Here is a 123,556-nt window from a genome sequence, read left to right on the forward strand (position 1 = left end):
AAGAGGGAAATAAATCTGTAACTTCTAAACCCTTACGCCGATTTGAATGAAATTTCACATGCGTGAAGAGGAAATGTGGTCGAGTTTAAGTTTTGAATTTGGACCTCATGACGCCACCAGGAGCGGGAACAAGGGTTCCCAAAGTAGGCCACCTCGGGTATGTTCAATTTTTAAAATGATCCTATTTCTTCGTTTATGATCCGATTTAAAAAAAATTACACATATAGAATCTCCTCGTCGAGCACAACATAAAACCTCAATTATCTCTTATAGCTTAGGAGATATTCGCATTTGAAATTTTAATTTTCAACATTTTTACCCACCCTACTCCAGTTTTATGGTGACCGCGGTTCCAAATATTCCCCGATTTTATCAATTTTTCTTTTATGGGATTAACAATAGATCTATATATCAAATAAAGAAAGAAGTGTTTAAAAATCATGACTGAGTCCAATGTTACATGCATTTGAATTTAAAAAAATTAAAAAAGGCGATTTTTCGCAATTTTTTGGGGAAAAAAGTATTTTTATTCATTTTAAGTTATCTAAAAAATTTCTAAAGGGATGTATAATGAATTTGTACTTTTTGAAAAACTAACTTTACGCCAAATATTTTACATGAAAAAAACATTTATAATTTTTGATACCGACGGGATCAGGTCCATTCAAAAAATGCCTATGTTTTATGTAAAATTCAACTTTAGGGCAAAAATTCTCAAATCGCATACTCGATATCAAAATATACTAACCTATTTTAGATGGCCCAATAAGTTCTTAATTATTTTGTAAAGGGTTCCGATAACCCCGCCCCTGGTATGGATATTATAGCCAAAAAACGAAAAAATCCCATTTTTCAAGATTTTGCGGATGTGAAATTTCATTCAAATCGGCGTAAGGGTTTAGAAGTTACAGATTTATTTCCATCTTTTTTTATTCTCATACCACTGTGAGTCGGCATGTGTACACCGTCGACCATGATGCCTAAGCTGAGTTTTACCTCCTTCACCCAGGTGGTGAAGTGTGTTGCTGATGATTTAACAAAATTTTGTAGAACAACAACAACAATTCTACCAACATTTGTGAGGATCGGTCCATAATTGACCTACCCCTCACATAAATCCTATATCAGAAAAATACTTGATTGTCAATAAATACATAAACCCACCCACATATTGCTACTAGGTATACAAATTTCAGCACATCCGAATATTACAATCTTACTTGTTTAATTTGATTTTTCAATGTTCTCAAGTCTTTACTCTAGCTATTTTTCATATGCGTCATATCAGGGAAGTTTTGCTTTACTTCTTTAATTTGAAAAAAGTAACGCTGAAGCACACCGAAGCTTTTGGTGAATTTGTTCCATCGGTTGCAAGGACCGACAGATGTTTTGCGCAGTGCAGCAGTGGTGATGGAAGACAAAGATCTAGCCAAAAAAAGTTTGAAGTCCAAGAATTGGAGGCATTACTCCATGAAGAATATTGTCAAACTCAACAAGAGCTTGGAAAATCTTTGAGAGCTACTCAATCAGCAATTTTATACTAAAATTAGGTACCTTACGAATTGAAGCTGAGACACCTAAAAAGATGATTTTGCATGTCCTATACGATAACGCGAAGCGTAAGAGATCGTATGTGAAGCCCGGCCAACCAGCCGAATCGATAGCAAAGCCAAAGGTAGTTCTCAGTATTTGGTGAGAGCAAAAGGGGCCTATCTATTACGAGCTGGTAAAATTTGACCAGACCATCACAGAGAACCTGTATCGAACGCAACTGATTCGTTTGATACGAGCATTGGTCGAAAAACACACACAATATGCGGCCAGGCAAGAAACCGTAATATTCCATCATGACAACGAACTGTTGCAAGACCTGTTAAAAAGTATTTAGAATGATGTGGTTGGGAAGTGTTGCCTCCCCCGCTTTATACTTAGTCCAAACCGTTCTCTCTCTGATACGCTTCACTTTGAAACAGAGTATTCGATATTGGCTTGATACCGTATTGGCCTCAAAAGATGAGCAGATGAATAAATTTATATTGTACAAATGTTTCAAAATAAAATTTAAAAATTTAAGAAAATGTTTAGTCTTTTCCAACCCAATAGTTTAAACTGTAACATTCAAATATTTAAAAATTTTAATTTTTATTTTAAGTGTAGATACTTTTTTAGCCACGGCTACCATTACTCTTGAACTTTCTTTCGTTACGCGACTTTTCAATTATTATGACATTAAAGACATAAATTAGTTTATTATGTGCATCAGCATTTTGTTGAAAAGGAAAATAAAGAAAAAAAAATAAAAATAAAAACAATTCAAAGTCATTTCATGTGAGACTGTTTTGTGTCTGGCCAACTGACTAACATAGATGACAACATTACAGCATTATTGTTGTAGGCAATAAAATATTAAAAAATAAAAAAATATTTACACTAATTGCATTTTGAAACTCATACATACTACCTACCTATTTGTCTATTATGACGACCATCAATCAATTGTCTACAAAATGTCTTCTCATATTGTTGAAAGGTATTTTTGTACTATTGTGACTTTATTATTTAGTTAAATAGATTCTTTGTTTTGTAGTAATTTTTATTTAAGATTCAATGAAGTCTTTTTTTTTTTGTCTTACAAAGTCTGTACATAATTTGTATGTGTGAAAACTTCAATGGCAAATTACACAAGCTGCATAATAAATGTTGCATTATAAATTTCTGATGGTATTGTATGTTAAATTTGGATTTAATTTACTTCCTCTTGTAACAATCTGGCAGCATGGTGAATTATTTATATCAAATTTTATTGTATTTGGTTGACAAAATTTCAAAAATCTGGTGTTTATTAACATATTTTTAGGCGTTTCGTTAAATTACTAATAATGTAATTTTGTTTGTAATGATCCGATTATAAACATTTCAAATTAAAAATTTAGCGGAAATTTACAAGAGAAAACACTGTTATACACTAACTTCTCTATAGAATAATGTCCTGGAATATATTTCCTGTGTTTTTTAATTCTTTTTTTACCAGAGCCCAATACTTTTCCACAGGCCAAAGTTCTGGACCGTGGATTTGCCTCTCGTGGTACAAAATTGACATTATTGTTTGAATATCAATCAAAGAGCCTTTTTTCCATAGTGGCATGATGCCAAATTCGGGCCAGAAATGTGAAAGCTCTCTGTGCTGTTTTAAGAAAGTTAAAACCCGTTTTTGTAGACACTCTGTAACTTATATTTCTGTGTTAATCGTGCCTGATGTCACAAATTATTGGCTTCTTTTACCACACAAGAAACTTCTTGGGGAATTTTGTTTGTTATTTTGTTAGGAAGTGTTAGGTGCTCTTCGAGAGAGCTGTTCGTCTTCTTTTGCCTTACCAATATCTGTTAGACCTTTTTTCTTCCTGATCCAAGTATCCTTTCAATGTTCAAGTCTTCCTTATACTGTTTAATGGCTTTGGAAACAGTGTGGCAATGAACCGTAAGTATTGAATTGTTTTGAAAAGTTTTAAATTGATGTTGATGTTTATTCGAAAAGCGTCTCTGATAAACTCACTCACGACTGCAACCTCTGCCACTATTTATAACACTGCCATCTGCACTCTAGATTGTTCTTTAACTGTCAAAATTCGAATATTCTAGATCTTACTAATACATACGCCATCTGTGGTGTACTTTCTACAATGTTCTTTAACTGAATATTCGAATTCGAATACAGCGTTGCCAACTTACGATCAAATCAACTGAAAGCTTTTATTTAATAATGCCCACAGATAAGTTACAGTTTGCTATTACAGTACAATTTCGTAACAATATTTTCCCGTACTTTTATTTCGATGGACAAATTGACCGAAATAACAGTTAAAAATTAATGATTTGGAAGAGATAATATCTGACATGATTAAAAAAAGTAATCATTCGTTGAAGCAAGAATAAGTTTTGGCTGGAATAGTATGTAAAAGTAGCTTAACCTAGTTTGGAGATTTTAGCACGACATTGAACCCAAACCCAAGTGGTTACAATCCCCAGATATCAATTTCATAGAAAACCTATGGGAAATTTTATTGCTTATCCCAGAAAAGAGCATTCTACATCGGTCGAAACAAATAGTAGTCGGACGGGTTAAGGTCTTGACTATAAGGCGGATGAGGCAAAACTTCTTCACTACATGCAAAATATTGTTTCAAGTTCTCTCGGCTTCAATTCGTATTGTACCCAATTTCGCAGCTTTTGGATTTCTTCCCCTGCTCGTAAACGTTTTGAAATTAATGATTGAATAGCTCCCAAGCTCTTGTTAAGTTTTACAATAATATTCATGGAGTAATGCTTCCGATTCTTGGTCTTCAAACTTTTTTTGCTGGCCTGGGCGATCTTTGTCTTCCGTGTCAAAATCTCCACTTCAGAATCGAGCAAACAATCTCTCAACCGTTGAAACCGAAAACGTTGAAACCACAAAATTAGAAATTTTCGAAGCAAAAAAACTTTCTTGTTTACAATATAATGTTCAATAACTAACTGTCTCTTGAAAACACGATAGAGCCCAAACGAAAGGAGCTAGCTTTTCCACAAATACTGTATATTGATAAAGTTTGTTAGGTATTGACAATGGACAATATCGGTCCATGATTTCACCTAGCCCCCATACAAATATTCAACCGGCAGTAATAAATATGTTGGTAATGCTTAAATCCTCATAATATTTTGCACAAACTAATTCTAAGTACTATGAAACTATAATGTAAAGTATGGCGAAAATCGGTCCCTATCCCCATACAAGGTCCCCCTCAAATAATGACTTGAACATTCATAATTGTCTTATAATAGCACAATTAGGGATGCTAAACGGGGAATCCCGTTCCCGAAAATCCCGGGGTTTTCGGGATTTTCTAAATCCCGAAGCCCGGGATTTTTTAATTTTAAATTTCGGGGTTTTCGGGATTTTCCAAATCCCGTTTTTCATAAATAAATAGGGGAAATTGTAATTTTTGTGTGACGTTTTCATTCATTTTGACATTCTACATGCCCGAATATCGCAAAGTGATGTTCAGCAAAGTTGTTAAGCTCAACTCCTGCTACAATATAGTTAATAAAGGAAAACGGTGGGGCTCTAGAAAATCAATTCTTCAACTTTTTTTGTAAGTTATCTAACAAAACTCAATTTAAATCCTCTTCAAATGAAATTGATTTTATCTCAGATGAGGAGCTCGAACAAAATGAAAATATTTCGATTGCTAAAAGGCTAAAAGATATTATTAATAAATGTAAAAACCCCAAATAACCATAACGAAACCAAATTATAATGTAGATTTTCAACTTGCAAAAGAAATAGATCATTTTATTTCTGAAGGAACAAGAGGAAAATACTTGCAGATTTGTTATAAGTATTTGCAAACGGGTTTGCCAATGTGAAAGATAGAATGTGAAATATGTTTTTCGGCAGCAGCATATGTCGAAAACAAAATTCGTTCCAGAATGGCAGATGAAACCATAGATGCAATAGTATTCTTAAGAAGCTATTTAAAATAAACACTTTTTTATACTAAGGTACGGTTTTTCACCAGTATGTCGATTTTTTTCACGAAAAATCGTATACCAGAAACGCATTCTACGGAAAATTCTAAGAAGAAACCATAGGTCTAAAATCAAATCCTATCGAATTTCGTCTTTTATCCAATGATATTGCAGTATATATATATATATTTTTTTAATAGTTTTTTTTATTGGCTAAAAGACGAAATGCGCAAGATAGGATTTGATTTTAGACCTATTGTTTCTTGGGGATTTTTTTTCGTTTTGATCGTCCATACAAATCGACCCGGCCTAATGTACATACTTTATTGTTATTTCTTCTTATATAAGAATCCTCTTATATAAGAATCCCGAACCCCGGGATTTTTAAAAATCAGTCCCGATTAGCATCTCTAAGCACAATACAACAACATTTTTGGAACATAATAGCGACCCTATAATTCTGAAAGGGCATTTTGAGTAAATCATTTTTATAGAATAAACTTATAGTCCAGCTGGTCTGAGTTTTTTTTTACAGTTGGTCAAAGTTTTAATTTTTTGATCGAAGTGATCATTATACTAAAAGAAAAAAATTTTTTAATTTAATGTTTGAGAGAATTCTTATTGTCAGAGTTATATTATGGAATTTTATGGGGATCTAGCTACACTCAAGGAGTCAATTTGACCCTTTTTTCGAGAAAATCAAAAGTCCTTTCAAAATGAACATTTAAGGATTAAAATATTCTACGAAAAGATACCAAAGTTGTAAATAAAGCTCTTTACGCTTAATTAGCAACATTACACGCTACCTTGGGTTTCACATCTTTTAAAAAAATCGCCAAAAATCTATTTATGATCCGAATAAGCTGAAATTTAAAATATAAATAGTCTTCTCTTTTAGTTCAAGAGATATTTATGTTTATTGATTTTTTTTTCGTTTTGTAGATATGATTTACTAAAATGCCTATTCAGAATTATAGGGTCGCTATTCTGTTCCAATCAAAAAGTCTCAATTTGTTGGACAGTGTAATCAATATCGTGATGAAATTGTACATGTTTTATATAAACCTAAATCTTTCTCCCATCTTTTGTGAGGATCGGTAACACACTTACATGTTTATACCCTGCACCACCATAGTGGGGAGGGTATAATGCGTTTGTGCAGATGTTTGTAACGCCCAAACATATTAGTCTAACCACCTTAAAGTATAATGATCGACTCAGAATCAATTTCTGAGTCGATTAAACGATGTCCGTGGCTGTCCATGTAAACCTTGTGCGCAGAGTACAGGTCGCAATTCTGAAGATATTTCGATAAAATTTGGTACATATTATTTTTTCGGCCCAAGGACCAAGCCTATTGAAACTGGCTGAAATCGGTCCATTATTTCACCTAGCCCCCATACAAAGGTCCATCCGAAATTGGACTTTATCGGTCATTAATTTATAAATGTATCTCCACAAATTGCGCTCCAAATAAGTTTTATATAGACAAAATTCATATCACCAAATTTTGTTACGATCGGTCCATAATTAGTCATAGCTCCCATATAGATCCGCTTCCGAAAATCACTTTAACGTGCATAAATCGCTTAAAATTTTTGGTATACTCACAAAATTCAACATAGTAAACTTATAGACATAAATCACACGACCTAATTTCATGGTGATCGGTTCATAATTGGTTATAGTCCCCATATAAGGCACACTTCCGAAAATCACTCAAAAATATAAATTATTGAAATTTTAAAAGAAAAATTTTTTTGCTCTTTTACTTAGTGTAGGGTATTATATGGTCGGGTTTGACCGACCATACTTTCTTACTTGTTTTCTTCAATGTTTACTATGGTGAAGGGTAAGCATGATTCACAATAGCCTAAGTTGTTCAGTATCATTTCATATTCTCACAAAATTTTATCATCTTTCAGAATAATTTTTCAAATTCCTTGCTTTAAAAAAACCACCTTAATTTTTTTTTATTTAATTCAGTACGTATACAATTTTATTACTTCAATTGCAAGAAAATATAAATCATAATTTGTTTAAAGTTTTTAATTTTATAAATAAATTTAAAATTGCATTAAAACTACTAAATGGAAATTGATATAAACACAGTGATGATTAAAAAGATTTTGTTAATTAAATACTTGGTATTTGTAATACATATACACACAATACGAACAATTACTTACTTAAAAACTAAATTATTTACACTCTAAAAAAAAGAAAACTAATAATAAACTTTAAACAGTGCAAAATATTACATAATTACAAAACAAAAATTAATTAATTAAATACAAAAAATAAAAAGAGAATTAAAGTCAAATTAATCATATAATTTACAAATTGAAACAAAAAAAATAAAGACTAGAAAACTAAAAAAGAAATTAAATACAAAAATAAGAATACAAAATTTGTCATTAACATTTATTAAAGGCTTGGAAGGACCAGGAAAAATAACAATAAACACAATGTAATTCGAAAGTTTTTAGTTCGCAAGACCTAAAATTAATTTGAAATTAATAACACAGAATATTTGTTAAATGAATTTTAAACAAATTTAGCTAGATATATTATAATTAACCGGCATAGAAAGCGTGAAGGACCATATCAAATTCGTTATATCAGGTTGACAAATTTCGTTTAACTTAAATTAAACTAACTTAATTTTAAATAATTCTTTAAGTAATAAACACTATAACATATTTACAATAATCATGAAATTTTGCCACATATTCCATGTTTTTTTTTCTATTCTATTTTTAACTTTTTCTTTAAAGCACCTTTTTAAAAAAAGATTTTTCCTTAAGCACTTTGAAAGCTAAGAAAACCAAAAATACAAGAAAAATTAAAAAATAATACTGCTAAGAGCACTTGATGAAAATGAGGAGGAAATAGTATGGGTAGAATGTTAAAAAGAATGTGAAAAAAAGCTTAAAGCAGTTTAGCAGGATTAGAGGGTTGGGTTCTCCTAATGTCATATTTCGCATTCAAACTCTGATATGCGATGATTGAAATAGACCATGCCCTGTTCGAGATCTTCACTAAAACCACTAACATCCATATAATCGGAGGCGGCTGAATCATCATCCACCCATTTGTGTAGAGAACGTGATATTTCCAAACGACACTGGCTGAAACTGGGACGCATATGGGGATCCTTATGCCAGCAGCGTGACATCAAGTTGTAAAACTCATGACGTCCCTCTTTGGGCAAATCAGGTCTTAAGCCTTGTGGTACTCGGCGTATAACTTCACGTCCCGTTATTTGGGAATAGGGCGTTGAACCTGTTTTACAAGAAATAAATATTAAATATTTTAGAAATAATTGTTTTTAAATAATAATTTCTTACCCAATGTTGCTATTTCCCACAACACTATACCAAATGCCCATATATCCGTCTCTGTACTAAAGATATTATATTGCAAGGCCTCTGGCGCCATCCATCTAATCGGTAGTGCTGGTCTCTTGCCAATTGTATCATGTCCATGTGATTTCTTTTCATTGCTGTCTTTGGTTGGACTTTGTGTCCAATGATTCATTATGAATTTTCCTCCAAAATCAAATTTAAATTTATTGAAATTACTGCGCATTATTTCGTTAGCACAATTCTTTTCCAGCTCCTTACGTTTGCGTTCCGCATCCAAATCTATGGACATGCCAAAATCACAGATTTTGCAAACACCGTTATGATCGAGTAAAACATTACGGGCTGCTAGATCACGATGAACAATCTGAAAGGAAGAGGAAATTAGTATTTTAATAAATTACATAATTTGTTTTAATGAACTCCTAACAAACTAAGACATCTAGGGTTTAGTACTTGCTAGAAAATAATGATCCATATCAAATAAAAATATAAAACAAATCAATATTTAAACATAAACAAATGGATTTAAGAGTCAACTGTATGTCATTTGAGATCCAATTAGATATATTAAGTCTGCCTTTACACATAGCAAGTTTACTTGAAGCAAGTCTCTTCGATTCCCTTTTTAAACTTGCTCGACTGCAGGTCTGTTTTCAATTTTGTATGTCAAAACCTAGTAGACGCCATAGTGAAAATGAGAAAACAAAAGAGAATTGAAGAGACTTGCCAGTACAAGCAAGACTTTCTTCTTGCCTCTCTCTCCTATAAACTCTAGACTTGCGCAAGAAAACTTGCAGACTAAAGAATATATTGGGTGTATGAATTAAAAATTTGGAATTTTTTAAAAATTTTAGCTCTTATTTTGAAACATTTGTACAATATAACTTTATTCAAAGTATTGACCATTGATAGCTAAGAACTTTTCCCGTCTTTCTGGCAAAATATGGATTCCGAGCCAAAATAACTGCTTATCTTTTGAGGTTCAGAACGAATCAAGTTAATTTCGGATACTCTGTTCTGAAGTGAAGCGTATCCCAGAGAGAGCGTTCTGCATTGATCGAAACAAATAGTAGTCAGTTGGAGCACGGTCAGGATTATAAGGCGGATGAGGCAAAACTACCCAACCGCTTCTTTCTAAATACTTTTTAACAGGTATTGCAACATGTGGCTTAGCGTTGTCACGATAGAATATTATTGATTCATGTCTGGCCGTTCATCGGCAAATGCTCGCTTCAAAAAAGTCAGTTGCTTTCGGTACAGGTCCCATTTGATGGTATGGAGAGATTTCTGCAGTTTCCAAATACAGAGCATTACCTTAGCATCATGGATATTTGGGTTTGTTGTCGATTCGGCTGGTTGGCCTAGTTTCGCTTACTATCTCTTATGCTTCGGGTTATCGTAATGGAACCATTTTTCATCGCAAATAATGATTCGGTGCAAAAATAGAGTTCAAACATAATTTCAGACATGCAAAATCGTCATTCAATGTCACTCGGCTTCAATTCGTATAGTACCCAATTTCCCTGCTTGTGGATGAATCCTGCTGCTTGCAAACATTTTGATATTCTTGGAGTATTCCCTCCAATTCTTGGTCTTCAAACTTTTTTGGCTGGCCTGGGCGATCTTTATCTTCGTGTTAAGTCACCACTTCTGAACCGTACAAACTATAGCTCGCACGCTGAAACCAATCGGTGTACTTCAACATCACTTTTTCAAATTAAAGAAGTAAAGCAAAACTGCACGAACTCGGCCATAACATAACTATTTCAATAGAGATATTGCATCCTTCACTTTGAAACGCCTAAAAGGTGACAATCACCCCTATCGCGAATCAATATTTCACATGAAATATGTTCCCTTTTCCCATTTTTCGTACATAAACTTTATTCATGTGAATAAATTCCGCATGTTGTGAAATTTTTAGATGGAATTTTGTAAACAATAAGCAGCTGTTACGAACCAAATCTACTATTGTGAATGAAAAGTTCATGGGAATATCACGATCGCAATTTTCCCTTCGATGGAAATGGATATTTCATAGGAACAAAATTTCACATGTTTTTCACGATAGGGGTAAATATTTAGGTCTGAAGGACATAGGAATGTTGCACTAATAAATTAATTCTGAAGCGAACAGTTCGACATCATGTACCTGTGCTGCGGTAGTGCAGGACTATAGCAGAGGAGATACTCTAGCCATTCTTTCTCTTTCTGATTGTTCAGCGAGAGATTAAATCTACTGATATGCTTCCCAAAAGTGCAGTGTTCTCCACCATACTCACAATAGTTATGCAGCTGATCACATGGAATCTCCATCAATGGTACTGATTGCTATTGTAGTAATAAGTTCTTGGTTTAATTAATCTCGATGTTATTCACATATTCCCGATGAAACGTCAAATCATTTCACATAAGCAGAATTCTAGATGAGACACTATTTTATAAAAATAAGTGCGATGGAGAAGTAATATATAAAAAATTGCATCATGTAAGTAGAAGCTATATCCAGATAGTCCTTCATAATCCGTCACTCAAATCAGCACCAACCCAAAACGTAAAATTAACACTCAAATTTCCAACATCACGCTGACACAACAGTTTCACCTGGAATGTCAACAATGACAGCACAATGTTGTATTTCTCTTCCAAACATATTGGAAAAGAGTTTTGCCTTTGAAATTTGCTAATGGGATATCATCAGAAGGAAGATCCAAACAGCAACATCTCAGAGTTCTCAGGAACGAAATTTGATCAATTGACTAGACTATAGTGGTCAGGGCTATCAATCTTAGAGTTGCTGGTTCGATTTCCGCCTGAGACTCTGGGTGTATCTGCAAAAAGATTTGCAGTTTGTGTTTATTTAAAAAAAGAGTCTTTCGCAGCTGAGATCGAGCTACATTTCAATAAACCCAGAGCAATTATGATGGAAAGTAAGTCTAATGACTTTAACTAATAAGAAAACCTCATCTCATCATATTATTTCTTCGCTCTCGTCCTCATGAGACTAACCTTCCACCTGCTAGTTATGAAACACAAGTTAACGCTAAAAAAACTATTTTTCCTGGGAATAAAGATCCAAACTAAAACAACAGAGTGTTGAGTTCTTCATCAAAACATGACGAAGATCTTCGTCCATTATATTTTTTAGTGAGATGTTATCATAAGGAAGATCTAAACCACGACATCAAGGAGTTCCTCTTCAAAATATATCAGGAAATATCCTTACCCATTGGCGGAAATTACCTGCATCAGCAATGGAGGGTCTGTTAAAACTTAGGACGGGCTTCATTTCAACAAAAAGAATTATCTACATGTAATATTTCTTTGTTTCGTCTTCATCAGGCAAACATTCCACCTTCCAGTGAAGAAACATCGGAAGGAAAATCCAAACCACGTAATCTGGGTGTTATTTGAGTTGTTATTATAACGATGTTCCAAATCACATAACGGTCTTAGTCTTTTAATGTTTGCCGATCATATTTCCTACTTTGATGTTCGTAGAACATCCAGAAATGTATTACAATATTTTAAAAAGAAAGCAATAGGACAAAGATCTATCATTCATCTATCTCTCAGGGAATCTACATGGCTAATAAATAGTATCACGATTTCTTGATTATTGATACAACAAAATGAAACAAAAGAAGTTCTTCTGTTTATCTTCATGCCAATTTATTTATTTCTTACGGCAAGACAATGAATAAATAAAGATTCCAAATGATAAAGATGAATTTTGTCTAGAGGCAGATTTAAAACAAAATCTTTATGGAAACCTAAGGAAACTTTTGGGTACAAAAATATTAACTACGAATGTATGTATAAATAATCACATCACATAATAATCCAAGATGTTTCCTAGAGATATGATAACATTGTACTGAGAGGAGACTATCTTTGTCAATGTCCCGGAATATATCTCGTACTCGATTTAATTGTTACCGCTATTAGATCTTCCATAATTTAAAGGTGAATTTTAACAAAACTGCAAAATAATAGAAGACAGACCAACATTTAACACATAAAATAACTATGTGAAATCTCTATCAGTTCTCCATAGAATCACTAAATCACCAATATTGGTCTGTGAATTCGTACAGTTAACAGTGGTTTCATCTCTCTAACCAAAGCTACACAAACAACAAATTGAAAATTAGTTCTTAACAAGATGAATATCATTTGTATATTTAAAAGATTCTACCTTAAATACACCTAAGAAAGTTATTTGGCTTATTAAATTAAACCAATTATTCATAACAACAGCATTCATCTAATGTTAATACTCACCCTCTTCTCAGCAATATATTCCATGCCACGAGCAATGTCCAAACAGAAGCCCGCCAAGGTACGTGGAGACAATGGAGTCAGACTTCTACCGCCAGGTACAGAGGCTGGTAAAATATTGGTGGCATTGCGGGCTGCCCTTAGCAATGACAGCAAACGACCACGCATGGCATATTCCATAATCAACATATGGGGTTCTGCAAAAAGAAGACAACACATCAAATAATGATATATTTCAACACTTCAATAACAACAAACTTACCCGAATCCACACATGCTCCCAGCAAAGTTACCACATTTTGATGTGAACCCAATTTACGCATAATATTCGCCTCATCTTTCAGACTCAACTGGGTGCTGCAAGCCTTAATGGTCTTGACCGCCACTATGCGTGTGGCTCCAAAATGACCACTTAAATCATCAGCCTCAGCTTTCCATACTTGGCCGAAATTACCCTCACCCAAAAGACTCTTCAAACGTATGTTGGAACGTTCAAACTCTTGATCACTGGACACCGAACTTTTGTCATCGTAACGCTGCTGATTCAAGGCCACATTATGATTATTGTCTCGCGCTAACGGGGCCGACACTAGTTTGCTATGTAGACTGTGTTGTCTTTGTGGTGGCTTCTTGTGATGATCCACCTCATCTTCATCCACTTCTTGATATTTTGAATCGATTTTTTTCACTGGACTTATGGGCTGCTGATCCGTAATACAAACATCAAAATCTTCGTCATCTTTAATGGGTCGCTTTAGCAGATAGTTGCGCAGTAAATACAAAATAATGGCCAGTAGAGGTACTATGCCAATGCCGGCCAGCACCATGGTGACAACATTCATGCGTTGCATTTCCAAGGAAATCTCTTGGTCATCTGTCACCACAGTCGAGCTTATTTCCCCTGTTATCACAGGTTGTAGGGTGGTTGAGGAGGGTGTCATTTCACTGTTTTGCACAGGACCTTTTTGAGAACTTGACGTGGGGTAGGGGGTTGTGGTGAAATAGTGATTGACCTCTTTACTTCGAGAATTTACCGTCGATCTGATGGATGTTAGGATGGTGGTATGTAGAATAGTTGTTGAGGAATCGGTTGTCACTGCTAGTGGTATGTAGGCCGATATTTCTGGTTGAGGTTTTATTGTTGTGCTGGTCAGACGATAGTTGGGTCGATAAGTGTCCGTTGTTCGATTAACAAATATGATGAGATTCGTTTTGTCGTCAGTGTTAATGGGTTGTGTTAGACTGGGACCTAATTTCCTTAATAGTTCAGTGTCTTCATCGATGATACTGGGTTTTTGTGTGGTGATAGCAGTAGGAGCTGGTGTAGTAGTTGTTGAGGTGGTGGTGGAGGTGGTAGTAGTTGTGGGAGTAGTGGTTCTAGCTGTAGTTGTGGAGATGGGTTGCTGATAAGCTTGAGGAATTTTCAAGGTCGTGCTTGTTGTCGTAGCTGGCGTAGTTGTTGAGGTAGTAGCTGCTGTAGTAGTTGTAGTGGCAGCTGTAGTTGAGGTTGTTGCTGCTGTAGTAGTAGTAGTAGTTGTTGGCTTTCTTGTAGTTGTGGTAGTCGTAGTTGTTGTCGTCGTACTGGTAGTAGTAGGTTGCGTGGCAGTTGTTGTGGGCAAAATTGTAGGCATTCTCATTTGCTCCATTTTCGTGGTAAATATCACACCAGTATCCGGTGTAGGTGTGGCCATTTCTTCATCACTTAGTACTGTTATTATCAAAGGAGTAGATGCCGAAAATAATTGTTCATTTCTTAAAGCTTCTGTAAACGGTTTGGGTGATGTAGAGCCACGGATTTTGTCCAGCAAATCTGATCTTAATACTTTTATTTTAGGCTCTTTTACCACTTCGGCCACTATTCTGAGAGTAGTAGTTCTTGGTTCAGTGGGAACTTCTGGTGTGGTAGATCTATTTATGTTGGTATATCTCTTATTATTATAATTTGCACCCTGTCTCATGTTAAATTTGAAGCGAGCGCGACTTCTCTCCACGGCCGACAGCGTAGAGGCTGAAGTTAAAGTTACCGGGGTAGTGGAAGATGTTTCCAAATCCGCTACTGATACTTCCAATAACTTGGGGTGCTCATCACTTACCGAGGTAATGGTTAAGGCATTGGGTTTTAAAGGAGGCAACTTCTGTCCGAAATACAAGTAAGGTTGTATTTCATCGTCTTCTAGGGAAGTGGTGGCCAATGTTACCGTATTGATTTGAGATTGTTGCTTACGCCTTCCTCTCTGTTTGGCAGCAATGCCACCTTTATTTTCATCTGGTATATGATTCAAGGTATCATTTTGCTCTTTCGCTATGACCAATAAACCATGAGAAGATTCATCGGTAAATAAGATTTCATTGGTGTCTCGTTCGCCCGCTTGTGCTGTACCTGTGCCGGATTTTGAGGAATTTTTTACCACCACTGTGGATAAACCAGCGCCCGGTATATTGGAACCCACTCTGGAGAAGTTGGCACATTGTCTCATGCAGCTGGCTGTGGTTCGTTTTGTGAAATTTTTCGTACAATTTCGTATGCAAATAGATCGCGGATCGGTGGGTGATTTTGAGGTCGTTTCGACAGCCGTGGCCGTACGTCCAGTGGTGCCAATACGATTACGAAAGAAAGGACGTTGTAAGGCACTACGTCGCGCAGCCAAGATATTCTTAAGACGTTTATCACGTTCTTGGGCCGAAGTAAGTAGAGGTGCAATGGAAGAACGAACTGGACGATAGGTGGTAGAGGAGACAGTGTTTAAGTGCTCGTAGCCATCTGGAAATAAATAAAACAAACGAAATTAATACATTTACATAGTTTAAGCTTTTGAGACTTAATATTTTTATGGATATTTATTTTATACTTTGTCTAAGCATACAGACAAAAACCCCTTTCCACTACATTTCCTATTCTTTACACGATTTATTTTATATTATCTCTTCTCGTCTAGTATGGAATATTTGTATGAGTATGGGGAATAAATAAAAAAATCTTATAAATAACTCGAAACTTTATTTAAAATAATTCGTCATGCATAAATGCATGAACTAAGCATTGAATGAGTAATGACAATACATCCATCCATCCGTCAATCCATTCATTTATACACATACATACAAACACATGCGAGTATTGTTTGTTTCAAAATATAGCGTATTGTTATTTTTCAACGTCATTTAAACTTAATATACATATAATTTTTTAAACAATTTATACAAAAACAGAAATCTCAAAACAAAGTAAACAAACTTAAAAAACAAAAGAATAATATTAATTAATCTTGATCGAACAAACTTAAGGCACTGGAAAAAAACAGTAGATATAGCAATATGTTTAATAGATAACTGGCTGATCGCTTACATTCTATAGAAAACTGATTACGCGAATAATTTTCTCAAAAAGTCTGACCGACTGCAAAATTTTCTATAGAAAAATCACGATCGCAGATTTTAAAATACCGATCGCACAATTTTCTAAAATAATATAGAAATCAGTCGTATAATTTTCTAGAAAAAAACTGACCGATTGCACATTTTTTAATAGAAAACTTACCATCGCACAATTTTCTAAAGAAAACTGACCGATCGCTGATTTAAAAAATCGATCGCACAATTTTCTATAGAAAACTGGCCGATCGTAGAATTATTTATAGAAAACTGATCAATCATTCCAGAAAAAAACTGACCGATTGCTCAATTTTCTATAGAAAACTCACCGCTCGTACAATTTTCTAAAGAAAACTGAGCGATCGCAAAATTAAAAACAAAAACGATCGCACAATATTCTAAACAAAATTTTCTATAGAAAACTGACCGATCTCAGCAAAAACTGACCGATCGCAGAATTTTTTATAGAAATTTACAGATTGTAATTTTAATGAAGGATCTCCAAATTTTCTATAAGGAAATTGATGAATCGCACAATTTCGGGAGGAACTGATGAATCACATAAATTTCTATACAAAATTAATGTATCGCCTAATTTTCCACTGAAAACTAATGGATCGCACAATTTTCTATATAAAACGGATTGATCGCACAAGTTTCTATAGAAAACTAATTGAGCACACAATTTGCTATAGAAAACTGATTGATCGCACAATTTTCTATAGAAAACTAATTGAGCACACAATTTTCTATAGAAAACTAATTCAGCACACAATTTTCTATAGAAAACTAATTCAGCACACAATTTTCTATAGAAAACTAATTCAGCACACAATTTTCTATAGAAAACTCAGCGATCGCACAATTTTCTATAGAAAACTCAGCGATCGCACAATTTTCTATAGAAAACTCAGCGATCGCACAATTTTCTATAGAAAACTCAGCGATCGCACAATTTTCTATAGAAAACTCAGCGATCGCACAATTTTCTATAGAAAACTCAGCGATCGCACAATTTTCTATAGAAAACTCAGCGATCGCACAATTTTCTATAGGAAACTCAGTGATCCCACAATTTTCTATAGAAAACTCAGCGATCGCATAATTTTCTATAGAAAACTCAGCGATCGCATAGTTTTCTATAGAAAACTCAGCGACCGCATAGTTTTCTATAGCAAACTCAGCGATCGCATAGTTTTCTATAGAAAACTCAGCGATCGCATAGTTTTCTATAGAAAACTCAGCGATCGCATAGTTTTCTATAGAAAACTCAGCGATCGCATAGTTTCCTAAAGAAAACGGATGGATTGCACAATTTACTATAAAAAATTAACCGATCGCACTATAGCAAACTGATCGCATATTATTTATTATTAATAGTAGACCAAACAAACTGTAGGGTTCAACTTTTAGTAGCCACAGCAGTAGCACATCAATTAATCAACTTTGTTTTGCACTGTCTCTCTTTTAAATAAACAAACATATTGCATGTTTTTTCAACTTATTGCAAAGAATTTTTTTTAGCATTCATTGTTTATTATTTTATAAATCAAAAACAAAATGTATGAGTATCAGTTTGTTTTATATGAATTGAATTTGCTGTTGCTGATTTCAGCTTTTGTAGCAGGTAGTTGTGTTAAGTTTTTAAACAAAAAATTTATTTTAAATCATGACATTGTTACATTCAAAATAAATACACAAATGGTTTTAAAATGTGTTTTTTGTTTTAGTTTTGGAGTTGTGTTATATACTGCCTACATTTATGGTAATTTAGAAATATTTTAGAATTTTTATTACTAAATGAAAATGTAGTTGTTTGTTTTTTAATAAATATTTGCCACAGGTATTTTCTTGTGAAATAGTTAACGACTTATTTATACAAAGTTTAGACATGTTAAACGAACATGGTTATAAACTGGGTATAAGAAGTAGAATTCTTAATAAAGTTATAGAATTTAAGTCCTAGACCTTTGGCAGGAATCGTATCTAGCTGCCTACTTAATGTCTTGCAGCCATGATCGGAGCTAACAAAAGCCATGATCACCTTGAATATTTTTTAAACAAGCGACATATTTACAGAATTTATTGCCCACATGTTGTTAACATAGATCAAATTCTTACATACGCCATGTCCTTCTAACACCAAAATATAAACTAAAATATTTTAAAATTTGTTTCTTTATCACCTTTTAAAGTATTTCATAGATTTCTTTTAAACGCGTTTTTTTCTCCTAAATCACCCATGAAACCAAAAACAGAATTAAAATTCCAACTTGCAAACCAACCAAAAACAAAAAAACCGCCACAATACATCAGCAATTGTTTAGAAGGTTTTGCGCACATGAAAGAGACTTATGAGCTGGTTGGCTGCTTGAATTGCTGGTGTGTGGTTGCCAACAGCCAACATATGCTCATGAATGTATGAATGAAGCTGAATACAATTTAAACAAAGTTGCTCTATGCTTGCACTCGTATAAATAATTAGTTAAATAAAAATAATGAATCTCTTTTCTTTTGTGAAAAATTTGTGCGATCAGTCGGTTTCCTAAAAAAAAATTGAGAGTTCCTTTCATAAAATTTTGGGATCGATCAGTTTCCTATAAAGGAAATTTTGCGATTCCTCAGTTTCCTAAGGATTCAGTTTTCTATAGAATATTTTGTAATCGGTTAGTTTTCTACAGAAATTTGTGGGATCGTTTACAAAATGATGCGATCCATTAGTTTTCTATAGAAAATTATGCGATTCCTTTAGTTTTCTATATAAAATTGTGCAACCTCTTCAGTTTTATATAAAAACTTAAGCGATCAATGACTTTTCTATAGAAAATTATAGATTGATCAGTTTTCTATAGAAAATTGTGCGTTCTTTTCAGTTTTCTGTAGAACATTTTGCGATTAATCAGTTTTTTTTAGAAAATTGTGCGATCTGTTAGTTTTCTATAGAAAGTTGTGCTATCGATTAGTGTTCTACAAAAATGTGTGCGATCGGTTGCAAAATTATGGGATCCATTAATTTTCTATATAAAATTGAGCAACCCCTTCAGTTTTAAATAAAAAATGAAGAGATCTATATATAGATTAATCGTTTCCTATTGAAAATTGTGCGATTGATCTGTTTTCTAGAGAAAATCGTGTGATTGATCAGTTTTCTATAGAAAATTGTGTGATTGATCAGTTTTCTATAGAAAATTTTGCGCTTGATCAGTTTTCTATTGAAAATTGAGCGTTTGATCAGTTTTCTATTGAGAATTGAGCGCTTGATCAGTTTTCTATTGAAAATTGAGCGCTTGATCAGTTTTCTATTGAAAATTGAGCGCTTGATCAGTTTTCTATTGAAAATTGAGCGCTTGATCAGTTTTCTATTGAAAATTGAGCGCTTGATCAGTTTTGTATTGAAAAGTGAGCGCTGGATCAGTTTTCTATAGAGGACATTGTGCGATTCCTTAGTTTCCTATATAAAGTTATGAGATTGATCAGTTTTCTATAGACAATTTTGCGATCAGTCAGCTTGTTTTAGAAAATTGTGCGATCGGTTAGTTTTCTATGGAATTGTTCGCGATCAATCAGTTTTTTTTTTCAGAAAATTGTTCGATCTGTTAGTTTTCTATAGAAAGTTGTGCTATCGGTTAGTGTTCTACAAAAATTTGTACGATCGATTACAAAATGATGCGATCCATTAGTTTTCCATACGAAATTATGCGATTTCTTCATTTTTTTTTATATAAAATTGAAGCAACCGATGACTTTTATATAGATGGATCAGTTTTCTGTAGAAAATTGTTCGATTGATCAGTTTTCTATAGAAAATTTTTCGATTGATCAGTTTTCTATAGAAAATTGTGTGCTTGATCAGTTTTAAAGAGCAAATTGTGCGCTTGATCAGTGTTCATGAGGAAATTGTGCGATTGAAAGTCTTGGGATCATTTAGTTTTCTTTAATAAATTGAACTATCAATCAGTTTTCTATAAACAATTTTATATCCATTAGTTTTCTATAAAAAATTAGCTGTCTATCAGTTTTCTATAGATAAAAAATTGTTCATTCAAACAGTTTTCTATACAAAAAATTGTTCGATCAATAAGTTAAATTTTCTATTAGGGTCTTTGCTCTATTTAACATTAAATTATTTTATATACTTTAAATCGTTTAGTTCTTGTTTAATTAGTTTCTTGTTTTAAATTACTTTTTAAACAAAGATTTAATTTTGCAGATAATTTTTTTTTAATTTGGCACAAACCTTAGCAATTTAGTAACCCAATTCATTTAACAAAAGCCATAACTAACTAATTGTTAATCAGATTTTGTGACTCAAATCAAAACTAAAAACTAATTTATCATTTGAATTTATTTAAAGATTTCTTTTATTGAGTTAAAAACAAAATTATTCTAACGGCTTTTAATTATACAATTAACTGATTAACAACAAAGGCTACTTGAAAATTTAAAAAAAAACCAAAACCAACAAAAATTTCTTTTGGTTTTGTAGTACGCTGGCTTGTTGGGAGTTTAGGCCAAGGTTGGTGGTGATGTCAAAACAACGGTTAAGATGCTAAGATGATAGAATTCACAAGAAAATTACCAGCAAAAAAAACCAACGTAACAAATAAACATTAAATCCTAAACAAATGTTAAACAGACAGTTGGTGGTAAAAATTATAAAAATAAAATACAAAAGAATTTTTGCAAAAAAAAATAAAAAAAAACAAATGAATGAAAAGTTTAAAATCATTTGAAATACAGCAGCAAAACATGACTGCCCACTGCAAGAGGGCATCCAACTAGTTAGGCGGACAGTTTTGTTAAGTTAACAGAAATTCGCACAGCTGGGGTTTTTTTTTGCATTGTTATGAACTTAGCATGAAATATGTGGCTTAATAGATAGATATAGATGGAAGTATGGGATGATGACCTGGGGAATTGCTTAGTTGAGCGCGGTTTTGGAATTATTTACTTACGATTGTAATACGTACTTGTTTAATTATAAACATTTGACTTTTTGCTTTAACATTTTGTTTGTTTGTTCAAAAGCTTAAAGCTCTTTTAACCAGAATTTCAAATTATTCAAATATCACACACAGATACATACATATGTACTTACATTCTCTCAAATATTTGTATGAATAGTTTGAATTAAACAAAATACCAACCGCATTAACAACCAACCAACAACTGTTTGCAGCTGTTTGCATTAAACAGACATTAAATAGATTTTAACTCGAGTCAAAACATCTAATATATTCTGATTTTTTTATTTGTTTCTTTTGAATTGTTTGTTTCTATTGCTTTTCTATTACTATTTGGGCGTCTTGTCACGTTGCCAATGTTTCAATGGAAATACAAACATATTTCTTTAGTTTTTTTGTTGTGTTGCTTGTTTCCACCATGTTTAAGAAGTTTTACTTATTTGAAAAATCATACACCTACCTGCAGTTGAAAGAATTAAAATACAATTTACACATACTAAAAACAGCAACTGCAAGTACCTGTAGAGGAATTGTTTAAACAAATCTATACATATGTATGTACTTAGGTTAGACATGCTCTTTAAGATGGAACAAAGAGGCCGATCGTAGTATTAAAGTCCGATTGCTAAACAATGTTAGTTTAAATCATAAAGGAAGAAGATATGCGAGAAGTTTTGCTTTACTTCATTTTACTTCATAGAAATATGGATCCATTACAATAAACCGAAGCGTAAGAGATCGTATGTGAAGCCCGGCCAACCAGCCGAATCGGTACCAAAGTCAAATATCCATGGCTGTAAGGTAATTCTCTGTATTTAAATCTTTACGTTTAGGTGGTCACTTTACTAACCACCTTTTCTATAGTCTTTAAAAAAAGTTTATTGGCATTTTGTTAATCAATTAAATTTTTTGAAGTCATCGTTGATCTGTTTTTGCAAAACTTTGCCGTCGTTCTCTGGTTAGATATATTAATTTGAAAAATAATATAAGACGCAGTTTTTCACGCATTCAATAAAAAATACACAGGGTCTTTATTGTTCATCGAATTCTGCTGAAATCTGACCAGGCCATCACCGAACGCAACTGATTCCTTTGAAGCGAGCATTGGCCGAAAAACGCCCCGAATATGCAGCCATGGAGCCATAATATTCCATCATGACAATGTTCGGCCACATGTTTCAATGCCTGTTAAAAACTATTTAAAATGAAGTGGTTGGGAAGTTTTGCCTTACACGACTTATAGTTAGGGTTTTTAATTTCCCGACCTTTTTTGATTCCCGGGAATCGGGAAATTTTTTTCTGCATTCCCGGGTACCCGGCTTTTCCCGAAATATATAATGATACTGTAAATTAGGAATATTATAGCAAAATTTCATATAAAAACTTAGTGTTATAATTATTAAATATCAGATCTACGAATTTATTAATAAAATTTGAGCTTAATTCACTAAAATCTTAATCCGTAATTAAAGCCTTTCATTCCATAAATCCCTTCCTAATATTTATTTTTTTAGATTCATTCCAAAGCCCTTGTTTATACTGAATTAATTTTAAAGTTAATTAATAACAGAATTTATTCAAACTTTGAATGATTAAATTTTTGTTAAATCAACCCTTTTGTACTAGATTTTAATTGAAGAAAAATTTAATCATTTAATACATTTTTGAAGCTATTTTGTTATGGATTTGAAGAAGAAATTTAAAGAAATTAGAATGATTCAATAAGAAATGAATTCTATAAATAATGAATTCTCTTTTTAAATTTTCATACGAAAAACCCCAGACAAATAATAATAATAAGCGGTCTATTATTGCCAAGATACATATATGCAAAAAACTTTTCACTTTTTTTTGTTGAAAAAAAAACAGAGTTCTAACTTGTTTTCTATGTATTTTCGTCAGTTTTTAATTCCCGGGATTCCCGACTAAAAATCCCGGGAATCGGGTAGTGAAAAATTGGCAAAATTCCCGGGAAATTTGTACCGGGAATTCCCGGGATAAAAACCCTACTTATAGTCCAAACCTTGCCCCGTCCGACTATTATTTGTTTCAGTCGAAGCAGAACGCTCTATCTCTGGGATACACTTCACTTTGGAACAAAGTATCCGAAATTAGCTTGATTCCTTCTTGTCCTCAAAATACAAGCTGTTCTTTTGGCTCGGAATCCATATGTTGCCAGAAATATGCGAAAAGGTCATAGCTAAAAATTTTAAAATAAAAGCTAAAATTTAAAAAAAAAATCGCAAAAAATAGCACTCTACAACTGAAGATCTGCGCCTCCATCAATTTACACAAGAACAGATGACTAATGATCGTTGAATGGATAGCACAGGTTTACATTGCCGCCAAAACTAAAACTGTTTTTTAAAAAAAAAAAAGATTTTATTAAATAACATTACACGTTAGAAGCTGCCAAAATACAAAATTGCTTTTAAAAAAACTCCACAAACTGATTTTAACAAATTCTGTAAGAAATCTAAAGTATTTCAGCAGTTTCTGGCAATTTCGAAAATTCAAACTTAAAACCGAAAATGCTTGTAAAAACTTGTTTTCAAAAATTCGAACTTAATTTTGAAATTGTAAATTAAAAAAATCTCCATTTCGTTTTTATCAATTTCTTTTCAAAATCTAAACGATATCTGGCAAATTGAAAAAACTGTAAATCTTATTTCAGTAGGTTTTGTAAGGAATTATAGAAAATTTTACAGTTTCTGACTTTTTCCAAAATTCGAAATTTGGATTCAAGCTGCCAAAATCAAAAATTTCTTTAAAAAACAACTCCACAAACTGATTTTAACAAATTCTGTAAGAAATCTAAAATATTTCAGCAGTGTCTGGCAATTTCGAAAATTCAAACTTAACAATCGAAATTCGATTAAAGCTGCCAAAATAAGAAATGCCTTGCAAAAAACCTTTCCATCTTATTTCAGTAGGTTTTGTAAGGAATTATAAATAATTCCATCACATTCTGTTAATTTCGAAAATTCATAATTGAATTCAAGGTGGCAAATTGCTTATAAAAAATAAATTGTCAATCTCATGTGAGCTCTTTCTGTTATATATGTATTTAATTTATAAGAGCAGTTTCTAGCAATGTCAAAAATTCGAACTCAAATTCGAAAATGCCTTAAATATGCCAAAGTAGTAGGATTTGTAAAGAATTATTTATAATTCTTTACAAGATTCTGGCTATGTCGAAAATTCAAACATAAATTCCAAATTTCTTTCAAGCTTTTAAAATGCCAAATTATTCAAGAAAAGTCTTCAATTTGATTTTAGCATATTCTATTAGAAATCTAAACTATTTGCGTACTTTTAGCAATTTCAAACATAAATACCAAAGTTCCTTAAAGTTACCAAAATACTAAATGCATAGTAAAACTTATCAAACTTATTTGAGTAGGTATTTTTTAAAATTAATTTCTGTTAATTTCGAAAATTTGAATTCAACTTGCTTTAAAATTATCGTCAAACTGATTTATAAAATTCTGTTGTTTAGCGTAGCTTCTGGTAATTTTAAAAATTCGAAATTCAATTCAAGCTGCTAAAATGCGAAATAACTTTTAACAAATCATTAATCTAATTTAAGTTAATTCAATAAGAAATATAATCGATTTGAGAAGTTTCTAGCAATTTCGATAATTCGAAAATGCTTTGAAGCTTCTGAAATATTTAAATGCCTTGTAAAAACATGGCAATTCTATTTTGTTATGTTTTGTAAGCAATTAAAGGCAATTTGGAAAATTCTAACTTAAATTCGAAATTCGATTCCAGCTTCTTAAATGTCAATTTCCTTTTAAAAAAATGTTTAACAATTTCTGTTAGAAATCCAAACGATTTGAGTTCCCAGCAAATTCGAACTTAAATTCGAAATTCGATTTAAGCTGCTAAAATACAGAATTCGTTACAAAAAACTCTTAAATTTGATTTTTACAAATATTATAAGGTATTTAAAAAAAAATCGAAATTCGATTCAAGCTGCTAAAAAGCGAAATTACTTTAAAAAAATCTTTTAATCTAATTTTAGCTAATTCTATAAGAAATATAAACGATTTGAGTAGTTTCTAGCAATTTCGAAAATTCGAACTTAAATTCGAAAATGGCTTGAAGCTTCTTACATACTAAATGCATTGTAAAAACATTTCAATTCCATTTTGCTATGTTTTGTAAGCAATTATAGGCAATTTCGAAAATTCCAACTTAAATTCGAAATTCGATTCAAGCATCCAAAATGGTCAAATTCCTTTAAAAAAAAATCATTATCATTATTTTACAATTTCTGTTAGAAATCCAAACGATTTTAGTAGTTTCTAGCAATTTCGAAAATTCGAAATTCGATTTAAGCTGCTTAAAACACAGAATTCGTTACAAAAAACTCTTAAATTTGATTTTTACAAATTTTCTAAGGTATTTTAAAAAAAAATCGAAATTCGATTCAAGCGAAATTATTTTAAAAAAATCTTTTAATCTAATTCTAGCTAATTCTATAAGAAATATAAACGATTTGAGCAGTTTTTAGCAATTTCGAAAATTCGAATATAAATTCGAAAATTCCTTGAAGCTTCTTAAATACTAAATGTCTTGTAAAAACATGCCAATTCTATTTTGTTATGTTTTGTAAGCAATTTCGAAAATTCCAACTTAAATTCGAAATTCGATTCAAGCATCCAAAATGGTCAAATTCCTTTAAAAATAAGTCATTATCATGATTTTACAATTTCTGTTAGAATTCCAAACGATTTTAGTAGTTTCTAGCAATTTCGAAAATTCGAACTTAAATTCGAAATTCGATTTAAGCTGCTTTTGATTTTTATAAAGTTTGTAAGGAATTTTAAACATTAAAATTCTTCATAAACAATTAGTACTAATTATACTTCCGGTACTGATTATTACATTAAGATCAGCACTATTCAGAGTAACAATAACTACTAATGTGAAGACAATTGTCATTATCAAACTACCATTGACCTAGGAACTTAACAAACATAAAAAACGCCTATAGTAATTTAATTGTTTTAACAAACTAATTTTCATTGTTTGGGTATAATTAGAATTCTTACTAAATCAATTAATTTTTGGTAATTATATAGATTGATTCAGTTTCATAACACGGCATTTATGCATAACCTTTATAATTAAATAAAGGTTACAACAGTAATAGCTCCAGGCCCTCAATAAAAACCAAAATTTTAAAAATATTTCTAATACTTCAAGCATAAATATAAACTAGTCCAATTACATTTATAATAAATTGTTACTATTTTTAAAATTTTTTCCAAAAATATCTATTATTTAATGGATTTATTATGTAAATATTAGGAAGTTAAATCGATTTCTTCCATTGTTTTAGCTCATTTCAATAAATGTTACTTTTGTTTGCAAAAACTAAAAATTAAAACAAATAAAAAAAAAATGTTACAACATCAATGACTGGCTGTTGTTTGGCTCGAGCTGACCTTTTTATGTGAAATTTTAACTTTTGGCAAATAATATTAAAACAAAAAAATAAACAGCAAATTTGTTTTCTTTTAAGTTTTTTTTCTGTTTATTTATTTACATTTTTCCATTTTTGCAACAACTTTCGCTTATTGTGGTTTTTGAAATCAACGCAGATCACGCCAACTTGGGAACGCTACATGATGACGACAAACAATGAAGAAGAAATTTAAACACGTTTATACTATTTAAAGATGTTTGTTTGTTTGTTGGTTGGTTTCGTTTTGGTTTTTGAAAAGACCACAAAAAGTAAATTAAAGTTTTTATTTAGAAGCAGCCGAAACAGAAAAAAAGCAAAAGTCAATAAATGTCAGTCGTCACGTGAATAAGTGTGTGGGAATTTTAAGAGTCAGGTTTTAGCTTGAAGACAGTTAAACATAAATATTTATGGCTGGTGTTATACATAATATTTTCAAAAAGACACTTTCATTCTTAACGAGGGTGGACAGAGAAAGTTAAAAGGCAGACAAAAATTACAAAGTGCTTAAGTAAAAGTAAAAGGTGATTTTTAAGCCCGATAGAACTTACGTAAGGATTAAGTAAATGTCTGGGAAATCATCGTAAATAGATTGACGGACGCTTGAACAACGCTACCAAATTATACAAATTTAGTTTGAAAACTAGTCATCAATTCGCGCAACTGTTTTATCGCAAAATTGTTTTCCGCGATGAGCTTGCCGTGATACCAATTTACAACAGACCCTGCAGACTTAATTACATACTGAAATATAAACCGTTTGGTTATTTCTTCAAAAGTGGTCCATAATTGGACGTCCAGAATGTACTTCGTCAAGAATAGACGCGGCATACATATGCCCGAAACCATTTTCATATGTTACTGAAATGTATTGATCTTTCGAATAAAAAAACAAGTAAGAGAGCTATATTCGGGTGTGCCTAATCTTATATACCCTTCACCAAATTATACTTTAAAATAAAAATTTTAAATATTTTTAGGTAAACAAAATTATAATTTTTTTTTTCCAAATTTTTTTTTTACAATTTTTTTTTATAATTTAAAATTTTGTTTATTTTTTGAAGGAAAAAAAATTTAACAAAAAAAATTTATTTTGGTGAAAACAAAATTCGGGTTAAAATATATTTTTCCCGATTTTGGCCCATTGTTGGTCCAACTTAACAAATAACTATCAATATCTATCAATAGATATCCATATTGTCAATATTAATGATTTAATAATCCAGATATAGATCAAAAATAGGCTAAAAATCTCAGTTGTCCTGGTTTTTTTCTTATACATATGGGCAATTCCATATCATCGTACGTGACATTTGTACGCCAATAGAGTGGAAGAGATTTTGCAAAAATAAGAGTATCTGAAAAATAATTTGGTTCTATCGAAATATTGTTGTCCAAAATATTGAGCGAAATAAGGGTATATCGTACGTGACATAAAACGGAACTCATTTTGAGGTACATGTAGAAATATGCGAAAATATTGGAATCGTGAATATATTTTTCCTTTACAATCCGTCATATTTAAATAAAAATAATCTTTGGATGATTTTATAATAAATAAAATTTAATATCGTACGTGACAGATTTTTCTCTTATAATAAAACAATATATATTCTGTAAATATATGTATACAAAAACTAAAAAAAATTAATAGAAAATATACATTTGGTTTCAATAAACAATTTGACAATAGCAAAAAAACAACCAGAGTCAAATTCATTTCATACTACAAGCTAATTGGGAGCCTAGTTTTCGCTGCAATTTTAGCCTAAAACATACCCAAAACATTAAAAAATTAAATATAATCAGTTTAAACTATTATTTTTGTCTTTAAAATGTTGTAATATGATCTAAATACTTTCACATAGTAACATTCTATTCAAATCATCTTGAAAAAAGTTTCAAGGGTTTTTGTGTTTTCAGTCGTGGTAGCGATTCTCGTGGAATTGCCCATATGTATCTCAGCCATTTGTTGGCCGATTTTATTGATTTTAAATCGCAAGCGAACCAGATCCATAGCGGATGTATTGGTGTATGAATCATACATACATGATTCATTTGGGGGCTACAGAAAATTGATTTCAACATACAGACTGACAGACGGACATGGCTATATCGACTCCGCTATCTATAATGATCAAGAATATACATATATACCTTGTGGGGTCGAAATGAAAAATGTAGAAATTACAAACGGAATAACAGGGTATAATTATTGGGTGTACAACTTAAAAATGTGGGATTTTTTAAAATTTTTAGCTTTGTACAATATAGTAAATTTATTCAAAGTATTGGCCACTGTTATTTATGACCTTTTCCCATCTTTCTGGCAACATATGGATTTCGAGCCAAAATAACTGGTCATTTTTTGAGGCCAAGAACGCATCAAGCCAATATCGGCTACTCTGTTCCAAAGTGAAGCGTAACCCAGAGAGAGTGTTCTGCATCGATCGAAACAAATAGTAGTCGGGCGGGGAAAGGTCTGGACTATAAGTCGGGTGAGTGAAAATTTCCCCAACCTCTTCTTTCTAAATAGTTTTTAACAGGTATTGCAACATGTGGCCAAGCGTTGTCATGAGGGAATATTATGTATTCATGTCTGGCAGCATTTTCTGGGCGTTTTTCAGTAAATTTTCGCTTCAAACGAATCAGTTGCGTTCGGTGCAGGTTCCCAGTGATGGTCTGGCCATATATCAGCAGGTCATAATAGATAGGACCCTCTCCCACAAAAAGTACTTTAGCGCCATGGATATTTGGCTTTGGTGTCGATTCGTGTGGTTGGCCGAGCTTCATATACGATATCTTACGCTTCGGGTTATTGTAATGGATCTATTTTTCATCGCAAGTAATGATTCGGTGCAAAAAATATTTTCTTTCATAGCACTCAAGCTTCAATTCGTATGGTCCCCAATTTCCCTGCATTTGGATAAATCCTGCCGCTCGCAAACGTTTTAAAATTGCTTGAGTAGCTGCCAATGATTTTGCAAGCTCTTGTTGAGTTTTAAAACAATCTTCATGTAGTAATGCCTACAATTCTTGGTCTTCAAACTTTTTTAGCTGGCCTCTTCTGAACCAAACAAACGATCTTTCGCATATTGCAACCGATGGAACACATTCACCATAAGCTTTTTCTTCAAATTAAATAAAGCAAAACTTCCCTCATATAACGCTTGATTGGTACAAAATTCGAAATTTCCGAAGCAAAGAAAACTTTGTTGTTTACACTATAATGTTCAAAAACCGCGTTCAAAAGATACGTCATCTATTGTAAATCCAGCATTTTTAAGTCATACACCCAATAGTTTGATTAAAATTTACTTTTGTATAAAAATACTTCAATTTCAAGTTCTATCGGGCGTAAAAAACACCAGTTTTAGTTTACTTAAGTAAGAAAAAGAACTTCTATAGAAGCGAAAAGGTAAACGAATTGACTATACAGAATTAATGAAAATTAAGAGGTGAACAAATTAATTCAATACAATGTTTCGAGTATTATAGGGACGAAACTAAAGCGAATATACAATTTTTAACACTTTTAGATTTTGTTCTTTTCTTTTTTAAAACATATTGTTACGTTTTTACCTTTTAAAAACAGTGGTTTATTTCCTTTAAATAAACCGTGTACTTTTGATTGCAAATAAAAGCAGTTTAGTAGTTTAAAATTGTAACAACCCTTTATTTATTCAAATTTACACAACAACAGTCCAAATAGTCATTATGTGTTTTAATACACAAACTTATATTACAATTTATAATGCACAAGAATGCAGTTGATGTTAACTCTAACAGCGCCTATGATAAAACTAACTTGTCGATTGCAACCGCAGCTTTATTTATGTACAGCGCCATATTTCTTCCAGCAGCTTCATGAAAGTTATATTTCTACAATAATCCACTCAATGCTTTTATTCAATGTTGTTAATTCAATGTTTCACAGCAATGTTAATAATATAATTGGCCGGTGAACAACATTGGCCACAATTATAAGTCTCCAGGAATAAAAAGGTTGAGAAACATAATGCAACCTTAAACCAGCTGTTAAAACCGTTACATTTGAATTCAAATACAATTTCGTAACAATAGTTATTGAAATTGATTTAATTTATTTTGTATAATTTCTCTCAAAACTTTTTAACACCACCTCGTATTTGAGCCAAACAACATTGCCTGCTTACATACATGGTTTTTTCATTCAAAAATTACTTTCTTCAACTGTTTTTTTTTTGTTTTTCTGTATTATTTTGTGTTTCCCCATTGTGTGTTCCAATTTCTTTGCTGTTAAGCTGCAAGTTTCTTCTACAAAACCATTGAATTTTAATGTTAAAATTTTTGATTTTTTTTGTTGTAATAACTACAATATTTTTTGTTTGTAAGACAGGCACTTTGCCAAAAACACGTACATTTATGTAGAGATAATAAAATAATAATAAATAATTTTCATAACAACGAAGAAGAAGAAAAAAGAAAATCGTTGAGCATATGTATTTACCATAATATTTGTGTGTTTTTTATACGAAAACAAAAAAAATCGTTGCAAGTTTTAGTTTAATTGTAAAATCACTATAGTAAGGGTATTCACTGCTACCAAAAAATTGACTTACAACAACACAACACCAACCTTCAAATTAATAAATGATTTGAAGAAAGACCAACTGCAAACAAGAATGTTATTAAATTTACGAAATTATAGAGAAGGAGTTTTTTGTATGTTCCTCTATATCTGCAAGGAATAATTTCAAGTGGGCGTGGCACTTTCCATACAATGTTAATATTAGGTGTATGACTTTAAAATAAGGGATTTATAAGTCTGGAGAACTATACCTTATAATTATAAATAGTATGGCTGAAAATAAGCGATATTCTATTAGTGGGCGTGGCACATTTCATACAAAGTAAATCCTTAACTTAGAATATCTGAAAAACTATAATCGTAAATGTATTTAAATATTGTACGAATTAATTGCTTATTACCACACGCAGTTTGGCTGAAAATGGGTGCGATTGTATTAGTGGGCGTGGCTCCTATTATACAAAGTAATTAGTTATTTTCCAATATCTCGAGAACTATAATTGTGAAACACTTCAAACTTTATATGAATCAAGTTCGTATCACTGCATGAAGTTTAATAAAAAAATGGCAAGGATCGCAACAGGGGGTAAGTCTCCTCCTATAGAAAGTAAACAGTTACGTTATTATTATTTTTTCTTAAGCACATGAATACAGATTTGTGTGGTTTGAGATTGCATAGACAGCAATCTATCGAAGCCTTCAAAGTCAACATAATTTCAGCCAAATCTATGTGAAAAGTTATTGAAAATTTGACCTCTTGGAGCTGTGCTAACATTTGAAGACTATCTGCTCAGTTCACCAGTCAAAAACCTTTGGACTGCTTTAGTAGGGATAATTAGTGTTGGTTTTTAGTGTCTACTACAGTTTTCCCTGAATCTCCCTATTATTTATTGTTTCTAACATTTTGTATGTTGAAAACTTTTGTTGGCATTTCGCTTTATTTGATTACAATTTCGTGTAATGTTAAAATTTGAAAAACATCAAAATATCGTTTTTTTTCTTCCATTGAACACAATTTCATGAGCCGGCTGGCTGCAAAACTAATTTAACATGAATTGCAATCATGTGTTAAACATAATTTTCCTTTTTTTGTTTTATCTCTCTTAAGCTACAAGTTGCTGAAAACTATAATTTGAAAATTAAAAATGTATGATTTTTTAAATAAAAATTTCGTTTGTTGAACTAGTTCCTTAAATTTTTGGCAGATTTTATACCTTATTTAATTTAACTAATATATTTCTTAAATCGTTGTTTGTTTATTTTCAGTGTAATTTAATTATTTAATTTAATTTGTTAGTTTTTTCAAACATTTTCAACCTTTGCCTTAAAAACCATTTAACATACTTTAAATTGACCAAACAAAAATCTCAAAGTCATTTTGGTGCTCACAACCGTAAGTCATTTTCTTGTGTTTTTCTACTGAAGTTTCTTGTTTGATTATAATTTTGTAGATATTTTTTTTTTTTTTAAATTTTTGTTTGTGTTTTTTCCATCATCTAATTGTTTTTGCTGAAGTATTTAAGCTGATTTTGCTTTGTATTTGTTAAATTATTTTAAAACAATTAATGATGTCACTTGAAAGTGGTCTTCGTTGTTGTTAGATTTCAGTCATGTGCTTGTTTTAAAACAAGTCTGTCTATAAAGTAATTAACCCAGTTTAAAAGAGTGTGAGTAATGTTTTTCTAATTTAATTTTATGGGGTTTTTATTAAAATTTCTAATAATTGAAAAAGTACTTAAACAAATTCATAAGAATAAGTAAATCAATATGAAATTCTGTTGAATATAATCTGTAATCAATTAAACTACTACAATGTCTTCATTGCGACAAGTGTCACACCAAACATTGTCAAGCCATGCCATACTTTTTTCTAGTTTACTTAGGAAGAGTAAAGTGAAAATTTACTTAAAAATCAAATGCCTGGTATTGGTAAAAGAGCCACGATTGAACTAGAATATAGAAAGAGCCACGATTGAATTAAAATTTGGAATATAGAAAGAGTCATGATTGAACTAAAAATTGGAATACAAAAAGAGTCATGATTGAACTAAAAATTGGAACAAAGAAAGAGCCAAGATTGAACTAAAAATTGGAACAAAGAAAGAGCCACAATTGAACTAAAAATTGGAATATAGAAAGAGGCAAGATTGAACTAAAAATTGGAATATAGAAAGAGCCGCGAATGAACTAAACATTCGGAGATTGAAAGAGCATTGATTGAACTAAAAATTGGAATATAGAAAGAGCTAAGATTGAACTAAAAATTGGGCTATAGAAAGAGCTCTGATTGAACTAAACATTCGGAGATTGAAAGAGCATTGATTGAACTAAAAATTGGAATATAGAAAGAGCTAAGATTGAACTAAAAATTGGGATATAGAAAGAGCCAAGATTGAACTAAAAATTGGAATATAGAAAGAGCCGTGAATGAACTAAACATTCGGAGATTGAAAGAGCCACGATTGAACTAAAAATTGGAATATAGAAAGAGCTATGATTGAACTAAAAATTGGGATATAGAAACAACCAAGATTGAACTCAAAATTGGAACAAAGAAAGCGCCATGATTGAACTAAAAATTGGAATATAGAAAGAACCAAGATTGAACTAAAAATTGGAATATAGAAGAGCCACGATTGAACTAAAAATGGAAATACAGAAAGAGCCAAGATTGAACTAAAAATTGGAATATAGAAAGAGCTAAGATTGAACTAAAAATTGAAACATAGAAAGAGCCATGATTGAACTAATAAATGGAATATAGAAAGAGATATGATTTAATTAAGATTTGGAATATAGAAAGAGCCACGATTGAACTAAAAATTGGAATATAGAAAGAGCTAAGATTGAACTAAAAATTGGGATATAGAAAGAGCCACGATTGAACTAAAAATTGGGATATAGAAAGAGCCATGATTGAACTAAAAATTGGAATATAGAAAGAGCCACGAATGAACTAAACATTCGGAGATTGAAAGAGCCACGATTGAACTAAAATTCGGAATATAGAAAGAGCCACGATTGAACTAAAAATTGGGATATAGAAAGAGCCATGATTGAGCTAAAAATTGGAATATAAAAAGGAACAAGATTGAACTAAAACTTGGAATATAGAAAGAGCCACGATTGAACTGAAAATTGGAATATATAAAGAAACAATATTAAATTTCAAATTGGAATAAAGAAAGCCACGATTAAACTAAAAATTGGAATAAAGAAAGATTCAAGTTAAAATAACTTCTACATCATTCAGCTGCCAACTTTTAAACAATTTTGTTCATAAATTTTAACTCTTTACTATAAAAATATTTGTTTTAATTCTTTTTGATTTTAATTTAAGAACTTTAAATAATTTCAATCATAATTTTTACACAATTACACAATTTTTTTATATTTTTTTTACTTTTTGTCAGTTTCCTCTTAACCAACTGACCCACAAAATTTCGACTGTCAACAAACCAACCAAGCATATTAATCCACAAAAAACCAAAAAAAAAAAAATATCAAGGTAAATAATTATTAAAAAGAATTATTTAATGTTATGTAACAATTAATTACAAAAATTTAATTTACTGTAAATGCGAAAACTGTCATAAAAACAATAAATATTTTTGTCATTTATTTATTTTTTTTTTTCAAATTATGTCGTAATAACTATTTAAGTTCTAACGAAAGAAACTGAAACAAAACAAAACCTCCAATGAATGGACAAAAATCATGAAACCATGATGAGACTTCCCCCCTAAAATTACTGAAAAAAAAAACAAACAAAACACAATTGTTATGACAAAATTTTAAATAAAATAAAAATACTGAACAAAAAACAACAATGTCATTTGTCAAAGAGTTGGCAAAAAACAAAAAACGTAATTATACAACAACAATTGACAAAAAAAAATAATTGCAAATTAAAAAAAAAAAAATTCTAATGAATTTTTGTTTAGAATTTTTATAAAAACAAGAGGAAGTGATTTGTACGCTACAGTTAGTGTTTACGAACACTTAGAGAGAATGAAACTGACAAAGAACTAGTTCAGTGACTGGTCACTGCTCGCTTCAAAATAATCAGATTTCAGCAGCTCATAGTAGATATTATCCTTTTGTTCCCACCAAATACAGAGAATTACCTTAGAGCCATGAATATTTTGCTTTGGTGTCGATTCTTCTGGTTGACCGATTTTCACATACGATCTTTTACGCTTCGGGTTAACGTAATGGATAAATTTTTCATCGCAAGTAATGACGCGGTGCAAAAATGATTTTCTTTTATAGCGTTCAAGCATCATTTCGGGCATGCAAAATCATCTTTCAAGGTCTTTCGGCTTCAATTCGTATGGTACCCAATTTCCCTGTTTTTGAATGAATCCTGCTGCTCTCAAAAGTTTTGATATTGTTGCTTGAGTAGCTCCAATGATTTTGCAATTTCTTGTTGAGTAATGCCTCTAATTCATGGTCTTCAAACTTTTTTGGTTTCACCGTAAGCTTTGGTGAGCAATCGGGGTGCTTCACCGATAGTTTTATAGTTGTTTGTTGCTGGGTTGACAGCCCTTGGCCGAAAATCTTCGGGACATTCCGGTACGTAGAACCGGCTGTCGTGGGAATGTAACAAAGAAACCTTGCTTGCTACCTACAAGACGATTGGCCGGTCAGTGGTCAACTATATTCAAAGCTGTCAAAACGCAGCCTTAAGGACTGTCACAGGCTGCTTTCAATTAAAAAAATCTCAATTAGATTCAAAAATATGCCACTTTAAAACTCCGTCCTTCAAAAAAAATATTGCACTTTTTCATACTAAAGAATTTGTATAAATTGTCTTAATGTGACTGAGTCAGAACCAATGATTTGTGTTGAATAAAATATTAAGAAAATTTATAAAAAAAATTTAGTATGAAAAAGTGCAATATTTTTGAAGGACGGAGTTTTAAAGTGGCATATTTTTGAATCTAATTGAGATATTGATTTGAAATTTTTTTGTAAGACCAAAAAATAACTTATCTAAACAAAAAAATATAGCTCGGAAAAAATATGGATCAAATTGATCCTAATATTTGCAATCCTATTAAAATTTTGATATAAATTTTAGTTTTAGAAACTCAATGAATATGTAATATGTAATAAAATCTTTATTTATTAACGAAACTCAATGAAATTTTCAGCGTTTTTTAAGTTTCTCATTCTAAATAATAAGGTGTAAAAAAAACTTGCCAAAAGGTCAAAGGGAATCCCGCAATTCCTAAAAATTGGAGCGAATATCCCAAAAATGGTATTTTTTACAATTTTGTCTATAGGGTCCACATTTCCTTCGGGACTGGGAAAATACTTTAGGGATAAATAGGGAACACATCAGGATTTCCAAAACTGCTTTCCGTTTTCTGATCCCAGCTTTGGAATTTTAGAATATGTGGCCCAAAGTTGAAATTTTGATAAAAAATAGGTCAATTTCCACAGGGCGTAGGGCCGACATGTTCGAAAAGAAGACATGTTTTTTATACCAAAATGTTCTCCGCAAAGAAACTTTATAGAAAAACATAAAATTGTTATATGTTCTTAAAGAAAGTTGTTTTTTAATAAAAAAAGAGTTGTGTCACCTTTTTGTCCAAAAAACAGCAAAAATATACTATTTTTTGAATTTTTAAATTGAAAATCTGTTATTTTTGGATTCGTAATTGATATTGCTCTGAAATCTTTTGTATGTTGTTGGTAATTTAGTTGTCTAACTAACAAAAAAAAAAATTCGAGTCCATTCGGTCCAAAAGTGCGCCCTATATTTTTAAAAAAGCGGACCAAGGTATAACTAGAAAATTATAAGAGATAAATAGAGCACACGCAAGCATATTTTTCAAGATCTAGCCGAGCGCTTTCCAAAAATATAAAATTCTTTGAAATCGGATGGGAAACAAAAAAATGGCACGTGTTTAAAAATTTTTCATGTCGAATGAGCCACCATAGCGCCGCCCTGGGTTATTTGTAGGGCCCATTTTAATAACTTAAACTCGAATACTCCTTGGCTACGCCCAATTCAAATTTTATACCGATCGGACCAGCCGTTTAGAAATGCCAGATTTATTTCCAAAAAATTTCGATTCTGCCCCACTGTGCAGTGCCGCGGTTATCGGAACCCTTTACAAAATAATTAAGAACATATTGGGCCATCTGAAAAGCTTTACTATATTTTAATATCGACTATGAAATTTGAGAATTTTTGCCCTAAAATTGAATTTTACATTAAAAATAGCTGTTTTTTTGGTTGGACCTGGTCCTCTTGGTATCAAACATTTTCAATTTTTTTTTTTCATTTAAAATATTTTGTGTGGAGTTGGCTTTTTAAAAAGTATAAATTTTTTATACACCTTCTTAGAAATTTTTCAGATAACTTAAAAAGAAAAAAATTGTTTTTTCCAAAATTTTAGTAAAAAATCACCTTTTTAAATTCTTTAAATTCAAATGCACATAACTTTGGACTCAATCATTAGTTTTGAACAATTCTTATTTTTATTTGACACATACATAATTGTTAGTCCAATAAAGGAAACATGGAGAAAACCAGGAAATATTTCGGCCCGCTGTTATCAAAAAACTGGATCGATTTTTCAAAAAAAAATTTATTTAGAAACATTGTTTTCTGCAACTTTGGGAAATATCATTAAAGGGCATTAATTTTAATTAAATAAAATAATTTAACAAAACTACAAAAAACCTATAATCATTATGGAAACAAAAACTTACAACAAATTCAAATACTTACAAATTAAAATAACTACACATACCCAGCACTGGCTGTGGCTGGGAGTGTTTCGTGTTTTGACCATTATTAAATTGTAGTTTTTTGTTTTCTTTATAAATAAATTTACAGTATAATTAAATAAAATTAAGAGAATACAATAATAGTATTTAGTTAGTTAAGCAAAAACAAAAGATGAGAAAAACTATTATTTTATACATAAATGTAAATGTTTATTAAAGAATTGCATCACGACATGTTTTTGTTTAAGACTCGCAAATAGTTTTTTTTTTTTTTTAAAAAGAAGTTTCATATTGTAAATTGTAAATGGCAAGACGATGTCAAAAGAACTTTATATGAGTTTTATGCAAAATTTACATAAATTAATTTTAAACGGGGCGGTTAAGTTAACATTTTCTAAAGAAGAGGGTTTAGCAAACAGGATATAAAGCTAAATTATGGGTGGGAATTAATTATACTCGTAAATTTTAGAGAAATTTAATGCTTTAGGTTTAAGCCGACTTTCTAAGCTCTAAAGTTATTGTTTAGGTGAGAAATATAGAAAGTTTATTTGAGGTTTTAAATAAAACCCATATAAATTTGATAAAATTAGCTGGGAGGTTTGTAAATTTTTGAAGTAATTTATGGAATATTTATTCTTGGCACTGTTTTCATTGTTAAAATATTAAAATGAGGATGTTTAAGTTTGCAATCTATATATATAAAAGAGTAACGTTACTGACTGACTGATTCATCCGATAAGAAGGGATTTTTGGAAATTCGAACGTTTAGGGGGTAAAAAAGGGTAAAAACGGGTAAATTCGGTAAGCTTATATCTTCAAAACTAATACAGATACAAAAAAAACTTAAAATTGCATGTTACTCCATTTAAAAAATAAGCTGACAGGTGTTTCCTACTTTTTCGAAATTCGAAACTTTTAGGGGAGAAAACGGGTAAAATTTTGGTACTTTTTTTGCATCCTATGTATCTTTTAAACCAATAAACATAGAAACAAATTTTAAATCGCATTCTTTAATTAACAAAAAATAAAAAATATAAGTTTGGTACATTTTGGAAAATCGAACCCTTAAGGGATAAAAATTGTGTTTATTTTTGGTACTTTTTCATAAAATATGTTTTTCTATAATTTGACATAGACATACGAATATTTTATTATGAACTCCCACCACGATACAGAAATTTATTTGAATAAAATTTTACCAAAGCAATGGGGATAAAAACAGGTACCAAAAAGGGGATAAAATCGGGAAAATACATTTTGATAATTTTGATAATATTTTTAACATTGGTTCCTGGATTCATACAAAAATTAACTAACAGTTTGTTATTTGGAACTCGAGTGCCAAGGTGTATATTTTGCCAAATCCGGCTAAACAGTTTGGTACTTTTTTTAAAACATATTTATTATTGGGCACATTAACACAGATTTTAATATTTTGAGACATGTCTGTAGCATAAACAATTTTGGCAAAATGGAATATTTTTAAAGTTCGAACTTGGGGGTGTTCAAGGAAGAAAAGGGAAATTGGTACTTTTCTCCTAATGGTACTTTTTTAATATTTTAAAGTATTTCACTTATCGACATTAAAGTTAGCTGATATGTATCTGCTTGAAGTTTGTGTTAGGAATAGGGTACAATATTTAGGTACCAAATTGTGAGAACTGAACTATAGGTACTTTTTTATTCATCTAATGGTACTTTTTTGAATTTTCTATAACAATGAACTTAGAAACATGATATTAAGCATATATGGTTCTAAGTGAGAATTCTAGGGATAGACTTTTTGGTACTTAATATTTATTTGAATGGTACTTTTTGTAATTTCTTCACCAATTAACCTAAAACCATGAAATTAAGCTTATATGGGATTGAGTGGTAAACCACAAGTGGGGGCTTTTTGGTACTTTTTATATATTCTAATGGTACTTTTTGAATGTTCTGTAATAATGGACATAGATATATGAAATTAGGCGTCTATGGTCCCAAGTGAGTGAAAATTCAAGGTTATACTTCTTGGTACATTTTCTTTGGACCTAGAGTTTCCAAAAAACCAAAGACTTACAAAACCGCGGTTTCGTTTTTTTTTTCGGTTTTGTGATAATTTAGAAATTATAGAAACTAAATTGGAAAGGCAATAAAAATTTAAAATTCAAACTTGACGGGTTATGGTTTAGTGAATGCGAATTCAAAAGTGATAATCAATGGTACTATTTGTTTATTACAATGGTACTTTTTGAATATTTTATAACAATAAACCTAAAAATTTAAAATTAGGCACACATGATTCTGAATGAATTTGAATTCACAAAAGGTGACTTTAGTGCAAACTTTCATTTGCATTTTCTATAATAATGGACCCAGATATATGAAATTAGACATTTACAATTAGATTCACAAGGAGAGACTTAATATTACTATTTATACCCTACACCACCATAGTGGGGAGGGTATTATGCGTTTGTGCAGATGTTTGTAACGCCCAAAAATATTAGTCTAACACCCACCTTAAAGTATACCGATCGACTTAGAATCACTTTCTGAGTCGATTAAACGATGTCCGTCCGTCCGTCCGCCTGGTTGGCTGGCTTTCCATGTAAACCTTGTGCGCAGAGTACAGGTCGCAATTTTGAAGATATTTCGATCAAATTTGGTACATATAACTTCTTCGGTCCAAGGACCAAGCCTATTGAAACTGGCTGAAATCGGTCCATTATTTCACCTAGCCCCCATACAAATGTCCCCTCGAAATTGGACTTTATCGGTCATAAATGTTTAATTTATCTATGTATCTACACAAATTTCGCTCCAAATAAGTTTTATATATACAAAATTCATGTCACCAAATTTTGTTACGATCGGTCCATAATTAGTCATAGCTCCCATATAGACCCGCTTCCGAAAATCACTTTAACATGCATAAATCGCTTAAAAATGTTGGTATACACACAAAATTCAACATAGTTAACTTTAATATAGACATAAATCACACAACCTAATTTTATGGTGATCGGTCTATAATTGGTCATAGCTTCCATATAAGGCCCACTTCCGAAAATCACTCAAAAATATAAATTATTGATATTTTAAAAGAAACATTTTTTTACTCATTTACTTGGTGTAGGGTATTATATGGTAGGGCTTGACCGACCATACTTTCTTACTTGTTTTTTAATTTAATTGGGGTGGCGAAGCGCACCGGGTCAGCTAGTATATAATAGTTAATGATGTTTATTATCTGGCATTTTTTAGTTCCCTTAACATCAAAAAAGAAAGGGGAACACGCCAACTCCAGCATCAAAAAATATGGGGGTATTTTGATTTGGTAATTTCTTTCTTAACATATCGAAATATTGGTCGTAGAACCAAAAAGTATATATTTTCTGGGTCCTCATAAGATTCTAAGACGATTAAACCATGTCCGTCCGTCCGTCTGTCTATTGAAAATACGATATGGCCCAAACGAAAGCAGCTAGCTGACTGAAAATATCCATCCATTTGACCTAGGCCCCATAAAAATGTCCCCACGGAATCCTGATAAAATTAGGCCAAATTAGTTCTAAGTACTCTGAAATTATACTGTAAAGTAGGCAATAAGCGGTCAACATTTGCCTCTAGTCCCCAAACAAGGTCCCCCTCAGAAAATGACTTGTAATAATTAATATCGTCATGAAATTGTTTATAAACATGTTTTATATGAACCTAAATCTTTCTACCAACAACCCACTGTGCTATTAAAACACTTATCACTGTTACATGTCAATATCTATCTCAGTTTAATCTCTCCTATCCAGCTTAAGACAGACACTCGCTATAAATATAAATTCCTACGAAATAGAATCAAGTTGCTGAAATTAAGCCACAAAACACCAAACAACATTAAAGGCAAAAATGTCAATCTATCAAACGATTTAAATTTATTTCTTTTCATACAAAAACGTGACTTTAATTAAGATTTTTTTTCACAATCAAAATCTAGATATTTTTTTTGTTTTGTTTTTGGCAAACATAAAATTTATGGGCAATTTATTCAAGTATTTAAAAAAAATGCAAATTTGTTTTTAAATTTTAATACATTTTGGATTCGAATTAAACTAAAAATGTTTTACGTTTTATTTTATTATTAAAAAACAAAACTTTCAAAAAATCTTCTTTGAAATTCTTTTTATTTTCTTTATATATTTTTGTTATAAATAAACATCTTTATTTTTTTTACACAAATCTTCAGTTTTTGTTCACTCTCCCTCTTTTTTACAATGATTTTCACTGTTTAATGCAATAATCATAAATTTATGGCTAAAGCAAAGTAAAATAAAAATTGTAAATAAAAAAATATTACACATTAAGTAAATGTTATTTACATTTGTAGCGATTTTGGTGTTAAACGTAAATACTCGTACAACAAAAATTGTTTTTCAAAAACTTTCTCCAACATTTTTAATGTAGTTTTTTTCTTCTTTCTTTAAATTTTCATGCATTTGTTGCTGCTGTGGGTTTTTTTAATTGTAACTGCCACAGCGCATTAGTTGTTTAGTATGGTTATGAGGTACTATTTTTGTTTTAGTTTAGACACCCTATATTACGTAATTAGTTGAATGACTAGGTTTGAGAAGCTCAAATCTAATTAATAGACAAATTCAAACAAATCCAGTTTTAATTTCTAGTGACACAACTAACTCGCCTAATTACTGATTTAGTTAAGAAAATATTTAGTAAAAATCAATTTTAAAATCATAAATTTCGATTTGTAATGGTCTTCTTACAAAATAGCTAAGAGTTTGTCTGTGTCTATATATTAAAACCCTGCAAATGTTGATTTGTTTAACATGGCAACAAGTGTCACATCAAACATTGTCAAGTCATGCTCTTCAAACATGCTCGACATGACATACGAAGGTAATGCCGAACACAACTCAAGTAATTTTTAGCATTATCTTAATAAAAAACAAGTAAGAAAGTAATACCCTACTCCAAGTAAATGAGTAAAAATATTTTTCTTTTAAAATTTCAATAATTTATAATTTTGAGTGATTTTCGGAAGTGGGCCTTATATGGGGGCTATGACCAATTATGGACCGATCACCATAAAATTAGGTCGTGTGATTTATGTCTATATGAAAGTTATTTATGTTGAATTTTGTGTATATACCAACATTTTTAAGCGATTTATGCACGTTAAAGTGATTTTCGGAAGCGGGTCTATATGGGAGCTATGACTAATTATGGACCGATCGTAACAAAATTTGGTGACATGAATTTTGTATATATAAAATTTATTTGGAGCGCAATTTGTGGAGATACATTTATAAATTAAACATTTATGACCGTATGGGGGCTAGGTGAAATAATGGACCGATTTCAGCCAGTTTCAATAGGCTTAGTCCTTGGGTACAATAATATGTACCAAATTTGATCGAAATATCTTCAAAATTGCGACCTGTACTCTGCGCACAAGGTTAATCGACTCAGAAAGTGATTCTAAGTCGATCGGTAACTTTAAGGTGGGAGTTAGACTAATATTTTTGGGCGTTACAAACATCTGCACAAACGCATAATACCCTCACCACTATGGTGGTGTAGGGTATAACAAGTAAGAGAGCTATATTCGGCTGTGCCGAATCTTATATACCCTTCACCAAATTATACTTCAAAATTCAAAATTTAAATATTTTTAGGTAAACAAAATTTTTTTTTCCAAAGTTATTTTTTCGAAACAATTTTTTTGGAATTGTTATTTTTTTTTTTTAAAATTTTTGTTTTTGGTGAAAAAAAAATTCGGGTAAAAAATATTTTTTCCGATTTTGGCCCATTGTAGGTCCAACTTACTATGGTGTTATATACGTCGTTGCAAAGGTCTTTGAAAAATCTATCATTAGATATCCATATTGTCTATATTAATGAGTTAGTAATCCAGATATAGTTCAAAAACAGGTCAAAAATCGAGGTTGTCCTGGTATTATACTCATATCTCAGCGATTTGTGGACCGATTTTTCTGATTTTAAATAGGAAACTTCTCGATAGCATGTCTGACAGAACTATTGAAGATTTGTATCCCGAGGATATTTGCGGTCTTCAGAAAGGATATCTGGAGTCTTCAGATTTCAACAGACAGACGGACTTGGCTTAATCGAATTCGCTATCTATATGAATCCAGAATATATAACTTTATAGGGTCGGAAAATTATATTGTGGAAATTGCAAACGGAATGACAAACTTATATATACCCTTCTCACGAAGGTGAAAGGCATAATTAAGAACATCGTGTGATTTAACACCATTTAATGCCAACAAACTCACATAGGTGAAATGATAGCGTATAACATGTATTTTATTTTAATTTTTATGAAATTTCATGAGCTAGCTATGTCGAGCCGTATGTCCGTCTTCATACGGTTGACGATAACGTTGACGTTGTCCAATGGATTCAAATTCTCAGTACTAAAGTTTGACATCTAATACCCAAATATTTTGAACCGCATAGTTTGGAATCCAGAAGATTCTGTTTTGACAAGACGACACCACTCAATGCGACCATTGAACTAGATCAACACTAGATGCTATTGAAAGAAGTACTAGAACCAATCTGATGCATTCAGGCATCTAATAGTAATAATAATAATCACACAGTTGGGTTCCCGAAATATACAATAGATCGTTCAGCATGTCCGTTCAAAACCGTATATATTGACAAAAGAAGAGCCGTACATTCACAGAGAAGGTGAAAACCTGTTTCCACATTTTGGTGCCCAAAGTGACAGCAACTCTTAAAAGACAATCCAAGTCTGCCGAAAATACTGCACTTGAAATGCCATATTTCCATGAAACAGCACAATAATTTGGTTGCATTGCAATGGCATAACATGACAATGTCTTTGAGTTGGCATAGCAATGCATACTACCCCGTTTGAGTCCTCAATACATAATCAAGCCTGAAATATTTGTTTTCTTTAGTTTTTATCTATTTACTACCAAAATTATTTAAATGGTCACATGGTTCATATTCTACCAAAATATCATATGATTGCTTAGGAATAAATTGCTAAAAAATTAAAAAAAGGCATTTTATCTTGTGGTCCATGTAATCGGCAGCTAGTCCTACAGCAATCAGACTTAATTTTCTATAGAATACCGCATTAATTTGTTATGTGATACGATTCCACTCTAAATCAGATTAATGATTTTGTAACCCAATTGTAGGCTTTATTTAAGTCGACCAGTTTGTGCAACCATTTTTCCATTGGCTTGTTTACCACATATTTGTGGCATGTTTATAAACAATAATGCATTAAACATTTAATGCTGTTTTTTTTAAGGTCAGATAGTTCAGTAAATGGAAAACTATGGAATTTTAAGCTCTCACAATTAAACATTTTAACACTTTAACGAAATATTTATTTCAAAAATCATTTAAAAAAGAAATCATATTTTCATATATTCGAAATTACAATTACCCAGCAAAAACTTGGTAATGACACTGTCAATTACAGAATATTATGCATTCCAGTGATTACTACATACTATTTGCATTACTTAGAAGTAGTTGAATAATGACTTATTTATTATTAAAAAATATTTTTCCCGATTTTGAACCATTGTAGGTCCAACTTACTATGGTCTTATATATGTCATTGCAAAGGTCTTTGAAATATCTATCATTAGATATCCATATTGTCTATATTAATGATTTAGTAATCCAGATATACATAAAAATAGGCCAAAAATCTAGGTTGTCCCGGTTTTTTCCTTATATCTCAGCCATGGGCCGATTTTCTCGATTTTAAATACCAACCGAGCCGGGAGAATTCCCGATTCATGTTTGTAAGTTATTTGCGGGCTACGGAAAGTTGATTTCAACATACAGACGGACATGGCTCTATTGACTTCGCTATCTATAACGATCCAGAATATATATACTTTGTGGGTTGGAAAATGAAAAATGGAGAAATTACAAACGGAATGACAAACTTATATATACCGTTGACACTCATGTGTAAAACAGCTTTCAGGTTGACGCACATTTTCGTTCATAACTTTTTTTCTACTAAACCGATTTTGCTGACTTTCAATAGCAAACTGGCTAGGACAATGATAAATATTTTAGATAAATCTTACAAATTTCGGTTTTGTATTTTGGACATGAGAGTGATTTACACACACATATAGACACAAATGGCTAAATTATAATATAAATTCATAAGAATCAAGGACATATCTAAAAAGAGTACTTTAAGGACACTGAAATTATTAATTCTAAGTAATATATGCGCAACGACAAGGGATTTTTAAATAAAATTTTAATAAATTTCACCAGAAACAACCCTTAGGCGAAGTATTTGTAATAAATTATAATATTATACTCTAATAATTGCAGCAGCAAATTTAAATATAAAAACTCTAGACTAAACATAATTTAACCTAATAATTGTTAACATTAAACAAGTAAATTTACAAAAAAAAAAACAAATTATTATTTCTTACATAAACTAAATATAGTTTTACTTTAACGTCAACTTATGACGTAGTCTTTGCGCATTTATTTGCATGGTTGATTTTTGTTGTGATTTATATACGATTTATATCATTCTTCTATCTCAGCTACTAATAATTACTGACTGGCACTAAACTATTGTTGTTTTTTTTCATTTAAAAAAAAAACACAAGAAAAACTAAACTTCCGTTGCAATCGCAGTCATGGGATTATGTCTCATTCGAACAGTTTCAATGCCTGCTTAAATAATGACTGTTTGGATTTATTTTATTTATATTTTTTTTGTTTTTTTTTTCTTATTTCAGTTTGATTTGGTTTTCATTACAACAATTACGATCAAATGTCTAAATGAGCATTGAAGCATGAAGAAATGGGCGTAAACTGTTGTCATATTAAATAATGGATCTGTTGGGTTGTTGTTTTTTTTTTTATTATTTGTAAAGATGTTTTGTTTTTTCTGTTAATTTTTTCTTCTCGTTCATTAAAACTTTGAAATGGTCATTATAAACACATTGTGATTGATATACTATAAATAAAAAATCATCCTATAGCTACAGTTTGGGAATCTTTTATGCAAGGTTTTACACTCTACATCAGGTTTTAATATTGCTGCTCCTGAGAACAATATTATAATGTATTACAAGCAGTGATGCCAAGTGTAGGAAATTTTCCCTTTTTGTAGGGATTTTTTTCTTACTTTAGTCGAATTGTAGGGCGTTGACAACTACTAGAGTAGTTTCTACAATAAATTTTCATTTGAAGTAGACATTTGTTTGGTTATGTCCATTTTTTTACATACGTACGCCATCTTTGCAGGTCCCTTCGATTTTAATAAGTAAGTTTTTAAGTAATAAATAACATTAAAACATTATGAATTAAAACAAAACTAAATTTAGAAAAAATGTCCAATTCGTCTTCTAATAATGATGAAAGCAAAGCAAATACAGATCATGTTGGTTGAGAGACGAGAAGCTAATGGCTGGAGCCGGTCAAAGATGACTTTAAGTGCAGATGCAAGGCTTGTGGCAAAATATTAAATTGCGGTAAATTAAATCTAACTAAAAATGCACAAAGAAATCCGCTTAAGCTTTTCTTTTGCTGAACACAACTTAGCTGTTCAAATTTGAAAAAAGTAGTGTATGGAAAAATGTAGGGAAAATAAAAAGTGGGTGTAGGGAAAAAAAGGGATTTTTTTCATGACCGTAGGTATTTCTGAAAAAATCTCCTGGCATCACTGATTACAAGTAAAATTTATTTGAATTTCAATTGAAAATCCCATGTCACTTGAAACATTTGGAAAGTATCTTGATTCTTATACAATTTTATTACCAATTCCATTTTGGTCTCTATGTGTGTGTAAATCATTCTCACGCCTAAAATCCGAAACCAAAACTTGTCACATTCACCTAAAATATTTATCGTTGTATTAAGCAGCTCGCTATTGAAAATCCCCATAATTAGTTTAATAGAAAAAAAGTTATGAATCAAAATGTCAGCCTACCTCGAATAAATTCGATATTTTTATTGAAATTTATTTTACACATTGTTGCTTAAAGATATAAATGTCTACTCTACAGTTTTAATCCACAACACCGAATAATTCTCGACTAATTTTCGAAAGGTAAGTGTAGAGAATCTTTAAAGTTGACAGCTAGACATTTGAATTTTTAAGTGTTTCAAGTGTTTAAATAGACATAATTTTCTGGTTATAATTTTTGTTAAGAGACCCAAAAAAAGATATATTTTTTATATTCTCATAATGGTTCTCATCGTTATAGATAGCGAAATCGATATAGCCATGTCCGTATATATCAATATATCGGGTATTCTCCCGGCTACCGGGCTCAGACAATCGGCCCACAAATGGCTGAGATATAAGGAAAAAATCGGGACAAGCTCGATTTTTGGCCTATTTTTGATCTATATCTTGATTAATAAGTCATTAATATAAACAATATGGATATCTAATGATAGTATGCAAGTTCATTGCAACGATGTATAAAGCTACAGTAATTTGGACTTACAATGGGTCAAATATTTTTTAATCCGAATTTTTTTACCAAAAAAATTTTTTCCATAAATTTAATTCACCAATAAATTTAAAAATAAAAATAGGAAAAACAATTTCGAAAAATTTTTTTTTTTTCAATTTTGAAAAAATCATATGTATGTATATTAGGGTGGCCCTTAATAAACAAATGTTGGATTTTGGCCATTCTCACCCTCCAGTTTGGTGAACATTAGTAAAAAAAATCATCCTGAAAAAATTGTAGTTAAATCGGTTGGGGATAAGACGTGCCGCAAGCCCTCTGAAGTTTTGAGATGCATTTACAAGGGGAAAAATGCATTTTTTTCAGTTTTTGTAAAAATTTTGCCATTAAAAAATTACTTTTGTAATTTAATTTAAAAGAATCGAAATGTGTACGTAATTATCGTTCTAATGAGACATAAAAAACAGAAATCGGTCAAAAAATGTTAAAGTTATTAAAAATTCGCCAGGCCATTAACGTGTCTCAGGCCACTAGAACAAGAAATGTAGGAACAAAATTAAAATATTTTGATAAATATTAAAATAAAAGTTCATTTTTACTTAAAAAATGTCCATATATACTTGTATATGAGTTTTTGTCTTCGTAGAATACCGTTAACATATTCTTAGGTATGAACAAAAAAATGAAAATTTTTTAACGGCAGTTCCAAAACTCCATTTTCAGATTTTTAAAAATGTTGTTAAACAAATTTCAGAATTTTTTGATCATCTCATTGAGATTTATTAAGGATATAATAGGGAATAAAAATGTGAAAAAATTATGAAAATATCTCTTATAGTTTTTCCGTACCTGCGATTTAAATTTTGAAATTTTCGAGAAAAACCAATTATTTGGCAATTTTTAGGCCAATGAGCTCTATTTCCTTATTCTTATGAATTTTAAGTAAAACCTATTGAGAATATTATAGTCCAGATAATTCTAAATATACTCTGAAACTTTTACTAAAATCGGAAAACGTTAACCCTTAAATCGTGAAGGTCAAAGGTGAAATTTTTCTATATTTGGAATTTCTCTTGGAAAGATTTCGAAATGTTCGAAATGTTCGGCCCAAAAATATACAATTTTTGGGCCGATTTTGATGAAATTTAACAAAAATATAACGTAATCTCAGGGGTTTATAATAACAGCACAAGAATGGAAATTAAGGTTAAATGGCACTTGGGGTTAAAATGACCCCAAACTTTTAAAATCATATTTTTTATGGTTTTAGAAGTTTGGGGTCATTTTAAGACCAAGTGGTATATAGGGTTAATTTTAATTGTTCTGTTGTTCTTGTAAATACTAGGCTTTGTGTTATATTTTTGTTTTGATCTATATCTGGATTACTATCTAATGATAGATATTTTAAAGTCCATTGCAACGATGTAGATAAGGCTATATATAGTAAGGTGGACCTACAATGGGTCAAAATTGGGAAAAATATTTTTTGACCCGAAAAAAAAAAAAAATTTTTAAAAAAATTAAAAAACAATTTTTAAAAAAAAAAAGATTTGAAAAACAAATAAAAAAAAATTTAATTTGGTTACCTAAAAATATTTAAAAAATTTTATTTTAAAGTATAATTTGGTGAAGGGTATATAAGATTCGGCACAGCCGAATTAGCTCTCTTACTTGTTCTATTTTAAATAGAAAAATCTATATAACTGTGAAATTTCATTAAAAACTATTCATAAATAAAAATTTAATTTCAATTCGAAAAATTTGTATCTATGCAAAAATTCAATAAAAAAATTTTTTTCTCATATTTTTCAATAAAGTATTCCATGAATTTTTAATTGTCAAAAATAGGCAAATAGCTTGAACGAAATTATATTATATCGCATCATAAAATTTTTAATTCGATGTATAAATTTCAAAATAATCAAAAAAAACTTTCTCCTGTAAAATTTGTGTTTTGTCGCTTACGATAATTTGGCGATAAGGGCTCGATGGTCCTGAGTGAGTAAATATCTAAGGGACAGAGTTTATGGTAATTTTTCTTTATTCTTCTGTTACTTTTTTAATAATTTATAATAAAAAGAAACATGAAATTAGGCTTATATGTACCCGAATGAGTGAAAATCCACACATGGAGGCTTTATGGTACTTTCTCTTTAATTTATTGGTACTTTTTGAATATTTTTCATTTGACTTTAATATTTTTGGCCAATTTCTATTTAGTTACTTGGCAATTTCTAATAAAATATAAATGAATTTCTGTACATAACATATTTTATGTCTAAGGTTTTTCTTTAAAAAGAAAAAAAAAACTAACAAACATAAATATTTTGCAATAAGGTTTTACATTTGTGTTAATGACTGTAAGTACTTGCAACTATATCCGGTTCCCATGTTATTTTTGTTAGTTTATTTTTTGATTACAAATAAATAAATAAATAAATAGTTGGTCAGTAGTAGTAAAAATATGTTTTTCTTTTAAGTTAAAATAACACAAATATTTCTACAAAGTTATAAAAGCGGAAGTAAATACATTGTAAATGTATATGAGCTACTGAAAACCACAAAAATATATTTAGTTCCTTAAACAATGGTCGGTCGGTCTATCATGCTGGGATTCATATTTCTGTAATAATAATAATATTTACAATGTTTTAATGTTATGATGGAATCCAATGGAATTGAAAACATTATTATTGATGGACGTTTTGTTTGTTTTACATTAAGTACTTTAAGGAAGTACTTAAGCTGAAACAATTGTAAATGTAATGCCTAAATAACTACAAAGTATTGTTTTGAAAAATGGTAAAAAAAATAAAACTCTTTTGTAAAAAGCTAAGGAAATTATTGTTATAAAATCTATTAAAGTATTTAAAGGTTTTGTTTCAAGTTGAATGAACTTTTTTTTATACTACTCCCAAAATTAATTTAAAAAAACATATTTTTTATTGTTGTGATCTGTCTGGCATATTTAGTAATATATAATTTATGGTTTGATTTTTTCAAACTTACATAATCTGTTGTTTTTTGTTACAACTTTAAGGCCCTCTAAATGTATATTGAACCATAATCATTAACTCATTAAATGTGTAATTATAAAAAAAAAAATCTAAATAAAATGAAACCAACAGCAGGGTACTTTTGTGTATGTAATAGATAATGGCTATTCGGATCAGTACAGTGATTTAAAGTTATTGGCATAAAAATCAAGGTTTCAAAGAGTAACTACTCGTTATTAAATGGATCGTAAACCAACAAAATTTGCAATTTTAAAATGAACTATTCTTTTCTGTTTAAGTTATGATTTTGTAACTCGATAACAGTCCACAGTCCATTGATTATACAGTGTAAGAGTGAAAAAAAACACACGATCATGACTATATAGGTTCGACTCTACTACCAAAGGGTAGTAAAACCCTATACTCAGTTTGTCCATTTTGGTGACCGATTTTTTTTTATGGGCCCCCAAAGTTTCTAAAAATCAGTTGGGCCTCTAAAAAAGGTGTCATCAGTTTTTGGTTAACAGCTAATTCAAACTTTGTGATACAGCTTAACTTTATATGGCAATAATATAGCTAAGAGTCCGCCAAATAAATTTTGTTAAAATTTTTTCTAAAAAATACCTTTTTCGTGCACTTTTGTTGAAAAAATATAGGAAGAAAATTTTTTTTTTTACTTTTTTTAGAATAACTTCCAGGGACTCCTAATTTTTCAATAACAATATTTTGCAAAGTTGTAGCTACGGTAAATCTGAATAACTCTTGTGAACATATCAATGCAATCAGAACATAGCTAGGCATTCTAAATAGCTGCCAAAAATCACTTTTTAGCTTAAAAATTTTAGTTTTTTACTTTTTTTTGACTCTAAAACAAAAATTTTTGTTAAAAATGTATGTTCGAGTGTATACTTCTCTATTGTGCTGGAATAACGAAGAATGGGCAAATCATTATCGGTATGATCCGGGCGCATCACTTTATCCAATCTTGATCACGCAAGACCGGCTTGATGCAAGATATGAAAAAACATTAAAATTTTTGAAAGTAGGCAAGGTTTGTGGAGCTTCTGAAGAGTAAATATAAGATTTTTATATAAGTTTTTGATATCGGTGGAAACCTTATGACTTGGAGATTGGCATTTTAGTGAAATGAATTAATTTTGTGTTTTTTCGGACGTCATTTACCTTAAAAACTAACAATATTTTAAAATGGTAATTTTCCATCAAGAAAATAAAAATTTTGAATTAATGTGAAATTTTAACAGTTACAGATATCACAATAAAATTTGTAAGTAATATAGATCTAAATATTCTTAAGTCAATGGCATCACTAATGTTGCCATTCTTTGTTCTCAAACATCAAAATTCCTAAAACGGGGATAATGTGTTCCAAAAACTGAGTTTTTTTTTAGAAAATAGCCACTTTGACGTTATTTACAGTATGATAGTAAAAACGTTTTGTATGTATATAAACAACATATAGGGCTATACAAATATGACGAGTTTTTGAGGATCGGTGCTTTGCGTTTTTAGAATTTTTTACTTAAACCTAAAATTTTGTTTCAAAATTGGCCAAGTTTGAATAGGGCTGGGGGGTACAATGTTCGCTTAACTTAGTCAAGTTTTACTTTATACGTTTTTGCATTAAGTTCTCTTTCCAGATCATACAAAAATGTATATAGCCACGAAGAAAATTAGTTTTTTATAAAAGAAAACATATGGGGACTTTTTTGGGAAAAAACTTAAAAAACACACGCATGCAGAGTTGAAATATATAAAAAGATGCTTCAACTTTGGATGCGTGTAACTTTTTATAGGGACGAAATAATTGTTATCAGGTTTGTTTTATTTTCTTTAGAATTTTATCCCAAACATACGTCATATATAAAAAACAAATTTCAACCTTTTGTAGTCCCATCATATATAAAATACAAAAAAAGATCGAGCAAAATTTAAAAAAAAATTAAACCTTAATATCTCTAGAACTAAAAGAGATAACCTACATATTTTTGTAGAGGATCTCTACAAAAATTTTTCAGTTTTATTGCTCTACCGCAAAGCCATATGTAATAGGAACAAAATAACGTATGGATCATAAATATCGATTGATTCTTTTCGAATTTATTCACAATTAAATGAATTCGCTCATTTTCACCAAATTTTAAGTTTTTGTTTAAGTTTCCCCTAATTAATTTGCCACGTAAAAAACATAACGTAGACATGTTATATATCAACGGATAGGGGATTTTATTTATTTTTCAAAAATATATATAACTTTTGACAATTAAAAATTCATGGAATACTTTTTTGAAAAATATGACAAAAAATGTTTTTTTATTGAGTTGTTGCAAAAATACACATTTTTCAAATTGAAATTAAATTTTTATTTTTGAATATTTTGTAATGAAATTTTACAGTTATATAGATTTTACAATGCAAAATTAAAAAATAAAAACTAATTTTAAAATTTTTAATCAGGAATACCGCAATTCCCAAAAAAGTTTTAAAAAATCCCAAAAATGGGTTTTTTTAGTTTTTTAGCTATAATATCCATACCAGGGGCGGGGTTATCGGAACCCTTTACAAAATAATTAAGAACATATTTGGCCATCTAAAATGGTTTACTATATTTTGATATCGACTATGCAATATGAGAATTTTTGCCCTAAATTTGAATGTTACATAAAAAATAGGCATTTTTGGATGGCCCTGGTCCTTTCGGTATCAATAATTTTCAAATTTGTTTTTATTTAAAATATTTATTGTAAAGTTTGCTTTTTAAAAAGCATAAATTCTTAATACATCTTCTTAGAAATTTTTTAGATAACTTAAAAAGAAAAATGTATTTTTTTCTTTTTTAAATTTTTTTAAATTCAAATACATCTAACTTTGGACTCAGTTATTATTTTTGAATAATTCATTCATTATTCAACACATAAATTTATTGTTAGATCAATAAAGGAAAAATGGAGAAAATTGGGAAATATTTGGATACGATGTTATCATAAAACTGTAGTGGGGTGGGTAAAAATTTTGAAAATTTAATTTTCAAATGCAAATATCTCCTAAGCTATAAGAGATAATTGATACCTACGACAAGGAGATTATATATGTGTAATTTTTTTGAAATCGTAGCTCTAATGAAGAAATAGGATTGATTTAAAAATATAACATACCCGAGATGTCCTACTTTGGGGACCCCTGACCACGCCCCTGGAAGGCCCATGAGGTTCAAGTACAAAATTTAAACTCGAAAACACTTCCTCTTTGCGCGTGTGAAATTTCATTCAAAACGGACTAACCGTTTAGAAGTTACAGATTTATTTCCCTATTTTTTTTTCTATACCACTGTGGGGTTGTCTGATTATAAGACAATAATCTGATTATATTTGTGTTTCAATCGTACATTATTTTAGTTTAGATGGGCCCCCTCTGTGCAACTGTGTTTTCTATTTACTTCTTCTTCGACACCTTTTATAAAAAAACGTTACCCATTTTAACCCACTAATATTAATAACTTAAAGGTCTTCAAATAAACAAACTATACTTTAGCACGATTCCTTGGTCGATAAATAAGCTATTATAAAAAATATGTGTATTTAATATTTCAACATTTCAAACTACGAATTGAATTTTGTATGAATGTAACGTAAATTTGATGTCCACGGCAGAAGCTCTTCAAAGCAATTAACGTCATTGAAATAACACAACAACAGCAATAGCAAAAACAACAAATAAGACTTTAAGTTTAGCAGCAACATTAAATGAAATTGTAAACCACAAGTACACAGAAACATTAACAGACATTTAAAATTACCCAGCTGTGCTGGGTAACTGACCCGAACTAGTGATATTGTCTAACATTTAAAGTGACAGCTAGTTACGGAAGTAGTTACGTTACTAGTTATTTGAATATGTGCTTGTCCTAAGCGTGAGGATTGATTACAAAGAGACAGTCTTATAGCTAGTCCAAAATAGTTAACGTACTGGACTCACGTACCGGTTCCATAGCTACCTAACTGGTTACTTGATTTGCTAAATAACTAGTTATTTTAACATGTACTGAAAGGTAACACGGTGCAACAGTGAAAAAAACACACGATCATGACTATATAGTTTCGACTCTACTACCAAAGGGTAGTAAAACCCTATACTCAGTTTGTCCATTTTGGTGACCGATTTTTTTTATGGGCCCCCAAAGTTTCTGAAAATCAGTGGGGCCACTAAAAAAGGTGTCATCAGTTTTTGGTTAACAGCTAATTCCGACTTTGTGAAACTTTATATGGCAATAATATAGCTAAGAGTCCGCCAAATAAATTTTGTTAAAATTTTTTCCAAAAAATAGCTTTTTCGTGCAGGGTCTCCTAATTTTTCACTAACAATATTTAGCAAAGTTGTAGCTATGGTAAAGTTGAACAACTCTTGAGAACATATCAATGCATTCTAAACGTGTCTAGTCACTCTAAATAGCACATAAAGATAACTTTGTACCTTAACAATTATCGTTTTTACTATTTTTTGATGCTAAAACAAAGATTTTTTGTTAAAATAGTATGATGAAGTCCACACTTCTATGTAGCTGTATTATTTACTCGGCTGAGGTGTTCGGAATGCGGATCAGTGAGTGGACCCTCAATGTCACACATTTGAAAAAAAACGTAAAAAAGCTATTTATGAGCTTAAAATATAGATAGTCCTTTAGAAGGTCTACAAAAATATGCTTTCATCTGTAGGTTATCTCTTTTAGTTCAAAAGATATTTAGGTTTAATTTTTTTTTTAAATTTGGCTCGATCTTTTTTTGTATTTTATATATGATGGGCCTACGAATGGTCGAAATTTGTTTTTTATATATGACGTATATTTGGGATAAAATTCTAAAGAAAATAAAACCAACCTGATAACAATTATTTCGTCCCTATAAAAAGTTACACGCATCCAAAGTTGAAGCATCTTTTTATATATTTCAACTTTGTATGCGTGTGTTTTTTAAGTTTTTTCCCAAAAAAGTCCCCATATTTTTTCTTTTATAAAAAACTAATCTTCTTCGTGGCTATATACATTTTTTATGATTTGGAAAGAGAACTTAATGCAAAAACGTATAAAGTAAAATTTGACTAACTTAAGCGGAATTTGTACCCCTTATCCCTTTTAAAACTTGGCCAATTTTGAAACAAAATTTTAGTTTTGAGTAAAAAATTCTAAAAACGCAAAGCACCGATCCTCAAAAACTCATCATATTTGTATAGCCCTATATGTTGTTTATATACATACAAAACGATTTTACTATCATACTGGAAATAACGTCAAAGTGGTCTATTTTCTAAAAAAAACTCAGTTTTTTGGAACACATTTTCCCCGTTTTAGGAATTTCAGTTTTTAAAAACAAAGAATGGCAACATTAATGATGCCATTGACTTAAGAACATTTAGATCTATATTACTTCCAAATTTTATTGTGATGTCTGTAACTGTTCAAATTTTACATTAATTCAAAGTTTTTATTTTTCTTGATGGAAAATCACCATTTTAAAATATAGTTAGTTTTTAAGGTAAATGACGTCCGAAAAAACACAAAATTAATTCATTTCACTAAAATATCAATCTCCAAGTCATAAGATTTCCACCGATATCAAAAACTTATATAAAAAGCTTATATTTACTCTTCAGAAGCTCCACAAACCTTGCCCACTTTAAAAAATTTTAATGTTTTTTCATATCTTGCATCAAGCCGGTCTTGCGTGACTAAGATTGGATAAAGTGATGCGCCCGGATCATACCGATAATGATTTGCCCATTCTTCGTTATTCCAGCACAATAGAGAAGTATACACTCGAACATAAATTTTTAATAAAAAATTTTTGTTTTAGAGTCAAAAAATAGTAAAAAACTAAAATTTTTAAGCTACAAAGTGATTTTTGACAGCTATTTAGAATGCCTAGATATGTTCGGATTCCATTGATATGTTCACAAGAGTTATTCAGATTTACCGTAGCTACAATTTTGCTAAATATTGTTAGTGAAAAATTAAGAGACCCTGGAAGTTATTCTAAAAAAAGTAAAAAAAAAAATTTTTCTTCCTATATTTTTTCAACAAAAGTGCACGAAAAAGCTATTTTTTTGGAAAAAAATTTTAACAAAATTTATTTGGCGGACACTTAGCTATATTATTGCCATATAAAGTTAAGCCGTATCACAAAGTCTGAATTAGCTGTTAACCAAAAACTGATGACACCTTTTTTAGAGGCCCCACTGATTTTCAGAAACTTTGGGGGCCCATAAAAAAAAATCGGTCACCAAAATGGACAAACTGAGTATAGGGTTTTTAGAGTCGAACCTATACTGTCATGATTTTGTGATTTTCCAAAAGTCTTTATTTGTTGCATAGTGTAATTGATAACAGTCAGTTAAAAGCAATCTCCTAGTTAGTCCAATAACCGATTACTTGTAAACAAACTTTCATCCGAATTCTCACCAGTAGATTACTTCTGGTGGATGAAATAATTACTTTCTAAAGTGCAGTACAAAAGAAAAGTTAAAAGTGACTACACTCTAGGATACTTAGAGTCACTAAAGTGACAATTGACTACACGCTAGATTACCTCTGGTATATAAAGTAACCAATTGAATTCTCTCTGCACCACAAAGAGCACATAATTGTCAAATGACTCAAAATATATCAATTGGAGTTAGCCAAGTTATTTGTAAAACTGCTGGGTATTTACTCGTACAACTTACAGAAGTGTCTAAATATCAAACAGTTTGTTAATGTATCCATACGTCTGCCAGTTTTTCTATATCTATATAATACATAGATACATATTTATCTGTATCTGTATAAGTGTAGATATTGTTTGTTTAATAGCAACAAGGTGACGAGTGTAATGTTGCGTTACATTCATTACTAACTACAGTTTGTTTGGTTTTGGTTTCGGTTTCAGTTGTTGTTAAATTGTTGCTTTTCGCATTTGAGTAAAAAAATTCATCGTAGTTTTTTTGCCATTTAACGTTTAAGTCTTCAGTCATATTGTTTGTCTAGCAAAATTGTTGAAAAAAAATACACATACTCGTACATAAATACTTATAGAAAAACCAAAATAATTGTTAAATACTCGTATTAATGTTGCTGCATCGTTTTTAATGTTTTTTTTTTTTTTGCTATTAATATTTCAGCAATTGTTGGTAGCTATTTTTTTGCTGCTTTTATTTCTTTTTTCTTAATTTCGGTTTTTTTTCTATTGCAAATTTCATTTGTTTAAAACCAAAATTTTGTTGTAACACAATTCAAAAGCCAAAATGAAACATATAGAAAAAAAAGATGAAACTGTGCAAGAAAAATTGGTCAATAGTGCAAATAACAATAACAGCAGCAGCAGCAGTATTAGCAGCAATAACAATATTAAGATAAATGGTATTTATGCGACTGACTGGTTTATTTTTCGTTTTAGAAAGATTTTTTTTGTTAAGCTTAAATGTATGTCTCAGCTCATCTCGTTAAAAGTGGTAATGTTGGTCAGTGGTAAATAGATGTTGCAAATAAAAAATTCAACAAAATAAAAATGCAAAGCAAATATTTGTGTTTTTATTTACATTAATAAAAAAAAAAAAAAATAAATACGAAGTGAGGGGTATTAAATATTTATGAGATTTACAAACTAATACACATTTGTTTGTTTATTATGGAATTTATTAAAAAACTGATGTTTCAATTTATGTATTAGTTTTTTTTTAAATAAATTATCATAAATTAATAATTTTGCAACAAGTAACAAATAAAATTCTTATTGAATGTCTACCGTTGCGTATGATTATTGTAGAATTATTTTGAATGTGACGTTTTGTAGGCGTATGATTAATATTAATACAAAATAATAGAGAACTACGTTCGAACAGAATTCGAGAATTCTAAAAAGCAGAATAATATATTAAATAAAGCTAAACAGTTAATATTATTTTAAAAGAAAACAGCAATATTCATGAAAAGGGTAAAATCAGATCATATTTTTCATTATATACGCATATATCGCACTCGTTCAACAATACTGTATTAACTCAAAATTTTTAAAAATTCACTTTTTGCAAGAAATCAACTAGCACCATCAATATCTATCTACTGTAAAAATTTCAACGTATTGCGATTACTTTTTCATAACCACATTTGAAACCATTTTCGTGATAATTAGTGACTACCTTGTATCAACAAAAAGGTATTATTTAGAGTTAATACAAAAATTTAAATAGATATACATCGTATATTTTCATAAAAAAAATTTTATTATTTTGAATTGAGCCTTTATTTAAATTTGGTTGTATTTTGAGTTGATACTGTTTTGTTGATAAAATAATACAAAACAAGTAAGAGAGCTATATTCGGCTGTGCCGAATTTTATATACCCTTCACCAAAATATACTTTAAAATAAAAATTTCAAATATTTTTAGGTAAACAAAATTTAATTTTTTTTCCAGTTGTTTTTTAAATTTTAAAATTTTTTTTTTTAAATTTAATACATTTTTTTTTTAATTTTACAAAATTTTTTTTTTTAGTTTTTAAATTTTTTTTTTAATATTTTGTCAAAAAAAAAAATTTTGGTGAAAAAAAAAATTCGGGTTAAAAAATAATTTTTCCGATTTTGACCCATTGAAGGTCCAACTTACTATGGTCTTATATACGTCGTTGCACAGGTCTTTGAAATATCTATCATAAGATATCCATATTGTCTATATTAATGATTTAGTAATCCAGATATGGGTCAAAAATAGGTCAAAATTCGAGGTTGTCCTGGTTTTTCCTTATATCTCAGCCATTTGTGGATCGATTTTCTCGACCGAGCCTGAAGAAATTCGGAGATATTGATGTATCATTCGTGTATGTAAGTTATTTGGGGGCTTCAGAAAGTTGATTTCAACACACAGACGGACAGACGGACATGGCTATATCGACTCCGCTATCTATAACGATCCAGAATATATATACTTTGTGGGGTCGCAAATGAAAAATGTACAAATTACAAACTGAATGACAAACTTATATATACCCTTGCCACTCATGGTGAAGGGTATAAAAATATCGAGAAGTTTCAGAAAAATGGTATTAACTCGAAAAATAGATTTATTTTACAATAATTGCAAAAATTTTAAAGAAAACCAATGTAGATATATTTTCAAATGGAATTTGCTTAATATGATGTATTCGGATTTTTCTACGGAACATTTTAAAATTTTGAGTTAATACAGTATTGTTGAACGAGTGCGATATGTATATTCTGCCCAATTATGAATAAAAATTCCCCGGAAGTTTTTTCCCTTTTCCCATTTTTCCTATTCATATTTAATGTTAAAAATAAGAAAAGGGAAAAGACTTCCGGGGATTTTTATTCATAATTGGGCTGATAGAGTGGTTATAGTGTTCCTAATCTCCCGGACTTGTACCCTTCCCGGGAGGAAATTATTATTTCGATTTACTCCCGGGAATTCCCGGAATTTTTTAATACTATAATTCAGTATTAAAAAATTCCGGGAATTCCCGGGAGTAAATCGAAATAATAATTTCCTAAAATAAATAAATTTTTTCGAAGTCTTAATGTGACCCTACACGCAGAGAAAAAATATAGTTGTGCATGTTTACAGTAACCATTTCAATATTGTTACAAGTTTTTTAACAATATTATAGTCCCAGTAACTATTTACATCACTTTGCTAACCATGATATAGTTAATTTACGATTCACACGATTGTATCAACCATATTTATGATGAATAATTTTATCTTAATATGTTGTTCTCAGATTATGATATCCATAAGCCGAGAGCAACATAAAATGGTGAGTCCTTCATCATATAAATGGTTGTCACAAACATACAGTGGTGGCCACCAATTTAAGACAAATACTTGAATTATTTTCATCAACTGAATTTTAAGCGCGATAGACCCAAAATAAAAGGACCTCTAAGGGTATGAAATTTATTATTAATGTTTCTACCTTCTGAAAAATGTTTGGAAAAATCGGTAAAACATATATGGACAAAGATATGTGGAAATACGTTGACCCACCTCAGCAAACATCCGCTGTTAATAACATGATATGACCGAAACTAATGGAACTAAATATACGAAATTTGGTCCGAATATTTTATAATAATAAAAATATAATGGTATAAATGTGAGAAAATATGTTTATTTAAAAAATTTTTTTTTTGGTCAAGTTGTAGAAAAATTTTATGTGTTCGTGGTGAATATGTATGAATTGACACAGTCGAATAAAACACACTTGTGTGTTAAAACAGTCCTCATGCATACATATTTGTGGAAATATTTGAAAAAATAATTGACAATCACGTGGAATTTAGCAAACAGGTTTTGTCTTAAATTCCTGGCCACCACTGTATACTCGTCTTTTTCGTTAAATATTTTTCATGTGTATAAAATGTTGGTTCAGCCTTTTTAAGAGTTTCTAAATTAATAGTGGCATTTGAAAGGTATTGTCACGCTTGTAGTTTTCACCATTATAAAATCAATAAATTCAACTTTTTTATTAAACAACCTAAGAATTCCTACTAAGTCACTAAATCACATGTGTAGATCGATTCGAAAGCGAAATTTTTCAAATCTAAAAGTATATCAACAAATTTAAACCTTGAAGAACATTAAATTTTGATTCATGAAAACTTGTAGTTGAGTTAAACAATTTGGTTATTGCAGCCGTAATGCTTCTTTGCTAACTGACTAAATGTTGGTAACTCCAACAAAGTTATGGAAATATGTAATCATTCAATAGACTACAAATTTGGCCATCACAACGAATCTAAATATTGAAACTTTAAGAAGAAAATTTATAAAGAAATTCTCGAAAATTCCTGACAAAAATTTCCAAAAAAATATTGCCGGGAATTCCCGTGAAAATTTTCCCGCGTAGGAACCCTAAGTGGTTGACAATACAATGGCAACTTTTCCAAAATTCAATCAAAGAAAATTTTTAATTTTTTAGTATCTCCAAAAACAAAAAGAACATAATAAAAGTGTTCACTATTATGGCATGAACAAAACAATGGAAACTTAGGTTTCATATTTTTATAACCTTCACCATGAGTGGCAAGGGTATATACATATAAGTTTGTCATTCCGTTTTTTCATTTGCGACACCACAAAGTACATATATATATTCTGGATCGTTATAAATACCTAAGCCCCCGAATAACTTACATACATGATTCATACATCAATATATCTGCTATAGACCCGGTTAAGTTGCTATTTAAAATCGAGAAAATCGGCCCACAAATGGCTGATATATTTCACTTATTTTTATACCCTTCACCATGAGTGGCAAGGGTATATATAAGTTCGTCATTCCGTTTGTAATTTCCACATTTTTCATTTGCGACCCCATAAAGTATATATATTCTGGATCGTTATAGATAGCGGAATCGATATAGCCATGTCCGTCTGTCCGTCTGTGTGTTGAAATCAACTTTTCAAAGCCCTCAAATAACTTACATACACGATTCATACATCAACATCTATGAAATTCTTCCGGCTCGGTCGCTATTTAAAATCGAGAAAATCGGTCCACAAATGGCTGAGATATAAGGAAAAACTAGGACAACCTCGATTTTTGACCTATTTCTGATCTATATCTGGATTACTAGTCATTAATATAGACAATATGGATATCTAATGATAGACATTTCAAAGACCTTTGCAACGCCGTATATAAGACCATAGTAAGTTGGACCTACAATGGGTCAAAATCGGGAAAAATATTTTTTAACCCGAATTTTTTTTTCATCAAAAAAATTTTTTTTGTCATAAATTCTTTTTCCAAAAAAATTAATTAAAGAAATTTAAAAAAAAAATAAAAAAAAAAAACTTTTTAAAAAAAATTAAAAAACAATTTGGAAAAAAAAAATTTTAAAATTTTAAAACATTAAAAAAAAAATTTTGATTTTGTTTAAATTAAAATATTTAAAAAAAAATATTTTTAAGTATAATTTGGTGAAGGGTATATAAGATTCGGCACAGCCGAATATAGCTCTCTTACTTGTTTTATCTATATCTGGATTACTTTGTCATTAGTATAGACAATTTGCAACGTATAACCATAGTAAGTCTAACCTACAATGGATAAAAATCGGGAAAATAATTTTTTCAAAAAATTTGTTTCACTAAAAAATTAAAAAAATCGATATGAAAATTAAAAAAAAATTTTTCAATTTAAAATTTTTTATTTTAAAGTATAATTTGGTCAAATAAGTACAAATTATTAGCTCTTTAGCCAAACCTTCCATAAATTTATACTCTATCCATTCTACCACCCATAACGATTTTTCTAGTTCCATCTCAAGGCTTTGCATTAGTAGACGTAATTGAACAGAATCCATCCAGGGGATGCCTTGATTTTCTATGAAATCAAGTGACATTACTCCACTGTAACCATTTTAACATTTTTAGAAGTTTTTTTATATGATTGTGGTAACCATAATATGATAAATTTGCCATCCACATAATTATCGCCATCATATATACAATATATTTGTGGTAAATAACTATATGTTTATGGCAATCATATTCATGATGTATCATTATCATAATGTGTTGTTCTAAGATTGTGATAAGTCGAAAAGAACATAATATGGTAAATCCTTCATCATAATAATGGTTGTCACAAACATATATTTGTTTACTACAATCATGAGAATCGAAACATTAACATATTATGGTTAACTTAAGCATATACATAATTACAGTGGCTGTTAAACTGTTAAAAAACTTGTAAAAATTTGGAAATGCTAACAGTAAACATATACAAGGCCCTCTAATGCAACAGTTCATCGTTAAACAAATTGTTATGCATGCACCAACTTTAATAAGGAAATAAAGTCGTATAGAGGAGGGAGCATTCACATACTGGCCTAGAAAATCATTACATAATTAAAACAGATTTTTTGAAATTTTTCTTCACACAACAAATTAAAACGAAATATTATTTCAATAAAACAATCGATATTAATTAAAATTTACGGGCACATTTATGGTTTTTCATATTTGTTTATGAAAAAAATATTTAAAGATTTAAAAGTTTTACATAATTCCATTAAATATATGGGAACTAACTACATAGACATAGACATACTTGTGAACAACTCCAAATATGAATTTATTAACTGTATTTGTATTTAAATTCCTTTTTTTAAATACGATTATATTTATGTATGTTTGGGTATCTGCATTTATGTATGTATGAATATGCCTATAAGTATTTAAATAAAATGTTGAATATGCATTACCATTTTCAGGTTTTAACCATTTTGGTTGTGGATTTTTTTTATTTTTTTTTTTTGGTAATTTTAAAATTTGTAGTTATGTACACAAGTAGTTTTCGTTCAAAGCCACCTTAATTATGCAGACCCAGTGCGAGAGTTTTTAATATTTAGTTGTGTTTTGTTTGTTATTAAAAAATAAAAATTAAACTTTAACCGTCCCTGGTTTAAAGCCAACCAGTAGTACTTAAAGTTAAACCCAACCAGCCAGCAACAAGTACCAGTTGAAAAATAGTCATATATAAATATTTTTTCCCAAGTTTTAGTTATTTTTTTTTACGTTTTGTTTAGTGTTCATTCACATTTCGATTACGCAATTTTCAACGCATTTATTTTAACACACAAAATTTTTATAATTTTTTTTTTCTATATTTTTTTTTGTTGTCGTTTTGTGTTTTGCATTAACATTATTAATTTTTACTATTATTTATTATGTTTTTATTTATTTTATTCATCTACACAAGTCTATACTACATAAAATTAGTATGCTGATCAATTTAATATGGGTGGAGGTGTAGAGGGGCTATAAGTAGCAAAATTGCTGCTATTCATTATTATACTTATGGTTTTAATAAACTATAAACAGCACACAGTAGTAGAAAAACAATAAACTTAACAAAACTTAATGGTATTTAAATAAAAAACCTGTCATCTTTAAATGTTACAATTAGAAAGAAATGTTTAGTTTATTTGCCAAATAGATTAACTACACTTTTATTAAACATTTGTTTATGTTTCTGTAATAGCTTGATAAAAGTTTTAAGGCTGTTTTTATAAATTACATAATTGTTTTAACATTTTTTTAATGAAAATTGTTTCTGCTTTATTCGGTCTTATATCAGTTGACTTTAATAGTCTAATCGTTCAAACAATTTCATTTTGACAGCAAAAAAACCCCCACCCTAAGGTAGTTTTAGAAATGTGTTTCTCTTAAATCAATTTAAATTTAATGATCTTTTTTACTCTTACGTTTCTAATAAGTGATTTTTGTATAACTTTAAATGGTTTTTGGTTAAAAAACAGACAAAACACTTTCAACTCAATTTATTTTAAATTGAATTTATCTTTAAGCATCCAGGTTATTATATAATACTGTTGTTGTTTTTCATTAAAAATAATAAATTTGTTTTTATTATTTTTAAATTGGTTTCAAGAAACTTATTTATTACTAATTAATAAGACTGTAGGCGAAAAACCACAAAATATTAATGAATTTTTTTTTGGACGGTAGGAAAATTTATCTATGGCAAATTGCTAGTGAAAGTTAGATGATTTGTGATAACTAAACAATGATATGTACAGGGATGGAAAAAAACTGTTATACACAAAATTTTCTAATGAAAATTGTGTTATACACATTATTTTCTATGGAAAATTTTGTTATACATACGATTTTCTAATGAAAATACGGTTATTCACAAGATTTTCTATAGAAAATTGTGTTATACACAAGATTTTCTATAGAAAATTTGTGTTATACACAAGATTTTCTATAGAAAATTTGTGTTATACACAAGATTTTCTATAGAAAATTTGTGTTATACACAAGATTTTCTATAGAAAATTTGTGTTATACACAAGATTTTCTATAGAAAATTTGTGTTATACACAAGATTTTCTATAGAAAATTTGTGTTATACACAAGATTTTCTATAGAAAATTTGTGTTATACACAAGATTTTCTATAGAAAATTTGTGTTATACACAAGATTTTCTATAGAAAATTTGTGTTATACACAAGATTTTCTATAGAAAATTTGTGTTATACACAAGATTTTCTATAGAAAATTTGTGTTATACACAAGATTTTCTATAGAAAATTTGTGTTATACACAAGATTTTCTATAGAAAATTTGTGTTATACACAAGATTTTCTATAGAAAATTTGTGTTATACACAAGATTTTCTATAGAAAATTTGTGTTATACACAAGATTTTCTATAGAAAATTTGTGTTATACACAAGATTTTCTATAGAAAATTTGTGTTATACACAAGATTTTCTATAGAAAATTTGTGTTATACACAAGATTTTCTATAGAAAATTTGTGTTATACACAAGATTTTCTATAGAAAATTTGTGTTATACACAAGATTTTCTATAGAAAATTTGTGTTATACACAAGATTTTCTATAGAAAATTTGTGTTATACACAAGATTTTCTATAGAAAATTTGTGTTATACACAAGATTTTCTATAGAAAATTTGTGTTATACACAAGATTTTCTATAGAAAATTTGTGTTATACACAAGATTTTCTATAGAAAATTTGTGTTATACACAAGATTTTCTATAGAAAATTATGTTATACACATTATTTTCTATGGAAAATTTTGTTATACATAAGATTTTTTATGAAAATACTGTTATTCACAAGATGTTCTATGAAAAATTGTGTTATACATACGATTTTATATAGATAATTGTGTTATACATACGATTTTATATAGATAATTGTGTTATACATACGATTTTATATAGATAATTGTGTTATACATACGATTTTATATAGATAATTGTGTTATACACAAGATTTTCTATAGAAAATTGTGTGTTATACACAAGATTTTCTATAGAAAATTGTGTGTTATACACAAGATTTTCTATAGAAAATTGTGTGTTATACACAAGATTTTCTATAGAAAATTGTGTGTTATACACAAGATTTTCTATAGAAAATTGTGTGTTATACACAAGATTTTCTATAGAAAATTGTGTGTTATACACAAGATTTTCTATAGAAAATTGTGTGTTATACACAAGATTTTCTATAGAAAATTGTGTGTTATACACAAGATTTTCTATAGAAAATTGTGTGTTATACACAAGATTTTCTATAGAAAATTGTGTGTTATACACAAGATTTTCTATAGAAAATTGTGTGTTATACACAAGATTTTCTATAGAAAATTGTGTGTTATACACAAGATTTTCTATAGAAAATTGTGTGTTATACACAAGATTTTCTATAGAAAATTGTGTGTTATACACAAGATTTTCTATAGAAAATTGTGTGTTATACACAAGATTTTCTATAGAAAATTGTGTGTTATACACAAGATTTTCTGTAGAAAATTGTGTATGAATCTTGTGTATAGATTTTCCATAGAGAATACTGTTATACGCAAGGTTTTCTATAGAGAATACTGGTATACACAAGATTTTCAATAGAAAATAGTGTTATACACAAGATTTTCTATAGAAAATTGTGTTATACACAAGATTTTCTACAGAAAGTTTGCAATATATAGCATATCTTTTGAATGCGGTTTTGTTTTTAATATGTCATTTTGAAGGTTAAATATCTGTCAATTATTCTCGCATGGTTATTGAACATTATAGTGTAAGTCGGCAAGTTTTTTTGCCGCAAGTCTGAGTTTATAGGAGAGAGAGGAAATAAATCTCTGCAAATTCTTTTATTATTTCATTCTTACTATGGCGTCTATTAGGTTTTGACATACAAAATTGAACACAGACTTGCTGAGTGTAAACAGACTACCAATTTTAAAAGAGAATTGAAGAGACTTGCTTCAAGTAAAATTTAAAAAAAAAAGTACCGCTGAAGTCTACCGAAGCATATGGTGAATGTGTTTCATCGGTTTCAACGTACGAGAGATGGTTTCTGCGGTTCAAAAAATTTGAAGACCAAGAATTGTTGGCATTCTTCCATGTCAAACCCAACAAGAGGCTGCAAAATCATTTGGAGCTACTGAAGCAGCAATTTAAAACGTTTGCGAGCAGCAGGTTTCATCCAAAAGCAGGGTAAATGGGTAGCGTAAGAATTGAAGTCGAGTATTGTTTTTTAAAGACGCTTTCTCGTGCCCGAAATGATGCTTGGACGCTATAAAATAAAATAATTTTTGCACTGAATCATTACTTGCTATGGAAAATGGATCCATTACGATAACCCGAAGCATAAGCGATCGTACGTGAAGCCCGGCCAACCAGACGAATAGACACCAAAGCTAAGTAGCCATGGCGCTAAGGTAATGCTCTGTAGTTGGTGGGAGCTGCTGAAATCAGACCAAACCTTGATAGGGAACCTGTACCGAATGCAAACAATTCGTTTGAAGCGAGCATTGGTCGAAAAGGGGCTAGACATGAAACCGTAATATTCCAACAAGACAATGCTAGACCACATGTTGAAATACCATTTAAAAACTATTTAGAATGAAGTGGTGGGGATGTTTTACCTCAACCGCCTACCGATCGATGCAGAAGGCTCCCTCTGGGATACGCTTCACTTTGGAACTGAGTATCCGATATTGGCCTGATTCGTTATTGGCCTCAAAAGATGAGCAGTTCTTTTGGTGCAGAATCCATAAGTTGCCAGAAAGATGGGAAAAGGTCATAGCCCAGCAGTTCATTGAACTAGTTCTGACACTTCGAATTAACTGAGAACTACTACTAGTGAATTTTCAACCCACACACAATGTTAATAATAGCTGGTGAATTCAACATGTGGACGTCATTGCAGGTGGCCGATTGGCACACTCTGCATAACACTTGACTATCAAATTCAATAGTACTAATTCTACAGCATTTGAGTAAATAAATGTTTCAGAGTGCAGTGTTGAACTCATAAACTCTCGTTTTCTAGTTAAATGCTCTAACCACTAATTTTTCTCAAATTTTTTTCCAAAACTTAAGAAGAATATCTCTGACTATTGTTAATTACGGAAAATGCTAGCGAAATGTAGAGCAATTTATAACCATTTAACTACTATTTTAGTAGCCACATGGAACTAGTTTGATGTCCCAGTAGTAAAATAGCTAGTGTAAGGTTTCCAATTGGTACTTTTCAAACTGCTGAGAGCTAATAATTTGAATAATATTGTACAAATGTTTCAAAAAAAAAGATAAAAATTTTAACAAAATTCCGCATTTTTAAGTAACGAACGAAATTAAAAAAAAAACAAGTAAGAGTGCTATATTCGGCCGTGCCGAATATTATATACCTTCACCAAATTATAATTCAAAATAAAAATTTTAAATATTTTTAGTTAAACAAAATTTATTTTTTTTCCAAAGTTGTTTTTTTAATTTTTTGGAAAAAAAAATTTCTAATTGTTATTTTAATTTTTTTTAAAATTTTTTTTTTTTAAAATTAAAATTTTTTTTTTGTTTTTTCAATTTTTTTTTGGTGAAAAAAAAATTCGGGTTCAAAATTTTTTTTTCCGATTTTGACCCATTGTAGGTCCAACTTACTATGGTCTTATATACGTCGTTGCAAATGTCTTCGAAATATCTATCATTAGATATCCATATTGTCTTAGTAATCCAGATCTAGGTAAAATCGAGGTTGTCCTGGTTTTTTCCTCATATCTCAGCCATTTGTGGACCGATTTTGCTGATTTTAAATAGCAAACTTCTCGAAAGCATGTCTGACAGAATTATTCAAGATTTGGATCCCGAAGATATCTGGCGTCTTCAGAAAATTGATTTCAACAGACAGACAGACGGACATGGCTTAATCGACTCCGCTATCTATAAGGATCCAGAATATATATACTTTATAGGGTCGGAAATGAAAAATGTAGAAATTACAAACGGAATGGCAAACTTATATATACCCTTCTCACGAAGGTGAAGGGTATAAAAACACAATTTTTTAAGAACGTTTTTGGGATTGTGATCTTTGAATATTTGAAAAAGTTTTGTAAATTTTGTAAATATTGTCAATCACAAACTCTGGGACGTTACTGCGTAACTCAATTCGAAAACGGAAATGTTCGATTTCCTTTCGAATTGAATTAGGGAGTAATCCGCCTGTATTTGTTCAAACGACTGCTAGTTTTGTGATTTTAACTTGAAATTTTACATCAACTAGCTAAAGTAAATACATATTGAAATAAATAACAATAAATAAATATAGACATCATCAAAAATACCTATGGATTGCCAAAATTATTCATAAAATTTGAGAGAAAAAACAAAAAGAAAGAAACACTCACCTTCTGATTCATTTAAAATTTCAGCGGAATTTAATAAATCTTCGCTACTGCTATTATTATCGTTATTATTGCTGTTGTTGTTATTAATGTTGTTATTGCCGCTGGTGGCACTAATACTTTCGCCATCATTTAATAATGATTCGTTGTTATTAGAGTTTAAATTGTTGATGTTGTTGTTGGTGGTTGTGTATTTGTTAATGTTGCTATTGCTATTACTAATGCCTAATGTTGGGGCGTTATTTGAAGATGATGATGATGATGAGGAGGATGACATAGATGATGAAGACGACGACGATGAAGAAGACGATGATGATGAAGAGGTTGATATAGTAGTTTTTGTTGTTATATTAGGTTTTACTGGTAATTGTTGCTGCTGCTGTTGCCTTTGTGTAGCATCATCGTCATCATCATCAAATACTTGTTTTTCTACTTCATCCGCTACTATGATGCCAACACCCGCCACAGCCCCCCTCCTATCATGTCTATTATTGTTACTATTTGTATATTGTGCTGCTGCTGATGATGATGGTGGTGTGGAAATTTGCAACAATATGTTGCCAATGTTGTTGTTGTTGTTATTGTTGCTATTGTTTTGTCTAACATTATTGTTAATATTCCGTTGCTGAGAAATTGCGGTATTGCCACATAATATCAACATAAATACCACCAACACAAGCCACAAATACAAACCGCCTCCACCACCACCTTTACGTCCCCCATAAAGATGGCGATAATATTTTACACTAAAACTACCACAGCAACTATCAACAATACCTGTAATACATGTCGTTGTTGTTGCTGTTGTTGTTGTTTCTTTTGTATTATATGCTGTATTTGTTTTAGTACTTTTTGTACTTGTACTTAATGTGTAATAAAAATCTCCTCCCTCTGCTGACTTCTTCTCTCTTCGCTCTGGTTTAGGGGATTTAATTTTACATTTCAATTGTTGCTGTGGTTGTTTGTGTAGTAGTAGTTGATTTTGTTGTTGCTGCTGCTGCTGTTGTTGGTATTTTTGATGTTTATTATACATCATCACCTTATCCACCATTATAAGCACCGTTAGTGTAATTTCTGTTATTTTTTGCAAAACAAAACAATATTTTTGTTGCCGTTATGTTTGTAGGAGAGGTTGAGAGTTTTCTACTTTTATTTCTCAAAATTTCCTTTATTATTAGTTTGATTTTCTTTCTTTCTTACTCTCGTTTATTTTTTGTTGTTGTTGGAGTTTTGCTGCTTTTTTTCTTCTGCAATTTAAGCTTTGCTTAATGTCTTCTCTTTTCGTTGTTAAAATTGTGCAGAATTTTGTCGTTTTCTTTAAGGCCACATTTAAGGCAATTGTTTTGGAAACAACCACAAATGTCGCTTACAAAATCTGGTTGTTGCTTTCGATAATTCAAGTCTTGTTGTAGACTTATTTTCACTTGTTGTTGTTGTTGGGTACTTGGTTGCAACATTGGTATCTGTAAGAAAATTCAAAAGAAACTTGTTAAAATAAAAAATTTAAAATTTTACTTATTTAAAGTTAACAAACAATTGTGCATAAATAAGTTAAAAATGAAAATAGAGTTTTTTGAAACTGCTTTAAAAAATATAAAAAAAAAATTTACTGACTGATCTTCAAAAATTAAACATTTCAACCAAGGTTGACTACCAGCTCGGTTACCATTGCAGAAATAACTGAAATTACCCTAATACATATGATTTTCTATAGAAAATAGTGTTAAACGCAAGATTTTCTGTAAAAAAACTAGTAAGAAAGTATGGTCGGTCAAGCCCGACATTTTTCTTTTAAAATTTCAATAATTTATATTTTTGAGTGATTTTCGGAAGTGGGCCTTATATGGGCGCTATGACCAATTATGGACCGATCACCATGAAATTAGGTCGTGTGATTTATGTTTATATTAAAGTTAAGTATGTTGAATTTTATGAGTATACCAACATTTTTAAGCGATTTATGCACGTTAAAGTGATTTTCGAAAGCGGGTCTATATGGGAGCTATGACTAATTATGAACCGATCGTAACAAAATTTGGTGACATGAATTTTGTATATATTAAACTTATTTGGAGCTAAATTTGTGGAGATACATTTATAAATTAAACATTTATGACCGATAAAGTCTAATTTCGGAAGGACATTTGTATGGGGGCTAGGTGAAATAATGGACCGATTGCAGCCAGTTTCAAAATAATATGTACCAAATTTTATTGAAATAACTTCAAAATTGCGACATGTACTCTGCGCACAAGATTTACATGGACAGCCAGCCAGCCAGCCAGCCAGCCAGCCAGCCAGCCAGACGGACGGACGGACGGACATCGTTTAATCGACTCAGAAAGTGATTCTAAGTCGATCGGTATACTTTAAGGTGGGTGTTAAACCAATATTTTTGGGCGTTACAAACATCTGCACAAACGCATTATACCCTCCCCACTATGGTGGTGTAGGGTGTATAAATACTGATATACACAAGACTTTCTATAGAAAATATTAGAATAATAGAAATTGTGTTATACACATGATTTTGTATGAGATTTTTCGACAAGGCATTGGACCTTGCCCGTTCCAAATTTATTAAAACATGATGCACTTGGTGCTTTATGGTCATACCAACTTTAGAGTTTCTTAAACATTATTAATTCCATTTGGTTTGTTTTTCATTGAGGTTCAAAATTCAAATTGTATATATTGGGTGTTTAATTTCAAAAGTCGGTGTATTTTTTTTAAATGTTATTTTGAAACATTTGTACAGTATAAATTTATTCAACTTACTAGCAGACCCGGTGCGCTTCGCCACCCCAATTAGAAGAAAGAAATAGTACTATTAAGTCTCCGTTTGTGAATCTAATTGTAAATGTCTAATTTCATATTTCTGGGTCCATTATTATAGAAAATGCAAAATGTGTTCCTAATTTTAAATTTTTATGTTTATTATTATAAAATATTCAAAAAGTACCATTGCAATAAGGAAATAGTACCATTGATTACACTTTTAAATTCGCATTCACTAAACCATAACCCGTCAAGTTTGAATTTTAGATTTGTATATCATTTCCTATATTATCAACTAATTTTGTTTCTATAATACTTAGATTTAATAAATTATCACAAAACCGAAACCGATCGGTTTTTAATTTTTTAAAACCGAAACCGCGGTTTTGAAATTCTTCGATTTTTTGGAAACACAAAATTCAAAAAAGTACCATTAGAATATATAAAAAGTACCAAAAATCCCCCACTTGTGGTTTCCCACTCACTCGGGTCCATATAAGCTTAATTTCATGGCTTTAGGTTCATTGGTGTAGAAATTACAAAAAGTACCATTCGAATAAAGAAAAAGTACCAAAAAGTCTCCCCTAGAATTCTAACTCACTTAGGACCATGTAGTATGCTTAATTTCATGTTTTAAGTCCATTGCTATAGAAAATTGAAAAAAGTACCATTAGAATAAACAAAAGGTACCATGAGGTATCCGCTTGAATTTTCAATCACTTAGGACCATATACGCTCAATTTCATATTTCTAGGTCCATTATGTTATAGAAAATTCAAAAAATAACATTAGAATATAGAAAAAGTACCAAAAAACACCCACTTGTAGTTGCTCACCCACTCGGGTCCGTATAACCTTTATTTAATGTTTCTAGGTTCATTGGTGAAGAAATTACAAAAAGTACCATTTGAATAAAGAATAAGTACCAAAAAGTCTCCCCCTAGACTTCTCACTCACTTAGGACCATATATGTTTAATTTCGTGCTTCTAAGTCCATTGTTATAGAAAATTCAAAAAAGTACCATTAGAATATAGAAAAAGTACCAAAAAGCAGCCATTTGCGGATTCCCACTCACTCTGGTCCATATAACCTTTATTTCATATTTCAAGGTTCATTGGTGAGAAATTACAAAAAGTACCAATCGAATAAAGAAAAAGTACCAAAAAGTCTCCCCCTAGAATTCTAACTCACTTAGGACCATGTATGCTTAATTTCATGTTTTTAAGTCCATTGCTATAGAAAATTAAAAAAAAGTACCATTAGAATAAACAAAAGGTACCATGAGGTATCCGCTTGAATTTTCAATCACTTAGGACCATATACGCTTAATTTCATATTTCTAGGTCCATTATATTATAGAAAATTCAAAAAGTACCATTAGAATATAGAAAAAGTACTAAAAAGTATACACTTGTGGTTTTCCAGTCACTCGGGTTCATATAAGCTTTATTTCATGATTCTAGGTTCATTGGTGAAGAAATTACAAAAAGTACCATTCGAATAAAGAAAAAGTACCAAAAAGTGGCCCCCTAGAATTCTAACTCACTTAGGACCATGTATGCTTAATTTCATGTTTTTAAGTCCATTGCTATAGAAAATTAAAAAAGTATCATTAGAATAAACAAAAAGTACCATGAAGTATCCGCTTGAACTTTCAATCACTTAGGACCATATACGCTTAATTTCATATTTCTAGGTCCATTATATTATAGAAAATTCAAAAAGTACCATTAGAATATAGAAAAAGTACTAAAAAGTATACACTTGTGGTTTTCCAGTCACTCGGGTTCATATAAGCTTTATTTCATGATTCTAGGTTCATTGGTGAAGAAATTACAAAAAGTACCATTCGAATAAAGAAAAAGTACCAAAAAGTGGCCCCCTAGAATTCTAACTCACTTAGGACCATGTATGCTTAATTTCATGTTTTTAAGTCCATTGCTATAGAAAATTAAAAAAGTATCATTAGAATAAACAAAAAGTACCATGAAGTATCCGCTTGAACTTTCAATCACTTAGGACCATATACGCTTAATTTCATATTTCTAGGTCCATTATATTATAGAAAATTCAAAAAGTACCATTAGAATATAGAAAAAGTACCAAAAAGCACCCACTTGTAGTTTCCCACTCACTCGGTTCCATATAAGCTTTATTTCATGTTTCTAGGTTCATTGTTGAAGAAATTACAAAAAGTACCAATCGAATAAAGAAAAAGTACCACAAAGTGTCCCCATAGAATTCTCACTTACTTAGGACCATATATGCTTAATTTCATGTTTCTAAGTTCATTGTTATAGAAAATTCAAAAAAGTACTATTAGAATAAACAAAAAGTACCAAAAAGTCTCCCCCTAGAATTCTCACTCACTTAGGACCATATATGCTTAACTTCATATTTCTATGTCCATTATTACAGAAAATTCAAAAAGTACCATTCGAATATAGAAAAAGTACCAAAAAGCAGTCACTTGTAGATTCCCACTCACTCCGGTCTTAATTTCATGTTTTTAGGTTCATTGGTGAAGAAATTACAAAAAGTACCATTCGAATAAAGAAAAAGTACCAAAAAGTCTCCCCCTAGAATTCTCACTCACTTAGGACCATATATGCTTAATATCATGTCTCTAAGTCCATTGTTAAAGAAAATTCAAAAAAGTACCATTAGAATATAGAAAAAGGACCAAAAAGCCCACACTTGTGGTTTCCCACTCACTCGGTTTCATATAAGCTTTATTTCATGTTTCTAGGTTCATTGGTGAAGAAATTACAAAAAGTACCAATCGAATAAAGAAAAAGTACCAAAAAGTCTCCCCCTAGAATTATCACTTACTTAGGACCATATATGCTTAATTTCATGTTTCTAAGTCCATAGTTATAGAAAATTCAAAAAAGTACCATTAGAATATAGAAAAAGTACCAAAAAACCCACACTTGTGGTTTCCCACTCACTCGGTTTATATATAAGCTTTATTTCATGTTTCTAGGTTCATTGGTGAAGAAATTACAAAAAGTACCATTCCAATAAAGAAAAAGTACCAAAAAGTCTCCCCCTAGAATTCTCACTCACTTAGGACCATATATGTTTAATTTCATGTTTCTAAGTCCATTATTATAGAAATTTCAAAAAGTACCATTAGATGAACAAAAAAGTACCTATAGTACAGTTCACACATTTTGGTACCTAAATATTATCCCATATTCCTAACACTAACTTCACTCAAATACATATCAGCTAACTTTAATGTCAATAACTGAAATAATTTAAATTTTAAAAAAGTACCATTAGGAGAAAAGTACCAATTTCCCTTTTCTTACTTGAACACCCCTCAAGTTTGAAATTTAAAAATATTCCATTTTGCCAAAATTGTTTATGCTACAGGCATGTATCAAAATATTAAAATCTGTGTTAATGTGCCCAAGAATAAATATGTTTTAAAAAAAGTACCAAACTGTTTACCCGGATTTGGCCCAATATACACCTTGGTACTCGAGATCCAAATAACACCCTGTTAGTTAATTTTTGTATGAATCCAGGAACCAACATTAAAAAAAATTATCAAAATTGGCTTAATAATTTCAAATATAATGTATTTTCCCGATTTTATCCCCTTTTTGGTACCTTTTTTATCCCCATTGAGGTGGTACAATTTCATTGAAATAAATTTCTGTAACGTGGTGGGAGCTCATAATAAAATATTCGTATGTCTATGTCAAATTATAGAAAAACATATTTTATGAAAAAGTACCAAAAATTAACACAATTTTTATCCCTTAAAGGTTCGAATTTCCAAAAAGTACCAAACTTATATTTTTTATTTTTTGTTAATTAAAGAATACGATTTAAAATTTGTTTCTATGTTTATTGGTTTAAAAGATACATAGGGTGCAAAAAAAATACCAAAATACAGTTTTTACCCGTTTTCTCCCCTAAAAGTTTGGAATTTCCAAAAAGTACGAAACACCTGTCAGCTTATTTTTTAAATGGAGTAACATGCTATTTTAAGTTTTTTTATATCTTTATTAGTTTTGAAGATATAAGGTTACCGAATTTACCCGTTTTTACCCTTTTTTACCCCCTAAACGTTCGAATTTTCAAAAATCCCTTCTTATCGGATCGTTTTGGGGAGGGAGGAACCCACAGTTAAAATTTCGTGATTCTAGCTTCAGCCGTTTGGGCTGTGCGATGATGAATCAGTCAGTCAGTCAGTCAGTCAGTCAGTCAGTAACGTTACTCTTTTATATATATAGATTGGCCATTGTTAGCACCCAGAAGTTTGAAAAGTTCCAATTGGAAACCTTACACTAGCTATATTACTACTTGGACATCAAACTAGTTCCTCGTGGCTGCTAAAATGGTAGTTAAATGGTTATAATTTGCACTACATTTCGTTAGCATATTCCGTAATTAACAATAGTCAGAGATATTCTTCCTAAGTTTTTGAAAATAAATTTAAGAAAAACAAGTAAGAGAGATATATTCGGCTGTGCCGAATCTTATATACCCTTCACCAAATTATACTTTAAAATAATTTTTTTTATAATATTTTTAGGTCAACAAAATTTAATTTTTTTTTAATTTTTTTTAAATTTTTTTTTTTCCAAATTTTTTTAAAAAAATTTTTTTTTTTAGTTTTTAAATTTTTTTTTTTGGAAAAAAAATTTATGACAAAAAAAAATTTTGGATGAAAAAAAAATTCGGGTAAAAAATATTTTTTCCGATTTTGACCCATTGTAGGTCCAACTTACTATAGCCTTATCTACATCGTTGCAATGGACTTTGAAATATCTATCATTAGATATCCATATTGTCTATATTAATGACTTAGTAATCCAGATATAGATCAAAAATGGGTCAAAAATCGAGTTTGTCCCGGTTTTTTGCTCATATCTCCGTTATTTATGGACCGATTTTGCTGATTTTAAATAGCAAACTTCTCGAAAGCATGTCTGACAGAATTATTGAAGATTTGGATCCCCAAGATATCTGGGGTCTTCAGAAAATTGATTTCAACAGACAGACAGACAGACGGACATGGCTTAATCGACTCCGCTATCTATAAGGATCCAGAATAAAGAGCACTCTGGCTTAGTGGTTAGAGCATTTGACTAGAATACGTGAGTTTAGAGAGCAGAGCGTACCACTGCAATGACATGTTCATGTTGAATTCACCAGTCATTAACATTGCGCGTGGGTAGAAAATTCACTAGTAGTAGTTCTCAGAGGCTAACTAATTTGACGTGTCCGAACTAGTTCAATGAACTGCAAGGCTATGGCCTTTCTTGCAACATATGAATTCCGAGCCAAAAGAACTGCTCAATGAAGCCAATATCGGTTACTCTATTTCAAAGTTAAGTGTATCCCAGAGAGAGCGTTCTGCATCGATCGAAACAAATAGTAGTGGGACGTAGCACGGTTTGGATTATAAATCGGCTGAGGTAAAACTTCCCAACAATTTCATTCTACATACTTTTTAACAGATATTGCAATATGTGGCCGATCGTTGTCATGATAGAATATTACGGTTTCAGGTCTGGCCGCATATTCTGCTGATGGCCTGGCCAGATTTCAGCAGATATCGTCCCATCAAATACAGAGAATTACCTTAGCGCCTTGGATATTTTGCGTTGGTGTCGATTCGGCTGGTTGGCCGCTTCGAGTTATCATAATGAATCCATTTTTCATTGCAAGTAATGATTCGATTCAAAAATGATTTTCTTTTATAGCGTTCAAGTAGCATTTCAGACACACAAAATCGTATTTCAAGGTCTCTAAGCTTCAATTCGTATGATAGCCAATTTACCTGCTTTTGGATGAAACCTGCTGCTGGAAAACGTTTTGAAATTGCTGATTGAGTAGCTCCCAATAATTTTGCAAGCTCTTGTTGAGTTTCACAACAATCTGCATGGAGTAATATCTCCAATTTTTGGTCTTCAAAAATTAAAAATAAAAATGTTCATCACAAATATCTCTTGAACTAAAAGAAATAACCCCTACATATAAGCATATTTTTTTATAGATATTTTCAAGTACTATCTAAATATCATTCGGATAAGAACTGAATTTTTGGTGATTTTTTTAAAAAAGTTTTAGGCTCGAGGTAAGCAACTTTGGGGGTGCCACCAACTAGCCCCCAATTCAACTAATAACCCATATAAATGGATATTAACTCAGAAATACCTCAGCGCTGACTATGTGAAATTTCATTAATATATCTCCAATCGTTCAGGAGTCACCATATTTTATACTAGTTTTCAACCAAAAAAAATAATTCAAAAATTATAACAGTTTTAAAACTGTGATAAAATTTCAATATTTTCATACGACATATCGTTTAATTAATAAAAAACATTTGTTTCCTAAAGTATAACAGTTTTCTATAAAACTTTTCACAATTTATAACAGTTTATTTTGAAACTTTGCTAAAAATAAAATAATTATATAAGAATTAACTTTCAGCCAAAAAAAATACATTTGATTCAGAATGTCTAACAGGTTTTAATAAAACTGTCCGAAAATTATAACAGTTTATTTCGAAATTGTGAAAAAAACAAATAAGATTTTTAATGCAGATTGTATAAACATAAATTGAGACACCATATTAAATTAATATAACAGTTTTCATTATAAGTGTGATAAAATTATAACAGTTTATTTTTGAATTTTGCTCAAAATATAACACTTTTTTAGTTGGAATAGCAGCAATATACATTATTTCAATATAAAAGTTTTCATTTAAATGTTTCGCGAATTATACCTGTTTATTTTGAAACTGTGCTACAAATATTTCAAAACTTTGAATTATTCACAAATTACTGATCTTTTAATTTTAAAATAATTGACACAAAATTCTGTCAGTGTTTTAAGGAAATCCTTTTTTAATCGTCATTATAACCCAGCATTCAATATCTGACACCATGACAATTTAAGCTTTCATGGTTTAGGTGGAAACAAGTCATTTTATATGCTGGTCCTGTGCCTTACAGACCCGATTAACCATGCACTTACATACTTTTGTTTATTTTATTTAAACACATTCAAAATAAATTGCGAGGTCAGCAGGTTCACCAAACTATTCCCTTTTCAAGGGTTTTTTTTTTTTTGTTAAAAAAAAACTACAATATTTAAGTATTAAATTCTAGACAAGTTTTCAAGTGGTTTTACTTATTTTGATAACTTTTAAATATTAAACAAAATATTGTATTTAACAGGTTTGTTTTTCAAAACCTTGAAATAAGAAATTTTAATAAATACAACTAACTAAACCAACTTTTTACGCTACATTAGCCTTACTAAAGAGCTTTTAGAATCTACAGTTATAATTTTAACACCAATTTCAAATTAAACAATAAAACAAAGTTTTCTATAGTTAAATTTCCATTAATAACTTTAATTATATGTATTATGTGGATGGATATACATATATGAACGTAGTTAATATTGAAGAAGCAAAAAAAATAAACTATAATTATTTCCAACACGCACCTTTAATTACCAACAAAATACAACATTAACTATTGTTTTTTAACAAAAGTATTTGTAGAATTTTTTGTTTGATGTATAAGTTTTCGCTGCATAATTAAAATATTTCATTTTAATTTAAAAAAAAAATTCTAAAACAAAATTTCCATAAAATAATCGTAGGTTTTTACATTTCAGTTTTATATAAAAATAGAAATTAAATAATTCAGAATAATATTGTGTTTAATGGTGAGAATCTCTCAAACAATTTATTATTTATAAATAAGAAAATTGTTAAAAAAAACAATACAATGTAAAAAGATTTAATTATTTTAAAAAAATAAAAAAAAAAAGTTAAATAAACAACATGGCTGCTAAACATTTTTAACTGGAATTGTTTTTTTTTTCCAAGCTTACAATCAAGATTTAAAATATTTTTTTAAATATTTATTTACTGTTTACATGATGCCTGCTTTGGGAATAAAAATACTTGACTTTTAGTCTGTCTTTGCTGCCCTGATCACAGATCATACAATAATGTTTAGTAGGTCTGGTTTGACCTGATTGTTTATTTACGCCTTCGTTTTTTTTTTGTATTGAATATTTAACAATTTTGTTTTTTTTTTCTTCACAGAGATTTTTGTTTATAGTGCATTTGTGGAAAAATTAACATTTAAACAAGTTTTTGTTTACATATGGAGCTTGTTATTGTAATTAATAATTTAACATTTGTAGGTCTAGTATTTGAAATAACAAAAAGGAATTTAAAATATCAACAGTACGCACCAATTTGGGGATTTTTACACAATTTCTTCTATAGAAAATACTGTTATACACATGATTTTCTATTGAAAATTTTGTTAGACCCTATATTTTCTATAGAAAATTGTATTATACAGAATATTTTCTATAGAAAATTGTGTTATACAGAATATTTTCTATAGAAAATTGTGTTATACAGAAGATTTTCTATAGAAAATTGTGTTATACAGAAGATTTTCTATAGAAAATTGTGTTATAAACAAGATTTTCTATAGAAAATTGTGTTATACACAAGATTTTCTATAGAAAATTGTGTTATACACAAGATTTTCTATAGAAAATTGTGTTATACACAAGATTTTCTATAGAAAAGACTGTTATACACAAGATTTTCTATAGAAAAGACTGTTATTCACAAGATTTTCTATAGAAAATACTGTTATACACAAGATTTTCTATAGAAAATTGTGTTATACACAAGATTTTCTATAGAAAATTGTGTTATACACAAGATTTTCTATAGAAAATTGTGTTATACACAAGATTTTCTATAGAAAATTGTGTTATACACAAGATTTTCTATAGAAAATTGTGTTATACACAAGATTTTCTATAGAAAATTGTGTTATACACAAGATTTTCTATAGAAAATTGTGTTATACACAAGATTTTCTATAGAAAATTGTGTTATACACAAGATTTTCTATAGAAAATTGTGTTATACACAAGATTTTCTATAGAAAATTGTGTTATACACAAGATTTTCTATAGAAAATTGTGTTATACACAAGATTTTCTATAGAAAATTGTGTTATACACAAGATTTTCTATAGAAAATTGTGTTATACACAAGATTTTCTATAGAAAATTGTGTTATACACAAGATTTTCTATAGAAAAGACTGTTATACACAAGATTTTCTATAGAAAAGACTGTTATACACAAGATTTTCTATAGAAAAGACTGTTATACACAAGATTTTCTATAGAAAAGACTGTTATTCACAAGATTTTCTATAGAAAATACTGTTATACACAAGATTTTCTATAGAAAATACTGTTATACACAAGATTTTCTATAGAAAATACTGTTATACACAAGATTTTCTATAGAAAATTCTGTTATACACAAGTTTTTCTATAGTGAATTGTGTTATTAAAACATTCAGAATATTGTTTGCGGATGGGTTATATGCAGGGTATTCCAATAGGGACTTCCGAACTATGACAGCGGCCACAATGTTGAAACTTCAGCTGTCGATTTGGAATGCATTGGATGCTCTTGGATCTCATTTCCAAATTCGTTTTTTGACTCACCAATTCATCCATTAAATTATTGAGTTTGTTTTGCCAAATCACCATGAACGGATTTAGAGTTCAACTCTGGGAAAGATAAAATTGTTTTATCAAAATGAATGTTTTGTTAGAGCAACGCTTCGTGCACTTCGCCCATTTTATGCGATGAGAACCTGGGTGAATTGATGAGTCAAAAAACTAAATTTTCGAATTGGGTAATGAAATCCAAGAGCATCCAATGCATTCCGAAAAAGTCAATGTTTGGTTTGGTCCATATTTCTTTGAGAACGACTTTGGCCAGGCCATCACCATCGGCGAGGGCTATAGGTCGATGATTTCCTAGTTATTTCTGCCGGAATTGGCTGGTAAGGAAGTGTTATGGTTCTCCATTTCACTTCCATATGCCTATGTCAAACCTCCCCGTGGTACCAGCTGGTAACGTTCTGGGTGTGGATGATCGCATCGACTTCGTTTTGTTAGAAGATGAAGGTTGACCATCCCACATCTGGAATGGCTAATTGACAAGGCTTAAGGGGCGACACCGGGGCTCCTGGGGAGCATGGACCTCATTCCTCGTAAAAATGTAATCCTTTTAAATTCGCAGCTGACTAGATTTTAATCTAGTACTACGGGAGAGTACTAGTACTGCGGGAAGAAGATCGTTGGTTAAAGTACTGATGTTTGTGCTAGTGGCAAATTTCGGGACACCAATTGTATCTTACTAAGGTCCATTATTACAATTTGCCGATATAGTTAAAGGTAACTTTAAGCAATAGAAAAAGGTACCCTTAAAGGTAACTTTTACTATAACGGCAAGTTGTAATAATGGCCCTAAGTGGTGTTGCTGATACAACAGACCCATTGAAAATAGCAATTAGCGTTGTGCTCAGGAAACGTATTGGGGTGGTGGCATTCGAAATATACTGATAGTTGGGCTTGGTTCTCGGTCGAGGTCAATTGTGTGTGGTGTCAGAAATACACACATTGAGTTTTATCGACCGGGAGATTTTGAAGTCTGATATCATACTTCGGACTGGTTTACCAAGCTGGATGTTTTACAAAATATTACTAAATATTTTACAAAATTTATAGAATTTTGTTGACAAAATCATTAAAAGGTTGTTCGATGATAATTGCAATAAAGATTTCAATTACCATAAAATATTTCACTGTTAAAAATTTCGCAAATTAAAACCCAACTCCATTCTCATTAGTGTTTTATTAGAACCATAAAACACCACAAACAAAACCGTAACCAAACTAAAAGCAACAAGTGTGCAACAGATCAATTTACCGAAAAAGTTTCAAAAAAAGTAAAGTTGGCTTTTTTGCTTAAAAGAATAACACTGTGCTACAGCAAACAATATACTTAGTAAATGAAATATACGAGACTGTATACGAAACTTTAGACGATATACAAGACTCGAGTCCGGTATATGACTATATACGAGACTATATACGAGACTATATACGAGACTATAGACGAGACTATAGACGAGACTATAGACGAGACTATAGACGAGACTATAGACGAGACTATAGACGAGACTATAGACGAGACTATAGACGAGACTATAGACGAGACTATAGACGAGACTTTAGACGAGACTATAGACGAGACTATAGACGAGACTTTAGACGAGACTATAGACGAGACTATAGACGAGACTATAGACGACACTATAGACGAGACTATAGACGAGACTATAGACGAGACTTTAGACGAGACTATAGACGAGACTATAGACGAGACTATAGACGAGACTATAGACGAGACTATAGACGAGACTATAGACGAGACTATAGACAAGACTACAGACGAGACTATAGACGAGACTACAGACGAGACTATAGACGAGACTATAGACGAGACTATAGACGAGACTATAGACGAGACTATAGACGAGACTATAGACGAGACTATAGGCGAGACTATAGACGAGACTATAGACGAGACTATAGACGAGACTATAGACGAGACTATAGACGAGACTATAGACGAGACTATAGACGAGACTATAGACGAGACTATAGACGAGACTATAGACGAGACTATAGACGAGACTATAGACGAGACTATAGACGAGACTATAGACGAGACTATAGACGAGACTATAGACGAGACTATAGACGAGACTATAGACGAGACTATAGACGAGACTATAGACGAGACTATAGACGAGACTATAGACGAGACTATAGACGAGACTATAGACGAGACTATAGACGAGACTATAGACGAGACTATAGACGAGACTATAGACGAGACTATAGACGAGACTATAGACGAGACTTTAGACGAGACTATAGACGAGACTATAGACGAGACTTTAGACGAGACTATAGACGAATCTATAGACGAGACTATAGACGAATCTATAGACGAGACATTAGGCAAGGAAAGAGACAAGACTGTAGACGAGGATATAGACAAGACTACAGATGAGACTATAGACGAGACTACAGACAAAACTAAAGACGATGCTATAGACGAGTAGATAGTATACGAGACTTAAAACGATTATATAGCCTGATAGGACTGATTAAGGACTTTATCATATAAATATGTATGACTTAAACATTTTCAACCTAAACTTAGATACTTGCCAAGTATATTAAATATTTAATTTTTTTTATTTTGTAAACCAGTATTTTTATCTACACACCACTGTCCAGCCAGAAACAAACTCATTCACTTATTTAGATACTTGCATTTGCCAGCCAGTCGATTTGAATGTGATTTCAATTTTCACACACTTTTGGTCTGAGAATTTTCTACGAAAAAATAAAAAGTTCATTTTGTGATTTTTAAATCTAAATCTTAACAGTTTAAATAAATGTTTGTCTTAAAAGTCTATAGCTATTAATATTTCTTTACTTATGAATAGTTTATTAATGTTTATTTATTTATATTTATGTGTATGCTACCACGTAATATAAAGATTTGAATTTGAATTTTATTTATTGTACATTCACTTTTTTTGCAAAAGATTGAATGAAGTGTTCTCTTTTTATTTTGTATGTATTTATTCTAAGCTTATGTAAGCTTAAGTTAATTGCTTAACAAAAATGTTGAATAATTAAATATTTTTGAAAAGCATTATTAATTAAATGAAATGGTTAAGATTTATTTGTACATAGCAGAAACAATTTTTTAGCTATGTTTTGGGTATATCTGATTCGATCGTTCGGTCCCTGGAGGCTAAGATTGACGACCACTGTTCTAAATATATCTTGCTATGACAAAATGTTTCAAAATTGGCTTAACTTGTTTGTTCCAGTCTCCAAAGCATGATTTTCAGTTTAAAATTTGAAAAGTTTTCTTAAAAAATCTTAAATATGAATGCCAAAAAAAATAGATTAAAGACCTTACAGGTGTTTGGCGCCATCCTCAGTATTCATCAAAGAAAAGAAATCTGAACAAATATTATTAAATCAAAATTCAATTTGAGGCGTTGCGTTTGAGCTATTAGCGCATACAAATCATTTTGTTTTTTCTTCAACTTTCAATACAGGAAGCTCCATTAGTAAGTTTATTTCGCACATTTGCTATTCATTTTTTTTTATTATTTAAAATTTGTTTGTCTATTCACAAAACAAATACTATACATATGAACTGTTAGATACAAGGCTAAAACATTACATTACATATTCATACATTTTTGTTTATGGCTAACAATTTTTTATACATATTTTGTATTTAACACGAATCTTTTTTTCTTTATTATTATTTTATTGTATTATTGAACCTACAATTACAGCAACAAACAAACAACATGTGAAGACTTTAAAACACCATTGCGCTTTAAAAAAAAATAATATTGTATATTTCAGTACTTACTGTAAGTAAGTACACTTGTGTATGCAAAGATGTATTTGAATTTGAATTTGAATAGCTAACAAGACACATAAAACATACAAAAATGTTTTGTTTTTGGCTGATGGGTTTCTAAACAAAATGGCTAAGTTAGAGACACACGGACCGACAAACAGCCAGACGGACGGACGGACAGACAGACAGACATTAGGGCAAAATGAATAATGTACGTGCTTGTTATTGAAAAATTTATAAGCAAATAATTTTTAATTAAAAGTACAACTGAAACAAAAAACACCAACAAACATATACTTTATAGAAAAAAAAACTACTTAAAAACCTACAAGTTTTTACGTCTAATGAATCCACATACAGAGTGGCAAATATGATAAGCAACATAACTGAATCGAAAAATAAATTCAACTTTTTTTAATTTGTGTAGATTTCATGCATGATATTCAAATAGTAGGTGAACATTCGAATAATCGTTTAAATAGCGATTAAACGATTAAAATTGTATAAAAATCAATTAATCAGATAATCGCTTTTTATACTGTACAATATTCGAATGATCCTATAAAAATCTATCAATTTATTCGATTAATCGGGCAGATTTTTATGCCCTTACAATACACGAATGATCCTATCAAAATCGATAAATTTATTCGATTATCCTTTTAATCGGCTTTAACAAGTTGTTTTTATGAAATGAAATCCGATTAATCGATTTTTTTGTGTACTTTTTTTGCATGATATTCAAATTGTAGTTGAACATTCGAACAATAGTTTAAATACCGATTAATCGGATAATCAGCTTTAATAAGTTTTTTTTTAAAGAAATGATTAATCGATTAATCGAAAAATTTATTCGATTAATCGGATAATCGTTTATCCGATTATTAGATTTTTATGCCCTTACAATACTCGAATGATCCTATATAAATCGATAAATTTATTAGATTATCCTTTAATTCGGCATTGAAAAAGTTTTTTTATGAAATGAAATCCGATTAATTGATTTTTTTTTGCCCTTACAATATTCGAAAGATCATATAAAAATGGATAAATTTATTCGATTATCCAATTAATCGGCTTTAACAATTTTTTTATTGAAATGAAATCCGATTAATCGATAAATCGATAAATTTATTCGATTAATCGGATAACCGTTTATTCGATAATTCGATTTTCATACCCTTACAATAATCGAATGATCCTATAAAAATGGATAAATTAATTCGATTATCCTCTTAATCGGCTTTCATAAGTAGTTTTTAATGAAATGAAATCCGATTAATCGATAAATTTATTCGATTAATCGGATAATCGTTTATTAGATTAATCGATTTTTATACCCTTACAATATTCGAATGATCCTATAAAAATCGATAAATTTTTTCGATTATCCTTTTAATCGGCTTTAACAAGTTTTTTTATGAAATCAAATCCGATTAATTGACTTTTTTGCCCTTACAAAATTCGAATGATTCTATAAAAATGGATAAATTTATTCGATTAACCAATTAATTGGCTTTAACGAGTTTTTTTTATGAAATAAAATCCGATTAATTGGTTTTTTGCCCTTACAATATAAAATCCGATTAATCACATAATAGAATATTAATTAACTTTATCGGACAATTATCCGAATAATTTAATATAAAAAAAACGATTATTCTGATAAGCAATTATTTAATTCAGTAGAATATTTTTTAAATATTTTTTCTTAAACTAAAAAATACAATAAAATATATCTCAGCCATAGATCGACAAAGCCATAGTAATCGACGAGAACGAACTTATCAAAAGAATTTGTTTATCGTTTCATTAAATGAATAAGAACTATTCAGAAGATATTATTTTAATTATTATTTTAACTTATTCGAATAATTTTCAACGATTATTCGTAAATAATTATACTTCAATAAAAACTTATTTAAATAACAAACTATTTTGTTCATTGTTAACATAATGAGTAAAAATATTTTAATCGAATAATTATTCGAATACTCCTATATTAACCGATTAATCGGTTATTATAAAAAGATGACTTTAATAAAGAAACATTTTGCTCAGACTCATTTTTTTAATTATTTTATTTGAATAGTCGCATAATAACCGATTAATCGAATATATACTTTCTCTACGCAATTTTTCCTTATCTGAAACCAATTTTTTTTGTCGTATAGCAACTGTTTAATCGAACATTTTTCATTGACACAATCATTTATTTCATTAGTAAAATCCCATTAAAAGTATTTTGACAATTATTTTAATAGATTAAATATTTGATTAACGATTACTCGAATAAACATTCGAATAATCGTATAATAAGCTATTGATCGATATTTTTTTGTATAATCACAAGCTGTTAGTTCTTTTCTGAGACCAACCACGATAATTATTTCAATCGAATACTCGTATAAAAACCCGATTAATCGCATATATATTTTATGGACTTCAGCTTCATGACAATTACGCATATTGCTGGAAATTATTATTTTTATTTTAATCAAATAATCGTGTAAATATAGATTAATCAAACATTTCTTTTATATATGAAATCTATTTTTTCTGAAATCTATTTAAAAGATTTTTTATTATTTTAATAGAGTAAATATTCGAATTATCGGGAAAAAATCCAAATAATCAAATATTTATTTTATTTTCAGATGTCATTTCTTTTCTGAAAACCTTGCATTTTTGCAAAATATTATCATATTTTTATAATTATTTTAATCGTTAAGATTATCGAATAATCTTAAAATAACCGATTAATCGAATATGTACTTATTTTATTGGTGTAAAATGTTATTTCCGAACTGTTTATTTAAAACAAAAATCCTTAATTTTTATATTCGAATATTCGAAATGTAATAATAAAATAATAATTCGAAATATTCGAATAATCGTATAATAACTGATTAATCGAATATATTATTTAATTGCTCAAACCCATTAAAACCCATTTAAAGTACATATTTTGATATACAATTATTTTAATCGATTATATTTATTTTAGTCGTTAAGATTTTCGAATAATCTTATAATAACCGATTAATCGAATACTTATTTTAATGACGTAAAATGTTATTTCCATTCTGATATTTAAAACAAAAATTTTATAATTTATATATACATATTTTTATTCGAATAATCGTATAAAAACCGATTAAACGAATATTTAGTTTATTTACTCAAACTATAATTTCTTTTTTAAATCCCATTTAAAGTATTTTGATATACAATTATTTTAATCGATTATAATTATTTTAGTCGTTAAGATTTTCGAATAATCTTATAATAACCGATTAATCGAATACTTATTTTATTGACATAAAATCTTATTTCCATTCTGATATTTAAAACAAAAATTTTATAATTTTTATACATATTTTAAAACGAATAAATATTCGAATACTCGTATAAAAACCGATTAATCGAATATTTAGTTTATTTACTCAAACTATAATTTCTTTTTTAAAACCCATTTAAAGTATTTTGATATACAATTATTTTAATCGATTATAATTATTTTAATCGTTAAGATTTTCGAATAATCTTATAATAATCGATTAATTGAATACTTATTTAATGGACGTAAAATGTATATGTTATGATATTTAAAACAAAAATTTTATAATTTTTATACATATTTTTAAACGAATAAATATACGAATACATACTCGTATAAAAACCGATTAATCGATTATTTAATTTATTTAGTCAAATTGTAATTTCTTTTGAAATAGATTAAAGTATTTTGATCTATTATTTTAATCGTTAAGATTTCCGAATAATCTTATAATAATCGATTAATCGAATACTTATTTTATGGACGTAAAATGTTATTTCCATTCTGATATTTAAAACAAAAATTTTATAAATTTTATACATATTTTTAATCGAATATATATTCGAATAATAATCCGAATAAATATTCGAATAACCGATTAATCGAATATTTAATTTATTTCCTCAAACTGTAATTTCATTTTTAAAACCCATTTGAAGTATTTTGATATATTATTTTAATCGATTAAGAGAATAAAAACTATTCTAGTGTTAACAATATAATGATTGGTTATTTCAATAATCGATTGCCAGATAATATTTTTGTTTATATATCTATTTCTATTTATGTAAACCTTCATACAAGTCACTCTGTGTTCAGGTTGGCCCATTCGCATACATACTATATGTATAAAAATAATAAAAAAAAAAAATATATTATTGCTAAAATCTTTTGAAGCATGAAGGTTTTTCTAAGCTCAGTAAAAAACCAACAACAACACTACAATAAACACTATGAGTATAATGGTTTTTTGTAAGTTTTTCTTGGATTTGGATTTGAAACTAAAGATTTACAGGTTGTTTGTTTATTATTTATTTAGTTTGTAGGTAATTGTACTCATAAATTTGAATTTGTCAACTATGAAATGTATTGAACAAAATGCCATAAAAAAATATTAATTATGACTCAAATTACTTCCTTTTGTGTCTTGAACCAAAAAAAAAAAACTAAAAATTACCAAAAAGTATTAAACGCAATTAAGAATTAGCAAACAGTTGTTTTGTAATAAACTAAGTAGCCATATAGGGAATTTAGCATTTCGTTAAATATGTCTTGGCCAAAATTTTTAACTTATTAAAATTGCGATATATTATGAAATTTTGTTTAAACGGAAATAGATCCAATATTCCTACAAATGATAGGCAGTCCAATCATATATTTTTGAAAATTTCTGTAAAATTTTAAGAATTTCGTGAATTTGTACACGTTTTATCAAATTTATTTAAACAAATTTAGAAAAGTACTTTTTTCAAAAAAGTACTTTTCTATGAAAAAGTAAAATTTAAGTAATACAAACGAATTTAAATAAAAACCACAAAGAATTAAAAAAAAAATTTTAAAAAATTTAAATTTATAATAAAGTACCGAATTCCCACATGTTTTCATCAAATTAGTTGAAAAATTTATTAGTATTTATTAAAAAATTTAGAAAAGTACTTTTTTCCAAAAAGTACTTTTCCATGAAAAAGTAAAATTTAAGTAATACAATCAAATTTAAATAAAAACCACAAAGAATTTAAAAAAAATCTGTAAAACATTTCCATTTATAAAAAAGTACTTTTAAAAAAAAAAATCTTTTTTTGGAAATTTCTGTTAAATGTTAAGAACTTTTTATAAATATCCGAATTCCCACATATTTTCATCAAATTAGTTGAACAATTTATTAGTATTTATTAAAAAATTTAGAAAAGTACTTTTTTCAAAAAAGTACTTTTCTATGAAAAGTTAAAATTTGAGTAATACAAATGAATATAAATAAAAACCACAAAGAAACACTCCCTTGGTGACCGTATCGAATTTGAATGGCCCGTGAGAGAGACTCAGGTGGTCAAATATCATCACTTGTAGAATATCCAGAATGCTCTGGCCCACTCTGACAAAATATAGGACCAGGACTCTTTTGTCTCTTGGTAGGATATAATTATTTCAAATTATTACTCTCACGATGTCCAATGATGCCGCCTCCTACTCAATTATATTTATACAATACTTTATAAACCGGAAGTGAATTCAGTTAAAAACAGCTTAAATCATTTTTAACTTTAAAAATCGAAACAAAAAACTTAAAAATTTCCTTTTTTTTTGTTTTTCTTAATTTTTTTTTTGCATGATTTAAGTAAAAGTTGGAAAATAAATATGTACAACCAAAACTGAAATATTAAACGCAAATTGTAAACTACAATTCATGATTTTACAAAACAAAAACAAAAATAAAAAGAAACACTTAAACTTTATATAAGTTGGAGGGGGGGTTTTTCACATTTTTCAAGCCAAACTACACAAAAAAGGGGGAAATCGAAGTGGCGGTGGTACTCATGCAAGTACTTTTAGATGGAATAGAAATCGTAGGTAACGAATGAATGTTCAAATGCAAGAAACACAAGAAACCTGTTTTAAAAGCGAATAAAGAAAAATACAATATATTTATTTGTATTTTATATGAAAACAAACTAAAAGAAAAACTAAAAACTAAATGACCATATAAAATGCAGCAGCAACAGTTTGGTGGGTAACAAATACCTGTTGTTTTGTATTGTATAAAATTTCAAACCGTTAGAAATCCAATATAGACTCACTAGACCAGGTAATATTTTATAACAACTTCAGAAAAAACAATTGAACAACAATTTTCATACAATAAAAGGGAGACAAAAAAAAAACGCAAAAAATATTATAGATTTTTCTTTTACTAGCTTTTTTCTCGTTTTTTTCTAATTTTGTTGCAATTTTTAAAGTTCAAAGGTTTGAGTTTTTTTTTCTGCTGTATTTTCCTAACTCTGCAAACAATTATTGTATTTATTTAAAGCGTGAGAATATCATGTATTTGTTTTTGTGGTTTTGCCTTTTGATTTTCTATGGCAGTAAAAATAAATTTGTAATTTAATTTGAAAATGTCATTAAACGTAAACAAAAACTAAAACAAATTGTTGTTAAAGCTTTTAAAACCAATAAATTGCTGCTATTGTTAAAAATATTTCTTTTAGATCAAATTGTTAGATCGATTAGTTGTTATTTTAATTCATTATAAAGTGGGGGTTCAGGGTTAATTATAGAGTAGAATACAATTACACTTAGAGAGCAGGTTTATTATATACATATGTATGTAATTTGATTCGAAAAAAAAATCAGTTTTGCATTCGAGAATTCGACTAATCGTGAGGAAATATTAAGAACATTTATTTTACCAAAACAAGTAGTCATATATAAAAACTCATTTGATTAATTAAATGCGATTAATCGTTAATTAATCTTTATAATTTTCATGCATTGGGAACATATCTCTATAACTAAATATTTTGTTCAATTTTAAAGTCTTTTCATAGGGAGAAACGAATAAATTTTCGAATAATCGTATAATAACCGATTAATTTGGTTTTCGATTAAATATTTAATTGCTGCTTTGTTTTATATCCCAATTTTTGCCTATTTGCCTATAGACGAATAATCGATTAATCGTATAGTTTTTTTATTGTTAAGCAAAAGTTTATTAATTGTATTATTATTAGCAAACCATTCAAAAAATTAATTTTGAAACAAAAAAAAATAAATATATTATTCGATTAATTTCATCCGATTAATCGTAAATAACCACAATGCAATAAAATAGATATTTGAATAATTGAATACTTACATATTTTGTTTAAAGTTAAGTGTTCATATAAAAATTTTAATCGAATAAAAATTCGAATAATCGTATAATAATCGATTCAAAAAATCGTTTATTCGATTATTTAAAAAGCTAGCGCTTTTTTATTAAACAATTTATTATAAACATTTTCTGGAAAACGTAATAAATTTTAAATTATTCGATTAATATTACCCGATTAATCGAAAGTAATCTTAATATAAATACAAATTTGAATATATCATTATTTTGTTTAGACTTCAAGTATTTTGAAAATTATTTTAATCGAATAAATATTCGAATAATCTTATAATACTTGACTCAAATAATCGGTTATTCGATTATTTAAAAAGCTCACGCTTTTTATTAAACAATTTATACGATACATTTTCTGGAAAAAGTAATAAATTTTAAATTATTCGATTAATATTACCCGATTAATCGTAAGTAATCTTAATATAAATACAAATTTGAATATTTCATTATTTTGTTTAGACTTCAAGTATTTTGAAAATTATTTTAATCGTATAAATATTCGAATAATCTTATAATACTTGACTCGAATAATCGGTTATTCGATTATTTAAAAAGCTAGCGCTTTTTATTAAACAATTTATACCATATATTTTATGGAAAAAGTAATACATTTTAAATTATTCGATTAATATTAATTGATTAATCGTAAGTAATCTTAATGCTATAAATACAAATTTGAATATTTAATTATTTTGTTCACACTTCAAGTATTTTCAAAACTATTTTAATCGAATAAATATTCGAATTATTATTCGAATAATCGATTCCGATAAATGTATAACATAAATTTTCTGGAAAAAGTAATATATTTTAAATTATTCGATTAATATTTACCGATTAATCGTGAGTAATCTTAATGTTTTAAATACAAATATGAATATTTAATTATTTTGTTCAGACTTCAGGTATTTTGAATACTATTTGATAAATATTCGATTTGCCAAAATAATCGTATAATAACCCATTAATCGGCTATTCGAATATTTATTTCATATAAATAATAACTATTTTATAAAAACTTTTTTAAAAACAAAAAATTTTTAAAATTTTTTTTTAAGATTTTTTATAAACTTTCTGAATTTGTTCACGTTTTAATGAAATTTCTTTAAAAAAAACAGAATTTCCCAAAAAAAAAATAAAAAAGTACTTTTTTCTAAAAAGTACTTTTCTATGAAAAAAATCCTTTAAAAATTAGAATTTATTTAAAATAAATTAGAAAAAGTACTTTTTTCAAAAAGGTACTTTTCTATAAAAAACTAAAATTTAAGTAATACAAACTAATTTAAAAATAATTAAATAAAAACAAAGAATTTAAAATTAAATTCTGTAAAAAATTTCATTTATAAAAAAGTACTTTTTTAAAAATAAATAAATTTTATAATTTTTAGAAATTTCTGTAAAATTTTTAGAATTTTTTATGAATTTTCTTGAAATTACACGTTTTATAATATTTATTTAAAATAAATTAGAAAAAGTACTTTTTTCAAAAAAGTACTTTTCTATGAAAAACTAAAATTTAAGTAATACAAACTAATTTAAAAAAAATTAAATAAAAAGAAAGAATTTAAAATTAAATTCTGTAAAAAATTTCATTTATAAAAAAAGTACTTTTTTAAATTCTGGAATTGGAAATTTCTGTAAAAATTTAAAAAAATTTTATGAATTTCGTGGATTTGTACACGTTTTATCATATTTATTTAAAAAAATTTAGAAAATGTTTGATAAAAATTTAGAAAAGTACTTTCTTGAAAAGTACTTTTCTACGAAAAAGTAAAAGTTAAGTACTACAAACAAGTTAAAAAAAAATAAACCCACAAAGAATTTAAAAAAATTCTGTAAAATTTTATATTTATAAGAAAAGTACTTTTTTAAAAAGAAATAAATTTTATAATTTTTTTTTAAAATTTCTGTAAAATTTTAAGAATTTTGTATGAATATCCTGAATTCCCTTATGTTTTAATCAAATTAGTTGAAAAATTTATTAACATTTAGAAAAAGTAAAATTTAAATAATACAAACAAATTTAAATAAAAACCACAAAGAATTTAAAAAAAAATCTGTAAAAAATTTCCATTTATAAAAAAGTACTTTTTTTAAAGCAAATAAATTTTATACATTTTTGGAAAAAAAATTTTACCAGAAATTGTTTTCAATCTTTATCTTAAAGTATACTTCGGTGAAGGGTATAAAAGATTTGTAAGTTGTCACTTGGTCATTTATTCCCTTACACTACCGCTTCCTATGAAGTGCCTTTTTCCAAGTGCAAAACATGTTTTCTTAAATGCTTTAAATGGTAGCAACATTTTTTACTAACAAGTAATGAACCAACAGTTTCCATGAGATCACCTACATAAACCTTGATGTCTAATATTTATCGTAATATGACCTAATATATTACACCAAAAAGTGGCCAAAACTATTTTGTATTTAAACCCGTATTTATGTCATTGCTACAAATGCCAAAATGATGAAAAACATTAAACAAAAATGGAAAAATTAATCAATAGTTCAGTAAAAATTTGTTGAACAATTTATTGAACACACAATTTTCCAAACAAACAAAATTGATTAAAACAAATAAACATTTTTACGTGTCATTTTTGCAAACAACACAAGGAATGTTTAAATAAAATATTTTTTATTTTTATTTTTAAATTGCATACTTTTTTACTTAACGTAACAACAAAATTTATTGTAATCAATTGCAAGTTAATTTAAGTTTAAATCAAAAACTAACTAACAATGTTACAATTCCAGCAAGAAAAGCACGTGCTAAATTTACATTTATAGAAATTATTTTAATTAAAATTCAAATAATAATAATAATGTTTAAAAGAGAAATTTTTTTTTGCGGATAATTTATTGAAATTAAACAAACATAATTATGTTAATTTATTTGTTGGTTTAAATCATTAATCATTATTTTATGTTTTTTTTTTTTTTTGGTACAAAAACGGATGTTTAGAAATTAATAGTTTCAAAATTCTTTGATTTGAAAACAAAAACTTCATTTAAAGATCATTGACTTTAAATATCTTTTAAGCTTTTTTTTTGCATTAGCTGCTTCCCTGGGGAGTTATAATCAAAATTTCTTATATTTTAATGTTTCTTTTTGATGATGTTTTCACAGATGATACCATCATCATCATTATTATTTTTGTTATTTACTTTTTTAGCAACTTTTTGCTTTTTTAATGGAAAAGAAAGCAGAGTAAAAATAGTACTTTTTTAAAAATAAATCCATTTTTTATATTCATGGAAATTTCTGTAAAATTTTAAGCATTTTTTATGAACTACATGAATTTGTAAACGTTTTATCAAATTTATTTAAAAAAATTATGAAAAGTACTTTTTTCAAAAAAGTACTTTTCTATGAAAAAGTAAAATTTAAGTAATACAAACGAATTTAAATAAAAACCATAAAGAATTTAAAAAAAATTTGTAAAAAATTTCAATTTATAAAAAAGTACTTTTTAAAAAAAAAAAATTATATATTTTTGAAAATTTCTGTAAAATCTTAAGAACTTTTTATAAATATCCTGAATTCCCACATGTTTTAATTAAATTAGTAGAAAATTTTATTAAAATGTATAAAAAAAAAATTAGAAAAGTACTTTTTTCAAAAAAGTACTTTTCTATGAAAAGATAAAATTTAAGTAATACAAACGAATTTAAATAAAAACCCAAAGAATTTATGAAAAAATCTGTAAAAAAAATTTCCATTTATAAAAAAGTACTTTTTTTAAAAAAAATAATTTTATATATTTTTGGAAATTTCTGTAAAATATTAAGAACTTTTTATAAATATCCTGAATTCCCACATGTTTTAATTAAATTAGTAGAAAAATTTATTAGTATTTATTAAAAAATTTAGAAAAGTACTTTTTTCAAAAAAGTACTTTTCTATGAAAAAGTAAAATTTAAGTAATATAAACGAATTTAAATAAAAAGCACAAAGAATTGAAAAAAAATTCTATGAAAAATTTCTATTTATAGAAAAGTACTTTTTTAAAAATAAATAAATTTTATATATTTTTTGGAAATTTTTGGAAATTTCTATAAAATTTTAAGAACTTTTTACAAATATTCTGATTTTGATTTTGTTGAAAACTATTTCTCAACATATTGTTATGTTTTGCCATTCTAACTCTATCATAAAGAATTTTAACTAATGTTATTGATATATCAATAAAATAACAATAATGCTGCTATAGCAATAATTTCAGCAATACTACTGCTGCTGCTATAGCAGCAAAACTGAAACGAAGCAATGAAAGGGACACTTTTTTCAAAATTACTTATTTCTTATAACTTAAAAATAAGCTGTAAAAAAATTTAAATTAAGTTTAGCAATAATTAAGTCTTGTCTTTTTTTTTGCTCATTATAACTAACAACACATTATTATTTCTTTTATGTTTAAATGTGTAAAACTGTGATTCTTTTAGATTTTTTTTTTACAACAAATTAAAATATTTCCAAACATTTATATTGTTGTTATGTTGTCATCATTATAAGCATCTTCATCAAACTTAAATGTGGGTATTCTGAGCGATATAAAAACTTTTAAACGAAATAAGTTAACGCTTCATTTACCCAACATTTCCCAACAATAGACGGCTTAAATTTTTTAATTTTTTTTTTGGCGTTTTATGGCGGGCCCAAACAACATGTTCAGTTCTTTAAAAAAAAGGCTTAAAAAAGTATTTGTTTGTTTTTGGCTTCGCCAATTTGTTTATAAATTTTAGATTTTTTTGTTTTGTATTTAGTTACACTTGAGAGCATATTGTTTGAAATTAAGATTTATTTGCTATTAAGACACATGATTTATTTATGTTTTTTTTTTAGAATTTCGGTTTCTTTAAGAAGCTAGATTGTTCATACATTTTTTTTTTTGCAGAGAAATATGTTTTAATTAAAAAATAATTTAAACAAATTATAGTTGTATGCTTAAATTTACATTATTTATAGGTTGTTTGAAGATTACCAAAAAAAAAATCTAATTTAAAATAAAGTTTTTGCACAAAAAATATTAGTAACCAATGCCAGCTAAATAAGGTAAATTTAAATTCATAGATCGGAAACTCTAATGTCGAACACCTAACTCAGTTGTCAAATCAATTTCAAATCCAAACAGTCAAACATTTTTGTTCCATAAAGATTTTTTTAAATTTTTAACTAAATTGTGGCTCTTTTATATTACAGTTTTACTGCAATTGTAACTCTTTCTATTGGGTGTATGACTTAGAAATGCGGGATTTACAATGGGCGATATTCTATGTCTGAAATGCTGCCTGAACGCTATAAAAGAAAATCATTTTTGCATCGAATCATCACAATGGATCCATTACAATAACCCGAAGCGTAAAACATCTTATGTTAAGCTCGGCCAAGCAGCCGAAACGACACCAAAGCCAAATATCCATGGCGCTAAGATAATGTTCCATATCTCTCTATTATGAGCTGCTGAAATCTGGCCATACCATCATAGGGAACCTGTAACGAATGCTACCGATTCATTTCAAGCGAACATTAGACGAAAAATGCCCAGAATATGGGCCAGCCATAAAACCGTAATATTCCTTCATGACAACGCTAGGCCACATGTTGCAATACCTGTTAAAAACTATTAAGAATGAAGTTGTTTAGAAATTTTGCTTCACCCGCCTTATAGTCCAGACCTTTCCCCTATTGTTTAATTTTTACTGCTATCGTGGCTCTTTCTATTCTCCAATTTTTACTGCAATTGTGGCTCTTTGTATTCTCCAATTTTTTTGCTCTTTCTATTCTCCAATTTTTACTGCAATTGTGGCTCTTTGTAATCTCCAATTTTTATTGTAATCTCGGCTCTTTCTATTCTCCAATTGTTACTGCAATCGTGGCTCTCTCTATTCTCCAATTTTTATTGTAATCTCGGTTCATTCTATTCTCCAATTTTTACTGCAATCGTGGATCTTTTATTCTCCAATTTTTACTGCAATCGTGGCTCCTTCTATTCTCCAATTTCTACTGTAATCATGGTTCTTTCTATATTCCAATTTGCAGTTCAATCGTGGCTCTTTTTATATTCCAATTTTTACTGCAATCGTGGCTCTTTCAATATTAAATTTTTAGTTCAATACTGCAATCCTGGGCCTTTCCATTGTCCAATTTTTACTACAATCTCGGCTCTTTCTATTCTCCTTTCTATATTGTAATTTTTACTCCAATCGTAACTCTTTCTATTCTCCAATTTATACTGCAATTGTGCCTCTTTGTATTCTCCAATTTTTTTGCTGTTTCTATTTTCCATTTTTTCCTGCAATCGTGGCTCTCTATATTCTCCAATTTTTATTGTAATCTCGGCTCTTTCTATTCTCCAATTTTTATTGCAATCGTGGATCTTTTATTCTCCAATTTTTACTGCAATCGTGGCTCTTTCTATTCTCCAATTTCTACTGTAATCACGGTTCTTTCTATATTCCAATTTTCAGTTCAATCGTGTCACTTTTTATATTCCAATTTTTACTGCTATTTCAACATTCAATTTTTAGTTCAATAGTTCAATTCTGCAATCCTGGGCCTTTCCATTGTCCAATTTTTACTACAATCTCGGCTCTTTCTATTCGCCTTTCTATATTGTAATTTTTACTCCAATCGTAACTCTTTCTATTCTCCAATTTTTCTACAATCTCGGTTCTTTCTATGCTACAAATTTTACTGCAATCGTGTCTCTGTCTATTATCAAATTTTTACAGTAATCCTGTTCCTTTCTATTCTCGAATATTTACTGTAATCTCGTTTCTTTCTGTTCTCATATCGTGACACTTTCTATATTGTAAATTTTCTTGCAATCGTAGCTCTTTTTTATTCCCCAATTTCTATTGCATCGTGTTCTCCAATTTTTCCAGCAATCACGGCTCTTTCTATTCTCCAATATTTACTGTAATCTCGGTTCTTTCTACTGTCTAATATTTACTGCAATTGCGGCTCTTTCTATATTCCAATTTTTATTGCAATCCTGGGTCTTTCTACTGTCCAATTTTTACTACAATCTCACCTCTTTCTATTCTTCAATTTTTACAGCAATCGCGACTCTTTCTATATTGTAATTTTTACTCCAATCGTGACTCTTTCTACTCTCCAATTTTTACTGCAATCGTGTCTCTGTCTATTGTCAAATTTTTTCAGTAATCCTGTCCCTTTCTATTCTCCAATATTTATTACAATCACGGCTCTTTCTATTGTTAAATATTTACTGAGACTTTCTATTCTCCTATTGAGACTCTTTCTATATTGAAATTTTTCTTGCAATCGTAGCTCTTATTATTCTAAAATTTTTATTGCATCGTGTTCTCCAATTTTTACTGCAATCGTGGCTCTTTCTGTTCTACAATCCCTCATAGTCAATAGAAACATGAACTCTGACATAATACATTTTTTTCCATGAAAGTTATTAAAACTTTTGTGCTAAAATTCCCTTAAATTATCTTATAATTACTTGGCAATAATTTACTATAATTTTCGAAGAAAAATATAAAAAACCAGTCTGTAAATCTTATGCATTCAGTTCTTTTATAAATAATTGATTACTTCATGGTTGTTTATTATAAAAAAAATCACAATTTTTTTTGTTTGTTTGCAAAGCATTTACATCTTGATGTTTGGAAATAAATTAATAATATTAATTTTTTTGTTTCTTAACAAAAGCCGCTCAAGAATTTATCATTTAGTTCTTGTTTCTTAATAATTCCTTTAAATATCACTTGTTATTTTAAACTGTTTACTAATGTATGTATAAATTTAAACCAACCCACCTAAATATCTACCTGTTTCAGCAAACAGCAACTGGTAACCAACACCTAGAAATTGTTTCTGCATTTTGTACAATTTAACAAAACAACTATTCTAGAATTCAGAATTCATAGAAAAACTTGTTATAACTAACACTTTACAACAAGACATTCTAAACAAGTCAAGAATGCATTGCAGCAGCAATGTAATACAAAAATGACTGGAGGTTGAGGTGGAGGGAATAAGGCGGGCGGAGTATAATTATAATACCAGTACAATGCAAAACAAAAACTTAGTATTTACTTAGTTTTTCATATTTAAACATGACAAATTGTAAATGTTATTTGGTTTAAAAAAAAAGGCTAATTGTAAGTAAATATTCATAAACATTTCTTTAAACTTAATGTGTGCTGACCCTGAGAGAAACAAAAAAAAAAACAAACAGAACAAAAACTCGCAACCAAATTCCTAAATAATATATGACGAATTGTTATTATTATCGTTATTACATGAACCAACTTTAAAAAAAATTTTATAGAAAACATTAAAGTTATAGTATTTACACCCTTGCTCGGTAATTCTAAAAACCACATTCTTTGAAATGAAAGAACAACATTTTAAATTTGTATTACGAAATATTAATAAAAATATTAAAACAATTAAATTTGTTTTTCTTTTCGCAAAGTTAAATTAATGTTTAACAGTAACTTTAGCAATACAATTTAACTACTTTTTATCGAATCATATTTTTATCACTTTAACCCCCAATTTTCTCAATCTCTGGTTATCGTTTTTCGTAACGATATACATCCAATTAAGATCATTTTTGTATGAGAACTTTCATTATATCATCACCATAAAAAATAACCAGAGATTGAGAATATGGGGTTAAGAATAGAAGAAGAAGTGCATATTTTGCAGTTCTTTGTAAGCAATTTTTAGTTCATTCGTGACTCTTTCTATACTTCAACTTTTACTGCAAACTTGAACTTCCATCGGGGCTCTTTCTTTATTAAATGTATAATGCAATCAAGGCTCTCTCAATACATAGCATTTTACTGCAACCAAGGACCCTTGAATACTTAAATTTTTGCTGCAATCGTGGCTGTTTCTAAACTTAAATTTGTACTCTCTCTTTCCTTACTTCGATCGTTGTTCTTGCTAAACTTAATTTTTTACTGCGATCATGGCTCTTTCTAAACTTACATTTTTACTGCAATCGTGGCTATTTCTTTACTTCAATCCTGGCTCTTTCTAAACTTAAATTTTTACTACAATCGTGGCTCTTTCTAAACTTAAATTTTTACTGCGATCGTGGCTCTTTCTAAACTTAAATTTTTACTGCGATCGTGGCTCTTTCTAAACTTAAATTTTTACTGCGATCATGGCTCTTTCTAAACTTAAATTTTTACTGCGATCGTGGCTCTTTCTAAACTTAATTTTTTACTGCGATCATGGCTCTTTCTAAACTTAAATTTTTACTGCGATCGTGGCTCTTTCTAATCTTAAATTTTTACTGCGATAGTGGCTCTTTCTAAACTTAAATTTTTACTGCGATCGTGGCTATTTCTGAACTTAATTTTTTACTGCGATCGTGGCTCTTTCTAAACTTTAATTTTTACTGCGATCGTGGCTCTTTCTAATCTTAAATTTTTACTGCGATCGTGGCTCTTTCTAAACTTAAATTTTTTCTGCGATCGTGGCTCTTTCTAAACTTAAATTTTTACTGCAATCGTGGCTTTTTCTAAACTTAAAATTTTACTGCGATCGTGGTACTATCTATTTTCCACTATGTACTGCAATTACGACTCTTTCTATTCTTTAATTTTTACTGCAATCGTGTCTCTTTATATTCTCCAATTTTTACTGCAATCGTGTCTCTTTCTATTCTCCAATTTTACTGCAATCACGGTTCTTTATATTCTCCAATTTTTATTGCAATCCTGGCCCTTTCTAAATTTTTACTGCGATCGTAGCTCTTTCTAAACTTAATTTTTTACTTAAAGTTTTACTGCAATTGTTGTTCTTTCTAAACTTAAATTTTTACTTCAATCGTGAGTCTTTCTAAACCTTATTTTTAACTGCGATCGTGGCTCTTTCTTTACTTCAATCGTGACTCTTTCTAAACTTAAATTTTTACTTCGATCGTGGCTCTTTCTATTCTCCAATTTTTAATGCAATCGTGGCTCTGTCTATTCTCCAATTTTTAATGTAATCGTGGCTCTGTCTATTCTCCAATATGTACTGCAATTACGACTCTTTCTATTCTTAAATTTTTACTGCAATTGTATCTCTTTCTATTCTTCAATTTGTACTGCAATCACTGCTCTTTATATTCTCTAATCGTGACTCTTTCTATATAGTAATTTTTCCTACAATCGTGGCTCTTTCTCTTTTTATTCTCTAATATTTACTGCAATCTCGGCTATTTCTAATCACCAATTTTTACTGCAATCACGACCATTTCTATTGTTAAATTTTTACTGCATTTGTGTCTCTTTCTATAGAAATTCTCCTTTTCGAATACTCTGTTCCAAAGTGAACGAAAAAGAGCGTTCTGTATCAATCGAAACAAATAGTAGTTGGACGGGTCAAGGTCTGGACTATAAGGCAGGTGAGACAAAACTTCCCAACCACTTCATTCTAAAAAGCTTTTAATGTGCCAAGGATATTTGACTTTGGTGTCGATTCAACTGGTTGGTCGTTCTCCACATACGATCTCTTACGCTTCGGGTTATAGTAATAAAACAGTTTTTCGTCGCAAGTAAAAATTATTTTTTTTTATAGCGTTCAAGCTGCATTTCAGACATGCAAAATCGTATTTCAAGGTCTCTCAGCTGCAATTTGTATGGTATCCAATTTCCTGCTCACAAACGTTTTGAAATTGCTGCTTGAGTAGCGCCCAATGATTTTGCAAGTCCTTGTTGAGTTTGACTCCTATTCTGGGTCTTCAAACTATTTTGGCCGGCCTTGGCGATTTTTGTCTTCAGTATCAAAATCACCACTTCTGAATCGCACAAACCATCAATCGCATGTTGAAACCGTTGGAACACATTCACCATAAGCTTCGTGAGCAATCGATGTGCTTCAGCGCCACTTATTAAACCCTTCACCTTCGTGAGAAGGGTATATATAAGTTTGTCATTCCGTTTGTAATTTCCACAATATAATTTTCCGATTAAGCCATGTCGGTCGGTCTGTCTGTCCGTCTGTCTTTTGAAATCAATTTTCTGAAGACCCCAGATATCTTCGGGATCCAAATCATCAATAATTCTGTCATGCTTTCGAGAAATTTCCTATTTAAAATCAGCAAAATCGGTCCACAATTGGCTGAGATATGATGAAAAATCCTGGACAACCTCGATTTTTTACCTACATATATATGGATTACTACGTCATTAATATAGACAATATGGATATCTAATGATAGATATTTCAAAGACCTTTGCAACGGCGTATATAAATAAGACCATAGTAAGTTGGACCTACAATGGGTCAAAATAGGAATTTTTTTTTCCAAAAAAAAAATAAAAAACATCATCTATTGTAAATCCCGCATTTTTAAGTCACCCAATAGTTCAATCTTGCCTGTTTCTATACTCCAAGTTTTAGTTATATTTTCATGACTCTAATTTAACTATTTTGGATCTGAAATTGTCTTCAAAACTAGTATGTGTATTCAAACGTTTCAAATATTTATTTTTAACTAATGACTCTAACATATATGGCAGTAGCATAAATATATATGTATTTCTTCGTATTGGACCTCAATCAATCATTTGAAAATAGTATGTGTCTCTGATAAACACTCAATGAAATCTTCAATAGTGTTAAAATTGTGATTAATTTTAATAAATTGCCTTGTATTTAAACTAATGCCTTATAAAAAAAGCCTAAATAAATGTTACAAAAATAACTTGCTAGCAACAGAGAACGAGATAGAGATAAATATGTTATAAGATGTTATGACAGAAATACAGAAAACATATACAATTAATTTGTTTATAATGACCTAATGTGTCAATCATTTGAAATAAAATAAATTAAATCTCATCAAAATTGTTATGTTATAAAGTGAACATTAAAATCACACCCTCTCATGTTTATTTAAATCTATTTATTATTACTCTTACCGCAAACATGTTTAATAAGTATCTAATAATACTCTAATACAACTTTATGAATTTGAAGTGGAAAATAAAATCAAAAAATTTCCGCTACTGTTTTGATATGAGATTGTTCAATTGACAAAGTGATTAACTCCACAAAAGGTTTATTTATGACTAGCTGACCCGGTGCGCTTCGCCACCCCAATTAGAAGAAAGAAATAGTACTATCAAGTCTCACTTTGGGAATCTAATTGTAAATGTCTAATTTCATATTTCTGGGTCCATTATTATAGAAAATGCAAAATGTGTTCCTAATTATAAATTTTTAGGTTTATTATTATAAAATATTCAAAAAGTACCATTGCAATAAGGAAATAGTACCATTGATTATCACTTTTAAACTAATTTTGTTTCTATAATACATAATATTTAATAAATTATCACAAAACCGAAACCGATCGGTTTTTAATTTTTTAAAACCGAAACCTCGGTTTTGAAATTCTTCGATTTTTTGGAAACTCTAGGTCCATTATTATAGGAAATTCAAAAAAGTACCCATGAGAATAAAGAAAAAGTACCACGAAGTATGCCCTTGAATTTTCACTCACTTGGGACCATATACGCCTAATTTCAAATTTATATGTCCATTATTACAAAAAATTAAAAAAGTACCATTCGAATAAAGAAAAAGTACCAAAAAGTCTCCAACTATAATTGTCCCTCACTTAGGACCATATACGCTTAATTTCATATTTTTATGTCCATTATTACAGAAAATTCAAAAAGTACCATTAAATATAGAAAAAGTACCAAAAAACAGCCACTTGTGGATTCCCACTCACTCGGGTCCATATAAGCTTTACTTCATGTTTCTAGGTTCATTGGTGAAGAAATTACAACAAGTACCATTAGAATAAAGAAAAAGTACCAAAAAGTCTCCCCTAGAATTCTCACTCACTTAGGACCATATATCCTTAACTTCATATTTCTATGTCCATTATTACAGAAAATTCAAAAAGTACCATTAGAATATAGAAAAAGTACCAAAAAGCAGTCACTTGTAGATTCCCACTCACTCCGGTCCATATAAGCTTAATTTCATGTTTCTAGGTTCATTGGTGAAGAAATTACAAAAAGTACCATTCCAATAAAGAAAAAGTACCAAAAAGTCTCCCCCTAGAATTCTCACTCACTTAGGACCATATATGTTTAATTTCATGTTTCTAAGTCCATTGTTATACAAATTTTAAAAAAGTACCATTAGAAGAACAAAAAAAGTACCTATAGTTCAGATCACACATTTTGGTACCTAAATATTATCCCCTATTCCTAACACTAACATCACTCAGATATATATCAGCTAACTATAATGTCGATAACTGAAATAATTTAAAATGTTAAAAAAGTACCATTAGGAGAAAAGTACCAATTTCCCTTTTCTTCCTTGAACACCCCTCAAGTTTGAAATTTAAAAATATTCCATTTTGATAAAATTGTTTATGCTACAGGCATGTCTCAAAATATTAAAATCTATGTTAATGTGCCCAAGAATAAATATGTTTTAAAAAAAGTACCAAACTGTTTACCCGGATTTGGCACAATATACACCTTGGCACTCGAGTTCCAAATAACACCCTGTTAGTTAATTTTTGTATGAATCCAGGAACCAACGTTAAAAAAATTATCAAAATTGGCTTAATAATTTCAAATATAATGTATTTACCCGATTTTATCCCCTTTTTGGTACCTTTTTTATCCCCATTGAGGTGGTAAAATTTTATTCAAATAAATTTCTGTATCGTGGTGGGAGTTCATAATAAAATATTCGTATGTCTATGTCAAATTATAGAAAAACATATTTTATGAAAAAGTACCAAAAATTAACACAATTTTTATCCCTTAAAGGTTCGAATTTCCAAAAAGAACCAAACTTATATTTTTTATTTTTTGATAAGTAAAGAATACGATTTAAAATTTGATTCTATGTTTATTGGTTTAAAAGATACATAGGGTGCCAAAAAAGTACCAAAATACAGTTTTTACCCGTTTTCTCCCCTAAAAGTTTCGAATTTCGAAAAAGTACGAAATACCTGTCAGCTTATTTTTTGAATGGAGTAACATGCAATTTTAAGTTTTTTTGTATCTTTATTACTTTTGAAGATATAAGGTTACGAATTTCCAAAAATCCCTTCTTATCGGATCGTTTTGGGGAGGGAGCAACCCACAGTTAAAATTTCGTGATTCTAGCTTCAGCCGTTTGGGCTGTGCGATGATGAATCAGTCAGTCAGTCAGTAACGTTACTCTTTTATATATATAGATTTTAAGGATTCATACCGAGAGACTCCTGACTTTTTATAAGCACAAGAAATTTCCTTTAAATCTCTCAAGTTGTTTAAACAATAAATAATAATAAAACAAGTAAGAGAGCTATATTCGGCTGTGCCGAATCTTATATACCCTTCGCCAAATTATACTTCAAAATAAAAATTTTAAATATTTTTAGGTAAACAAAAATTTTTTTTCCAAAGTTGTTTTTTAATTTTTTGGAAAAAATTTTTTCGAATTGTTTTTTAAAATTTTTTTGGTTTTTTCAATTTTTTTTAATATTTTTTTAAAATCGGGTTAAAAAATATTTTTTTCCGATTTTGACCCATTGTAGGTCGAACTTGCAAAGGTCTTTGAAATATCTATCATTAGATATCCATATTGTCTATATTAATGACTTAATAATCCAGATAATCGAGATTGTCTTGGTTTTTTCCTTATATCTCTGCCATTTGTGGACCGATTTTCTCGATTTTAGCAACCGAGCTGGAAAAATTCTCTAGATATTGATGTATGAATCGTGTATATAAGTTATTTGGGGGCTTTGGAATGTTGATTTCAACAGACAGATCGAAAGACGGACATGGCTTAATCGACTCGACTATCTATAAGGATCCAGAACATATATACTTTATAGGGTCGGAAATGAAATTACAAACGGAATGAATGACAATCTTATATATACCCTTCTCGCGAAGGTGAAGGATATAATAAAAACAATTTTATTAATTGTGTGAGTTAATCGATTTAACCACTCAGCTAATCTAAAAGAAACACATTTTTTTATTGCTATTTAAAATATTAAATAAGTATATTTTTTTTCTAAAAAAAACCACCATTAAATATGAAAAAACAATATTTATAATTAAGGAAGCACATCTCATCATTATCATTAAGAAATATGTTCTCGTATTAATTTTGTAGTTAATGTATGTTTTAGAATTCTTTCTAAATAGTTTTTATTTCATATAAATAGCATTTTTTTCATAATAAAAAATAAATCAATTCATTTGTTTTTAACAATATATTCTTTATTTAATAGTATATAATAAGTACATACAATTATTTAATAAACAATTTGTTTTAAAGATGTGCTTTTCAAGGTTGTTTTATTAACAAAACAAAAAAAATTTTAACAAAGAGTTAATGGCTCTTGAATTGATACAAGTTTTAAATAGTTGAATAAGTACTTTTTTGAAGTACTAATACTTTTGTAATGTACTTTATTACTATCCTCAATTTATTTTTGATGTGAGGCAATAAAATAAAGTCTGTGGGTGTTAAATGGGGACAATAGGACGGGTTTTCTTGTTAAAGTTTTCAATTAAAAGTTAAGGCTGTGCCGAATCTTATATACCCTAAACCAAATTATAATTTAAACCAAATTATAATTTAAAATATTTTTTTTTTTTAATATTTTAGTTAAACAAACTTTTTTAAAAAAAGTTTTTTCGAAATTTTTTAAAAATTTTGTTTTAATTTAAAAATTTTTTTTTAGAAAAAGAATTTATGACAAAAATTTTTTTTATGAAAATTCGAAATTCAGGTTATAAAATATTTTTACCGATTTTGACCCATTGTAGGTCCAATGGACTTTGAAATATTTATCATTAGATATTCACATTGTCTATATTAATGACTTAGTAATCCAGATATATATCAAAAATAGGCAAAAAATCGAGGTTGTCCCGGTTTTTTTCTTTTATCTCAGCCATTTGTGGCCCGATTTTGTCGATTATCGTATGATTAGGGTTTTTATCCGGGGAATTCCCGGTACAAATTTCCCGGGAATTTTGCCAATTTTTCACTACCCGATTCCCGGGATTTTTAGTCGGGATTCCCAGGTATTAAAAACTAACGAAACTACAAAAAAAAATGTTAGAACTCTATTTTTTTTTTTTTAAAAATGAAAAGTTTATTTTTTACAATTTTTCGTTTATATCTCGGCAACAATAGATCACTTATTATTATTATTATTATTTATTTGGGGTTTTTCGAATGAACATTTAAAAAAGCATATGGAAAGCTGCACGATCTAGAAATAAAGGTGAATAATCTTCAATGTCAAGATGGACCAGTGTGAATTATACCACAAACCTCTAGTAGAACAAAGTCCCCTACTTTTGATGGCGGCACACCATTTGGTAATTTGAAGTATAGAATTGATTTTGGCCTTGAAAGGAAACACAGCAATAATCCTTGGTAACAATGTCAGCTTTATAATGAGTGTATTTTGCAAATGTTGTATTATAAAAATTCACCTTTGAATTCAATAATTTGGAAATTTTCGATATCAACATAAATTTTATCTCTTAACTATTCAGTTAAATGTATTGAATTCATTCCTTTTACTAAAAGGTTTATGACATTTTTTTTTAATTCATTTTGAATAAATTCTGTTATTAATTAAATTAATTAATTCAATTTAAATAAAGCCTTTGAAGGAAGCTAAATAATTAGATATTGGGAATGGATTTAAGAAATGAAAGGCTGACATTTTTTAATTACGGATTAAGATTTTAGTGAATTAAGCTCAAATTGAATTAATTACTACGAAGTTCTATAAATAATGATTATAACACTAAGTTTGTATATGAAATTTTGCTATAATATCCATAGTTTACAGTATTATTATATATTTCGGGAATTGCCGGGTACCCGGGAATGTAGAGACAAATTTTACCGATTCCCGGGAATCAAAAAAAGGTCGGGAAATTAAAAACCCTACGTATGATGTATGAATCATGTATGTAAGTTATTTGGGGGATACGGAAATTTCAACAGACGGGCATGGCTTAATCGACTCCGATATCTATAAGGATCCAGAATATACATATATACTTTATGGGGTCAGAAATGAAAAATGTAGAAATTACAAACGGAATGGCAATCTTATATAAACCCTTCTCACGAAGATGAAGGGTACAATAATATCAATGAAATTACTGTGAAATGTTTTAAAACGAATAAGAGAGCTATATTCGAATCTTATATACCTTCACCAAATTATACTTAAAAATATTTTTTTTAATATTATTATATAAACAAAATTAACATTTTTTTTAAATTGTTTTTAAAATTTTTTTTTCCAAATAGCTTTTTAATTTTTTTAATTTTTACAAAAAAAAAATTTTTTATGAAAAAAAATTCGGGTTATAAAATATTTTTACCGAGTTGATTTCAACATTCAGACGGACATGGCTATATCGACTCCGCTATCTATATATACTTTGTGAGGTCGCAAATGAAAAATGTACAAATTACAAACTGAATGACAAACTTATACCCTTGCCACTCATGGTGAATGATATAAAAATAAATATAAATGTCAAAATCCGTATTTATATTAACCTAAATATGCGGGATTTTTCAAATTATTAGCTTTTATTTTGAAAGATTTGTACATTATAAATTTATTCAAAGTATTGGTCAATGTTAGCCATCAGCATTTTCCATCTTTCTGGCAACATATGGATTCCGAGCCAAATTGCCATTTTATAGTTTTAGTTGTGACATAATAATTCTTATAGTATAACTTTATTTATAATCCACCACCAGGTCAGGTTTTACGAGTTTTTGTACAAATAATACAAACAACATTAATATGAAATTCTATAGAGCTTGCTAACAACATGTTGCACGATTTCTGAGTTTGTTTTCTACATGTTTCTAATAGATTTAGTGCTGAACAAAAAATTCAGTTTTTAATACAAATCTTCAGTTAAAAATAATACAAACAGCATGAATATGATTTACTTGCTATTGCTAGCAACATGTTGCGTGATGTTTCAACAGATATTTTTTACTTATAATATAATCAACATAAAATTTGAATCCTTCAGATGTTGCTAGCAACATGTCGTAGGATTTTTATTACGTATTCAATTAAAACCTATTTTTAATAAAATTTTCTGTACAACTACTTGTTTTATTAGATCGCAACAAAGATAATGAATATGTAAACCTACAGCTGTTGCTAGCAACATGTTTCTATTTTTAATATTCTTTTCTACATGTTGCTAATAAATGTTTCGTGCAAAATTACAGCTTTTTATGATGTTTAAACATATTTTTTTTTGTAAATACTGCTACAGACGTTGCTTGCAACATGTTGCGGAGTTTTTAATTGTATCTGTTTTTTATGTAACAGACATTAAAATAAATTTTACAAATTCCAGTAAAAAAAGGGCGGCTTTTCACAGCTTAATTTGTTGTTGCAACATGTTCTACCTTTTTATAGTAATAAATACAATTTAAAGTACAAAAGATGATAGCAACATGTTGCAGGAACTTTTTTTTACAAAAAAATTCCACAAAATTATATCATGAAAATAAAGTTTTTAGAATAATTAAGAGAATTATGTTTAAATTTCCTATTTTTTTTAATTAAAACTTATTTCAGCTACATGTTGCTAATACAAAATAATAATGTTTACAATGCAATAATTGTGAAATTTAACAGAATTCTTTAAGTTTTATAGAAATACAGTTTAAATATTGAATATGTTTTATAAATGTTGCTGGCAACATGTTGAATAATGTTAAAACATATTATGTTTTTATTAAATATTTTGTCATAAACTTAAAATATTATTATTTTTTATATAAAATCATAATATTTTAAATATTGTCTATTACAGTAACATGTTGCCAAATAATTCTTGTTCAAAAGTATGTTTCTAAAAGCAAAATTGTATTAAAAACTTGTAACCACTTATGAATATTAAATAAGAAAAATCATTTTAAATGGGACTAGCAACATGTTGCTGGTAAAACAATTTAATTTGTTTATATTATTTTACCTAATTAAATGAACATAAACATTTTGGCGAAATTTTTGGCATACCACCACGTGATGGCCAATGTTGTATAAGTAATGAAAATCATTTTTTTAGGTCATTTGGAATCAAAAACATCACGCACCAACACCAATTTCTAAAATAAACCAAACTTTTTTTTCTCTGAAAAATTATATATGTAAATAATTTCATAATTTTTTTTGCAAGTGTGAGGGATACTTCCCTTATTTAAAAATTATCTTTTGAATTATGTCTGCAGTTATTATTAAAATATATTTGATGTTTATTTCAGCAACATGTTGTTAAACATTTTTTTCTAAAAGCACAATTGTATTAAAAACTTGTAACTTCTTATGAATATTTAAAAACACAATCATTTTTAATGAGACACGTTTCTACCAACATGTTGCTGGAAAAAATATTAAATTTGTTGTATTAATTAAATGAACGCAAACATGTTTGTTAATACTATTTTAACAGTTTATCTATCAAATTTGTTCAGCAACATGTTGCAGTAAATTTTTTGCACATTTCAGCAACATTTTTTGTTCAAAATTCTATTTTTTTTAAGTAAAATGTTATTAAAATCTTGTGTCTACTAGAGAATAAGTTAAATAAGATAATAATTTTAAACATGTTGTAGATATAATTTTTTTAAAATTGTTTAATTTAATTAAAACAATTCAAACATATTTATACAATAAATAAAATTTGATAACTTTCTCTATCAACATATTATTGCAACATGTTGATGCAATTTTTTGCCTGTTTCAGCAACATGTTCTTAAAGCAAAATTGTTTTAACTAATTTTTAAATATCACAAACATTTTTAAAATAAAACAGTTAAGTTTTGTATATTATTTTATAGTGTTAATTAATTTTTCTCTATCAACATGTTTAAAATTAAAATACACTACAAATTACAATAGTTTAAATAAATATAAACGATTTTTATTTATTTTTTTTTTACCTTTTCTTAACAACATGTTGTCAACAAAATGCCTTATTTAAAATTTATTTCTTATTTAACATATGTCTTAAGTAGTTTCCGATTTTTAATCAAATTTAGCTTTCGGCTACTGATTTTTGAACAAGAATTCTTTGGCAACATGTTTAGATTTTCTTAAATTACTTGAAAATTAATTTTAAATAATAACAAACTAAAATCTGAATACATTTTGTGAATTTTTCTTTAACGACATTTTTCGGCAACATGTTGCTAGAAATTTTTTTTTATTTTAAAAATAAAAAATAAAAACTTTATTTTTACCCTAAATTTCATTAACTTTTCAAAATTATCATTTATTAACTAAATTAACAAACATTTAAACAATTGTATAGAAAAAGAAAAACATAATTAAAACTCATTAATAAATCATATAATTAGAAAGATTTCACTTTGATTGTTTAAATGATTAAAAGTATAACTATTTAAACACCCATAAAACAAAGTTAATAAACTTTAATAGTTTATATTAATAATAATATTTCATATTTTTGTAAATAAAAAAAATCTCAGCAATAAAATTAAATGAAATCTCTCTCCCACAGCCCAATAATTACCAAAGCCCCAAAAATTCAAGCACTTAAACATTTTGTTGGAATTTGACTTGAATGCAAATGTAATTATGCCTTAAACTTTTACTGGAATTCAAGTTGAAAGCAAGTGTAATTCAAGCCTTGAATTATATTTAATTTTTCAAATATTTTTCAAGTTTAAAACATAAATAATTACATTTGCATTCAAGTCAAATTCCAACAAAATGTTTAAGTGCTTGAATTTTTTGTGGTAACTGTTACCAAAATCTATAAAGATTGAAAATATTTTTTGGTAAACATTTTTTTTTTTTTTAAATTTTGTTAAATATTCTTTTTCAAAGTTACTTTTAGTGATCCTTGAAAATATATAGTGGATTTAAATAAATATAACTTAAAAACTTTTTAGTGTTTTGTTACTTTCAATCTTAATTGATATCTAATGACAAGCACAAGACATGATCTCCTCAATTTGTTTGTCCACACATGGAAATATAAGCCATTGATAAATTAATCAATAGAAAAATAAAACAAAATTTCTATTTATAAATAGAAATAAGTAATATCTGCTCAAACATAAAGCTGACATTTTTAAATGCAAATTTAAATATTTTAAAAATAATCCACATACTCCATATTTTTTTCAATGTCATTATCAAACTTGCAGATAAATTTTGTTAAAACTCTGGTAAAATTAGTGTTTTTATCGTACATATTAATATTCTCCTAATGTTTCAGTGTCATTTAAGCAAAAATAATCATCATAGTTTTACTATTGATATGCAGTCAAGGTCATAAAATGTACATACCTGCAATACTCATGAATGAATTGAAATGAATTTGAAATAAATTTAAAATGGGTGGTTGTATTTTTCAGTAGAAATAAACACCAAGAAAGTATACCTAGAAATTGATATGAAAAATTGTAACAATTACAGTGTTTTTAAATACAAATCACACTTGAAAATTGAATTAATTATTTACTACACAGATTACAAAGATATTAATCAGTTGGTTCCATTGATATGCCAATAGATAACAAACAAAAGAAAATGTCAAAATTGTTGTGACATGGAAAGAGGGACAAATATATATCACACTCGTTGTCTATTGAAAATTGTATGTTTTCTCTCTCTCTCTTCAAACCATAACCATGGAAAATGTCAAAATAACCATATGGTTCGATATTAATTTTTTTGAAAACTGTCATTTGTTTCGTATCTGTGTAATCTGTGATACATTGTAAGAATTTACATACGATTTTACGCAATTAAAATCACTCTACATGTCAAAAAGTGTAATTAAAAATCGGTTGTATATTTTTTTTGAATTGTTTAACGCAGCGATTTTAAGTGTCACACCAAAATATTATCACTGCTGTTCAAACATTATCGGCATGCCATACAAAGGCAATGTATTTCATTTAGTTTCTGTATTGGTGGCATGCAATACGAATATTTAGATTATGCTGCTGACCAAGAGTACGTGGTTTTTTAATTAATTTCTTTTGATAATAAAGAATTTATTTCGTTCATACAGTCCACACGAACAAAAGAAATATTCAATGGGAAAACAGTTGGGCATTAAAAAAAAACTAACACCGCTGTGCCAAATGTTTTTCCTGTATTTCAGTAAAAAGAGATAGAGACGAAAAAGCGTCCAGACACTTGTGATCTAGTCCTGTAGAAATTATACTACTCCTGATTAAGAGAATTCCTTATTATAACAAGAGCATCCCCATATGGAGATCTTCTCACCATGGGAGCCCCAATAGAAACGACCTGTTTAGCTAGGTATTCTACTCTCTCATTGAACCAAACTGCAACATGGGCTGGGTTCCTGCCCATATGTACAACAAAGATATCAGAATTAACTACAGAACTAACAATTTCCGAAATTCCTCGACCTAGCATGTCCCAACAAAATGCACGCCTTCCTACCAGCAATATAAATAACAAGACGAGAGTGATAGTCCTTAATGGCTATATCAACAGCTCTCTTGCTGGAAATCAACTCTCCAAGCAGGGAAAAAAGAAACATCCAGTGAGAAGACACACAGTGCTATTGACCATTATCGAGGAGTCAGTAGCTATCAAGGTAAAAATCCTCATTCTACGAACTATGGTGAGCTTCTAGGACCTCTGTAACCTCACCTCTGTGGCAAATGTGTTCCTAATCTTTTCACTAGTGCCTTACTCGTCAAGTAATGGAATAAAGTCAAAAAAATCCATGCAACTTTTTAAAGCTCATTGGACACAATATTAACCGACTTAAGATGAGGTTTATTGGCCTGAATCGGTGAGGAGGGGGTTTAGGCTGGAGTTCTGATAATTCCAACATAAATATGGGAATGAGCAGAATGGGGATGGGGTTTATTGGCCTAAATCGGTGAGGAGGGGGTTTAGGCTGGAGTTCTGAAAATTCCAACATAAATATGGGAATGAGCAGAATGGGGATGGGGTTTATTGGCCTAAATCGGTGAGGAGGGGGTTTAGGCTGGAGTTCTGAAAATTCCAACATGAATATGGGAATGAGCAGAAGTAGATCTTAATTCTCAATCTTACTCCTTAAACCACGATACAACTTCAAGCCAATCTGAGGCCTTACACCTCCGCTGATGTCTGAGAAGATTGGTATACGAAAAGGATTTCCTCAAAACACGATCATATTGATCATTAACAGTCAACGTATTCCTGATGGTCAAACCAAAAAACATCTGGGTAATAGGACAGCCATGGACAGTGAGTCCCATATCACAATTAGCAGGCCTGCCAAAAACCTACATTTGGTTTTCGATGGATAAAATCGCAAATTAAGAGAGAAACGTTATAGGGAATGTATAATTGAGAACATACTTCTAATAATTGTACCATCTTAATTCTACCATGGTAATAACCAAAAATCGATCTCTAAGACTTACTGTTCAAGATCGGCTAGATCATTAAGTTATCTGATGAATACCCTTAACTGGATTCGCTATGTTTTAACAGTCTAAATGATCTACTGGCCATGTAATATCATTATAAAGCTTATGCTGACCAAAGCAGCGGAGTGCCGGCTTCATGCGATGTCAGAAGTTGAAGACATATTCTACTAGGAATAGGACTGGTCTAATTTTCATATCAATCAGTATGAGAACCTCATGAATGGTTCACAGACATATCCAAACAGCCGAATGGAGAAAGTAGTGCGGATATTTATAGTACAATCTTTCAAAAATCCATTCGCCTGAGAAAAGATCATTCAATTTTTCAGACGCAAATTTAAACGATGGTTAATGGAGATAAGAGTTTTCGCTAGTCATGCTTAGCTTAGGGTCTTACTATCGAATGAATTAAGGTCGGGTGATGTCATGGACCGTATTACACCTCTCAACGAAATAGCACAATAAATTGACACTGTACTGGATACCTGACCAGAAAGGTAACTCTGTGAACGAACGGGTCGATTGATAAAAAATCTTGCGTATTATGGTATTTTCTATAGAAAATCGTTTGTATAACAGTATTTTTCACGGAATATCTTGTGTATAACAGTATTTTCTATAAAAATATTCAATATTATAATATTTTTTGTAGAAATAATTTGGTGATCCGCATATCGCATTAGAAAGGAAAAACAGTCATTTGGTGCATTAGAAAAAGTATGAAAGTCTCCTAAAATGTTCGCTCCACCCTGCTATACGGATGTGAGTCCTGGAACTCTACTGCAAGCTACATACAATCCCTGCAAGTATTTATTAACCGTTGCTCCAACAGAGACCTCTGGCAAAGAACAGGCGAAACACCAAACTGGAACCCTCAATGCAGCAGAATAAGAGGTAGAGCCACGAACATCTGGAGAAGGCAACTAGAATGCGATAAGACTAATGGAACAGGACAGATCCCGATGGATGAATTTCGTTACGGCCCTTTATTCCAACTTGTAACCATAGGAATCAATATATGTATATTTTGAACAATTGGAGATAGCTGAAGAAAGTTCCATACAGTTATCTGGTCCCTATAAAAAGTTACACGCATCCAAATTCGGATCATCTCAAACAGAGCATATTTTTTATTAATATTTCCCAAAAAGGCCTTAATATTATTTCTTTTATAGAACCATTTTCTATTTTAGTTCAGAACATCTGAAATATAACATATTTTTTAGGTTATTTTCCAAAAAGGACTTAATATTATTTCTTTTATAGAAACATTTCAAGAGAAGGTAAGCTTTGTGAGGCTTCTGGAAGGTATTAAGAACCATTTTCTATTTTAGTTCAGAAATTCCTATCTAGATCACATCAAAAAAAAATAGATCAAAAATTTAAAAACCACATAAATATCTCCTAAACTAAAAGAGATAACGGACACAAGTAAGTGTATTTATTATTTTGTAGATATTTATTGAAATTCGGATAAGAACTGAATTTTTTGTGATTTTTTTTTTAATTTTATAGGCAGCAACTTTTTTGGATACAGTGGCCCAAATTTCAACATGCAAATACCAATCAACTCTAAAACACCTGAGTTCTGACTATTTGAAATTTCATTAGGATTAAAAAAAAATATTTAAATTTCTTAGTTTTGAATGTTATTTTAACATCGAAAAACATAGCTTCCTTTCCTATTAAGTAGCAACAACAAAATTCTCTTTCTATTAATAAATTTAAACTTTTTTAATAATGAAATTGAAATTATTTTGAATTTTGTCCAAAAATTACAGATGTTTGAGCACATTTTTCAATTATAAAAGCATATTTTCCATTTTTATGAGCATATTTTTATATGCAAAAAATCTCTTTTAGAGTAAATTTTAGGTAGCCCTGATGATAAGTGTTATTTGCAATTTTCATAAAAGCTTTCCTTAATTTAAAATTTATTAATTCTTATGATTATTTCTTCTTAATAATTTATATTTTGTTGTTTATGTTTAAATCTAATTTACACTTACCTTAACTGCCATTTGAATTGTAATCCAACAAAATATGAACAAGTTCTACACAATGCATTCAAGAGCCATGAATTTCAATTGTACTCTCTCAAACACACAAACGTAAACACTCAAATGCAAATTAACTCTCTCCCACTCTATATTTTATTACGTAAATTATAATAACAATTTCATTATTATTTGCATGTAATAAATATACATATGTATGTAAGTAAGTATGTATGTAAGGAAATTTGTATTTGTTTTACATAGAATGAGAATAACAATACGAAACGAGCTTAAAAAATCTCACACTAAAAGATAAATAATAAAAGGAATAAAAACAAAAGCAGATAAATTTAAATTTAAACAAAAACACTTTAAAATACTTGTAATTCCGATATCAAATAAAAAAATAAACAAAATTAAAATCAAACGCGTTTAACAAGTGTTAATTTAAATATTTACTTATAATGGAAAATAAAACTGGTAGCGGTCATAAATCACAAATTTAACACAATTTATTTTTGGTATGTTTAACTTTTTTCATTTGTAGAGGTTTTTCTGCCAATATTTTATATAATTTTTCCAATTTTCTTATGGGTTTATTTTGTACTTGTTTACATGTAACATGATATAAAATCAGCTATTTTTTCATTATTTTTATTTCAAATTTCCAAATATTTTTTTTAATAATGTTTTGTTTTATTGTAAAAAAATTTAAATTATTTTTCCAATTTATTGCAAATTTTTAGTTTTTTTTTTATTTTCTTCTTTTTATTTTGCACAAAAATTTGTTTTTGTATGTGATTTTTTTTTATAAATATTTGAATTGATTATTGCATTTTGCTAACGAACGAACCTTTATACTCGCTCGTTTACACACACTCGCACATTAACTTCACCATCGGTCTACACGTTTTACCGTCTTTTTACACCCGTTTCTCGTTTGTTTCGTTTTAACGGTCTTGCAATCGAAAAGCCAACAAAAAAAACAACAACAACACATACATACATAAATATGTACAACGAAGAAAATAAAAACAAAACAAAAACTGTGGGTTAATTGACAACCAACATTTATCCGCTAAATGTGGCTTAAAACTTACAGGTTTACGTTCAAACTGAGCTCAAATTGTAAAACAATTTTGTTAACAAAAGCTTAATTTGGGCTTAATGAAAAAAAAAACAAGAGAAAATGAGAGTTGGGCAAAGCTTTTGTATTTAGTGTTGCCATATTATTAGATTTATTTGTTTATTTTTAGATCGGGGGGAAAATAGTTTTCGTAAAATTCAAATAAATGTCAACTAGATTGAATTTCGTATTTCACTTAGTTATTGAATATTATAGTGTAAACAACAAAGTTTTTTTGCATCGAAAATATCGAATTTTGTGCCAACAAAGCTTCATTGCGAGAAGTTTCGCTTTATTTCTTTAATTTGAAAAAAAGTTCCGTGAAGCACATCGATTTACTCGCTAAAGCTGAATGGTGAATACTTTTCATCGGTTTCAAAGTGCGAGGAGATATGGTTTGTGCGATTCAAAAGTGGTGATTTTGACATGGAAGACAAAGATCTCCCTGGCCATTCAAAAAAGTTTCCAGACCACCAAAGTCAACCTGGACCAAAAGTAACTGATTCGTTTGAATTTAAAATCCAGAATTGTAAGATGTGTTTTTATCGTATTTATTGGACTTTCAGCAAAAACAAGTAGTTTTCAGTAAAAAGAAAACTAATAATTGCAAAAACAGCTCCATTTCAAGTTGAAATTAAAAAATCCAAATTTATATTGAGAAAAACAAATCTAAATTACGAAATCCTATTAAATATTAAGAAAATATAAACCGAATATTAAACCAGTAAGAGAGCTATATTCGGCTGTACCGAATCTTATATACCATTCACCAAATTATACTTCAAAATACAAATTTTAAATATTTTTAGGTAAACAAAATTAATTTTTTTCCAAAGTTGTTTTTTTAATTTTTTGGAAATTTTTTTTTTCGAATTCTATTTTTTTTGGTGAAAAAAAAATTCGGGTTAAAAAATATTTTTTTTGAACCATTGTAGGTCCAACTTACTTTGGTCTTATATACGTCGTTGCAAAGGTCTTTGAAATATCTATCATTAGATATCCATATTGTTTATATTAATGACTTAGTAATCCAGATATGTATATGTCAAAAATAGATCAAAAATCGAGGTTGTCCTGTTTTTTTCCTCATATCTCAGCCATTTGTGGACCGATTTTGCTGATTTTAAATAGGAAACTTCTCGATAGCTTGCTTGACAGAATTATTGAAGATATCTGGGGTCTTCAGAAAATTGATTTAAACAGACAGACGGACATGGCTTAATCATTATTGAATTAATATGACACGTTCTTGTTTTTAAGTTGCAGGTTTTTCCTGCATGTATTTTCTCAATACAATTAATTTGAGTATTTTAATTTGCTTTAATATCAATTAGAATTTTCTCAATTTCATCTTGAAAAAATTTAAGTAGTTTTGCTTTTAAAATTACTATAAAATTCATTTTTAAAAATAACCGTCTTAATTCATTATTTTCTTTACAACCCAATACATTGGTTTTAGCTAATTCACACACCTAATAGGATTGATTTTACTGCTAAATCATTGAACAAGATTTACTTATTTTTCCTATTTTAAAGTGATGGTAGTTCATTGATTTTAAAAATTTTCAAGGTTTACTATTAATATTTTTCTTGAGTTTTGCTCATTTTAGATCATATAATGAGATAGATCAGTTTAGACATTTTTTTTAAATAAAGTACTTTGTAAAATCGGTAGATATTCACATCAAAAAATAAAATACATACGATTTTTATTAACTACTAACGTATGTTCATTAGAGTAGCCCCGTTTGTATGGAAAAAATATAAAGTGTCGATGTTTCCAAGTAAAATGAAAGTTTGGTTTGTTTGAGGGGCCATTTCATAAATGGTATGTCCTGGCGTCAGTATTTTATGAACAGGACCAAAGGATAAAAGTGTATTTTTAAAGGATTTTATGATTTTTTTTTTCATATTTTTCGCAAAGCCAAGAATAATTTAATTTTTTTAATATATTTATGTAAATTAAAGTATTTTACAAAATACTTTATTTATTTAATATATCCGAACATAATTATTTTTTCTTTTAAGTTTAACTCTTAAATTTGCACAGACAATTTTTGGACTATCGAAAAATGTTTACAATCTTATACAAGGAAATAAATAAAATTCAGGAATTTTGAATAAATGTCATTCATTTTAACTTGTGCCAGTATTTTTAATTAAATGCCATTATAATTTTATAAAAAATAGTAGTGTTTTGAATATAACGTAATTTCTTTGTACCATTGTTTCAAAAATTGTTACTGGCAACTCTTTGCCTTTTTTACACATGGTTGCATAAACTCGTAGTTTTTCTAAGATTGTTTATAATACTGTTAGCTGTAAAAACGGCAACGCAGACTGCGCTGCTTACACTATGAGCTGCCCAAATGAAGGCTCCATTAGCACAAAGTACACAGAGGCGACACGGCAAAAAAATATATTTGTCTCTTTCGCTCGAAACAATTTCAACTGGTTTGGTTTTGTGCTTATTTATATACAAAGTAAATTAATAAAGTAGACTCAGTAGAACAGCTGACTATTTTTTTTACTTTGGTCTGAACTGTCAATTCACTTGTGGTTGTTGTGGCGAAAAATACAACAAGCCCAAAAGCAAAAAC

At 29.2% G+C, this 123,556-nt stretch overlaps 1 protein-coding gene across 1 annotated transcript; it reads right to left on the reverse strand.

Moving 5' to 3' along the window:
* Positions 1–7,474: 7,474 nt before the first annotated feature.
* Positions 7,475–120,125, reverse strand: Tie (Tie-like receptor tyrosine kinase). The gene is made up of 6 exons (XM_065504946.1): positions 119,843–120,125; positions 71,020–72,479; positions 13,420–15,918; positions 13,161–13,354; positions 8,859–9,240; positions 7,475–8,793 (listed from the first exon to the last, which is right to left on the reverse strand). The coding sequence occupies exons 2-6, from the start codon at positions 72,065–72,067 to the stop codon at positions 8,483–8,485; spliced, it is 4,434 nt and encodes a 1,477-aa protein (XP_065361018.1). The 5' UTR covers positions 72,068–72,479; positions 119,843–120,125; the 3' UTR covers positions 7,475–8,482.
* Positions 120,126–123,556: the final 3,431 nt, after the last annotated feature.

This window comes from Calliphora vicina, chromosome 3, assembly GCF_958450345.1.
Source record: "Calliphora vicina chromosome 3, idCalVici1.1, whole genome shotgun sequence".
Lineage (NCBI taxonomy): Eukaryota > Metazoa > Arthropoda > Insecta > Diptera > Calliphoridae > Calliphora > Calliphora vicina.

Bases quoted from the DNA above. Each gene is read 5' to 3' on its own strand.
- Tie (XM_065504946.1), bottom strand. From the start codon at position 72,067: ATGGTGGATAAGGTGATGATGTATAATAAACATCAAAAATACCAACAA. The intron at 15,919-71,019 runs GTGAGTGTTTCT...ATTTATTTCCAG, and splicing joins AATTTTAAATGAATCAGAAG to ATGGCTACGAGCACTTAAAC. The intron at 13,355-13,419 runs GTAAGTTTGTTG...TTCTTTTTGCAG, and splicing joins GGGAGCATGTGTGGATTCGG to AACCCCATATGTTGATTATG.